Raw genomic sequence first — 144,179 nt, forward strand, 5'->3', positions numbered from 1 at the left:
AGTGCTCTTCACTAATGATCTGAAATTTATAACGCAGGGATAAATTGTAGTAAATTAGGAATATTAGGAAGCTTGCCAGATAGGCACAATATAAATTGGTCGTGTCTATATGCTACTGTATGTATCCCGGCTTCACTCGAAATTTACTAATATTTAGCTATACGTTATTAATATATTGTTTTATTATTCCAAATTAAACAAATAATTATTTAATTAGCAATTTTTTTTTATTTTTCCCTTTTCGTTAAAATAATATATGATATTATTTTCAAAGTTTGTTAAAATGGTTCAAATTTATTATTATCTTTTATTATAGCGTTATGTTAGAGAATATAATGTAACGATACGTAACTTACTCTAGGAATGTAGATTCTTTTGTTAAAATAAGAGGTTTTATCAAAAATTGAGTCATTTTCAATTCGGACTTTACGACTTTCTCAACGAATGTGTATTTGTATCATACATTATTTTTTTAATTGTAATCAAGATTGTAAGTAATATAATTAAATAAAATAATTACAAAATATTTCAAATAAGTTAAACATCTAAGTAAATTAAACAAACACACAATACTTTTAAGTAAAACTAACAGCTTAGCAACCACCTTGTTAGAAATTGAGATGGAGCAAGTTACTCAGCACAAGCTGAGCAATCTCGCGATGCGAAATGAATATTAATTACTCGCAAAACTTTCAAATTGTTAAGTAATTTCGGGCGACTTTTTTACGTGTCTATCTATTAGTTCGTATTATAAATTGTCATAATAAAAAACATGTTTTCATACATTTCTAGTGGATACTTATATAAGATTTATTAGGCCCCCCTTTTTATAATAATCAATCCATATAAATTCATAGAAAATCTTATAATTTTGAAAAAATTGTTTTCTGTTTCTTTACTTTTTTTTAGCAGTTTCAAAAAATTATTTCTACATTCGTTGTATGAAAAATTTTGAAAAGTTTTTTTTATATTATTTATTATCTTTTTTTAGAATTTTATGAAGCAAATTCGAAGACAAATTATTCAAAGTACTTGAAACAAAGTACTTTTATAACGTGCCAAAAAAGAAAATTAATTTAAACGGTTTAAACAATAATTCTCTATAAAAATTAGCAATTATTTCTTATACTTATCAATAAAATTAAATACGGAAAGATTTATAAAAAAGAAAACAAAGCAAGTATAATTTTAATAGAAAACATCATCATCAAAAGACAAGCAAAAACTTTCAATAGGTGGAAGCTCAATCTTAGCTTCTGTTAAACAGAGAATCAGGGTACAAGTAATTTGTTTCTGAAATCACCTACCTTCTTTCGAATTTAAGCAGGATCAGATCAAAGTTAGTTTGCTCTTGCTGTACTCCCGCTGCACTGGTGTGCAGCTGATTTAAAAACACCAAGTATCGTACTTTTCACACTCTAAATACATTCAGCAAAGCGCACCGTGATAAATATTAAAAATTGAAACATTGAAATAAGATTCTTTAACCAAAGAAAATCGACAAAATTGACCAGTGTCAAATTTTTACATTGATCGCGATAAACGCAATGATCTAACTGAATAATGTACGTTACCACTTGAAAAACGGAATGATACTAGCCATGACCTTGTTATAAAGCTTTGAGTACGTGCTGCTCACAACGTGCATACAGTCAGGAACACGGCACGAAGACGAAGTAACTTCATTGAGGATAATATGCTATTGGCCTAGGGTCCTCGAGTTCTTCGGTGCTTCAGTCCCGTAAACGGGCCACATAACGGTCATCGGTTTGTTTTCTCTGTTTCGCTTTCAATTATCCTTGTTCGTTCCATGCCGCTATACTAGCGATCCTTTTCTTTCTTGGAAAATGATTCTATTCTCCGTTATTGTTGCACGCTTGTCTTTGAAAATCATGACTTTAGCTGATAAATACACATGTGACGAATAATACCGAAATTTACGCGAAAACATAGGTTTATAGGCAATAAATTTACTAACAGAATTTTTGTCAGATTCTTTTGTTAAAAAAATAAAAAATGCGTTTTTTGGCTTCGTTCAGCGGAAAAATCTGCTTTGCAACAAATGCAACTGCTATAAAAATCGTAAGTTCTTTTGGTGTGTGCTTTTATTATTGGTCGAATCTAGAAGCATAGACTTATAATAATATTAACGATTTTTTAATTTGTTGCAAAGCAGCATTTTCCGCTCAGTATACCCTTTATTGATGTTTTCCTTTCCACGTATTTGTAAATATTTTCTTCGCAGAGTATGATATACGTAAAATTTCTAATATTTGTTCACTTTCCAATTGTATACATAATATATCCCAGTGAACATTGTGTCATCATAATGGCATCATAAAGGCGTCTTATTTTTTATATGACGTCTTTTTAAAACTGTCTATAAAATATAATTTTGATATTGTGAAGACATCTTATGTCTCGTTTTGAAATATCTTAATGATGTCATAATGACGTATCGCTTCTGACTTGAAACGATTTTAAGATAAGTTAAGAACACATTTATGATATCTTTAAGATTCTTTAAATCGATATTAAGATACCTTAAAGATATCATAAATGTGTCTTTAACTTGTCTTAATATTCTATTAATGTATTATTTTACTAAATAACATTTTAAAACATATGTATATGTTTTTCAAATAAATTCTTTTTATTATTTAATTTAATTAAATAATTAAAATAAATAACTTAAAATGTACATATAAATATATATGCATATGTACATGTCAACTTATACTTTTAACAATAAAAAGTAACATTGTGTTAAAAATATTATTATAAATCAATCGTTAATTATTTCTTTTTAATATTACTTAACATACATATTACACATTAATAAAATTGACCACAGAGGCCTAATTCCTGCTACAAATTTATTCTAATCTCGATGTCAAGCACAAGCTGTTAATAGGTCGTCCACGATTTAATTGTGTTCCAACTCCACACGTAAATGACAATCAGGCGTATCGACGCTCCAAAACTAAAATTCGAGCAATCTTCAGGACCGCAAGCGATTAGATGGGTGCTGTCAACACTCCAAGCAATAAATGCCACACAATATGTATGTCCTTCAAAAGTTTTCCGTCGAGTATGCGTCATTCGTAATGATATCTGTAATATATTATTGTGTAATATATATATATATATATACAGGGTGTATTATTCCATATTGACAAACTGTCAGAGTTAGATAGGTCTTGTGGATACAAATTAATAAGTCCTGTGCCGTTTTGCAAAATTCTCAATAGTTATTGAGAAAAAAATTAATTTGTCTAGCGCAAGAGCGACAAGGAAGCTACGCATGAGTGAGCGCGACAGGCGAGTAGCTAAAAATGGTGCCGTCGCCTGTCGCGCTCACTCGCCCGCAGCTTCCTTGTTGCTCTTGCGCTAGACAAATTAATTTTTTTCTCAATAACCATTGAGAATTTTGCAAAATGGTGTGGGACTTTCTTATTTGTCTACCCGAGTTCTGTCTATTCCTAACGGATTCGACACATGGGGTGAGACACCCTGTAATTATATACTATATATGTATGTATTTATATATTTATATATATGTATAAATATAATATATAAAAGTGTTTTTACTAATTATAGGAAAACATGAATATTTTGATATTTACCAAACAAAATATAAAAAAAGTTAACGTTTTATTTAATGTAGTACACTACACAAAAAAGTATATGTATCAAATTAATATTAAAAATATTATTATCAAGTTTTTCATTAAATTACCTTAAAGGACTTTTCCTCGGTATGCACTTTAATATGTCGCAGCAGTTGGCTCGGTTTTTGAAAAGACTTCATGCATATGGTGCATTTGTACATTGTTTTATGTTTTGTTCCCCTTTTAATTTGCTTTACTATCTTTGTCTGTAACTATAAAATAATAAACATGATAAAGATTCTGGAAAATAAAACGCAATTTGTTTGTTAGAACCATTTCTAAAGGAAAAAAATAAACCTACTAAACTATTTAATAAATTCTTAATTATTTACCCTGTAATGCTTGCAAATGTGCATTTGATGAAGCACAGGCTGAACAAACTGTATGTTGCATAATTTATACTTTTGCACATCCTCACTCGTCTACTTTTCTCTGTGAAGTTTAAAATGCACATTTAATTGAACCTGATATAACACATGTAAAAATAAAATTAATCTTTAAAACAAATTATTCAAATAATTATAAATTTTCTGTAATATCTTAAATTCTCCAAAAAGTACACATCTCTGAGCAGCCTTGCAATTATATGTCATAACTTTAGCAACTACTGACAATAAGATTGATGTACCTTGAATCATCAACAGTAAATTTTAATTTCCATGTACATGGTTCAGTAAAACTATCCACACATGGAAACCATAATCTAGTTGAATTTTCGTAACTATATGTATACATATGTGCACCACTCTAGAAAAAATTATTAATACATAAAGTTTACATTATTATAATAAATGTTTGCCGAGACAAATAATTTTAAAGATTTATATAAAAAAACTTTTCAATTATAACATGTTCGTTTACCTCAGTTAAAGTTTCTTCACAGTTTGGTATCACAATATGCACTCTTCCTTCTGACTGTTGCAATAAAAACTCAATACTCATCTTTAATCTTTTGTCTTCAGCAACCAAATGTGCTGCATCTGGTGGTATTTGAACTACTAATTCACTAGCATTATTATCAGGATCAACTCTCTGAGCTGTAGCAAGGTACATGTTGGAGAAAAATTCCAGAAACCGTCTGTAATAAGATTGAAAATCGATCAATTAATAACCATAACTATCACTAAGCTATTAAAAAACAATTCACTTACTGTTTACACGTCTTGCTCGCGTGTCGTTCTTTACTCTGCCTCACGCGTTGTCGCCTCGCCTTGCTCGCTCGCCTCTTCCTTGTCGCGCTTAGGCTAGAAAAATTAATTATTTTTCTCAATTGAGAACTATTGAGAATTTTTCAAAACGGTAAAGAACTTTTTTACTTATCTCCTCAAGACCTACCTATCCGTATAAGATTTTACACATGGGCTGAGACACCCTGTATATTTGTATATATTTTCTTACCTCTAAAAATGTGTAACAACTCTAATTCGTTGTGTTAAGTTATAATAATATTTTAAGGTGATAAACTCGAGTTTTTAAAATCTTAAAGTCGTCCTTATGTCGCTTTTTACCACGGACTAAGGAAAAAGATGACCTTTAAGTGACGTCTACTACACAGTATACTAAGAGACAGTAGCACAGTATACTAAGAGACAGTAGGGACAGTAAGCGAAAATTTGTCAGCCGCGCAGTTTCGCTCGCGCATCTACGAGCGGCCATGTTTTTGGGCGCACCAATAGCGTTGACTGTAAATTAATTTGAAATTGCTTTAATTTCAAAACAGTTTAATAACGTATTTGTTATGTTTTAAAGGGGTTAATAACTCTGAACTCATAATAAAACAAAAGAAAAGAAATATATTTATTTAATAAAGGCAGTTGACATGAGGTGTAACTATGAGACGGACCAAGATTCTAGCAATTGATGGTTCCTAAAGCTCGGTGTACATACACGATGCAAGAAATTGAACAAAGTTTTAACACCAAGCTCAACACTAGCTTAAAAAGTAGTGTACATACACTAGCTTTATAAGTTAGTATTGGGCTTAGTGCTGTAACTTTGTTTAATTTCTTACAACGTGTACACTCGTGGTCAGAATGATTGCAACACATAAAGTTGCAACATAATTTTTAGAAACAGAAAATGCGAACCGCTAAATTCGTTTACGTGCAATATAATTGTAAACAAACCCACCCTTCCAATGTGCATATGCAAAATTAAAATAAAAACATTGTTTAATTTCTCGGGGCCCACGTACTATTTATACGGCATTTGCTGCCTAAAGACTTCAATTTCTCGAGGCCCACAAAATTATTTATACGGCATTTGCCGCCCAAAAACATGGCGCCGGGTCATGTGACCAGAAATATTTGGCTGAAAAAGATCAAAGGTACCGACGCTCACTGTCCCTACTGTCTCTTAGTATACTGTGACGTCACCTTCTCTGCCATCACCCTTAGGCTCGGCGCACAACAGCGACGTAACAGACTTAAGTCTTAAGGTGGAAGCACACAAAATGGCAGAGCCATAAGCGAATACGTCCTGGATGGTAAAAGAAAAAGAATACTTTGATTTGCAACAATATGTAAGTATTGATATTGTTTATTAACCAAATTATTCGCCATACTACAGCTTAACGGAAGTATGCTTATGGCCATGGCTTATGGCTTTTCATGTAGATTGGAATATTGTGAATACATACGCACGCGCAGTAGGTTTTTGTCATCTGCTTATTCACGATATTCCAATCTACATGAAAAGCCATAAGCCATAGCCATAAGCATACTTCCGTTAAGCTGTAGTATGGCGAATAATTTGGTTAATAAACAATATCAATACTTACATATTGTTGCAAATCAAAGTATTCTTTTTCTTTTACCATCCAGGACGTATTCGCTTATGGCTCTGCCATTTTGTGTGCTTCCACCTTTAGACGTAAAGAGGCGCAGGCGCACCGCACAAGACTCCGTAAACGCGTTACGTTACGTTACGTACGAACCTTAAACTCTACTTGTTACTAGTAGATACGATAGCAACAATAATGTTAATTTATTTACAAAATTAAAAGAATATAAAAAAGATACATTATGTTTTCCATTCAAAAATATTTATAATATGTAAACTTGAAGAATTATATCAAAAATTTTAAGATAATTTATTAAATAATATATTAAAACCTACGGAATTAATAAACAAATATTTTGAAATATATCCAGAAAATTTTCCATTGTGCCACAATATTGTACTAAAGTTATTAAAAACGTTTATAATTGGAAGAATACATTTTTCTTTAAAAAACTTGACTGGAAATATTAATCAAGCAGTTGGAGATTCGAGTCGCTCTGTTGCAATGAAACAAGCTGTAATTAACCATAAATGTATAAAGTAACGTAATATATTGAGTCATAATATCTTATTGTTAATATTTATTATTTTTCTTTGTTTTTAACATGTATGATTGAAGATGTTAATTTGAAGTTTCCGCGAGTTGGAGCCAAAATGGCGGACCATTGCGGTACTTTATTTATCTAGTGACTTTACACGATAGTGACTCCGAACGCACCCTATAAATACCGAAATTAATGCTAAACTAACTGCATATGTTCCATTAAGAAAAACAGATCTTATGTTGTAATCTCTTAGTTGAAAAGAACAAACTTGTGCTGAAACATCTATCAGTTTATACTTCTAATAAACAGCACGTAATCGTTGCACTTTCCATCATATGGCCATGAGTGTCGTGACTAGTACCGGTCACGACTTGCATTCATGAAAGTTATGAGTTAAGTGAGTGTTGCAATGCTTCATCGATTTACCAAGTATAGGATTAATGGGTAATAAGTTATTACGATCCTAGCAAGTCATAAGGTAAGTTACGATCATTTGTTGATTATTTAATATTTTTAACAACACAAAGCTTTCTATCAATATCACAGGTGTCTCGTTCGCCAATTCAATGTTGCAAAAAGACATTTTGAACGACAATTTGTTAGGTTGCCATATAAGCGTCAAAGACGATTCATTCGATCCATTTTATTAAAAGCGTGGCATAAATAAGTAATAGCTAACATATTTAATCTTATAATTGCTGATTATGTCATTAAAAAAAGTATTTGACTTAATTGAAAAAAATTTTGTCGTACTCTCCTATATTTTCACTGATCTTAACTTGGTTTTAAGGTTTACACGCGAGTGATACGAATGTAGATAATACGCTCGCATTGATTTCTTTTCTAAATTTTTTTCTTTAGTTTGCATTTGATGATACGCTTAAAGGTAAACCTTGTAAAATCAATGTCACGTACTAATGCCGGAAATAGAAAAAAAAGAGAAAGAAAAACGAATTCATGATTCCCTACTTTTTTTATTTTGCTTTTATTTTAATTTAATTGTATTTTTGTGCCTTTCAGCGAATTTATTTCTATTAAAAATACTTTTAGTCTTTTAAAAGTACTAAATATCGAATATAGCAGCATTACAAAAATAGCTTGAAATATTTTTAGTTTAATTATTCGAAATAGATTATCTTGCCATTGATTAGTGTTTCGCATAATGATTGAATTTGAAATCAGAAAGCGTGGACACCAAACAGTTGTTTTTTATTTTAAGTAAAATTTTTAATTAAAATTTTAAAATAATCAAAAATTATTAAAATAATGTTTAAGTTTTGATGCTAGAAGGTCACAGAAATATTTATTTCAATTATTTTATTTATTATCTTATTTGTCATTGCTGTGTTGACCTTATAAATATAACTTATGTAAACTATATATATACAGATATATTTTTATATCTGTGTGTATTATACAATTTAAAATAATCTTATTTACCTATTTTTTAATTTTTCTAATAATTATTTTTTACATATATATATATATATATATATATATATATATATTTTTTTTTTTAATTTTATAATTACCAAAAAATTATTTCACAATCGTGAAAAAATTTTCCCATTTGAATTTAGGTTTAATCCAATTTCTCTTAATTATCTACCCTTTAGAATTCACTTTTTTTAAATTAGATTTATTTTTCTAATTTTTGATATTGAAATCATAATCCCAATTTTTTTAATTTATTAAATTATTTTAATTTTTTTTAATTCAATTCTTACATCTCTAATTTTCCTCCTAATTTTAATTTAAAATTTATATTTGGAATATTTAGAACAATCGATTGATTGAAAAATCTAGAATATTAGTTTAATTCAAAAGTTTTTAATTACATGTAAATAATATTTAATTTAAATAAATATATCTAATTACTCTATTTCACTAATTTCTTTATATAATACACAAATATATATACATATAAATAAATGCATTGTAAATTCAAAAAATGTGCACTTCTTCTTAAAACATAATACAATTTTTTAAGCTAAATTGTGCAAGTATGTTTATGTTATTAATATAATTATTATATGTTAATAATAAATTATACATATACATACTATTTAAATATATTCTTATATAATTTTTTTACAAAAATGTACTAAATTATTTTTTAAATAATTTTTTAATTATTTATTTTTTACTTTTTATTTTATGTTTACTATATATATGGTTAAAGAATATATAAAAAAAGAAGCATATACTTAAAAAAATATGTTTTATTACTCAAACTTACATGTATATTTATATTATCTTACAATTGCAGTTTCAAATTAATTATGATTTGTTTTTATTAAACAGAACTAGTTGTATATATTTGGAAGTTTAAGAAAAATAAAATTTATTTCTGAAAGCAAAAAGATAGTATGAAATGGGCTTTGCTTTGCATAAAAAGTTAAAAATCATATATGAAGCTAATAACTTAATTTAATAAATAAATAAACGTCATAAAAACGGGTAAAAACATATTTCGGGTTTTAATTGTAACAATATATTTTCTTACAACTTTATTGTTAAAATATATACTTAGATGTTCATAATTAATTGAGTAAAATAATTTTATTTTTGTACATTTAAGATTTAAAACAAAAAATTAGACACTGTCAGATTTTGAAAATAATGAAACTTTAAAATATGTAAATTATTATTATTAATAATTATTATTAATTATATTTATTTATATATTTATTAATTGCAATTACTAATATATATATTATATTATATTATATTATATTATATTATATTATATTATATTAGGTGTACAACTTTGCTTTCAACTTTTTTTTTTTTTTTAATTTGAGGCTTTATTGTAAAAAAAGTGGTCATAAATTTACGATTCAAAGTATTATTTATCACTGACTACTACTTTCACCCATCTTTCGAGCAAAATACGAATTCCGTGTAGAAAAGACTGATCATCTTTTGAGGCAATTCACGAATCAATCTAATTTTTGACTTCTTTATAAAAAGAAAAGTGCTAGTCAACCAAATCACATGCCATTGATCGAAACAAGCCAGAGAGAGCAACGTCTGGAGAATACGGTAGATAGGATAGGATTTTCTATTTGAGCGTTTCCAAGAATGTTTTGATCTGTTTTGCAGCACGTGGTTGAGCGGTGTCATGCTGCAAAATTTTTTTATTGTATCTATCGTTGTATTGCAACTGTTTGTCTTTCAATACTCGGCACAAAAGTATCAATTGCTTTCGTTATCAATCGCCTGTGATTATTTTAGTCGGTTTTAGTAGTTCATAATACACTACACTGAGCTGGCCCCACCAAATACAGGACATGATCTTGGAGTCGTGAATATTTGGTCTAGTCGTCGACGTAATAGCATGACCAGAAAATCACATTGATTTTCTACGTTTGGAATTACTGTAATGAACCTATTTTTTGTCTCTAGTTACAATACAATACAGAAATTCCTTTTGTTTACAAGCAAACAGACGCCGTTTAACTTCTCTTGGCTTCAACTCGTACGGCACCCAATTTCTTTGCTTCTGAATCATTCCCATAACTTTAAAACGTTTCGAAATGGCTTGTTAACTCACTCCCAATGATATTGTCAATTCTTTTTGCGTTTGATACGCGTCTTGATCAAGGAATGCCTGCAATTCTGGATCATCAAAAATCTTTTCTTTTTCACTGCCATGTCGGTTTTCGACGTCAAAATCATTATTCTTGAAGCTTTGAAATTACTCTCAGCACGTTTTTTCACTAATAGTAGCCTCACCATAAGTATGTGAAATCATTCAATGAGCCTCAGCCGTAGACTTCTTCATATGAAAGCAGAAAGTTAAATCCTCCCGCAAATGACGAAGATTTAACTTGTAAACTGACATTTTAAATCGAAAAAAATTTTATAATGCAGACACAAATCGACTAATGTTTCTATTGCGTTATGTTTGAAACTCCTAAACTTATTGTATGGCGTTTATTTATTTCGACCATTACTTACCGTTACAGCCATTTATTGGAAAACAGTGGAAACAAAGTTGTACATCAAATATTAATAGTAGTGCTAAATTTTTTTATTTTCAATATTTTTTTGTTCTAATTTAGCATTACAATGAGAATTCTGTATAATGTCGTGATTATGATATTAATCGAAACATTCAAATTGTTACATGTGTCAAAATGTAAAAAGCGTTACAGTACATTTTCATCTTTTTTTCTCAAACTTCTTTTGCTTATTTTCTCAAGCTGAAATTTGTATCGTGTTTATAAAATATTAATTTTTGTCAAACATTTAAACATTTCTTATTTCACGATTAAATATTTAATAAAACTATAAACGTTATAAATAGTTACATAGACTATTGTATTTTACACAGACATATTTATAATTAAAAATTTATAATTAGTAATGTACAAACATTAATACTTATCTTATGTTACTGTCATATACTATTTCTTTGTTTATGTAACGAAGTTATGTTACATATAATATTTTCTATATTTTAGATAAATATGATACCACAAAGAAATAATACCGATGCAACAGGAAGATTACAAAAAAAATGTTCAAAAGAACTCGTGTTTTCTGTTAGTTTTTCTGATATGTCGCAGTTATCCAATAGCAGTGAGGGAACATTAGAGGCCTTGGTGCACAAATCCCAAAAATCCGATAATTCAAAAAAGTAAGTTTAATGTTACGAATAAAATACGTTTGACAATATTAAATTTTTTTTTATTACTTGATATTGTAAGCAATAATCTAAACATTTTTTCAATGCTTTAGTTTCCAATGAGCGCATTAATCTGGTTTTAGTTTAAAACAAAACAAATATAGCAATGGGTTTTCATTGAACTTGATTTAAATTTTTTGTTCAGGACTATCAATTTTATTACTGATATTGTAAACAAATTCCTTTTGAAAATTTTTTTCACTCGAAATCTTTTACTATCTATTATTTTTAAAATACTTTCTTCTTTTTATAATTTAATTAAAGTTTTTTTCATTATATGTCTACATATTACGTTTTTAATCGATTATAAATTTAATATTAGTGATCAATGTCGAATGCAAATTCTTTATACAAATTTTTTAATTATTATTAACTAATTTTTAATTTAAGCACTAATGTAATGTAGTATATACATTGCATAATTTTTAAAATTAAATTTATGTATTTATAAAAATAAAAATTGTTTTTCAGAGTTTGTATACAAAAGTATTTAAAATTGTTTTTAATTATTTATAAAAATATGGTAAAAATAATCATTATATTTTTTATACTTTTTCCATGCTTATTTACAGTACAACGAAAACAAGAAATACGCTAAACAATGAATGGTTATTAAATGGATCAAATGGCAGTAAAACATCCGTTTTACGTTTTAAGTAAGTTAACATACAAACTTATGTATTATTTATATTTTTTTCTTGTTTTTCTTTTTTTAATGACTAGAAATAATTGAGTAGGTGCATTTTATATGTGTTATAGATGTTCTGCCTTAGCTACACCACCAAAAGATCCACCTGCAAAGCAGTTACATATGACTTACAAAATCTTTCAAACTGACACTAGACTCATCAATCTTTTATTACAGTCACATGGTCTAATAGAGGTAAAGTTTTAATATATTATGTAAATATATATATAGGGCTTAAAATATATATACAGTCTAAAATAAAAGTTCGGATTATAACTGTGAATTACATCTGAAGACGAAAAGTCTTGTGACTTCAAAGTGATTTATTTTAATTTATTCGGTTAATTTAAAAAAAACTAAAAAAAAATATCAAAAAAATGTTTCAGACAAACATATTACGATTTTAAAGGGGAAAAAAGTTGATACTATTTGTTTGACTTTAAATAGTTGTTTAAAGTTCATGCAAAGATCACCTTCTATTTTTTAAATTAAAATCCCAAATACTTAATGCAGATTTTTATTCTCCATCGAAAGTAAGTAACTTTTATCTGAAACATTTTTTCAAAAAATGTCATATTATGTTCTTAAAATAATTATTAAAATAAGTTTTGAAAACATTTTTAAGACATAAATTAACAGTTTTTGGAAAAATTTTTCAAACAAAAGTTAGTTAATTTTCGAAGGATATGCAATAAAATGTTGGGGTTTCAATTGAAGAAAATGAAGGTAATTTCGCGTAACTTTCAAAAGACTATTCATAGCCAAATTAATAGTATCACATATGTTTTCCTCAAAGCCATATAACTTTTGTTTGAAACAGTTTTCTTTGAAACGACGTTATTCCGAAGTATTTGACTGATAAATATAAAATGAGACACCCTATATATATACATATATATATGTTTATCAATTGTAATAAATATATATGTGTTGTGATGTGGTGGCTTTCGCTGCCTCGTTGCAGCTCTCCGCGGCCGTCATAGGGCGCAGCAGCGCAGGGCGGACCGCCGTGGCCGGGAGAGCAAGTGGTGGCGGAGCCTCCGGAGGTTCCTTTCGTGTAAAAATCGTGTCTAATTGTCGCGAGTTGTTTCTTTTTTATTGCTATCGTATATCGTTAAGTTCGGCGGGATATTCCCGAAAAGGTGGGGGACGCGAGGGCCTAAAGCGCGGACGAGGAAGCAAGAGAAGGCGCTGTGGGAAAAACTCCCCGAGATGACAACGGCGCGGAAAAGTGTCTGGGATGGGGGGCTAGTTGTCCCGAGACCACCGAAAGCGACCAACGACAAGGAAAACCGCGCGGACAAACCACGTCACCGGAAATTATTCACGATGGAATTGACGTGGAAGAAGTTCCGCAAGCGGCTTTATGAAATCCGCGCCGATTAATTAGTTAGCGTTAGGGCCCCGCGAGGGCAGCTGCGCCTGCGGAAAACTAGTGGCGACATCGCGTGCGGAAAATCCGCAAAACCTGTGGGTGGGGATAAGCCGGGCTTCTTGTCGAAATTTTGCGCGGTCCTCGCTCTCTTCCGTGTTGGCGTGCGAGCAAAGCGTACGTACTTGTGCAAGCGTCGAGAATGTGCGAGCGATCGAGAGATAGTGAGAGAGAGGAAGCATACCTCCGAAAGAGAGTCGAGAGAGAGAGAATGAGGAAAACGGAGGCCTGACGACGATAAATTTGGTGAGATCTTTCACTTGCTTTGCGGCATTAATTATTTTCTAAAGCCTTTCGCTTCTCGAGACGGCGGCCACGTGTTCAGACTATACTCGGCCACGTTGGGCTGGCACTCGAACCCTGTAGTTTTGGTGTGGCTCGCCACAGGGTGAACGAGTATCAATTAGCCAGTGGCTTCAAAGGGCGTCCGAACTCGGTGGGCCGGGTCCCGCGGAGACTTGACTGATTTGGTGATTGCGTGTCGGTAGAATATTTGTCGTTCGCAACTGCATGGAAAGCTCTCGGCTAGCGGCCAGGATCGTGATTTAGGACTCGCGAGATCGTTAATAGCCGGCGACCTTTAGCGGATAATTACTTTTGTATCGTCGGGTTGCTCGCAGACACGCCGCGTGTTCGGGAGATGCGTGGCCGGCACCAAAACATTCAGGGACGGCTCGCGAAGTGATAAAAACCTCAATCGTGAAAAATCTATTATTATTCGAAATACGGTCAGGCGATCACCTAATTCGTTTAATCGTTTCTTTTTGTTAATTTCGGTCTAGTAATACATTGTCTGGTTATTTCTGTTATTCGGTTCTTGCGTGACGTTATTTTGTGCCATCTATTTCTCTGTTTATTCGCGAATTCTGCTCGCCTAACCCCGCCCCTCTCTGTTCGGGCGAGCTAGCCTCCGCGCGTGACGGCCGTTAATTTTTACGATTAGCGATAACTATTTGGTCGCGTTTGGTGTAACGAAATCGACACGGCGAGGCCCATGCCTGGCGCCCAACTCGGTTTTAGCGACCACAGGTCGTTCCGCGTCGGGACATGCCGGAGGATCCACGACCCCTTCTCTCCGCTTCCTCTCATGTCGATTAAGAATTTTGCAAAATGGTACGGGGCTTTCCTATTTGTATTTTTGAGTTCTATCTATACCTAAGACTTGCTCACTATTCAACCAAACACTCTATATAGGCAATCTTAACTAATGTATGTGCTACTAAGAGATGTACTCGAAAAAACCTCGTCTTTTGAATATTTAATGACTTACAATGTTATTAAAAATAAAATTTTTATGATATTTATCCCTTAATATCTTCAAAACCGTGCCTATGCCCATCTTAAAATTTTACTGGAATTAATATTTCATTATATAGTACTATTTGGCATGAATAAAAGGTTGAAATTTAAAGTCCAAAAAATGGACCACTTTTGTCGTCACTTTTTTATACTAAATTTTGTTACATTTAATTTTTGTTATTGCAATTAAATAGAGGTGTTTTTACAATAAAACTTTTATATAAAACATTTTTTGATATCTTGAATAGTTTTTAAAATAGATTTAAAAAAATAAAAAGTTTCTACATATAAAAATAATTTATTTCCATAAAAATTATTTTTAGGCCGCAACTAAAAATTTCTAAATTTATTTATCTACATACGTAAAATTTTTTATTATAAAAACCATTTAATTAGTTTAATCTGCTTATTAATGATGGTAATAACGTTTCAACTAAAAAAAGTTAGAGAATCTTTAAATATTCAGAAAATTGTGTGCAGTAAGTCACCTTTAACGCAAAATATTCTTGTTTGTGCTAAATTTCAATTCGAGTAACTGATTGTGAAATTAAAAAAGAAAAAATAAACTTTCATATGATAACTGTCAAATGATGAAAAATACCGAAAAAACACACAGAGTCACGACAGTAATTGAGAGCGGCGTAACTACTTTAACTCAATGCTAAACCAATAAAGATATTACAAACATTAATTAAATTAATTTTTTTATTTTATAGAAATAATTTTACTTTTGTTTTTAGGTATCTATGAACGAAACAGATTTTAACGTATTGTGGATGGGAAGTCATCCTAAACCAGATATTTTGCGAAATTTGATGTCTCATCAAAAAATTAATCATTTTCCTAGGTATGAAACACATTGTAGAAATAATTTTTATTGTGTAATTATAATAATACATTATAAACATAAATATTGCAGATAATGACAAAAAATGAAGTATATTCTTGGAGCATTAATTTAAATATTTGTAGAATATAATTAATAATAATTTTTTTGTTAAAAAATTTTTAATAAAAATTGTATTTTTTAGGTCTTATGAAATTACTCGTAAAGACCGCCTTTACAAAAATATAGAAGCTATGCAAAGGAGCAAGGGTTTTCGAAATCTGGATTTTATTCCTCAAACATTTTTACTACCTACCGAAACAAGAGAATTGATTTCTGCACATTTTAGATATAGAGGGCCGTGGATTGTCAAACCTAAAGCCAGTTCTCGAGGCCGTGGAATTTACATTGTTAATAATGTAAGAACCTTATTATTTTATACAGATATTAATGAAGTTAATCTTTGTGAAATATATTTTTATTAACATTTAAATGCAAAAGTATTTTTAAAATAATATATTCTTGATGGAAAAGAAAGATAGAAATTCTGTCACATTAATGTCAAGGTTACAATATTTTTTAAATAAAAAACACTATATGTACTTCTTATTTTTAAAATATTGTAACTTTGACTTGAGTCAGATAGTCTCAAGTTAACAAGCTCAGAAGTAATTGCAAAATAAGTAATAACAAATTCAGTAATTTGCACTAGTGCGTACTGTAAGTAATCTTTTCTGTACTTCATATTTGTATTGTGCTCACTGTCTCAGTGCATTTAAATGTGCATATACAACAATTGAAATCTATTTTAAATAATGGTGAATTTATATTTAAATAAACGAAGAAAGTTGATCAAGAATAAGAAAGTTGTACTAACATTCGTGACAATGTAATTTAGTTGTATCTAATACTACATTGAGACAATTCTGCAGTGGCATTATGTTTCATATTTATCTAACAATTAGTAACAAAGTAATTTTCTTTTAAATTACTTTTGTTTACAGAGAATAGGTGGGATCAGCGAACAACTATTGTTGCGTGCCGATTCTTCCTATTCCCACTAAAGTATATCTGCCGTCGTCTACCGCGCATGTCTCACAGCATTTTTAGCGCTTGTTCGCTCAAATATTTTAATTCATTATTTGGCAATAATTATAAATTCTGTTAAACACCTTGTATTTTCAATTTTTAAGAGTAATAATTTTGCAAAATATTTGTATAACATTATCTATTTTCCGTATCAAATTGTTCATTATATTGTTGTAGCCTGAAAAAATCCTGACAGATGAATCGGTCATTGTGGCGCAGTATATAAATAATCCGCTTTTAGTGGATGGCCATAAGTGCGATTTGCGTCTCTACGTGGCTGTAACAAATTATGATCCGCTGCTAATTTATTTATATGAAGATGGTTTAGTGAGATTTGCAGCTGTTAAGTATGATGGTAGAAACCAATATATTTGGAATCCTTGTATGCATCTTTGCAACTACAGTATAAACAAGTTCCACGTGGATTATGTAAAGTAAGTTATAATAAAAACAGTTAGTATGTATTAAGATAAAATTCTTTATTAATAATATTAACAAAAAAGTATCTAATTGTTTATGCAATATATTTATATGTGTGTACACAGGGTGTCCGCAATCAAATAAAGGTAATTTGAGGGTAGGTAAGGTCTTTGGAGACAAGTAGAAAACTCCCAAATCATTTTGCAGTTCAAGTGTTTATAATCAAAACATAAAGATTAAACATCGAGCATTTTACTACTGAGATTTTGAACGGAAAATTGATGCCTTTCCCACCGCGCGATTTTTTTGGTGCACAGATTAGGCGATCTTCAGTGGCGAGACATGAAAAGATATTTGTTCGTCAAGTCACGCAAATGGGAAAACGTCACCTATTTTGGGCGACTTGTTTCAAGTTTTAAAATGTTCATATCTTGACTACAAACATCTAAACTACAAAATGGTATGGGGTTTTCCTACTTATCTTAGAAAGCCCTAACTATTCTCAAAATTATTTCTATTTGATCGCGGATACCTTATATGTAATAACAATAATATATTACGTATAATTAAATTAAAGTACATTATAAAGTAATATAATAATTACAAAATTACAAAAAAATATTTAATACGATTCAGGAGTGAAGATCCCGATGCTGAGGACGTAGGACATAAATGGACATTATCGGCATTACTCAGACACTTACGCTCGATGGGTCAAGATACGGAGTCGCTTATGCAGCGAATAGAAGATATTATTATAAAATCAATTCTTGCTACTGCGTCTGGAATTGTCAGTGGTTTAAAACAATTTGTGAAACATCCTGAGACGTGTTTTGGTAATTATTTATTTCAAATAACATTTTTAATGTTTTAACACAACATATAAATATTACATATGGTATCCGCGATCAAATAAAAGTGATTTTGAGGGTAGGTAGAGTCTTTGGAGATAAGTAAAAAAATCTTATACCATTTTATTTAGATTTTTCGCGATAATAAGTGAGAAATAAACGTTTAAAACTCGAGCATTTTACAACTGATTTTTGGTAGAGAATTGGTGCTGTTTTCACCGCGTGATTTTTTCGGTGCACAGATTAGACGATCTTCGTTAGCGAGACAAGTAAAGTCATGCGGGCAAGCTAAACAAGCTGCATAAGCGTCTTGCTTATCTAGCTTGCACGTTTTTGCTCGTCTCGCCATCAAAACACTGGTCCAATCCATATGTCGGTCAAGTTACAAAGTAGAAAAAATCGTTTATTTTGAGTTGCTTGTTTCAAGTTTATAAATGTTCAAATCTCGGCTATTATAGCGAAAAATGTAAAATGGTACAGGACTTTTCTACTTGTCTCCGAAGACTCTACCTACTCTAAAAATTAACTTAATTTTTTCGCGGATACCCTGTATAATAAAAATTGTTTTTACTAGTACTTAGATTTATCACATAACCTGTTGTTTTTACTAGTATTTTAATAGATTTTTTTCATAAATTTCTGACTGCTTTAAATTTAGCGAGATTTTTAAGAATAATTAATCAACACATTTTATGTTCTTCTAACTTTAAATAATCGACTGCATAGTTTTTATTTTGTATTACAAATTTTATGAAAACAAACATGTGTTTTACATACTGTCAACATAATAGTTTTAACAATAAAAAACATAAAAACTTGTTTTTTTGTAGCTAAACTGGCATTAGTCTGCACTAGTTTACAGGTCGTTTTTTTTCTGCACATTAGAAGAAAAAAGATGACTTCTGAACCAGAACTATTAGTGCAGCTACAAAGAACAAACATAATACATAAAAATAAAGATAAAATTAATATAGACAATTATTTTTAAATATAGACAGTGTCTCAGATCAACATATAGATATTTTAAAGATAGGTAGAATTTTTCGAAATAAGTAGAAAAGTCTTATATTATTTAACAAAATTGTCGATCATTATTTAGAAACAAATTTAAATGTTCAACGTAAAAGCGATAAGGAAACTGCGGGAGAGTGAACACAACAGGCGAATAACGCCATCGTCTGTTGCGCTCATTCACCTGTAGTTTCCTTGTCGCTTTTACGCTAGATATTTTAATTTTTTTTCAATAACAATCGACAATTTTACAAAATAATACAGAATTTTCTTACTTTTCTACTAGAGTTATTTATTTCTAGGAGCTTAATAATACTTAATCAAACACCTTGTATACATAGTGTCTCACATTACATGACAAAGTTTTTAGAGTTTTGTAAAACTTACAGACATAGTTAAAAAAGTTCTATACTATTTTGCATTTGTTCTTCTTGTTTTTATAAGTTCTACTTGCTTCTTAAGACTGTCATATGGAGTGAGACATTCTTTATACAGGGTGTTCCGCATCATGTAACAATGTTTTCAAGGATAGGTAAGTTTTTTAGAGACAAGTAGAAAAGTCCTATACCATTTTACAAAATTATCGATTGTTATTGAGAAAAAAATAGTTTAAGCGTAAGAACGGTAAAAAAGCTGCATGTAAATGAGCGCGACAAGCGACGGTAAATATTCCTGCTCTCACGCGCTTTCGTTGACTCCGCCTATTCCCTTTGAATAATACTCACCGCTGTCTGTTTCGCGCTTACTCAGTTCGCAGCTTTTTTGACGCTCTTATGCCTAGATATTTTAATTTTTTTCTCAAGAACATTTGACATTTTTATAAAATAGTATAAGACTTTTTTATTTATCTCTAAAGACCTACCTATTTCTAAAAACATTGTCACATGATGCGAGACACCCTGTATTCATATACAAGGTGTCTCATATCATATGATTTAACTCTTAGAAGTAGATAGATTTTATAGAAATAAGTAAGAAAGTCCCATACCATTTTATATTTTTCGCGATAATAAGCGAAATATGAACGTTTAGGCTCGCTTGTTTATCTCGTTCTCTCGTATTCGCTGGTCCCGCCACCAAAGATCGATCAATCCGTGCGTCAAAAAAGTTGCACAATGGGAAAAACATCAGTTCTCTGTCCAAAATCGCTAGTAAAATACTCGATTTTTAAACATTTATATCTTGTTTATTATTGCAACAAATTTTAAATAATATAGGACTTTTCTACTTGTCTCCGAAAGCTCTAATTACTTTCAAAATTTTCTTTATTTGATTGTGGAGAGTTTGTATATGTCATATAATTATATGTATATGTATATTGTATTGTTGCGTTTACGATCGTGGGATATGCATTTGCCTATACATATATGTAGTAAGGTACGTAAGATATTCTAAGTATATACTATTAACTAAAATAAGAAGACATACAAACATTCTTAAAATGTTCTTTCTAAAAAGTACATACTCAGAATATCATAGTACGTATATTGAATGTTCTGCGAATGTACGCAATATACTTTTGCGATATTATTCGGACATTCTCAGTATGTAAATGTGCTGTTAAGGTAATTGATAAAAATTAATATAAAAATTATTATAATTTATATAAATATTAAAATACAAAGTAAGAATATAATATTTTATATCTGTGTTATATGCATTTTTATTCCAGAATTATTTGGTTTTGATATATTGATTGATGATACGCTGAAACCATGGCTACTGGAAGTAAATTTAACCCCTTCACTGGGATGTGATTCACCATTAGATATTAGGCTCAAATCAGCTTTAATAGCAGACTTATTTACGCTCGTCGGTATACCTGCTGTCGATCCAATTGTGCGTTCTCAAAATTTAAACCGTGCTGCTGTAAATTCATATAAAAAGATAAATAATGTAAGTGTTATCTTGCTTTATATTTTCTTTATATTATTTTTATTTATCTATTTTTTACTCGTTTAAAATATTAATATTTATTGAACATTAATTTCTTTATTAATTTTAAGTTACATTTAGTTGTATGTTATATTAATAAATTAGGAATTTTTTTATAAAAAATACAAAACTGAAGTTTGCAAATTGTGAAATATTATAATTAAGATAAAGAATAATTAGCAGGGCTGCGTGCAGAAACTTTTCCAGGAAATTAAATGTTATCCAAATTCGTTCAGAAATATCAGAAACAAACACTCAAATATATCAGAGTGCTTTCAGAAACTTTGGTAATTACTTGCCCAGAGTACATCCATATCATCTCAGACAAAGAAGCCTGTATAAATTACTTAATATGCGCAGAGGCATATCATTTTTAAATAATTCTAATAACAGCATCGTATAACTTTGAAATAACTTTGAATTTAATTTATGTCTTTCTTGTAATAGATTAACTCTATCAATTAATCTATAGGTTTCTTCATCTTTGCTACTCGATTTATTGTTAAAAATATTAAAAATTACAAGCATTTGTGCACAATTATACATTTTTAATCTAAAAGCTATAAAACATACGTAAAGAAAAAAAAAAAAAAACTACCAAGAATGCATTTAAAGAGTCGCTATTTGTGCAATTTAGCAATCTTTTTATTCTTCTAATAAATGGCATTAGAGAAGAAGAAAGAGAAAAAGATAGTGATAAATTGCACGAATACCAATTCCTCGAACGTACTCCTAAACATTTATTTTAAGCGTTCAGATAGTTTGTGTTGGTTTACTCAATCAAATGCAAAAAGACATGTCACGTGATGTTATCGTACATTTTTCATAAGGAGAAGTTTCTGAACTCAACCCAGATTGTAAACAATTTTTTTTTTGTTTTTTTGTTTTAGTATAGAAGAGTGCAATCTGCAGAGACATTGACTCACGAAAAAAAGAATTCTAATAAAAATGTAAAAAGCAAAGCAGACTTAAATTCAGAACAACAACGAATAGTAGCATCTGCAAAAGCACAATTTGAAAGAAGAGGTGGATTTGTTAGAATATTTCCAAGTCCGAAATCTTGGGAACTTTATTCACAGTATTTAGGTAAATACAATTTTTTTGTAATATATTTAATACCGAAAAATATTGAGATATTTTATTAAATCAACTACAATCGCTATATTAATTGTTTCTAGTAGTTAATTTATCTATTTTACATTTTAGATCCAGTTACAGGTGCGCCAATGATATCAGATCCGCGTGGTCCAAGGAGATTACCTTTACATATTAATACTAATTATAACTTGATGTTGCATGAGCAACTGTTTCCTGCAGCCAATCGCATTGCTGGCTACATTATTCCCGAAATGACATTAGATAGATTGTCTAGGTATGTTCCATTATAAATTTTTATTTTGTGGTGATATTAGTGATTCGGCTAATTTTTTGTGTATTAAACTGGTCATTGTAAGTTAATAAGAGGTTTTTTTAAACAAAAGAGATATCGTTTTTCTTATAGCCAAAAATACTCTCAGAGGGTTGTTACTTTTATTTGAGAGATGGCGATAATAAAAAATGCTGCTTTTCAATTAGATTAGATCTTGTAAACAGCACATGTTTCATTGTGCTACAATTAGCACCTATTAAAAATTAATAATTGATAATTTTATTATAGGTATGAAAGATATGAAAGGGCATTGGTAAAGGGCCATAAAATGAGCTTGGATAGGAGTCATAATAATAAAGAAAATTTAGATATAGATATTTGCAAATATAAAAGTCAAATAATGCAATCAATGCAGGAAGGCAATAAACTTAGGTTTGTAATTCAAATATATATAAGGAATTAAAATATTATTATTATACATCAAATTAATTTAGTTGTCTATTTTTTTTTTTTTTTTTTTTTTTTTGTTAAATAATATTCTAGTTCTGGTGAAGCGAGAAAAGCCTTCAGTTTATATCTAAGTTACATTTTACGAAAAATATCGCACCCTAATGCTGATCCGGGGTGTTGTGATCTTATTATGAAATTTCTTCAACATTCATCCTGCAGTTTAAGAACACCATTTTTATTTACGGTATGAGTAGCTATTTATATCTTGTTATAGATTAAACCAAATTATTTTTTTTAATAATATAATGTATTTTAACAATAATATTATATAATACTTTTAATAATATAATAATTTTAACAATAATTAATATTATTTAAATTATAAATAAATAAACTATTAATTAAATAATTTTTAAATAAACAATCTTTTTTCAGCTACCATGCAATAAATTAAGTGATAAGGATCGAGCAGCTATTACCGCAAAGCAACTTTCCGATTTTTTGCATTTATATAACAGAGAAACAGATCTTTACGAAGACACCGTAGATAGACCTCGTACCGTTCCTCATAAACTTTTCCAAAAGTTTCTAGCTACTGCAAGGTATGTATATACATAGTTTCTGAAAATATTTAGACACTTACACTTAAAACCTTAACTGTTTAAAATATATGTTGGGGATTTAAGGGAGAAATTCATGTAGAAAACTGAAAAAATAGCATAATTGTTAAAGATTGTAACAACCAGCAATTTTTGTATAATATTCGGACTTAAATTTAATTATAGAAAGGTGAGTCATGGCGATAACGCGACTAAACAAAAAAAAAAAAACGACAAACTGTAAACATGAAAATATTGTAAAACACGTAACAAAACACGTAAGACAGCGGTCACAAAAAGAAAAACATACATGATGTTCCTTTGTTTAATTGGTAACGTCTCAGCTTCCGAGACAAAGAAAATTTTAAATAATGACGTAGAACGAATAGAGAGGGAAGTGCAGTAATTCCTTTGTGTGATCGAGTATAAAAAGGGGAATTTCGACCCGCGACACCAGAACCGCCAAGAACAGAAGGGAACACAGAAGGGACATCTGTCGAAGTTATCTCGTTGCGCTAAAGTTTTACTAAAACCATTTGGTTACGCGGACTCGCGAGGACAGGGCTTGCACGTTTGGCCACCGATTAGTTCATCAGCCGTGCCGATCTCTTGTATTACAAGAGAAATAAATAGAATTGTGCAAAACGACACAAATTCTGAGCGCGACAATTATTTACATTCTGGAGAAATCCTATTTGATTGCGCATACCAACGCAAAGGGAGAAAAGTCGCGGCAACAATAATTTTATAAATTTGTTTGCAGCTATAAAAAAATTGTTTAAAACTCTTTATATATGTTTTATTTACATCTTCAAATGTAAAACAAATTTTTTATGAACATTATATGAACATTAATGTAAAAAAAATAATGCGATGTTTTTGTCGCTTCTCCGGCGCTAACGACGCACTGTATACACGATAGTACCTGTTTTATCTCATCTAAACAAAAAACCAGTTTGCGCCTTACATTTGTAGTTAATACTTACTAGGTAAACTACAAAAAATTTTATATTATTTTAAAATAATGTTTTTTTGCAATAAAATACATAACAAAAATTGCATCTTTTTTTTCAAAATTGTCTAAAATTTTAATTTTTTATTTTATTTACATTTTGTTAGTTTACCTAGAAGATATTAAAGTTTACTTGCATAAAATGCACGTAAAGAGTTCACTCAAATATTTCAAACATGAACGTTTCTTCGAAGTTTTGGAACATCTGAGTAACAGATAAGATTTATTTGAATTTATTTGGAAAGATTTGAGAACAGCCACATAGTAAAAATATCCTTGAAGAGGATGTTTTGGAATGCAGATTAAGTAGAATTTCAGATTATGTAATTGAAGACATCCGTTTTACATTGTGCGCATTTAGGATTTATTCTAGTTTTGGAAACACAATTGCGTTTCTCAATTCATAAAATTATTAAAAAGAAAACGTTACTTTTGTATTATTAAATTAAGAATAGAATTATCTATATCTTAAGAGGTAAGATAAATACAATAATCTTACATAGCTTTTGTAATTTAATTATTTTACAGTGAACAAGACCTTGATGATGTGTTGATTCTGCAAACACGTCTTTACAAGTGCGCCCACAGTTTTCTAGGAAGGAGCGGTTTCGCTGGCAATCTGCGCGGCGCTAACCTTCTCGGATTTTTACCACATATTACATCACGAGTGTATTCCAATGCTGCCGCAACAGAACAATGCAGATGTAATAATTCAATTAATAGGTAACCATTTTAATTATAATACTAACAATTAACAAATTTATTATATTACATATAAAAACGAGAAAGAAGAAGAAAAAGAAAATAACGTAAAATTAATTATATATTGTTTAGTCCGTGCAATTATATCTGCTTTCTCTTTCTCCTTCTTTTAAAAAATATTAAATCAAATATTTAATGTTACACGAGGCTATTTTAATATAAAGCGGCAACTATTTTCATGTCCTCATACACTTAAAATAAATCTTTCTTATATGCAGGAGATCTGCGATCAAATAAAGGCAATTTTAAGGAAGGATAGGGCCTTTGGAGACAAGTATAAAAATCATATACCAATTTACATTTTTCGCAATAATAAACGAAATAATGTTTAAATACTTGAAAAAAGTCACTCACAATAGACAAGGTTTTCCCACTGCATGATTTGATCGATGCATGGATTGGGCTAGTGATTCGGTGGCGAAACAAGCGAAAACGTACGAGCAAGAAAAGCTAAAAAAAAGAAAACGTTTTCGCTCGTTTGTTTCTCTTGCCCGCATGTTTTTGCTCGTTTTGTTATCGAAAATCGCTCAATCTGTGTGTCAAAACAGTCGCGCGGTGGAAAAGGCACCGGGTCTTAATTTAAAATTAATAGTAAAATGGCCGACTTTAAAACTTTTATATTTCGCTTATTATCATAAAAAATATAAAAAATACTTTTTTACTTGCCTTTGAAAGCTCTACCTAACTTTAAAAATTACTTTCATTTTATAACGGATATTCGTATAGTATTGAAATAATATATTTCTATAAGAAATATTTTGGATAAGTTAACAAACACGTCAATATTTACACATAAAATAAGTAAATATTACGTGTTTATATTATAATACATTTTAGAATAATGAAACAATTTCGAAATCGCAGTGACTATATTATGTAAACAACAAAATTAAAAATTAATGCGTAAACAAGACCTAAAATAGATATTAAATATTACTAAAGCAGTATAGAAAAAATAATGTTTTACTTTGAAAAAGCGGATTATTTAATCGTAAATTACAATTTGTAAAAACAAACGTTATACGTATTTTAAGAGAAACACAATTGATTATGATAAAATTTTGTTATAAAATTTACATTTGTCATTAACGATCAATGAATTACAACTTATATGTCAAACCATTTTCGCGAGATTAATTGAACGGTACATTTGTTTGCAATTATGTATATTAAAAATTTTTGGCTTTATTACTTGAACAAAATTTAAATTACAAAAAACCGGAAATTATTTATTGATGAATTACTTTAAAGGTAATTACGATTATTTAAAAATTTCTATAAATAATACATTGGATTACTTCTATGGTACTTTCTTCTGAACAAAAACTTTATTGCAGAAGTTTTTTATTCGATTACTTAAACAATTCTTTAGTTTTAGCAATTCAAATAATAAAACTATTTTAACCGTTAAATTAAAAAATATTCTTTTTTTTTTAATTGCATAAAAATAAATTTTGCTTAAGTACTTGTACAATCTTGTTTTAAAAAGTGACATAACAATAATCTTTGGTTCGGCTACACAAAAAGCGCTAAAGTTCGGAAAAATCGTACATTACATTCGACCGATTACTTGTAAAACACATAAATAGTATAAATTTGCGTATCAATGGTTTATCGTTTCATGATGTGTACGGCACTTTTGTTTAGACAAAAAACATTTATCATAAATTTTTTGCTTGATTACTTAGACGACACACTTGTTTTGACAAAAATCATATATAAAAATGTTTTGATCGATTACTTATACGGCATTCTTGTTGTAAAAAAAAGTATAACATTGGTCTTTTGCCTTATTAATTATACGGCACTCATCTTTTAAAAATCATATAACATTAGTTTTCTGTTTTATAACTTAAACAGCATTTGTTTAAAAAAATAGTATAACATTGTTAATTTTTCCAATTATTTTAACAGAATTTTTGATATGACAAATATTATATATGAAGGTTTATCGACCGATTACTTATACGGCACTTTTGTTACTACAAATATTATATATCAAAGGTTTTTCACCCGATTACTTGAACGGCACTCTTGTTTTGACAAAAATTATATATCAAACATTTTTTACCCGATTACTAGTACGGCAATCTCGTTATGACAGGTATTAAATAGCAAAGGGTTTCTTAACGATTACATGAACAGCAGTAGTGTTTTAATAGATATATAACATTGATTTAGAGTCTGATTACTTGTACGAAACTTTTGATTTGACAAAAAACATATATCCATTTTTCGCCCGATTACTTGTACCGCACTCTCGTTATTACAAGTATGATATATCACAGGTTTTTCGCCCGTTTACTTGTACGGCACTCCCTTTTGACAAAGGTAATAAGTCTAAAGTTTTTCATCAGATTACATAAACTTTAGTCATGTTTTAAAAAATCGTAAATTAATGGTCCATTTCTTGATAATTAGTACGGCACTAATGCATGAAGAAGTCGTGTAACACTGGTTTTTCGCCCGATTAATTGAACGGAACTAATGTTTTGAATAGTTGTATAACAATGGTTTTTCGCCCGATTACTTGTACGGCACTCCCTTTTGACAAAAACATATATCAAAGGTTTTTCGCCCGATTACTTGTACGGCACTCTCGCTATTGAAAATATCATATATCTTATGTTTTTCGCCCGATTACTTGTACGGCACTCCTTTTCGAAAAAATCATAAATCAAAGGTATTTCGCCCGATTACTTGTACAGCACTCTCTTTTGTCAAAAACAAATATTAAAGGTTTTTCGCCCAATTACTTGTACGGCACTCTCGCTATTAAAAATATCATATATTATAAGTTTTTCGCCCGATTACTTGTACGGCACTCCTTTTTGACAAAATCATATATTAAAGTTATTTTGTTTGATTACTTGTACGGCACTCTCTTTTGACAATAACATATATTAAAAATTTTTCGCCTGATTACTTCAACGGCACTCGTGTTTCGAATAGTCGTATAACATTAGTTTTTCGCCCGATTACTTGTACGGAACTCTCTTTTGTCAAAACAAATATTAAAGGTTTTTCGTTCAATTACTTGTACGGCACTCTCGCTATTTAAAATATCATATATCATAGGTTTTTCTCGATTACTTGTACGGCACTTTTTTTTGACAAAATCATATATTAAAGGTTTTTTGACCGATTATTTGTACGGCAATCCTTTTCGACAAAATTATGTATCAAAGGTTTTTCGCCCGATTACTTGTACGGCACTTTCGTTATTAAAAATATTATATATTATAGGTTTTTCGCCCGATTACTTGTACGGCACTCTTTTTCGACAAAATCATATATCAAAGGTTTTTCGCCCGATTACTTGAACGGCACTCGTGTTTCGAATAGTCGTATAACATTAGTTTTTCGCTTGATTACTTGTACGGCACTTCCTTTTGACAAAATCATATATCATAGGTTTTTCGCCCGATTACTTGTACGGCACTTTTTTTCGACAAAGTCATATATCAAAGGTTTTTCGCCTGATTACTTGTACGGCACTCCCTCTTGACAAAATCATATATCAATGGTTTTCGTTAGATTACTTGTACGGCATTCCGTTTTGTCAAAACAAATATTATAGGTATTTTGCCCAATTACTTGTACGGCACTCTCGCTATTAAAAATATTATATATCATAGGTTTTTCGCCCGATTACTTGTACGGCACTCCCTTTTGACAAAATTATATATCAATGGTTTTTCGCCCGATTACTTGTACGGCACTCCGTTTTGTCAAAATCATATATTAAAAGTTTTTCGCTTGATTACTTGTACGGCACTCTTTTTTGACAAAAACATATATTAATGGTTTTTCGCCCGATTACTTGAACGGCACTCGTGTTTCGATTAGTCGTATAACATTAGTCTTTCGCTTGATTACTTGTACGGCACTTCCTTTTGACAAAATCATATATCATAGGTTTTTCGCCCGATTACTTGTACGGCACTCCCTCTTGACAAAATTATATATCAATGGTTTTTCGCCCGATTACTTGTACGGCACTCCGTTTTGTCAAAACAAGTATTATAGGTATTTTGCCCAATTATTTGTACGGCAATCTCGCTATTAAAAATATCATATATTATAGGTTTTTTGCCCGATTACTTGTACGGCACTCCCTCTTGACAAAATCATATATCAATGGTTTTTCGCCCGATTACTTGTACGGCACTCCGTTTTATCAAAACAAATATAATAGGTATTTTGCCTCACTACTTGTACGGCACTCTCGCTATTAAAAATATCATATATCATAGGTTTTTCGCCCGATTACTTGTACGGCACTTCCTTTTGACAAAATCATATATCATAGGTTTTTCGCCCGATTACTTGTACGGCACTCCCTCTTGACAAAATTATATATCAATGGTTTTTCGCCCGATTACTTGTACGGCACTCCGTTTTGTCAAAACAATTATTATAGGTATTTTGCCCCATTACTTGTACGGCACTGTCGCTATTAAAAATATCATATATCAAAGGTTTTTCGCCCGATTACTTGTACGGCACTCCTTTTCGACAAAATTATATATCAAAGGTTTTTCGCCCGATTACTTGTACGGCACTCCCTTTTGACAAAATCATATATCAATGGTTTTTCGCCCGATTACTTGTACGGCACTCCCTTTTGACAAAATCATATATTAAAGGTTTTTCGCCCGATTACTTGTACGGCACTCTTTTTTGACAAAAACATATATTAATGGTTTTTCGCCCGATTACTTGAACGGCACTCGTGTTTTGAATAGTTGTATAACATTAGTTTTTCGCTTGATTATATGTACGGCACTTTTTTTCGACACAATCATATATTAATAGTTTTTTGCCCGATTACTTTTACGGCACTTTCTCTTGACAAAATCGTATATCAAAGGCTTTTTGCCCGTTTATTTGTACGGTACTTCGTTTTGTCAAAATCATATATTAAAGGTTTTTCGCCCGATTACTTGTACGGCACTCCTTTTCGACAAAATCATATATCAATGGTTTTTCGCCCGATTACTTGTACGGCACTCCCTTTTGACAAAATCATATATCATAGGTTTTTCGCCCGATTACTTGTACGGCACTCCTTTTCGACAAAGTCATATATCAAAGGTTTTTCGCCCGATTACTTGTACGGCACTCTTTTTTGACAAAATCATATATCAATGGTTTTTCGCCCGATTACTTGTACGGCACTCCGTTTTATCAAAACAAATATAATAGGTTTTTTGCCTCACTACTTGTACGGCACTCTCGCTATTAAAATTATCATATATCATAGGTTTTTCGCCCGATTACTTGTACGGCACTCCCTCTTGACAAAATTATATATCAATGGTTTTTCGCCCGATTACTTGTACGGCACTCCGTTTTGTCAAAACAATTATTATAGGTATTTTGCCCCATTATTTGTACGGCACTGTCGCTATTAAAAATATCATATATCAAAGGTTTTTCGCCCGATTACTTGTACGGCACTCCTTTTCGACAAAATCATATATCAAAGGTTTTTCGCCCGATTACTTGTACGGCACTCCCTTTTGACAAAATCATATATCAATGATTTTTCGCCCGATTACTTGTACGGCACTCCCTTTTGACAAAATCATATATTAAAGGTTTTTCGCCCGATTACTTGTACGGCACTCTTTTTTGACAAAAACATATATTAATGGTTTTTCGCCCGATTACTTGAACGGCACTCGTGTTTTGAATAGTTGTATAACATTAGTTTTTCGCTTGATTATATGTACGGCACTTTTTTTCGACACAATCATATATTAATAGTTTTTTGCCCGATTACTTTTACGGCACTTTCTCTTGACAAAATCGTATATCAAAGGCTTTTTGCCCGTTTACTTGTACGGTACTTCGTTTTGTCAAAATCATATATTAAAGGTTTTTCGCCCGATTGCTTGTACGGCACTCCTTTTCGACAAAATCATATATCAATGGTTTTTCGCCCGATTACTTGTACGGCACTCCCTTTTGACAAAATCATATATCATAGGTTTTTTGCCCGATTACTTGTACGGCACTCCTTTTCGACAAAGTCATATATCAAAGGTTTTTCGCCCGATTACTTGTACGGCACTCTTTTTTGACAAAATCATATATCAATGGTTTTTCGCCCGATTACTTGTACGGCACTCCGTTTTGTCAAAACAAATATAGGTATTTTGCCCCATTACTTGTACGGCACTTTCGTTATTAAAAATATTATATATCATAGGTTTTTCGCCCGATTACTTGTACGGCACTCTTTTTCGACAAAATCATATATCATAGGTTTTTCGCCCGATTACTTGTACGGCACTTCCTTTTGACAAAATTATATATCAATAATTTTTCGCCCGATTACTTGTACGGCACTCCGTTTTGTCAAAACAAATATTATAGGTATTTTGCCCCATTATTTGTATTACACTCTCGCTATTAAAAATATCATATATTAAAGGTTTTTCGCCCGATTACTTGTACGGCACCTTGTTTTGTCAAAACAATTATTATAGGTATTTTGCCCCATTACTTGTACGGCACTTTCGCTATTAAAAATATTATATATCAAAGGTATTTCGCCCGATTACTTGTACGGCACTTTTTTTCGACAAAATCATATATCAAAGGTTTTTCGCCCGATTACTTGTACGGCACTTTTTTTCAAAAGAGTCATATATTAAAGGTTTTTCGCCCGATTACTTGTACGGCACTTCCTTTTGACAAAATCATATATCAATGGTTTTTGCCAGATTACTTGTACGGCACTCCGTTTTGTCAAAACAAATATTATAGGTATTTTGCTCAATTACTTGTACGGCACTCTCGCTATTAAAAATATTATATATCATAGGTTTTTCGCCCGATTACTTGTACGGCACTCCCTCTTGACAAAATTATATATCAATGGTTTTTCGCCCGATTACTTGTACGGCACTCCGTTTTGTCAAAACAAATATTATAGGTATTTTGCCAAATTACTTGTACGGCACTTCTTTTCGACAAAATTATATATCAATGGTTTTTCGCCCGATTACTTGTACGGCACTCCTTTTCGACAAAATTATATATCAATGGTTTTTCGCCCGATTACTTGTACGGCACTCCCTTTTGACAAAATCATATATTAAAGGTTTTTCGCCCGATTACTTGTACGGCACTCTTTTTTGACAAAAACATATATTAATGGTTTTTTGCTTGATTACTTGAACGGCACTCGTGTTTTGAATAGTTGTATAACATTAGTTTTTCGCTTGATTATTTGTACGGCACTTTTTTTCGACACAATCATATATTAATAGTTTTTTGCCCGATTACTTTTACGGCACTTTCTCTTGACAAAGTCGTATATCAAAGGCTTTTTGCCCGTTTACTTGTACGGTACTCCGTTTTGTCAAAACAAATATTATAGGTATTTTGCCCCATTATTTGTATTACACTCTCGCTATTAAAAATATCATATATTAAAGGTTCTTCGCCCGATTACTTGTACGGCACCTTGTTTTGTCAAAACAATTATTATAGGTATTTTGCCCCATTACTTGTACGGCACTTTCGCTATTAAAAATATTATATATCAAAGGTTTTTCGCCCGATTACTTGTACGGCACTCCTTTTCGACAAATTAATATATCTAATGTTTTTCGCCCGATTACTTGTACGGCACTCTTTTTCGACAAAGTCATATATTAAAGGTTTTTCGCCCGATTACTTGTACGGCACTACCTTTTGACAAAATCATATATCAATGGTTTTCGCCAGATTACTTGTACGGCACTCCGTTTTGTCAAAACAAATATTATAGGTATTTTGCTCAATTACTTGTACGGCACTCTCGCTATTAAAAATATTATATATCATAGGTTTTTCGTTCGATTACTTGTACGGCACTCCCTCTTGACAAAATTATATATCAATGGTTTTTCGCCCGATTACTTGTACGGCACTCCGTTTTGTCAAAACAAATATTATAGGTATTTTGCCAAATTACTTGTACGGCACTTCTTTTCGACAAAATTATATATCAATGGTTTTTCGCCCGATTACTTGTACGGCACTCCTTTTCGACAAAATTATATATCAATGGTTTTTCGCCCGATTACTTGTACGGCACTCCCTTTTGACAAAATCATATATTAAAGGTTTTTCGCCCGATTACTTGTACGGCACTCTTTTTTGACAAAAACATATATTAATGGTTTTTCGCCCGATTACTTGAACGGCACTCGTGTTTTGAATAGTTGTATAACATTAGTTTTTCGCTTGATTATTTGTACGGCACTTTTTTTCGACACAATCATATATTAATAGTTTTTTGCCCGATTACTTTTACGGCACTTTCTCTTGACAAAGTCGTATATCAAAGGCTTTTTGCCCGTTTACTTGTACGGTACTCCGTTTTGTCAAAACAAATATTATAGGTATTTTGCCCCATTATTTGTATTACACTCTCGCTATTAAAAATATCATATATTAAAGGTTCTTCGCCCGATTACTTGTACGGCACCTTGTTTTGTCAAAACAATTATTATAGGTATTTTGCCCCATTACTTGTACGGCACTTTCGCTATTAAAAATATTATATATCAAAGGTTTTTCGCCCGATTACTTGTACGGCACTCCTTTTCGACAAATTAATATATCTAATGTTTTTCGCCCGATTACTTGTACGGCACTCTTTTTCGACAAAGTCATATATTAAAGGTTTTTCGCCCGATTACTTGTACGGCACTCCCTTTTGACAAAATCATATATCAATGGTTTTCGCCAGATTACTTGTACGGCACTCCGTTTTGTCAAAACAAATATTATAGGTATTTTGCTCAATTACTTGTACGGCACTCTCGCTATTAAAAATATTATATATCATAGGTTTTTCGCCCGATTACTTGTACGGCACTCTTTTTCGACAAAGTCATATATCAAAGGTTTTTCGCCCGATTACTTGTACGGCACTCCCTTTTGACAAAATCATATATCATAGGTTTTTCGCCCGATTACTTGTACGGCACTCCTTTTCGACAAAGTCATATATCAAAGGTTTTTTGCCCGATTACTTGTACGGCACTTTTTTTTGACAAAATCATATATCAATGGTTTTTCGCCCGATTACTTGTACGGCACTCCGTTTTGTCAAAACAAATATAGGTATTTTGCCCCATTACTTGTACGGCACTTTCGCTATTAAAAATATTATATATCATAGGTTTTTCGCCCGATTACTTGTACGGCACTCTTTTTCGACAAAATCATATATCATAGGTTTTTCGCCCGATTACTTGTACGGCACTCCTTTTTGACAAAATTATATATCAATAATTTTTTGCCCGATTACTTGTACGGCACTCCGTTTTGTCAAAACAAATATTATAGGTATTTTGCCCCATTATTTGTATTACACTCTCGCTATTAAAAATATCATATATTAAAGGTATTTTGCCCCATTACTTGTACGGCACTTTCGCTATTAAAAATATTATATATCATAGGTTTTTCGCCCGATTACTTGTACGGCACTCTTTTTCGACAAAATCATATATCATAGGTTTTTCGCCCGATTACTTGTACGGCACTCCTTTTTGACAAAATTATATATCAATAATTTTTTGCCCGATTACTTGTACGGCACTCCGTTTTGTCAAAACAAATATTATAGGTATTTTGCCCCATTATTTGTATTACACTCTCGCTATTAAAAATATCATATATCAATGGTTTTTCGCCCGATTACTTGTACGGCACTCCGTTTTGTCAAAACAAATATAGGTATTTTGCCCCATTACTTGTACGGCACTTTCGTTATTAAAAATATTATATATCATAGGTTTTTCGCCCGATTACTTGTACGGCACTCTTTTTCGACAAAATCATATATCATAGGTTTTTCGCCCGATTACTTGTACGGCACTCCCTTTTGACAAAATTATATATCAATAATTTTTCGCCCGATTACTTGTACGGCACTCCGTTTTGTCAAAACAAATATTATAGGTATTTTGCCCCATTATTTGTATTACACTCTCGCTATTAAAAATATCATATATTAAAGGTTTTTCGCCCGATTACTTGTACGGCACCTTGTTTTGTCAAAACAATTATTATAGGTATTTTGCCCCATTACTTGTACGGCACTTTCGCTATTAAAAATATTATATATCAAAGGTATTTCGCCCGATTACTTGTACGGCACTTTTTTTCGACAAAATCATATATCAAAGGTTTTTCGCCCGATTACTTGTACGGCACTTTTTTTCAAAAGAGTCATATATTAAAGGTTTTTCGCCCGATTACTTGTACGGCACTTCCTTTTGACAAAATCATATATCAATGGTTTTTGCCAGATTACTTGTACGGCACTCCGTTTTGTCAAAACAAATATTATAGGTATTTTGCTCAATTACTTGTACGGCACTCTCGCTATTAAAAATATTATATATCATAGGTTTTTCGCCCGATTACTTGTACGGCACTCTTTTTCGACAAAGTCATATATCAAAGGTTTTTCGCCCGATTACTTGTACGGCACTCCCTTTTGACAAAATCATATATCATAGGTTTTTCGCCCGATTACTTGTACGGCACTCCTTTTCGACAAAGTCATATATCAAAGGTTTTTTGCCCGATTACTTGTACGGCACTTTTTTTTGACAAAATCATATATCAATGGTTTTTCGCCCGATTACTTGTACGGCACTCCGTTTTGTCAAAACAAATATAGGTATTTTGCCCCATTACTTGTACGGCACTTTCGCTATTAAAAATATTATATATCATAGGTTTTTCGCCCGATTACTTGTACGGCACTCTTTTTCGACAAAATCATATATCATAGGTTTTTCGCCCGATTACTTGTACGGCACTCCTTTTTCGACAAAGTCATATATTAAAGGTTTTTCGCCCGATTACTTGTACGGCACTCTTTTTTGACAAAATCATATATCAATGGTTTTTCGCCAGATTACTTGTACGGCACTTCGTTTTGTCAAAACAAATATTATAGGTATTTTGCCCAATCAATAGGCACGGTAGTGCCTCGCGATAAGTATAGGCGCAGCGTACTACCTGCCTATATTTACGCGAAACCCATTTTAAGAAATTTGTACATATTTTGATCTCGACAATGGCTGAACCAATCGCTTTCTACATAGGTTCATTGTGTAGATTAGGGTCGATTTATATAATAAAAGTATTTTTATTTTTTCGCTACGTTTTCTACTAACAAAGATATCGCGATGTAAAATTTGCTTGCAAGAGTAAAATCTTATTTTATCTTTAACGTCGTCGACGACGAAAATGTCTTTTTCGTTTTTGCGCCGTTAGATGGTGTGGATTGATTTATCGACTTTGCTTCATTTATCGACTGTCTTTATTGATGTGTCAGTTTAGTGGTAATGAGTGATGAGTGATGATCTCGTAATAAATAAAAAAATAATAAAGTAAACGTAAGTTGTCATACGATCGGTATTAAGATCAAAAGTTTGAGTAATGGCAATCAAGTATTAAAACAAGGTATTTACTAATAATTCAGGAGATGGATTAAAGTTATTCCTGGAAGATGCGATAATTGATAAACATGATGTGTGAACATACTTATTAACGTTTTGATTTATTGTAAATTTATTGTATTTAATGTAATTTACTTTCAAAAATTTATTCAATGTATTTATATGTAATTTACTTTCAAAAATTTTTTATTAATGTATTTAATTATCAATGTATTTAATTACAAACTAAAATGTAATTAACGTAGTATAGTATATACAAAAAGGTATTTAATATAAAAAATATATATAATATAAATAATGTATTTGATTAACATGCTAATAAACATATATATATTTATTTCCGATAAGAATCGGTTAATTTTTTTTTTATAAATACTATGTACTATGTATTTAATTATCAAAAATTTAAACAACGTACTCCGATATGTAATTTACTTTAAAAAATTTTAATTAATGTATTTAATTATATTTAATTACAAACTAAAAAACCAAACTAAAATAAAAAAACAAATTAAAATTCATAATGTGAGACAATAGTTTTTATTTACATTTGATTATATTACATTTTACTTAAAATTGACATGTAATTAACGAAGTTTTTATAAATAGTATGTATTTAATCATCAACAATTTAATCGTATTCCGATATAAATCGGTTAATCTTTCTTACATTGAAACAGCTAATGTGTAATTAATGAAATTTTTTAATCAATATATTTTTTTAATTTAAAAAATTTAATTGTATCATATTTAATCAAAAAAAGAACAAACTAAAATTAAAAAAAAACAAACTAAAATTAACAATATTAAATAAATAAAAGTTACAAGAACTAGTCACATATCATTTAAATGAAATACGCAGTTATATAAAATTAAAATAAAAAATGCGTAAATTTGTAAAAAAATAAGAAACTAAGTATAAAATAAAATTAATATAAAAGAAAAAAACTAAGTATAAAATAAAATTAATATAAAAGAAAAAAAACTAAGGTATAAAAATTAATTAATTAAAAATGTACATTTTGTAGAGGTTGCCGCGACCTCTTCGTCCACCACGACCTCGCCCGCCACCGCGAGTGTGCATGTTTTGTCCAGCTCGTTTCCAGCGTGGAGCTAAAAAAAATTAATATATATGTTTTTAATAAAAAATCAAGAAATACGGTAGTACTTCATGCCAAATGCCAAATGTACTTACGTCTATTTAATTTTTGCTCTAAAAGTTCGATCCTTTTTTTTAACTCTGCGTTTTCTTGCGCAAGGGTCGCGACTTCCCCTGCATTCGCCGCGGTTCCGGCTCTTTCTCGATTGATATCGGCGAAGGCTAATTGCTCCTCACGACGAGGAGACGATTGCCTTTGGGCAATCGCCACATCATCGCGAGGAGGAAGTTGTCTTGACGGCCCAGGCTGAACGTCTTCAAAATCCATTTTTCCAAATGATAATCTGTAATATAATATATAATAAAATATAAAATAAAAAACAAAATAAAAAGTAAAATATTAAAAAAATAATAATTACTTACGTAAAAATGAAATTTTCGTCGTTTAATATGACGTCTAAAGATTCTATTTCTTCGTTCGTTTTGTTTTGACTTCTTGCCATCTCACTAAGGACTGTTGAAAATTATTAAAAACAGAGTAAACGTATTTTTCAAATTGATATAGATGTCGGTTGTTATTAATCGCATAAAGGCGAGTTTACAATTTTGTAACGCTATTACACTTGCGAACTATTAATACACTACTGCTCGTGCGGAGACATTGGCTGCCGCGTCTGATTGGTTGTCGCTATTGGGCCGTGATTCTCCAATTCGGTGACAGGAACCAACATATAATATCTCAGCTGTAGTTACACTGTAACCATCATTACAATAAACGGTGACAATACAACGCGTGGAGGCAATTGAAACTTTATGCGATTGTTAAACGGTGACAATACAACACGTGGAGGCAATCGAAACTTTATGCGATTGTTAAACGGTGACGAGATCGGCTGCGCCGGGTAAAAGGCAATTCAACTTGAATTTTGCCCAATTACTTGTACGGCACTTTCGCTATTAAAAATATCATATATCATAGGATTTTCGCCAGATTATTTGTACGGCACTCCTTTTCGACAAAATCATATATCAAAGGTTTTTTGCCCGATTACTTGTACGGCACTCCCTCTTGACAAAATCATACATCAAAGGTTTGTCGCCCGATTACTTGTACGGCACTCCGTTTTGTCAAAACAAATATTATAGGTATTTTGCCCCATTATTTGTACTACACTCTCGCTATTAAAAATATCATATATTAAAGGTTTTTCGCCCGATTACTTGTACGGCACTTTTTTTCGACAAAATAATATATCTAATGTTTTTCGCCCGATTACTTGTACGGCACTCCTTTTCGACAAAGTCATATATCAAAGGTTTTTCGCCCGATTACTTGTACGGCACTCCCTCTTGACAAAATCATATATCAATGGTTTTCGCCAGATTACTTGTACGGCACTTCGTTTTGTCAAAACAAATATGATAGGTATTTTGCCCAATTACTTGTACGCCACTTTCGCTAGTAAAAATATTATATATCATAGGTTTTTCGCCCGATTACTTGTACGGCACTCCTTTTCGACAAAGTCATATATCAAAGGTTTTTCGCCCGATTACTTGTACGGCACTTTTTTTCAAAAGAGTCATATATTAAAGGTTTTTCGCCCGATTACTTGTACGGCACTTCCTTTTGACAAAATCATATATCAATGGTTTTTGCCAGATTACTTGTACGGCACTCCGTTTTGTCAAAACAAATATTATAAGTATTTTGCTCAATTACTTGTACGGCACTCTCGCTATTAAAAATATTATATATCATAGGTTTTTCGCCCGATTACTTGTACGGCACTCCCTCTTGACAAAATTATATATCAATGGTTTTTCGCCCGATTACTTGTACGGCACTCCGTTTTGTCAAAACAAATATTATAGGTATTTTGCCAAATTACTTGTACGGCACTTCTTTTCGACAAAATTATATATCAATGGTTTTTCGCCCGATTACTTGTACGGCACTCCTTTTCGACAAAATTATATATCAATGGTTTTTCGCCCGATTACTTGTACGGCACTCCCTTTTGACAAAATCATATATTAAAGGTTTTTCGCCCGATTACTTGTACGGCACTCTTTTTTGACAAAAACATATATTAATGGTTTTTCGCCCGATTACTTGAACGGCACTCGTGTTTTGAATAGTTGTATAACATTAGTTTTTCGCTTGATTATTTGTACGGCACTTTTTTTCGACACAATCATATATTAATAGTTTTTTGCCCGATTACTTTTACGGCACTTTCTCTTGACAAAGTCGTATATCAAAGGCTTTTTGCCCGTTTACTTGTACGGTACTCCGTTTTGTCAAAACAAATATTATAGGTATTTTGCCCCATTATTTGTATTACACTCTCGCTATTAAAAATATCATATATTAAAGGTTCTTCGCCCGATTACTTGTACGGCACCTTGTTTTGTCAAAACAATTATTATAGGTATTTTGCCCCATTACTTGTACGGCACTTTCGCTATTAAAAATATTATATATCAAAGGTTTTTCGCCCGATTACTTGTACGGCACTCCTTTTCGACAAATTAATATATCTAATGTTTTTCGCCCGATTACTTGTACGGCACTCTTTTTCGACAAAGTCATATATTAAAGGTTTTTCGCCCGATTACTTGTACGGCACTCCCTTTTGACAAAATCATATATCAATGGTTTTCGCCAGATTACTTGTACGGCACTCCGTTTTGTCAAAACAAATATTATAGGTATTTTGCTCAATTACTTGTACGGCACTCTCGCTCTTAAAAATATTATATATCATAGGTTTTTCGCCCGATTACTTGTACGGCACTCCCTCTTGACAAAATTATATATCAATGGTTTTTCGCCCGATTACTTGTACGGCACTCCGTTTTGTCAAAACAAATATTATAGGTATTTTGCCCCATTACTTGTACGGCACTTCTTTTCGACAAAATTATATATCAATGGTTTTTCGCCCGATTACTTGTACGGCACTCCTTTTCGACAAAGTCATATATCAAAGGTTTTTCGCCCGATTACTTGTACGGCACTCTTTTTTGACAAAATCATATATCAATGGTTTTTCGCCCGATTACTTGTACGGCACTCCGTTTTGTCAAAACAAATATAGGTATTTTGCCCAATTACTTGTACGGCACTTTCGCTATTAAAAATATTATATATCATAGATTTTTCGCCCGATTACTTGTACGGCACTCTTTTTTGACAAAATCATATATCATAGGTTTTTCGCCCGATTAATTGTACGGCACTCCCTTTTGACAAAATTATATATCAATAATTTTTCGCCCGATTACTTGTACGGCACTCCGTTTTGTCAAAACAAATATTATAGGTATTTTGCCCCATTATTTGTATTACACTCTCGCTATTAAAAATATCATATATTAAAGGTTTTTCGCCCGATTACTTGTACGGCACTTCCTTTTGACAAAATCATATATCAATGGTTTTTGCCAGATTACTTGTACGGCACTCCGTTTTGTCAAAACAAATATTATAAGTATTTTGCTCAATTACTTGTACGGCACTCTCGCTATTAAAAATATTATATATCATAGGTTTTTCGCCCGATTACTTGTACGGCACTCCCTCTTGACAAAATTATATATCAATGGTTTTTCGCCCGATTACTTGTACGGCACTCCGTTTTGTCAAAACAAATATTATAGGTATTTTGCCAAATTACTTGTACGGCACTTCTTTTCGACAAAATTATATATCAATGGTTTTTCGCCCGATTACTTGTACGGCACTCCTTTTCGACAAAATTATATATCAATGGTTTTTCGCCCGATTACTTGTACGGCACTCCCTTTTGACAAAATCATATATTAAAGGTTTTTCGCCCGATTACTTGTACGGCACTCTTTTTTGACAAAAACATATATTAATGGTTTTTCGCCCGATTACTTGAACGGCACTCGTGTTTTGAATAGTTGTATAACATTAGTTTTTCGCTTGATTATTTGTACGGCACTTTTTTTCGACACAATCATATATTAATAGTTTTTTGCCCGATTACTTTTACGGCACTTTCTCTTGACAAAGTCGTATATCAAAGGCTTTTTGCCCGTTTACTTGTACGGTACTCCGTTTTGTCAAAACAAATATTATAGGTATTTTGCCCCATTATTTGTATTACACTCTCGCTATTAAAAATATCATATATTAAAGGTTCTTCGCCCGATTACTTGTACGGCACCTTGTTTTGTCAAAACAATTATTATAGGTATTTTGCCCCATTACTTGTACGGCACTTTCGCTATTAAAAATATTATATATCAAAGGTTTTTCGCCCGATTACTTGTACGGCACTCCTTTTCGACAAATTAATATATCTAATGTTTTTCGCCCGATTACTTGTACGGCACTCTTTTTCGACAAAGTCATATATTAAAGGTTTTTCGCCCGATTACTTGTACGGCACTCCCTTTTGACAAAATCATATATCAATGGTTTTCGCCAGATTACTTGTACGGCACTCCGTTTTGTCAAAACAAATATTATAGGTATTTTGCTCAATTACTTGTACGGCACTCTCGCTCTTAAAAATATTATATATCATAGGTTTTTCGCCCGATTACTTGTACGGCACTCCCTTTTGACAAAATTATATATCAATGGTTTTTCGCCCGATTACTTGTACGGCACTCCGTTTTGTCAAAACAAATATTATAGGTATTTTGCCCCATTACTTGTACGGCACTTCTTTTCGACAAAATTATATATCAATGGTTTTTCGCCCGATTACTTGTACGGCACTCCTTTTCGACAAAGTCATATATCAAAGGTTTTTCGCCCGATTACTTGTACGGCACTCTTTTTTGACAAAATCATATATCAATGGTTTTTCGCCCGATTACTTGTACGGCACTCCGTTTTGTCAAAACAAATATAGGTATTTTGCCCAATTACTTGTACGGCACTTTCGCTATTAAAAATATTATATATCATAGATTTTTCGCCCGATTACTTGTACGGCACTCTTTTTTGACAAAATCATATATCATAGGTTTTTCGCCCGATTAATTGTACGGCACTCCCTTTTGACAAAATTATATATCAATAATTTTTCGCCCGATTACTTGTACGGCACTCCGTTTTGTCAAAACAAATATTATAGGTATTTTGCCCCATTATTTGTATTACACTCTCGCTATTAAAAATATCATATATTAAAGGTTTTTCGCCCGATTACTTGTACGGCACTTCTTTTCGACAAAATAATATATCTAATGTTTTTCGCCCGATTACTTGTACGGCACTCCTTTTCGACAAAGTCATATATCAAAGGTTTTTCGCCCGATTACTTGTACGGCACTCCCTTTTGACAAAATCATATATCAATGGTTTTCGCCAGATTACTTGTACGGCACTTCGTTTTGTCAAAACAAATATGATAGGTATTTTGCCCAATTACTTGTACGCCACTTTCGCTAGTAAAAATATTATATATCATAGGTTTTTCGTTCGATTACTTGTACGGCACTCCTTTTCGACAAAGTCATATATCAAAGGTTTTTCGCCCGATTACTTGTACGGCACTCTTTTTTGACAAAATCATATATCAATGGTTTTTCGCCCGATTACTTGTACGGCACTCCGTTTTGTCAAAACAAATATAGGTATTTTGCCCCATTACTTGTACGGCACTTTCGCTATTAAAAATATTATATATCATAGGTTTTTCGCCCGATTACTTGTACGGCACTTCCTTTTGACAAAATCATATATCAATGGTTTTTGCCAGATTACTTGTACGGCACTCCGTTTTGTCAAAACAAATATTATAAGTATTTTGCTCAATTACTTGTACGGCACTCTCGCTATTAAAAATATTATATATCATAGGTTTTTCGCCCGATTACTTGTACGGCACTCCCTCTTGACAAAATTATATATCAATGGTTTTTCGCCCGATTACTTGTACGGCACTCCGTTTTGTCAAAACAAATATTATAGGTATTTTGCCAAATTACTTGTACGGCACTTCTTTTCGACAAAATTATATATCAATGGTTTTTCGCCCGATTACTTGTACGGCACTCCTTTTCGACAAAATTATATATCAATGGTTTTTCGCCCGATTACTTGTACGGCACTCCCTTTTGACAAAATCATATATTAAAGGTTTTTCGCCCGATTACTTGTACGGCACTCTTTTTTGACAAAAACATATATTAATGGTTTTTCGCCCGATTACTTGAACGGCACTCGTGTTTTGAATAGTTGTATAACATTAGTTTTTCGCTTGATTATTTGTACGGCACTTTTTTTCGACACAATCATATATTAATAGTTTTTTGCCCGATTACTTTTACGGCACTTTCTCTTGACAAAGTCGTATATCAAAGGCTTTTTGCCCGTTTACTTGTACGGTACTCCGTTTTGTCAAAACAAATATTATAGGTATTTTGCCCCATTATTTGTATTACACTCTCGCTATTAAAAATATCATATATTAAAGGTTCTTCGCCCGATTACTTGTACGGCACCTTGTTTTGTCAAAACAATTATTATAGGTATTTTGCCCCATTACTTGTACGGCACTTTCGCTATTAAAAATATTATATATCAAAGGTTTTTCGCCCGATTACTTGTACGGCACTCCTTTTCGACAAATTAATATATCTAATGTTTTTCGCCCGATTACTTGTACGGCACTCTTTTTCGACAAAGTCATATATTAAAGGTTTTTCGCCCGATTACTTGTACGGCACTCCCTTTTGACAAAATCATATATCAATGGTTTTCGCCAGATTACTTGTACGGCACTCCGTTTTGTCAAAACAAATATTATAGGTATTTTGCTCAATTACTTGTACGGCACTCTCGCTCTTAAAAATATTATATATCATAGGTTTTTCGCCCGATTACTTGTACGGCACTCCCTCTTGACAAAATTATATATCAATGGTTTTTCGCCCGATTACTTGTACGGCACTCCGTTTTGTCAAAACAAATATTATAGGTATTTTGCCCCATTACTTGTACGGCACTTCTTTTCGACAAAATTATATATCAATGGTTTTTCGCCCGATTACTTGTACGGCACTCCTTTTCGACAAAGTCATATATCAAAGGTTTTTCGCCCGATTACTTGTACGGCACTCTTTTTTGACAAAATCATATATCAATGGTTTTTCGCCCGATTACTTGTACGGCACTCCGTTTTGTCAAAACAAATATAGGTATTTTGCCCAATTACTTGTACGGCACTTTCGCTATTAAAAATATTATATATCATAGATTTTTCGCCCGATTACTTGTACGGCACTCTTTTTTGACAAAATCATATATCATAGGTTTTTCACCCGATTAATTGTACGGCACTCCCTTTTGACAAAATTATATATCAATAATTTTTCGCCCGATTACTTGTACGGCACTCCGTTTTGTCAAAACAAATATTATAGGTATTTTGCCCCATTATTTGTATTACACTCTCGCTATTAAAAATATCATATATTAAAGGTTTTTCGCCCGATTACTTGTACGGCACTTCTTTTCGACAAAATAATATATCTAATGTTTTTCGCCCGATTACTTGTACGGCACTCCTTTTCGACAAAGTCATATATCAAAGGTTTTTCGCCCGATTACTTGTACGGCACTCCCTTTTGACAAAATCATATATCAATGGTTTTCGCCAGATTACTTGTACGGCACTTCGTTTTGTCAAAACAAATATGATAGGTATTTTGCCCAATTACTTGTACGCCACTTTCGCTAGTAAAAATATTATATATCATAGGTTTTTCGTACGATTACTTGTACGGCACTCCTTTTCGACAAAGTCATATATCAAAGGTTTTTCGCCCGATTACTTGTACGGCACTCTTTTTTGACAAAATCATATATCAATGGTTTTTCGCCCGATTACTTGTACGGCACTCCGTTTTGTCAAAACAAATATAGGTATTTTGCCCCATTACTTGTACGGCACTTTCGCTATTAAAAATATTATATATCATAGGTTTTTCGCCCGATTACTTGTACGGCACTCTTTTTCGACAAAATCATATATCATAGGTTTTTCGCCCGATTACTTGTACGGCACTTATTTTTGACAAAATTATATATCAATAATTTTTTGCCCGATTACTTGTACGGCACTCCGTTTTGTCAAAACAAATATTATAGGTATTTTGCCCCATTATTTGTATTACACTCTCGCTATTAAAAATATCATATATTAAAGGTTTTTCGCCCGATTACTTGTACGGCACTTCTTTTCGACAAAATAATATATCTAATGTTTTTCGCCCGATTACTTGTACGGCACTCTTTTTCGACAAAGTCATATATCAAAGGTTTTTCGCCCGATTACTTGTACGGCACTCCCTTTTGACAAAATCATATATCATAGGTTTTTCGCCCGATTACTTGTACGGCACTCCTTTTCGACAAAGTCATATATCAAAGGTTTTTTGCCCGATTACTTGTACGGCACTTTTTTTTGTCAAAATCATATATCAATGGTTTTTCGCCCGATTACTTGTACGGCACTCCCTTTTGACAAAATCATATATCATAGGTTTTTCGCCCGATTACTTGTACGGCACTCCTTTTCGACAAAGTCATATATCAAAGGTTTTTCGCCCGATTACTTGTACGGCACTCTTTTTTGACAAAATCATATATCAATGGTTTTTCGCCAGATTACTTGTACGGCACTTCGTTTTGTCAAAACAAATATTATAGGTATTTTGCCCAATCAATAGGCACGGTAGTGCCTCGCGATAAGTATAGGCGCAGCGTACTACCTGCCTATATTTACGCGAAACCCATTTTAAGAAATTTGTACATATTTTGATCTCGACAATGGCTGAACCAATCGCTTTCTACATAGGTTCATTGTGTAGATTAGGGTCGATTTATATAATAAAAGTATTTTTATTTTTTCGCTACGTTTTCTACTAACAAAGATATCGCGATGTAAAATTTGCTTGCAAGAGTAAAATCTTATTTTATCTTTAACGTCGTCGACGACGAAAATGTCTTTTTCGTTTTTGCGCCGTTAGATGGTGTGGATTGATTTATCGACTTTGCTTCATTTATCGACTGTCTTTATTGATGTGTCAGTTTAGTGGTAATGAGTGATGAGTGATGATCTCGTAATAAATAAAAAAATAATAAAGTAAACGTAAGTTGTCATACGATCGGTATTAAGATCAAAAGTTTGAGTAATGGCAATCAAGTATTAAAACAAGGTATTTACTAATAATTCAGGAGATGGATTAAAGTTATTCCTGGAAGATGCGATAATTGATAAACATGATGTGTGAACATACTTATTAACGTTTTGATTTATTGTAAATTTATTGTATTTAATGTAATTTACTTTCAAAAATTTATTCAATGTATTTATATGTAATTTACTTTCAAAAATTTTTTATTAATGTATTTAATTATCAATGTATTTAATTACAAACTAAAATGTAATTAACGTAGTATAGTATATACAAAAAGGTATTTAATATAAAAAATATATATAATATAAATAATGTATTTGATTAACATGCTAATAAACATATATATATTTATTTCCGATAAGAATCGGTTAATTTTTTTTTTATAAATACTATGTACTATGTATTTAATTATCAAAAATTTAAACAACGTACTCCGATATGTAATTTACTTTAAAAAATTTTAATTAATGTATTTAATTATATTTAATTACAAACTAAAAAAAACCAAACTAAAATAAAAAAAACAAATTAAAATTCATAATGTGAGACAATAGTTTTTTATTTACATTTGATTATATTACATTTTACTTAAAATTGACATGTAATTAACGAAGTTTTTATAAATAGTATGTATTTAATCATCAACAATTTAATCGTATTCCGATATAAATCGGTTAATCTTTCTTACATTGAAACAGCTAATGTGTAATTAATGAAATTTTTTAATCAATATATTTTTTTAATTTAAAAAATTTAATTGTATCATATTTAATCAAAAAAAGAACAAACTAAAATTAAAAAAAAACAAACTAAAATTAACAATATTAAATAAATAAAAGTTACAAGAACTAGTCACATATCATTTAAATGAAATACGCAGTTATATAAAATTAAAATAAAAAATGCGTAAATTTGTAAAAAAATAAGAAACTAAGTATAAAATAAAATTAATATAAAAGAAAAAAACTAAGTATAAAATAAAATTAATATAAAAGAAAAAAAACTAAGGTATAAAAATTAATTAATTAAAAATGTACATTTTGTAGAGGTTGCCGCGACCTCTTCGTCCACCACGACCTCGCCCGCCACCGCGAGTGTGCATGTTTTGTCCAGCTCGTTTCCAGCGTGGAGCTAAAAAAAATTAATATATATGTTTTTAATAAAAAATCAAGAAATACGGTAGTACTTCATGCCAAATGCCAAATGTACTTACGTCTATTTAATTTTTGCTCTAAAAGTTCGATCCTTTTTTTTAACTCTGCGTTTTCTTGCGCAAGGGTCGCGACTTCCCCTGCATTCGCCGCGGTTCCGGCTCTTTCTCGATTGATATCGGCGAAGGCTAATTGCTCCTCACGACGAGGAGACGATTGCCTTTGGGCAATCGCCACATCATCGCGAGGAGGAAGTTGTCTTGACGGCCCAGGCTGAACGTCTTCAAAATCCATTTTTCCAAATGATAATCTGTAATATAATATATAATAAAATATAAAATAAAAAACAAAATAAAAAGTAAAATATTAAAAAAATAATAATTACTTACGTAAAAATGAAATTTTCGTCGTTTAATATGACGTCTAAAGATTCTATTTCTTCGTTCGTTTTGTTTTGACTTCTTGCCATCTCACTAAGGACTGTTGAAAATTATTAAAAACAGAGTAAACGTATTTTTCAAATTGATATAGATGTCGGTTGTTATTAATCGCATAAAGGCGAGTTTACAATTTTGTAACGCTATTACACTTGCGAACTATTAATACACTACTGCTCGTGCGGAGACATTGGCTGCCGCGTCTGATTGATTGTCGCTATTGGGCCGTGATTCTCCAATTCGGTGACAGGAACCAACATATAATATCTCAGCTGTAGTTACACTGTAACCATCATTACAATAAACGGTGACAATACAACGCGTGGAGGCAATTGAAACTTTATGCGATTGTTAAACGGTGACAATACAACACGTGGAGGCAATCGAAACTTTATGCGATTGTTAAACGGTGACGAGATCGGCTGCGCCGGGTAAAAGGCAATTCAACTTGAATTTTGCCCAATTACTTGTACGGCACTTTCGCTATTAAAAATATCATATATCATAGGATTTTCGCCAGATTATTTGTACGGCACTCCTTTTCGACAAAATCATATATCAAAGGTTTTTTGCCCGATTACTTGTACGGCACTCCCTCTTGACAAAATCATACATCAAAGGTTTGTCGCCCGATTACTTGTACGGCACTCCGTTTTGTCAAAACAAATATTATAGGTATTTTGCCCCATTACTTGTATGACACTCTCGCTATTAAAAATATCATATATCAAAGGTTTTTCGCCCGATTACTTGTACGGCACTTCTTTTCGACAAAATCATATATCAAAGGTTTTTCGCCCGATTACTTGTACGGCACTCCCTTTTGACAAAATCATATATCAATGGTTTTCGCCCGATTACTTGTACGGCACTCCCTCTTGACAAAATCATATATCAATGGTTTTTGCCAGATTACTTGTACGGCACTCCGTTCTGTCAAAACAAATATTATAGGTATTTTGCCCAGTTACTTGTACGGCACTCTCGCTATTAAATATATTATATATCATAGGTTTTTCGCTTGATTACTTGTACGGCACTCCTTTTCGACAAAGTCATATATCAAAAGTTTTTCGCCCGATTACTTGTACGGCACTCCCTTTTGACAAAATCATATTTCAATGGTTTTTGCCAGATTACTTGTACGGCACTCCGTTTTGTCAAAACAAATATTATAGGTATTTTGTTCAATTACTTGTACGGCACTTTCGCTATTAAAAATATTATATATCATAGGTTTTTCGCCCGATTACTTGTACGGCACTCCCTCTTGACAAAATTATATATCAATGGTTTTTCGCCCGATTACTTGTACGGCACTCCGTTTTGTCAAAACAAATATTATAGGTATTTTGCCCCATTACTTGTACGGCACTTCTTTTCGACAAAATTATATATAAATGGTTTTTTGCCCGATTACTTGTACGGCACTCCTTTTCGACAAAATTATATATCAATGGTTTTTCGCCCGATTACTTGTACGGCACTCCCTTTTGACAAAATCATATATTAAAGGTTTTTCGCCCGATTACTTGTACGGCACTCTTTTTTGACAAAAACATATATTAATGGTTTTTCGCCCGATTACTTGAACGGCACTCGTGTTTTGAATAGTTGTATAACATTAGTTTTTCGCTTGATTATTTGTACGGCACTTTTTTTCGACACAATCATATATTAATAGTTTTTTGCCCGATTACTTTTACGGCACTTTCTCTTGACAAAATCGTATATCAAAGGCTTTTTGCCCGTTTACTTGTACGGTACTTCGTTTTGTCAAAATCATATATTAAAGGTTTTTCGCCCGATTACTTGTACGGCACTTCTTTTCGACAAAATCATATATCAATGGTTTTTCGCCCGATTACTTGTACGCCACTTTCGCTAGAAAAATATTATATATCATAGGTTTTTTGCTTGATTACTTTTACGGCACTATTTTTTGACAAAATTATATATTAATGGTTTTTCGCCCGATTACTTGTACGCTACTCTCGCTAGTAAAAATATTATATATTATAGGTTTTTTGCTTGATTACTTGTACGGCACTTTTTTTTGACAAAAACATATATTAATGGTTTTTCGCTTGATTACTTGAACGGCACTCGTGTTTTGAATAGTCGTATAACATTAGTTTTTCGCTTGATTATTTGTACGGCACTTTTTTTCGACACAATTATATATCAAAAATTTTTCGCTCGATTATTTGCACGGCACTCCTTCTTGACAAAATCATATATCAAAGATTTTTCGTTCGATTACTTGTACGGCACTCCGTTTTGTCAAAACAAATATTATAGGTATTTTGCCCAATTATTTGTACGGCACTCTCGCTATTAAAAATATTATATATCATAGGTTTTTCGCTTGATTACTTGTACGGCACTCTTTTTTGACAAAATCAAATATCAAAGGTTTATCGTTCGATTACTTGTACGGCACATTTTTTTGTCAAAAACAAATATTAAAGGTTTTTCGCCTAATTACTTGTACGGCATTTTTTTTTGACAAAATTATATATCAAAAATTTTTCGCCCGATTACTTGTACGGCACTTTCGCTAGACAAAATTATATGTCATATGTTTTTTGCTTGATTACTTGTACGGCATTCTTTTTTGACAAAAACATATATTTATAATTTTTCGCCCGATTACTTGAACGGCACTCGTGTTTCGAATAGTCGTATAACATTAATTTTTTCGCTTGATTACTTGTACGGCACTTCTTTTCGACACAATCATATATCATATGTTTTTTGCCCGATTTTTTGTACGGCACTCTTTTTCGACAAAATCATATATCAAAGGTTTTTCGCCCGATTACTTGTACGGCACTCCGTTTTGTCAAAACAAATATAGGTATTTTGCCCAATTACTTGTACGGCACTCTCGCTATTAAATATATTATATATCATAGGTTTTTCGCTTGATTATTTGTACGGCACTTTTTTTCGACAAAATCATATATCAAAGGTTTTTCGCCCGATTACTTGTACGGCACTTTCGCTAGTAAAAATATTATATATCATATGTTTTTTGCTTGATTACTTGTACGGCATTTTTTTTTGACAAAAACATATATCGAAAATTTTTCGCCCGATTACTTGTACGGCACTTTTTTTTGACAAAATCATATATCAAAGGTTTTTTGCCCGATTACTTGAAATGAGAACTTGAACGGCACTCATGTTTTGAATAGTTGTATAACATTGGTTTTTTGCCCGATTATTTAAACGGCACTTATGTTTTTACAAAAACATATATCAAAGGTGTTTTGCTTGATTACTTGTACGGCACTTTTGTTTAAATAGTCATATGACATTTTTTTTACGTTTGATTACTTGTACGGCTTTCTTGTTATAACATGTGAATAATATGTAAAGTTCTTTTTTTGATTACTTGTACGGCAGTTATGTATTTTAAAATTTTATAACATTCGTTTTTTGCTTATTACTTGTGCGGCATTTTTGTTTCGACTAGTTTTAAATATTAATTGTTTTTTTCTAATTACTTGTATAGCAGTAATGTATTAAAAAATAGTACAAAATTGGTTTCTTGACCGATTATTTAATCGGCACTTTTGTTTTTAAATTATACATATATCAATGGTTTTTCGCCTGATTACTTGTATGGAACTTTCACTATTGCAAATATTATATGTCAAAGATTTTTCTTTCTTATTTGTACGGCACTTTTGTTATAACAAGTAATAAATATGAAAAGTTTTTTTATTATTTCTTGTACGGTTATCATGTGTTAAAAATTGTATAACATTTGTTTTTCGCCCGATTACTTGTATGGCACTTCCTTTTGACAGAGATAATATGTCTATGGTTTTTTCTCAGATTACATGTACTTCAGTCATGTTTCAAGAAATTGTTAATCAATGGTTTATTTTTTGATTATTTGTACGGCAGTCGTAAATAAAGAGTTTTATAACATTGGTTTTTCACCCGATTAATTGTACGGCATTCATGTTTTAAAAATCGTGTAATTTTGGTTCTTTGCTTGATTGCTTGAATTTTATTTTTGTTCTGACAAACAACATATCAGTGGTTTTACGCTCGATTACTTGAACGGCACATTTGCTGCTATTACAAATATTATATATCGAAGTTTTTTTGTTCGATTACTTGAACGGCACTCTCGTTCTGACAAAAAACATATTGTTACGCCGGGAACGGGTCGGCGTACGTCTCCGCGTTCGCGTCTCTCACACACTCACACACACTAACTCGCGGCGCCTGAGCTCCGCGAAAGAAAGAGACGATTTATAAAAAGGAACGTGAACAATTTAATTAGAGCATGCAAAGATACAACGACTGCACCGATTCAAGGCACGGGCAGAACTGTCATTTTGTCACAATCAATAATCTTCGTTCCCCTGGCAACGGGGAACCGAGACTTCGGAGCGAGCCGGCAGCTTCACGCTGCTTCGTGTACCGGGCGTAACACTGAAGAATTCACCCCGGAAGTCTGTTCGACTCTGGCCACCCTCAAAGAATTCCGACAAGAACCAAAAGCTTCGTCAAAAATTTTAGAAAAACCAACCTTCCTCAGAAAATTTGCCCCGAGAAGGCAATCATCCGAAATCTCTGCTACAAACATGCTCATTTCAAGAGCAAACTTTCCTACCTTCATAGAAACTTTAGCTTCTCCTCTAATGGAAACATCCTCCCCTGTAGGATATCGAAATCTTAGCCCCTCTCTAAGCGATTGCAAAACTAAATTCCCCTTTCCAAAAAACCTAGAACTCAAAATAGTAATATCAGAGCCCGTGTCAACCCTGAAATTACATTCCCTACCATTAATTTTTCCTGCAAAACAAAAATCACGTGAAGAATAGCCGATTCTTCTGGAAAATAACTCTCTCGGGGCCCTCTTTACTTTAGCCGACCCCCCCCGAAGAGGTCGACTATTCCGAGTTTCCTTTACGGGTAGGGCACTGATTTTGGAAGTGTCCTGGCTTCCCGCAAAGCCAACACTCTCCTCGAGCCCCCCCCTTCGTCTCCCGAGAAAACTTATTCCCTTTATACTTCCTAGGATTTACCGAATTTTCCCCCTTTCCTTCGTTTTCCTTAACGTCCCCCCAGGACTTTTCCGAACGAAAAGAATTAAAATTTCTAAAAGAACTCGCGCGCCCCTGAAAACCTGACACTCTCCTATCGAAAGATTCCCCGAAAATCGTCCCGATCACTTTCGATCTCTCGATCGCCTTCTTAAGTGAAGAGATTCCTTCCAATTGCAACGTTCTCTTAACCCTACCATCTAACAACGCAGAAATAAACTGAGCACAAGCGATCTTGTCCTGTACCTTATAGGGACATTCAGGATAAGCTAATTGAGACAACCGCTCTAATTCCGTCCCAAAAGAAGCAAAATCTTCCCCCTCCTTCTGTCTCCGATTTGTAAAAAGTGAATAATAATTCTGAGAAGACCGCGGTTCCCCGAAACATAACTCGAGCTTTGCTCTTAGCTCCGCGTAGCCCATGCCCTCGGAATCTTGAAAAGAACAGAGAACCGAACGCGCTCTACCCCGAAGACAAGAAACAAGGGCAACAGTTCTCGCCTCCTGTCCCCACTGCTTCGCCCGAGCGATCAAATCAAATTGGGAGAAGAACTCCCGCAACGGAACGGAACCGTCATATGTATCTAACTTTAGATTCAACCCGGACACGGAACGCGCGTCACCCTCAACCGGAGGGACATTCGGAACAAAACTCGCGCCCCCCTCCGCCGGAAGAACACCGGAGACGCGCGAAAAATTATTGGAGGGACTTAGCTGCAATATTCGGCTCTGCATCCTCGTGATCGCATCATCACGCAGACGAATCTCAGCCCGCAGACTCTCCTCCCTCTGTTCCTGCTCGACCCGCAGCTGACGCATCTCCTGGCGAAGCGACTCGAACGCCGCCGCCTCAGACGAAGCAGGATCCTCCTGACGGGATCGCCTCCTCTTCGCCGCATGCGTAGCCATCCCGGACGAGCCCCCAAAATGTTACGCCGGGAACGGGTCGGCGTACGTCTCCGCGTTCGCGTCTCTCACACACTCACACACACTAACTCGCGGCGCCTGAGCTCCGCGAAAGAAAGAGACGATTTATAAAAAGGAACGTGAACAATTTAATTAGAGCATGCAAAGATACAACGACTGCACCGATTCAAGGCACGGGCAGAACTGTCATTTTGTCACAATCAATAATCTTCGTTCCCCTGGCAACGGGGAACCGAGACTTCGGAGCGAGCCGGCAGCTTCACGCTGCTCCTGTACCGGGCGTAACAATATTTTAATGTTTTTTTGTCCGATTTCTTGTACGGCATTTTTGTTATTATTAATATCATATATCAAAGTTTTTTTGCGTGATTAGTTAAACGTCATTTAAGTTGTATAAATTCGTATATCAATAATTTTTGCCCGATTACTTGAACGGCACTGTAGTGGTAAATAGATGTTTTTCATCCGATTATTTGAACGTTATTTTTATTTTAAGGAAATCTTATATTAATATTTTTTTTCGATTGCTTGAGGAGCAGTTTTCTAGTGTTGAAAAGTTGTAAATCGCTGTTTTTTCGCTGTTGTATTTGAAATGTAATTACATTAGCTGTGGTTTTAATTTTAAAATTATAAATATTTAAATAATTTTTTATAAATTTTTTTTTATTAATAATGAATATTTTATATAAATAGTAAATTTTTGCGAAGAAAGCTGTTTGTGCGTTAGTAATTGCAATTTCTTTATTACATTACGAGAGTGCTATTTAATATGTTTATCAAAAATTTTTTTTTTATTTAAGTATGTGCGTACAAAATTTTTTTTTATCCAAAATTTATATTTATTTTAAGGCGGAATAACATTCGTCGTTTTTTTTATTGTTTTAAGCTATATTTGTTTGCGTTCAGAGAATTGATAGCTGATTTAATACAGCTTTGAATTTGATCAACGCGCGTAATAAACGAAAAAAAATTAACGTAATGAAAAACAAGATTCAAGAATAAACTGTACTATAATAATACGAGAAAGAGGATGAAGCGAATAAATGATCAGACAGTTTTCTTGATTTAGGCAAACCGACGAAAATTTTCTCTTCTGTGATAGTCTAATCACAAACTTCGGAGATCTTACCGCGGACGACGGAAATCTTGAACCGCGATGTGCCAACGTTGAATACCGCGACCACGAACTTCAATCTTCGTAAAAGACGAATGAATTCAATAGATAATTGTCGATGACAAGAGATTATAATTATGAAATGCTGCGATGATTATCATGTAAGATTATCTACTAACAATACACTTGATTCCGACACACTGCGAGAAGACCTTTACGAGACCGCTTTATATATTCGCACGAGGCCGAACGTTAATACAAAGTAAAACAAATTCTACCGATTTGAATAATGATAAATTGTCTACAAAATCTAGCAAGATCCAGTTCGCACAGCTAAGTTAACTATGCGATAAGCATAATAAAACGATCAAAACAGACAATAGAACAAAAATAAATTCAAATGCTTGAATTTGTTTGAGTAATGTTTCACGATGTTGCACCGCAGCCGGTGCGCGGGGTCTGTCCTTCGGGATCCGTGAGGAGAGGGCGGTAAATGATAGTATAATAAAATACACTCTTTGTTTTAATTAGATATGTGTTACAATTTCTTCCAATTTTCCTGTTCTCCCTTTGCTTCCTTCGGAACGCGTCCCGGCGTTATTACGCTCGGCTCCGCGAGGTCTCTTCTTTCGCGGCACGCGACCGAACTCTAATTACCGCGCGGTGTCACTTTTCTACCGACACGGGCTCTTCCTCTTTTGACTCAGACGTAACTGCTCGCCCGTGACGGTCCGCGGTTATTTAATAGTGACGCGGGGCCTTGGCGTCATCGGGTTGCAATGCCGAACTTCGGTTGTTCGGCGAATGCAACCTTAGTAATTTCGGCAATAAGTTCTCGCAATTGTTTCTCTCTTTTATTTATTATTATTTAATTGCTTAAGGCGGCTTGCTGATGCTGCATTCTCCGATGTTATTTTATTACGAGATCTTATGCCGAAATGCTTTACGTCATGCTACGTGTTGTAACGGGGTTCAGGTTACAACAACGAATCGAGTAGCAGCATGTACTTGCGATTACTATGTAGTCGACACATTTCGCTAAACTGTGTTTTAAAGAATTTAGGTATAAATTTTTCTGATTTCTATGTTTGAATATAGGTGTTAATTGGACGGAAGAGTTTCTTTTATTCTTGAATCAATTGTTGTACATTTTTTTAAAACTGTATACAATGGTGATTAAAGTTGACTTTAACTTTTCAAAATAATCGGCATTATAGTGTAACTATGTGTCATAGCGATTCCGATTAAACCGTTGCTTCATTTTTTTTTACATGTTGGTCCAGAATGTTTTTCAGGAATGAAGCCAGTTTCGTTTGTATTATAAATGTCTTCAAATTCAATTGCTTGAATCTTAGATTTTCTGTTTGAAACCAACAAATTTGCGATTTTTAATATTGTCAAGCGTAACTTGCGTTTTGATTTTTGTTATCAAACAGGAATCAATTTTATGTATATTCTTAATGTTGCGTTTCTGAGACCGTTTGCGAGGCATAATGAATCACGCGTTCTGTTCCGTCGGGATAACGATGGAAAAGAATCGCCCCTACCCTGTTTAAACTAGCGTTTATTGCGAGCACTAGTGGTAATCGCGGATACATTTAACGGTCGCGCCATTTGCTGTATTGCTTTAATTTTCTTCTTTTTCTTATGTATACCATTTTTATCGGTAATATAACTGCAATAATTAATTCTATCTACAAAGAAAATTAACTTCTTAACATTTAAACGCACTATTCCAGTCTGTTTAAGTGTATTGTGTTACGTACCGGCGATTGCGGATGCTTAAGGCAACTTCGAATCGCGGGTCTTAGGCATATTTGGGATCGCACAAGTACAGCGTGTTACGTCCTGGTAGTCGTGGGCGTCTATGACGGATTTGCGCCACGATATAACGGAATAAAAAAAAATTAAAAATTATTCTAAAGCGACTCTCTGGTATACAATAGGAATTATAGTTGGCTCACTATCTAACAAGGAAAATTAGGCAACCCAGAAATAAAAAAAAAATGATACTTTGTGTGCATGTAGAGTAGTTTATCTGTAACACAAAACTATTTTTTGTTTGTGCTAAATTTCACTTTAAAAGGGTAAAACCACCCCTTGCAAATAGAAGGGTTTTTTTGCTTTTTTCGATATAATTCAAAAACTATTTAAGATATCAAAAAAAGTTTTATATAAAAGTTTTATAGTAAAAACAACTATATTTTACTGCAGTAACAGAATTAGATAAAAAAATTTTTTTAACAAAATGTTTTATAAAATTACAAAAAAAAATTTTTTTCTAATTCTATTATTGCAGTTAAACGGAGATGTTTCTACCATAAAACTTTTGATAAAACTTCTTTTGATATCTTCAATAGTTTTCGAGTTGTATGGAAAAAAGGGAAAAACCTCTAAATATGAAAATATTTTATTTCTTTAAAAATTAATTTTGAGCCGCAACTAAAAAATCGGAAAGTTTAACAAAATTATCGACACAACCTGACTCCGTTTCATTTTTGTTGTTATTTTTCGTCATTTGACAGATCACGCAAAGTTCACATTTATTTTCGTATTCATAATCAATCACTCAAATTGAAATACCAACAAAAAAGTTTTTTATTAAAGATAAATTATTGCACACAAAGTTTCACAATGTTGAATATTTGAAGATTCTCTGTTTTTGGTGGAAATCTTATTATAATTATTGAGCGTATTAACCTGATTAAATCGTTCTTATAATGAGAAGCTTTACGCATATAGAGTAACAAATAAATAAAAAATTTTTTAGTTACGGCTCAAAAATAATTTTTAAAGAAATAAAATATTTTCATATGTAGAGGTTTTTCCCTTTTCTCCATACAACTCGGAAACTATTGAAGATATCAAAAAAAGTTTTATCAAAAGTTTTATGGTTGAAACATCTCCGTTTAACTGCAATAATAGAATTAGAAAAAATTTTTTTTTGTAATTTTATAAAACATTTTGTTAAAAAAATTTTTTTATCTAATTCTGTTACTGCAGTAAAACATAGTTGTTTTCACTATAAAACTTTTATATAAAACTTTTTTTGATATTTTAAATAGTTTTTAAATTATATCGAAAAAAGCAAAAAACCCTTCTATTTGCAAGAGGTGGTTTCACCCTTTTAAAGTGAAATTTAGCACAAACAAAAAATAGTTTTGTGTTACAGATGAACTACTCTACATGCACACAAAGTATCATATTTTTTTGAATTTCTGGGTTGCCTAATCTTCCTAGTAAGTAAGATTGTTCTTCCGGATTTTGATCAAGATAGCATAAAAATCGCAGTATTGTTTCTCTGCACAATGGACAGTGTCGGACGTTACGCGAATCCGCTATTAAAACACCGCAATAACTGCACTCGTACTCTCCACAACTCAGTCCGATAAGTGTTTGATGTGAAGGTACATAATTAAAATCTAAAATAGGGTGTCCAGACTTGAGCATGTATCTACGACAAAATTGGAGACGAGTGATTTTCTGCTCGAAATGACAATAACTTATTTCGCAAGTAGCGTGTGCTTGGAATTTACAAGTACTTACCCACTCCTGGCATCTTAGTTGCGCTGCTTGAAATTGTTTCCTCTGTGTCCTTATGAACTCAGCGTCACAGTGTACAGTTTCCTTCTAAGGGAGATTCTTATAAGCTCTCCTGCGTGGATCGTTTTTCCGGGTGCAGTCCACGGTAGGCTTCCTCACGGCGAAAGTGATCGGCGTCAGGTTGTACTGCGCGGTTTTGAACGATAAAATTTCGCGAGTATCGCGTGAATACCGATTTAGTGCGTGATAATAAGCAGTGATCTTTCGCATTTGATACTTTCGACCGCCACGGCGTGTTTTAGAATAAGTCAGGAAGAGTTTCACAAATATGACAATATTTAAATTAACACAATTTTCGGCAGAAAACGTGCAGTGCGTTTGCACCTTTTTCGACACAAAAATAGCCTGCTAAATTGAATCTCAAAAACGTGCAGAGCGTCTGCACCGGAATTAATCTTCAATTACACAGGTTACTATAATAAATAAATTAAAACAAATGTGAAACTACGTGATTAAGGCAGGGTAGAATGTCACTGATTTTAGTACACGATTAAAGTTTAACAATAAGTATATATTCTAAATTTAGTTACACTACAGTCAGAAATACAAAGTTATAAAATAAAGTTAAAGTATGAAGTACTAACTAATTCGCTAGACCCGCACGCGGGATGAGACTCTCCTAAGAGTCGGAGTCGAGAATTGAACTGCTCTCTCTGGCTCGTGCACTGACTTCCTTTGGTTTAATCCCTTCCATCGGCCTTGGTTGGTGGAGGGGATGATGACGTTTGGCGCTACAGACCGTTGCTCGAGAGGCTTTGATCGTAGAAGCTCTTTGTGGTAGTAGTGTATGTATGCTTATAGTTATGTGTGTATGTGGTATACTGACGTAATATGTGATGTTTTTGCGGTTTTAGCTGGTGCAAGTGTCCAGAAGCGAATATACGGTTATTATATTTATTATCCTATGTTTAGTAATACTCTTATAGTAATACGGTTATGTATTAGTATAATGACGCACATACGTCTAAACGAATTATTACTTACCGGCGTAAGGCGGGTTATAACGCATGGCGTTATAATGGCATGGCGCAAAGCGGATTATGACGCACGGCGTATAGACGATTGTTGTTACAATGACGCACGTGTGTAAGCAGTTTGTGACGCACGGTATAACATTATAGTGTCGTATAAAAATAAAGCGAGAAAATTTGTTAGCAGTATTCTCTTATCTACTACCTTATCTGCTACGTGGTGAGTACGTAACACCTCCTTTTTATCTGCTGCGTGGTGAGTACGTAACACTTGTATCGTTTTTTCTCGTGATTACAATATTGTTAAAAAAAATACCGCTATTTTTGTAATGCCTTGTAAAATGTTCTTTATTTTTTTTTTGCTATACGATTAGTCCCGAAAAAATACCGTACATTAATCAATTTATTTTGTACAGTCTTTTTGCCTGCCGTCCTGGGTGATAGACTTGAAGGTGAAGACTTCATCCAGATATCAGGCAGGGATGGATTGTCTTGCGTTCCTGTTTGTGATCCATGGTTCAGCTAATTGGTTCGTGCAACACCAGGTCATGGCTGTTGCAATAGTATCTGAAATTTTCATCAATTGCGGGCAATACATTATTGATGCTCCGCATATTGATAGTTGTTCGTTAACCAACAAGGTTGCGCTTATATTTGCGAGTTTCCGATGGTAACGTTGTTTTGTGGCGGTTCGTGTCTTTGAATTACCGCCTACATCAGTGAATCTGACTCAGGATGTCCTTCTATGCTTATTGTTGATACTTTGAGGGACTTTGTTTGCGCAATGATGCGGAAACGCTGTTGAATAAGTTCATGTTTATTCCTGAATCAGGTGGATATTCAGGAAACTCATTTTCTGTAATCCCCGCGTCGTAAGCAAGGTTCTTCGCTTCGTTACGCCTGTTGGCTAGTGGTCTAAAGCCTAGAAGGTTGGTATAAAAATGAGGAGAGAAAATTTGTTAGCAGTATTCTCTTATCTACTACCTTATCTGCTACGTGGTGAATACGTAACACTTCCTTTTATAAAATAAAAGATTGGCCAATGTGCCAATGTTTTTGCTTAATATGTTGATAATTTTATTTGATTATTTCCGCCTATATTTTGGCGTAGTGACGCATATGTATATTTATGGGTTACTTTTTCTTCTGGTGGTTCAGATTCGGAGGTGGAAAGCGGGAGAAGAGCTTCTGGCGTTGAAAGGGGATTTTCTTTTTTGGGGTTCTCTGGTTCATTTTCTCCATCCGTAGATGATGTATAGAGCGTAACCGTGGGTAACGGTGTCCACACAAAATTTTGCGAATTTAATGATTAAAAAGATCGCTAGGATTTCTGCACTGGCTGATCCAAATGACATAAATCTTTTCCAGATTCTATGTCCTGTGTTTTTAGCTATATGGTCAAGAGCAGTTTCGTCTAGTAGACCAATTATTGTTAACCAATCATGGATATTGATCCAGGTGCGACTTTGTTTTCCATTGCGCTCTGTGCAATGTTGTTGATCATCGCTGGTTTCTCTACCGGGAACATTATATGTGTTCTAATCCGGTCTGGATCGTCGGTAGAGTAAATTCCGCTTGCTGCTAGGCTCTAGGCTGATATAATGCTACTTGGGTTGTGATAATAGCTCAGTTACTGGAGGCGGTAATGTTTCCATTAGGCACGGTGCTACTCTGTACCATGTATTATCAATTTTATACATGGCTGGCAATAATCCATGACTTTAACGCACTGTTGCTTTTCTTATAATGATCCGGGATCTTGGTAGTAGAAAGAATGATTTGTTGTGCCTTGTAATTGGTAGTTCGTTGTAACAGTTGTTGTAACCCGAACCCCGTTACAACACGGAACATGACGCAAGGCATTTCGGCATAAGATCTCGTAATAAAATAACATCGGAAGATGCGATATCAGCAAACCTCCTTAAGCAATTAAATCATAAGAAATAAAAAAAAGAAACAATTGCGAGAACTTTTTGCCGAAATCGCTAAGGTTGCATTCGCCAAACAACCGAAGTTCGGCATTGCAACCCGATGACGCCAAGGCCCTGCGTCACTATTAAATAACCGCGGACCGTCACGGGGGGCAGTCACATCAGAGTCCGTGCAGTAAACCGATACCGCGTAGTAATAAAAGTTCGGTCGCGTGCCGTGAAAGAGGAGACCTCGCGGAGCCGAGGACGCGTGATAACGCTGGGACGTGCACCGAACTATCCAAAAGGAAACTCAGGAGAAGCGAAAGAATTGTAACTCTCAACCAATTAAAATATCAAACTATTTATTGTTATTTCTTAAAATTATCGCCCTTCCCCACGGATCCCGAAGGACGGACCCCGTGCACCGGCTGCGGTGCAACAAAAGTGGTGGCAACGGTGGGATCCGCCCTCCGGGTGGCGCAGAGCCGCCTATTCCGTGACGGCGAGGACGATCTCTGAAACAAAGACAAACCGAAGATTATTACAAAAAATAATTAACGCGACGAGACGGACACACCACAGTGAGCAAAATACTGAGTCAGCAGTAGACTCGGTACCTGACTCCCGTGATAAAAGAAAGGAAGGAAGAAACCGCCAAGCAGTGAGACAAGGAGAGCAACATAGCAGACAAGCAGTAAAAAAGAAACAACAGATAAGCAGCCAGCAGCATAGCAGATTAAACATGCGAATTGCAGCGTTAATGTAAGTCCGAAATATTTTGTAATCGACCGGTCCATGTCGGATAGCGAATTAGAATTACAATGCCGCGTTGCAAACAATTCGTGGTTCCACAGCCAAGCGGGTAGACGAGCTTTACAGCCGACACCTGTGCGATCATTGAGAGTCGCCGTAAACGCGTTAAACGATATTAGAAATAGGATACGCCGCGTGTTAGAATACGAAGACGACCCCGCGACAGAAAGCGAGGAGTTCGTAAATATTATCACGCCGCGCGAATTTGATTTTGGCGAAATAGACGACGCGTTATTAGACCGCGGAGACGGAAACATTGCGCGCCGTACACACAATCAAATACTCGCAGATACCCCGAGCGACATAAGCGGTATTTCGGATAGGGGAGAATTCTCATTAACGTCATACGACAGTAGCGTGTTTGATCCCGCGGAAATTTTCGCGAATAATTTAAACACAACCCGCGAAAAAATGACTCACAACTACTCATTACTGGACGGAGCTGGAGGAGTACCAGAGATACTCATCGACAGAGAAGTAAACGCGTTGCGAGAATTACATACCGCGACGCCAAACCTGACACAACGACAAGAACGACTAATGAAACAGGTACTCGAAAACTTGCGAGAAATGAATTTCCGAATTATTCGCTTCGAACAACGACCAAACGAAAGTCGAGAAACGATAGGAAATCAAGAGCTCATCGAAGGAAATGGACGCGCACACGGAGACGTACGAAACAGACCGACGGAACCAGCATCCACGTTTAAACTTAAGGACGCACGAGCAATGATTCCGACGGTAGACGGAACAAACCACGCTCAAACAAAAGAATTTTTAAAAGCATGCGCGTACGCCGCGAAACACGTCACACACAAAGATACAGAAACACTACTAGAAGCGGTACTCTGCACGAAATTGAAGGGCGCCGCGTTATTAGATTTCGACGCGAGAGACATAACAACGTTTGATCAATTTCTAAAGGAATTCGAAAAAACATATTTAAGGAAAAAGGGAACTTCGCGTCTGCAGACAGAAATGAGCGCGCTGAAACAAAAATACGGAGAAAGCGCGACAACTTACGGACAACGCGTACAAAAAACCGCGATGGAACTATACGAAGCAATGACGGATGAAGAAGAGATGACCAGCGAACAGAAACGTACGGTTCTAAAATTAATTCAGCCACAGGCGTTACATTACTTTCACATGGGACTAACAGACGACATTAAAACAATGGTCCGCTCGCAACATTTCGAGACGTTAAAAGACGCGATAAAAGGCGCAGTAGAAGAAGAAAAAATAAGAGTAACAAAACATAAAGGCACATATGAAAAAACGCGAACAAACGAAACGCACGAAAAACCGCGATCATCAAGCATTACATGCAACAAATGCGGGAAAGCAGGTCATATAGCACGTGAATGCCGAAGCAACAGACACATAAACGGATTCAACTTGCCGCGAGCCGAAACACGTGCGAGAATTAATAATACAGAGAAATTCTGCACACACTGCAGAAAGCCAGGACACACACGAGACGAATGCTGGTCGGTGAACGGACGACCAGATACGCGATGACAACGAAAAGATAACAGACAGACGATACGCACAAGACAATCGCCCGCGATAAACATAGCACGCACAAGTAGGAATAAAAAAGAAACCAGCCGAAGCAAGGAAAGCGGAAGCGAGAGCGAAGAAGAGAGACAGAAACCAAGAATAATAAGAGCGGCAAGAGAATATCAAGTTGCGAATATAGCGACGAAAGAAGTAAGTAACGGATTAAAACTCATCACGTTAAACGTCGAGCAAGCGAAAAAAGGAAGATTGAATTTATTGGTGGATTCAGGAGCGACAATTACACTAATAAAAGTAGGAAATTTAAAGGAAGACACACCGATAATCGAAGAAAAAATGGCATTAACAGGTGTCACAGGACACAAAATTAATACGATAAGAAAAATAAGGGCAACAATTAAAATAGGCAGAAAAAACGTAAAACAAAAAATGTATGTAGTAAGAGATGATTTCTCGATAGAGTACGAAGGAATACTAGGGACAGACTTTCTGACAAAACAACGAGCATCCTGCCTGCACGGAAAGGAGCAAATAGTAATAGACGGAGTAAAATTTAAACTATATTCGTACGAAAAATATATATTGCCCCCGCGCAGCGAAACAATACTCAGAGCAATCACGAGTCAAAATCAAGTAGGAGTAATTAATGCGGAAAAAAAACCAGGAGTATTCATAGGAAACTGCCTGGTAGCACCAAAAGATAACGAGTGCCCAGTAAGTGTGCTCAACATGACAGAAGAACCAATGGAAATACATACACCGCAAGTGGAGATAGAAGAACTGAGAACCATCAACTCCGCGAAAGTGCTGACGCTGAATAAAAGAACCGACAACGAAACGATACAGGAACGCAGCGAAAAATTAATGAAATAACTGAGAACGGACCATCTGAACAAAGAAAAAAAAAAGAAAACTTGAAAAAATATGTCTACATTATTGTGACATATTTTATCTAGAAGGTGACGCATTAACGTACACAGCAGCCGTCAAATACGAGGTAAATACGCCAAGTGAAAATCCGCCAATAAATAGTCGCCCGTATAGATTACCAGAGAAACACAAAGAAGAAGTAAATAGACAAATAGACAAAATGCTGAAAGAAGATATAATTCGCCAGAGTAGCAGCCAATGGAACGCGCCAATACTAGTAGTACCGAAGAAAGTAGACGCGTCAGGAAAAGCGAAATTAAGAATAGTGGTGGACTTCCGAAAAATCAATGAAATAACGATAGGTGATTCATTTCCAATACCAAATATCACCGAAATACTTGATCAGTTAGGAAACGCGAAATACTTCACCATATTAGACCTTGCATCTGGGTATCATCAAATACAAATGAAAGAAGAACACAAATGCAAAACAGCATTTTCAACACCACATGGGCATTACGAATTTAATAGAATGCTCTTCGGGCTAAAGAACGCCCCCGCAACATTCCAAAGACTGATGAACTCAGTACTAGCAGGATTACAAGGTATCAAGTGTCTGGTATACCTGGACGACGTCGTGATATACGGACCGACACTTGAAGAACACAACAAAAGGCTGACAAGCGTATTTAGCAGGCTAAGAGAAAATAATCTGAAACTCCAACCAGACAAGTGTGAATTCCTACGGAAGGAAGTATTATTCCTAGGACACATAATTACAGAAAACGGAATACAGCCAGATCCAGCAAAAATAAACGCAGTAAGAAACTACCCGACGCCGAAAAAAGTAAGAGATATACAAGCGTTCATAGGTCTGGCAGGATACTACCGGAAATTCATAGAAAATTTTTCGAAAATAGCAAAACCACTAACAAAGTTGACAAAAAAGGGAGAAAAATTCGAATGGGGAATAGAACAGCAGAACGCATTCGAGATATTAAAAGAAAAGCTAACGACAGCTCCGGATTAAGTTACCCGGACTTCACGAGGCAGTTCCTGGTAACAACAGATGCCTCGGATTATGCAATCGGAGCAATACTAAAACAGGGAACGGTCGGAGAAGACAAGCCGATCGCATATGCCAGCAGAATTCTAAATAAAGCGGAGCGAAATTATAGTACAACAGAAAAAGAACTACTAGCAATAGTATGGGCGGTAAAACATTTCCGACCATACGTATACGGAACGAAATTCATAATAATATCGGATTACAAACCATTAACATGGTTATTCAATGTAAATGATCCGGGCTCAAGACTGATACGCTGGAGACTAAAACTAGAAGAGTACACATATCAGATAGTGCACAAAGACGGAAAGAAAAACACAAACGCTGACGCACTAAGTAGAAACCCTATCGAAGAAACCAAAATAAATAAAATAGAGAACAAACAAAAAAATATTCAGAAGAAGAAAAAATGAAAATATTAAAAGAATATCACGACTGCCCATTGGGAGGACACCAGGGTGTGAAACGTACAATAAATAGAATAAAACTCAACCATAATTCGCCAGGAATGAACAAAGAAGTGGAAGAATACATCAGCAAATGTGAAAAATGCCAAAAGAACAAACTGAGCAGAAAAACAAAAATGCCAATGGTCATAACCGATACGCCGGAAAAGCCATTCGAAAAATGTGCACTCGACATCGTAGGACCACTGACAGTAACAAACGCGGGAAATAAATACATTCTAACATTTCAAGATGCCTTAACGAAATTTAGCAAGGCAATACCAGTAGCAAATCAAGAAGCGGCAACCGTGGCGAAAGCATTCGCAACAAAAATAATTTTTGAACATGGAATTCCAGAAAAAATACTAACGGATCAGGGAACAAACTTCGTAAGCAAAATGTTCAAAAACGTATGCAAACTATTGAAAATCGAGAAGATACAAACAACGGCGTATCATCCGGAAAGCAATGGGGCGCTAGAGAGATCACATCGAACTCTAGCAGAATACTTAAGACATTATATAAACGGAGACCAAACCGATTGGGACGAGTGGGTACCGTACGCGATGTTCGCATATAATACGACACCGCACACAGCAACGGGGTACACGCCATTTGAATTGGTGTACGGGCACCAAGCAACATTGCCGACGGCACTGGCGACGGCACCAAGAAACACATACACATACGACGACTACGCGCAGGAACTAAGGGAACGATTACGCGCGTCAAATACAATCGCGAAGGAACACTTAAAAAAAGAGAAAGAAAAATCAAAAACAAACTTCGATAAGAAAATACGGGAAAGAAAATTCAGAATAGGAGATCAAGTCCTATTGCACGATGAAACAGTGAGAAGAGGAAGATCAAAGAAATTAGAAGCACAATGGATAGGGCCGTACACGGTTATAGAAAAATGCGGAGAAGTAAACTACAAAATAAAAGGAGGCAGAAGAAGCATGAGAGTACATGCAAATAGGCTAAAAACATTTATAGAACATTAACAAACAAACTATTAATAAAAAAAAAAAAAAAAACATACATAAACTTACTCACCGGAATACATCCGATGGACGGCACGGTGTTCGCCGTCCGGACGATCCTCCACCACAATAAGCATGTTCGGCACGGGGGTGAGCCGGTAAACCCGCGACCGGACAGGGGGTATATCTCGCAGATGGCAATCAAAACAGCGGAGCGCCATAAACTCTCGCCGGCAGGTGGTGCAAGACACCCACCGGCGAGAAGACTCCGCAGCGTTAAAAAGAATGTCCACAGAGGAACTATAGAAAATAAAACACAAATGAGTAAAAAACACAATAGTTCCCGAAGAAATAGAGAAAAAATCAAACACGTACGACATAATGAAAATTCTGAACAGCGAGAAGGCAACTGACAGACTGACAGAACGGACAACGAGACTAAGAGACAAATCCGACGCGATATAAAAATGCATATTAAAATTTCAAGAAGTGCAACGCGAAACCGCGCGAACACAGCAAAGAAAAGTTATAAAGACTTACCTCGTATCATAATACACAGTCGCTCCCACAGAGAACAAACACGCACACAATAGATAACACACGCGAAAAGAAATAGAAATTAGAATACGCAGAAACCGCGAGAAATCAATCTGAAAGAAAATCATCTTTCAGAATAATAATCACCGTGACGCTGAGCGCAAGCGAAAAACCGCCGGAGATAAGCTCACCGTACACGGTAACGCAGTTCGTACACGAACCCGGACTCTACTACGAAAACGTGGGACAACTGCAGCTATCAGACGCGTCGTGGAAATTAGTAATAATAACAAAAACACAAGAATTAAAAGCGCAATATGAAAAACTACAAGAACGAGTAAAAGACGGAGAAAAAGCGTACGAGACATATAGCGGAGAATTACTTAAGGACAAATGTAAATACTTAGCAGAGACAGTACGATCCCAAAACGAAAAATTAATAACAGCGATAGAATTACTAACAACACATGAGGCACAAAAAACAAAGCGAGGATTAATAGATGTAATAGGAACAATAAGTAAAAAACTATTCGGAACAATGGACGCGGACGACGAAAAAGTAATAAGCGAACAGTTAGAAATGTTAACGAAAAGACAGCAAACGCTGCAACATGTAGCAAAAAATCAGCTGAAAGTAATAAATAGTTCGATTGGTCATATACAGGAATTAGAGGAAACAATAAAGTACCACGAAAAAGTTATAACAAACGCAACGAAGCTGTTAAGCAAAAAAGTAGACGGGATAACGGGACAAATAGAAATGACGGAACATTTCTACATATTAAGAATGTCAATAACGGATTTATTAACGAACGTGCAAGAGACAATGGAATTTATAGCACAAACGAAATTGGGAATAAAAAACACGCGAATGTTACCGGTTAACAAAATAATCGAGGAATTAAAAGAAGCAACCGCGCACCTAGAAGAAGGGACGTATTTCCCCTTTAGAATCAATACAAAAAACTGGAACGCGATAGAAAAATACGCGGAAATAAGCGCTTATAGCGACGAGCAAATGATAGTCACAATAATAAGATTCCCGATAGTAGACGATGCAAGGTACGAATTAAAAAGAGTAACGCCGTTTCCTGTATTAGACAAATCGAACGAGAACGCATTTAAAATAATAGAAATAGAACATGAATACATAGCATTAGATATAGAAAACAATAATTACTTAACATTAAGCAGAGAGGAAATCAAGCAATGCGCAAATAACAATAATATAAATATATACGAATAAAGCCTCCCGGTATATCATACCAAGGCGAACGCGCCGTGCGAGGTAAGAGCGATTACCGAGCCAGCGAAAAAACCGGACACGTGCGTAACGCGAGAAGTTGCATCACGGGCAACATTCTGGATAGCAGTAAGCGAACCACAAGCGTGGATATACTCCACAACGAAAGAGCAAACGATAGAAATACAATGTAAACATAGACCAAATAAAAAATTAGAAATAAATAGAACAGGAATAGTAAAATTAAGAACAGCATGTAAACTAACAACGACAGAAATGACAATAAAAACAAGAAACACGATAGGAGAAAGCAAAATAGAACGACACGTACCGGCATATAATCTAACAAACATAGAAACAGAACAGGACGGAAAAACCGACCCAATAATAAAAAAAATAGAAGAAATAAGCCGCGACAAGGTAATAAAAAACCCGAATAAATTAAATAAATTAGGGATAGAATTAAATAAAATGGACAAACAATTAGACGGAAATGTAATATTTACAAATAAAATAATAATGTACACAACGGGCACAAGCGCCACAGTAATAGCAATAATAGCGACTATAATACTTGCAATAGTAATAGTAAAATTGTAAAAAAAGAAAAAGAATAAAGTAACCAAACAGATAATCCTACCCAGCGAAATAAAAAGAAAAAAAAAAAAGAAACGCCGAATGTAAAAATACCACGACCAACGGTAATACAATTGTAAGTAGGATAAGGAAACAAAATGTAAGAAAGAAAAGATTGAGGTGTAAAAACACACTCAACCTTTTCTTCCCTCTAGAGAGGAGGGATGTTGTAACCCGAACCCCGTTACAACACGGAACATGACGCAAGGCATTTCGGCATAAGATCTCGTAATAAAATAACATCGGAAGATGCGATATCAGCAAACCTCCTTAAGCAATTAAATCATAAGAAATAAAAAAAAGAAACAATTGCGAGAACTTTTTGCCGAAATCGCTAAGGTTGCATTCGCCGAACAACCGAAGTTCGGCATTGCAACCCGATGACGCCAAGGCCCTGCGTCACAATTAAATAACCGCGGACCGTCACGGGGGGGCAGTCACATCAGAGTCCGTGCAGTGAACCGATACCGCGTAGTAATAAAAGTTCGGTCGCGTGCCGTGAAAGAGGAGACCTCGCGGAGCCGAGGACGCGTGATAACGCTGGGACGTGCACCGAACTACCCAAAAGAAAACTCAGAAGAAGCGAAAAAATTGTAATTCTCAACCAATTAAAATATCAAACTATTTATTGTTATTTCTTAAAATTATCGCCCTTCCCCACGGATCCCGAAGGACGGACCGCGTGCACCGGCTGCGGTGCAACAGTGTCTCCATTTCGTTTGGCATATCTTATCTTTATTATGAGATGACGTTAAAGTCTATAATCGCGTGGTTTGTTTTCAGCAAAGATAACTCAAAAGGAACACGGTCTTTCTTATCAGTAAAGCTGATATCGTCCCTGTTACACCGTGGTACGGTGCGGTTGTGGGTCCGTTCGCCGGAACGTTCGCCACACCAGAGAGGAGCCGGGTGTGGTTCAATAAAGTCTTCTTTCGTAAATACGTTGCACTTCTTTATTCTTCCTGTTGATATGATACAACTGATACGCGTCGCGTTACTTCGGATATGAATGCCCGCGACGGCTTCCGAGCCGTCGCTCATAAACTCCGCCGAGTTGCAACCTTAGTGAGTTTCGACCGCGGTGGTTGACCGGAGAGGTTCGTCAACCGCACGAGCTTAATTAAATTATTGCATATAGGTTCATCGCCCTATTTCGACATCGGGCGATAATCCCGAGATCCTTGTCCGATTGTGAAAGTGCAGGACGATTTCCGAAATGGTTTGCAACCAGAACGCATTCTACAGAATGCTGCTTAGGTTACAACAGTCCCGTAGAGTTGACTCGTAATATAAATGTAAAGCCGAATTATAAGATTAAAATGAAACGTTGTTTCCTTGATGATGGTTTAGTCTAAACAGAGCTTCTATTCAGCCGAATAATAAGATAAGGATGAAACACTACTTCTTTGGTAAACAGTGCTTCTATTCAGTTGAATGATAAGAAAAGATTAAACACTTTCTGTGATAACAATTTAATATACCACAGTGCCTTTATTCATCCGAATGACGGTTTGATATAACAGTGTCTCTATTCATTCAAGTAACGGTTTGGCATAACAGTAATTTGTTTAGCTTTTAAATATTGTTACGCCCGGTATACGGAGCAGCATGAAGCTGCCGGCTCGCTCCGAGGTTTCGGTTCCCCGTTGCTAGGGGAACGAAGACTATTTATTATGGTTAAGAAATGACAGTTCTGCCCGTGACTTAATTCGGTGCGGATGTCTCTGTATTTGGTTAAGTCTGATTAAACCTTTATCGTTTTTTTTTCCAATAGCTTCCTGTCCTTTGAGGTTATTTGGGACAGTTCTGCTACCGTGGGCAAATCTTACTGTACCACCTCCTGAACTGGTCGGCGCTGGGGCATTGCTTCTCCTCCTTGTGAGAAGAGACGAACCGCTCCAACATATGAACGCGATAAGCAATCCCACGATGTATAAAACTGCGACTTGCATCCTACTCGGGACGCACTGTCCATACCCATGGGTGTAGTTTGGAGAGCACCGACCACTGATTCTACTTGAGGAAGTGAGCTGAAGTTCCAGCCCACACAATTCCTCACACTCGATGGTGAAGTGAGGATCGTCTCCATCTTGGTACATTTGACACTATTATCAGTACTGAGGCAAACAGTCTATTAAGTGTCGAATTGATAAGTTGCCTATTAGTGCTGTTTATTTAGCACTATACAGATTAGAACGGGGGAAAAACCCCTACTAAACTGTGATGCGATTAAAGTCGCAAAGAATACCCTCGCATACAACAGTGGAGCCGGGAACCGCTACCACTGAGAGGGGAAGACCAGAAGATACCGAGGCCAATCTTCCAAAATGTTACGCCGGGAACAAAGTCAGCGAACGTCCCCGCGTTCGCGCTTCACACTCACTCTTCTCGCACTCTCTCACCCGCGACACTCGGACTCCGCGAAAAAAAAGAAACGGTTTTAGAAAAAGGAACGATAAAGGTTTAATCAGACTTAACCAAATACAGAGACATCCGCACCGAATTAAGTCACGGGCAGAACTGTCATTTCTTAACCATAATAAATAGTCTTCGTTCCCCTAGCAACGGGGAACCGAAACCTCGGAGCGAGCCGGCAGCTTCATGCTGCTCCGTATACCGGGCGTAACAATATGATGTAATCGTGAATTGATACCAAAATTGCTTGCACGTGGACTTAGTCAATCCCACCGCTGTCACCAAATTTATGTTACGTCCCGGTGATTGCGGATGTTTAAAACAATTTTAAACCGCGGGTCTTAGGCATTTATGAAATCACGAAAGTTTAGCGTGTTGCTGCTTTTTGATCAAGGAGCCTTTTCATTTGCTCGGGCCACGATAATATGACGAAATATTAACTTTACGATTTATGGAACAGCTGGCACTGGCATAATGTCATCAGCGTTCACCAACAAACTATCACGCAAAATAGAACCAGGAATAGGATTGGCGTCAATAAACGCCTGGCGGTGAACAACGGGTGTTGCTTCATCAGAGAGTGCGACGACATTGGCGCGTAATGTATTGAAAGCGACGGAGTACGGATCAGATATCACAAGATTCGCTGCAACACGTCTGCGCTTGGGAGTTGCCACGTCGACTGGAGCTCCCGTATCAGGAGCCATAACCTCGGATCGAAACGAAGCTTGCGCATGATCGAAACGTCCAGTTGAATTAATCAAGTCAGTTACAAGATTGAAATTATAAGGCATAGAGGCAACCTGTTGTCTCATTACGACATCAAATCGAGGATTTTGAACGCGTAAACCTTCCACACGAGGGTCATCAAGACTGGCTCCGACGTCTGATTCATCAAGTTGGAGGTGGTGCTGAGCTAAAGCAACGCGATAAGTTTGTAATAAATTACAATCGTGCACAGACTTCGGACACTGAATTTCAGCCTCACGAAAACTCTCGTTGGTTAAGAAGCCAATGCCTCTTGTCGTAATCGGAATAACAATTTCTTGCTTCTGGGCGAAAATTCGCAGTTTATTAAGATGGTTGAGGAGCGTGTCCACAGAAACAGAAGTGCGCTCTATTGCTTGCCGATGAATCTCAACAGTTGTTAAGTTACTTTTATGTAACCGAAAATATTTAAATCTTTTCTTTGATGAAGGCTTTGGTTCTTCTTTTCTTCTCTTGTTTTTAGATAAATCCATTGATGTTTGAGCAGATTCCAAAAGATGATCTATATCTAAAGAAGTAGGGTATTGGGAAAACGTTTGATGCGTCAGTACACCCCAAGATACGTCAAAAGACGCCTCATGCCCAGGAGGCTGTCTAGTCCCGTATAACTCGCGAAGAGCGTAGTTCTCGCTAAGGGGGTACTCTCCCAACAGGCTAATCGCTCCCCTAATGTATAAGCCTGGCTCAAGCTGTCGCATACACCGGAAACGAATCTCCTCAGGAGGAAAGTGCAGGGTGTCTCCCATAATCGAAAATTGTTCCTTATACACTGTAACTAATTGTGCTGCACTGCCCTTGCCAGAGAAATTACATTTCCCAGTTAGATGAGAACTTTTAGGAGTTTCTCAATCATAGCACGCACAGATCTCTGATCCTTAATTAAAGAGTTAACACCATAGTTCGTTATCCACTCTAATCTTGTGGCAGTTAAATTTCATAGGCCGTAATTCCTTTCATTGATTCTACAATAATTAGCTTGACTTGGCGGACACATTCCCGTTCAGGGTGCACATTACTAATGAAATTAACAGATACTTACCCACTCCTGGCATCTTAATTGCGCTGCCTTTGATTGTTCCTTCTGCACCTCAATGAATTCAGCATCACAGTCCCTGGCTTTCTTCCGAGGGAGGTTCTCGTAAGCTTTTTTGCGTGGGTCGTCCTTCGAGATGTCGTTCAAGGGCTTCTTTACGACGAAGGTGATTGGCTTCAGATGGTAGCGCGCGGTTCCGCGAGAGTATCGATTTAACGCGTGGTAATATGCGGTGATCTTTCGTATTTGGTACTTCCGTCTGCCACGTCGTGTTTTGGAATTAGTTATGGGTAATTTTAGAGAATATAGTTAAGTTAAATAAAATTCTAGGCGGAAAGTTTGGGTTATCGGGTTTCGAGATAGTGCGTCGGCGTTTACATTTATCCTGCCTGCTTTATATTCAATTTTGTAATCGTATTCGGCAAGTTTCAACCGCCACCGAATAAGACGTGAAGTTGGATCTTTTATTGAATTTTACCTCACAAGCGACTTATGATCGGTTACAAGGGTGAATTTATTTCCGTACAAATAGGGTTTGAAATAATTCGTGCAGTAAATAATCGCTAGAAGTTCCTTCTCTATCGTTGAGTAATTACATTCAGCTTCGTTTAATAGCCGTGACGCGTACGCGATCGACCTATCTTTTCCTATCTCGCCCTGACTTAGAATCCCTCCTATCGTATATCCCGAAACGTCCGTTGTTAATACGAATGGCTTGGTAAAATCAGGGGTGTTGCAGGAGAGGTTCTGAGCACAGTAAATTGCGTAGTTTGCAAAATGCTTCCTCTTGTTTTTTTGACCATTCAATTGCGGTTTCCGTTTTCAGAAGTTGGGTTAGAGGTTTAGCTTCTTTAGAAAAGCCCGGTATAAACCGTCGGTAATTACCAGCAAGACCCAGAAATTGTTTGATGTTTTTGGGGTCTTTTGGTCTTGGAAAATTTTTTACAGCTATTATTTTTTTCGGGTCTGGTTTTACCCCGTCTTCGTTAATTATGTGTTCAAGGTAACCAACTTCTTTGCGAAGGAATTCGGATTTGTCCGGTTGATGCTTTAGGTTGGCTAACAATTGTTCTAAGACGCTCGGCTAATTTATTAAATTTTATCGCATATTCTTTTAAAGAGCTTGTATAAATTACTATGTCATCGAGATAATCAAATAATAATGTTCCTTGGACGCTGTTCAAAATTCTGTTCATTAACCTTTGGAAGGTGGCTGGAGCATTCTTAAGGCCCAATGGCATTCGTTTAAATTTATAGTGCCCAAAGGGCGTAGAAAACGCGGTTTTCTGAGCGTCTTTTTCGGACATGGGTATCTGATGGAATCCCGACGCAAGGTCAAATCGCTAAAGTACTTTGAACTACCAAGTTGATCTAAAATCTCTGTAATATTTGGTAGCGAATAGGCGTCTCCTAACGTTTTTTCATTAAGCGCGCGGAAGTCTATCACGAGTTTCCAGCGATTGTTTCCTTTTGAGTCTGGTTTCTTAAGAACAATCCATTGTGGACTGTTATAAAGAGACTTTGATTCCTCTGTCACCTTGTTATCTAGTAACTCTTTGACCTGCCTATCTATCTCGTTCTTATGGATTGGAGAGAAACTGTACTGCTTAGTGTTGATAGACTGGTTATCAGTAGTAGTAATTTTATGACTCGCTACGTTAGTGTTTCCTAAGGTTTCACCGGGGAGATGAAATAAGTCGTGATGTTTATGAATAAGGCTTACCGCATGTTCAGCCTTTTCTTGATTTAAATGATCGAGCCGACGTAGTTTCGTTACTTTATCTACTTGGTCCTCTTTTGAAATGGAAACCGAGTTTATATGTGCGGTATCTTCCGCTAAAACGCTTATCGCATGTTTAGAGACGGTCTCAATTTTTTCTAAATCTATCGAGAGGACAATTATCTCTTGGTCCTGTTCCCCTGGGTTTATCGCGTGGCAATATGCTTTTTCGTCTCGATGCGTGACCACGGCGTCGCCGAGGATGACATTACCGCCTACCCTAAGGCGCGGGATGTAGCCGACTCTGAGTTCGTTTGATACGTTTACATAAAGAGTCGTTTGAGTTCTGGCTGGTATGGTTATCATTTTCGGAGTGATGAATGGTAATCTATTTCCTCTTCATTCCACATATTTTTCCGTGAAATTTATATTTCTAGCGTCTCTAAGAAAGTCCGATCGTAAGATGCCTTCTTGTACTATAGGGAAATCGTTGGGAACGATATGAAAGATTACCGGGTGTCCGAACAGTTCAATCTTTAGGTAACCGAGAATTTTAATTTGCCCGCTTGTGGTGTCGCCAAGGAACAAGGGGTCTCTGTGTATTATCTCGGCGTCCGGCTTAATCCCGTGTTGTTTAATTAAATTAGGCGCTGCGCCTGTATCGATCATAAAGTTAACTTCTCTAAGGAGGTTATCCGAGCTTATTTTCGCCGTTGGCGTGTGTGTAAATTCTTTCGGGTTTAAGATTGCGATGCGGGTTTGTCGGATATCTCCGTTTTGCTGATTGTCGGTTGCGAGGTTATTGAATTTATTGGACACGTATCTCGTCGGTTGTCCGATTGAGATGCGTCCGGGCGTCCCGTCGGACGATTTTCGTTTCCCGATTGCTGTCTTTGAATATTATTTTTGTACTGTCGTTTTCGGCATTCCTCTATAGTATGGCCGTGATTTTTGCAGTATCTACATGTCTTTTCCGTCGTCGCGGGCATATTCTGACGCGTCGGCGGATTATTTTGTGGTCGCGGTGTATAGTTATCACGCGGTCGCGGTGTATAATTATCGCGCGGTCGCGGTGTATAATTTTTGCGCTGCGGCTGGTTTCTTTCGTATCTCGGGTTTCTTTCATATCTCTGATTATTATTGCTTTTGTATCGCGAGCGATTCCACTGCGGTGTAGGTCGGTTGACTGTGTAAGTATTTGGTGTTGAGTGGACTATCGGCCGTCCGATAGGATGTATACGTTGCGACTGATTATATTCTTTTTGTTATTGCTTCGTCACTGTGAATCAAATGGTTGCTTGTTTAATTTTTGGCGCTTTGCAATAGCCTTTACGTAAGCGAATGCTTCCGACGAATTATATAGTATGCATCTGATCTTAGCTGGAGCCTGTATTCAAGCGGTAAACTGTTGCAGAATGAACGCGCAGTTAGGGTTTCAATTTCGGTTGCTATGCGTCGGTCGTATTGCCCGTGTCTTCGACGTTCCGCGTCGAGGATGTTAGAACGCAAGTCTTTAACGCGACTAATGTAATCAAGGATATGTTTATGCGGCTTTAGATATACCGTGCTTAACTCTTCGCGATATTGATCGATGGTTTTTGGGGGTCCAAATGCACCGTTCAATAAGTCTATTAGCTGATTAACAGTGTCGCAGGGCTCATCCTCCACGGCGTAGTACGCGCGTCCTCTTAATTTATTAATTAAAATCTTAGTCAGATTCCTTTCCGAAGCGGCCGGCACAATGTTTTTAGCTCTTCGACAAGCACGTGTAAACTGAGCGAGGGAATTATTATAATCATCGATTGAAGGTACGTTTTCCGTAGCTTCCCGAAAAGATACCTTTGAAATATTGGCATTGTCGTAGAGTGCGTCGAAACTAAACGGAGTAGAGGGCGGTTTCAGGTGAACCGTAGCGTTTTGCATGTTATCGATATTGTGGGAGGTTTCTTCGCGTACATGTTCGATTTCTTTAGAAGGTGGTTGATTACTCCATTTATTTAATTTTGGATGATGCATAGAGGTTTCGTGGATTTGAGCGGTTCTTTCTTTCTCGAACGCGACGTGTTGTTTTTGAAGTCCCGCGCTTTCCGCGGCCATCTTTTTCTGCTGAGTCTTAATGTTTGCGCGTATTGCATCAAGTTCGGCATTCTCTTGTGCAATCTTCCTACGAGCTATATCGAGTTCGGACTCGTTTAATGGTTTATCGGCGGTCTTGCTACGTGTCTCCATTTCGTTTGGCATATCTTATCTTTATTATGAGATGACGTCAAAGTCTATAATCGCGTGATTTGTTTTCAGCAAAGATAACTCAAAAGGAACATGGTGTTTCTTATCAGTAAAGCTGATATCGTCTCTGTTACACCGTGGTACGGTGCGGTTGTGGGTCCGTTCGCCGGAACGTTCGCCACACCAGAGAGGAGCCGGGTGTGGTTCAATAAAGTCTTCTTTCGTAAATACGTTGCACTTCTTTATTCTTCCTGTTGATATGATACAACTGATACGCGTCGCGTTACTTCGGATATGAATGCCCGCGACGGCTTCCGAGCCGTCGCTCATAAACTCCGCCGAGTTGCAACCTTAGTGAGTTTCGACCGCGGTGGTTGACCGGAGAGGTTCGTCAACCGCACGAGCTTAATTAAATTATTGCATATAGGTTCATCGCCCTATTTCGACATCGGGCGATAATCCCGAGATCCTTGTCCGATTGTGAAAGTGCAGGACGATTTCCGAAATGGTTTGCAACCAGAACGCATTCTACAGAATGCTGCTTAGGTTACAACAGTCCCGTAGAGTTGACTCGTAATATAAATGTAAAGCCGAATTATAAGATTAAAATGAAACGTTGTTTCCTTAATGATGGTTTAGTCTAAACAGAGCTTCTATTCAGCCGAATAATAAGATAAGGATGAAACACTACTTCTTTGGTAAACAGTGCTTCTATTCAGTTGAATGATAAGAAAAGATAAAACACTTTCTGTGATAACGATTTAATATACCACAGTGCCTTTATTCATCCGAATGACGGTTTGATATAACAGTGCCTCTATTCATTCGAGTAACGGTTTGGCATAACAGTATTTTGTTTAGCTTTTAAATATGATGTAATCGTGAATTGATACCAAAATTGCTTGCACGTGGACTTAGTGAATCCCGCCGGTGTCACCAAATTTATGTTACGTCCCGGTGATTGCGCATATTAGTAATAATCTTTACGCCGACGGGGAATATTCGCTCCGCTAGCCTCATGATTTGTTAGGGCGTTATCTAGGCGGTTGCCGAAAAGATTGTAACGGCCCGCCCGCCGAAGATCCGCGTATCGATAACTGTCGTATCGATCCGGCGCATAGACATTCCGAATACCGCGTTACCGTCATATTTCTAAGTCATGTATACTATTGTTCGTTTCGGCGACGTCTTAATCACGCGTTCGTCGTATTTGTCTGTTATGTTTTAATTGAATAAACGTCCAATTAATTGTTCATTCACGTCTCGTTGCATTTACGGACCTAACAATTCTATCGCGAATCCTGTTTTCCCGGCGAGCTTATTCGGACACTCCGCTGGCCCGATATTTGCGGTTCAAGGAATTACGGTCGTTTCAAATAACATTTTTCTCACGTATTTTATTGCTTAGCTTGTTTTCTACTATTATTTCAAAAGTCTTTCAGTTATTTTCCTTTAGTTAAAATGTAATCAACAATTTTTTTTTAATTAATTGGTTTCTAGCATAATTTTTTCGTTAATAACTTTCTTGAATTCGGGAATTCGCTAGTCGTCGATCGTTAGACCCCGCGCAAAGAAATCCGCTGATTCCCTATTGCTAAAAACTCAGGTTACAACACTCATTTACAAAAAAAAAGGTTTTTTGCCCTTACTTACTTGAACGATACTCTCGTTTACAAATCTGGTATATTAAAAGTTATTTGTTTATTTACAATGGTCGTATATAAGACAGACTCGGTAGACAACACCGTATATTTTTCAGAGAAGAAAAACAGAATTAGCGCGTGATAATAGGCGAACGGAAAACTGCAGGAAATGACTGCACACGCTGTTTTTCTACCCCTGCTCGCTGATTCAGCCTATCTCTTCTAAGAATTACTTGTTATCGTCTACCATGCCCGTTTCACACCTTTCTTAACCTTTGTTTGTTTAGACGTTTGAATTTAGTACTCAGTAATAATAAATTTTTTTAAATACGGGATTTTTTGTCTTAATATTTTATTGCCTATTTACAATTTTCCAGAGTGTTATTTGATTTTGAACACCCTGTGTAGTATTTTAACTACATATTGTTCCAAATATTACGCTACCGGTGCACTAGTTTCTTTTACTGGTAACCACTCTCTCATATACGTGCTCACTCGCGAATAAAGACACTTCGTTTAAAAAGATAATTCTTTTATTGATAAACTAACACAAGAAGAGAAAAGATAGAAAAGCAAACGCGTCCGTTCTTTTCAAGATCCTCCTGACAAATGTGTTACCTGTTTAAAATCAGTAATTTAATCGCTTTTTATTAATGGGAGAATGTGCTGCCGTAGAATCGCTTGGAGATCGCCGTACGGGTTGTTACACCGCGAGGGTGCCGTGGGGTTCGTTCTCCGGAGAGATTTGTAGCAGGACCGTTTAATAAAGTCGTCTCATAATTATATTGGTTGATTTCTTTTATTTCCTTCTTACAGATCGTCACTTGCACTAATTATGTTATATTATAAATTCCACGCGTGATTCTTGGTAGCGACTGACTGTCCGGGCCGCGACTGCCTCTATATATCTCCTACTGTTGCTATGCCAAAATTCATAGCAATCAGCGGAATCGCGGGTGGCAACCGCGACTGTCCTTGGACTTCGCGTCCCGGCCGGAAATGCCGGGTTACCTTGATCGGCGGTATTCTGCCGATCAAGCTAAACGGTCGCGCGCGTGCGACATTCCGGCGTTATTCCCGAGCCTCTGTTGCTAAGGGCTCGGGATATAACAGGATATTACAAACTTTAAAACGCAACAGAACGGACTTAATTACTAATATTTACAGTAGTTCACGAAAGTCTAAACACACACCATTAGAAATCCATATAATTCATACTTAAAGTCGATGCCTCGGAGATTTGAAGCCGTTTCAAAAATCAAAGGAGGAGTTACCAAATATTAATTTATTGTTTTTAACTTAAAACAGCATTATTTATTAGTATATGTGAACTTTTGTGAGATTTTCGATAAACGTTATTTAAATCTTTTGTTCAAACATATTTTTTTTTATTAAAATGTTTAATATGTTTACAGTGTTACGTCAGGGGTAGGAGTATTTTAAGAGTTTGTTAACCGCTTCTCGAATGCTTAGGAAAAGGCTCGAGAGCAAATAGGGGGGAGGAAAAGATTTGGAGAGTGACATAACAACCGATCCTTGCGTGGCACGTGTTTAGTGGTTCCACGCGTAAGCGCGCTAGGAATGGGTTCGAATCGGTTACGAGGTGGAACTAGCGCGTTATCCTGGTTCTTTTAAGGGAAAGAAATTTAATTCTTTTTCCTTGGGACAAAACCGGATGTGATTTTTCGCAACAAAGGATATGTAGGTTAAATTAAAATAACTAATTCTGGATTCTTAATAATGCAAGTCGATAAATTTAATATTAATTAAGTACAATTTTAGAATATAAAAACAAGTTAAATAAATTTAAAGAAATAATAATATAAAAGGAAAAAGGAATAGGGCTTAACAAAAGATACATTCTAAACATATTTTAAGAAAAAGAAAAGAAAACGTGATAATTATTCTAAGCGTAAAGTAGAGAAATTAAATGTTAACAAACATGAGTATATGCGTATGTACATCGTGGTAGGTTGTGTATGAACTTCATAGAGTTACTCTAGGTCAATCTCTATTATTTCCGAGGACTGTCGACCTCGGAAATACTCGGTCGATGAGCCTGATCGGAGCTAAAAAGGGGTGTTCCACCCCGGGATAATAAATGAGGATATTTTGATCAGGAGTCGCTCTCTTGGCCTCTCTCCTGATCTCTTCGAGATCGAAGTAGTCAGGGCCTATGGTATAGGCCCTTTCCGGGACAGGATCCGTCCACGGATCCCTTTCCGGGACAGGATTCTCCTCCGGAGGAGCTCGAGGAGAGGGTCTACGACCGCTCTCGGTTCCTCTTGCTCCTCGAAGAACTCTACACTTGGGGCGGGGGAAGGGGAATGATCCGGGCTGTCAGGCTCTTGCCAAAAGACGGTTTCGTCCTCAGCAAAGGAGCCGACTTCCTCGGGTTCCCCAAGATAAAGAATTGGTGACGGGATAGGAGAGGAGCATGCTCTAAGAACAGCTCCAGGAGAAGATTCGGTGGAATTTAGAGATATATCGAGAGTGTAGAAAGGAGAAATAGGGCGGAACTGCTCCGACTCAGGCTCGGATGACGTCGGAGTTCTCGATCGCGGTGGTGAAGGTGTTCGAGACGGTCAGCTTTCTTCGACTTCCGAGTGCTCGCCGTTAAACGGCGAGTTGGGAGGAGCGAAAGGAAGTAGCGACCATGGACGCTCTGATCTTCGTTTCGAAGGTTCGGGTATGACTTCCTTTGGCGCCGTTGCGAACAGGAATTGTATGAAGAAACTCCGTACTAGTTCCCGTAACTCCCTAATCTTCCGGTTCCTCCGCGCTCGACTTTTCTTAATGGAACGTAGGTTGCTCGATTCCACTAAAAGGTATCAATTTAAGATTGAGTTAACGAAAAAATTATAGAAGGAAAATGCTAGAGCATCACGTCGCATTCCTTCTTCCGGATCTCTCCATACATCACTTTAAAGATTCTTCCAGTTTCTCTAATCGGATGGAACCTCACTCAAGTCAAGGTTTTGATAGCCACCATTTACTGGCGGCATATCACAACCTCTGACAAAAGGAAGCCCGTTAACCAAGTCGAGTTATCAGAGAATTCGAAGGACTTTAAAAAGATAGCGAATTTGTGGAATGCGAACGGCACCCTGACAATACCCTCGTTATTCATTTCGAATATATATATATATATATATATATATATATATATATATATATATATATATATATTTGGGATCTCACAGGTTCGCGGGTTAGGAAGCGCGCAGGAAACACAGTAAAATACCCAAGAAATAAAAATTAATGAAATGTAATTCCAAACTAATAAAGAAAATTACAAAATAATAAAGTAATAAAGTACAAAGTAATAAAGAACGAAAGATTTGATATAAACTAGTCGCATGCGCGAGGTACGACTTCTGGTGCTGGACTGACGCTCCGACGCGTCGCTAGCATAGAAGTACGAAGGAAGTTCTTTGTGGCTTATCAGCTCTTTGTCTTTAAGACGGGACTTCCCGGTGCATCATCCAGGAGATGATGCAACGCTGCGTCAGCAGAAGCTGACGAAAGAGCTCCCGTTGCCAAGCCGGGCTGTTGCTAGGCAAGGAAGACAATGGGGAAGATAGTGCGCGGCACTAACAATTGCTTGCGACGACGGCCGGTCGCAGGTAATACCGGTCCCGTCATCTGCCGGGGTGCAGGCAAATCTACACCCACATCCACTCCGCCCCTAGAGAGCTGCTCCGAGGGAGAAGCGAAAGTAATAGTTCTTGAAGGTGGTGAAGGGGCCGATAATGCACTTTCAGAGGGCTGAGATGGTCCAGAGCCAGCAGAATCCGGAGCCGAGAAGGATGACTCGTTTTCAGCGTCGCCGACATCAGAGAAGGCGGGCTTCAGACAATCCGTTAAAACCGTCTTTTCTACGCCGTCCACAAGGATGACAAAGACCTTGGGGTTGAGGCGAGTGACGATTGGATGAGGTCCGGTGTAAGGAGGCTCGAGAGGTCGCCGGATGGTGTCCACTCTCTTGAAAACATGAGAGCAGGTCTCCAAATCTCTGAATTGAAACGGGTGTCTTGATGAATGGTCCGAGGCTGGAACCGGGTAGATGTTTTGCATGAGATTCTGAAATCTATTAAGAAAGACACGGAGATTAGCAGTAAGAGAACGAGAAGTGAAAAATTCTTCTGGCAAGCGTAAGGTTGTTCCAAAGAGCATCTCCGATGGAGAAGCTTGTAAGTCCTTCTTGATAGCAGTCCGCAAGCCAAGAAGTACGGTCGGGAGGACTTTTGGCCAAAGCCGCTGATTGTTGCACATCAGGGCCGCCTTCAAGGTCCAATGAAAACGTTCAATCATCCTGTTGGATTGCGGATGATAGGGCGTTGTCCTGATCCGTTTGGAGCCAGTGATCCGAGCGAGAGAGCTGAAAAGGGATGACTCGAACTGCGTCCCTTGATCCGAAGTAATATTCAGCGGAGTTCCGAATTGGCAGATCCAATGATTGAAGAAGGCATTCGCGACAGTATCAGCCGTCATATTCCTGAGTGGAATGGCCATGGGCCATCTGGTAAAACGATCTATAATGGTAAGACAATATTGAAAATTTTGGCACAGAGGAAGCTTGATGAGATCGACATGCACATGCTCGAATCGATTATCCGGGCAATCGAACTTTTCAAGAGCAGCACGGTTGTGTTTTCCGATCTTTGAACGCTGACAAGCTTCGCAGAAACGCGCCCAGAGAGAGGCGTCTCTTTTGATGTTAGGCCAGCAAAACTTTGAGACGAGCAATCTTGTAGTAGCTCGTATGCTCGGATGTGCCGGGTTGTGCAGCACATCAAATGCCGTTCTTCGTAGAGGCTCAGGTAAGTATGGACGAACGATGCCGTTGTACACGTCACAAGCTATCTTGTGACCGTCGATGGTGAGATCTTGAAGCTTCAGCGAAGTAGTTTCTTCAATGGTGGGCAGCTCGTCGTTGCAGAACTGAGCTCGTTGAATGGTACCAGCATCGAGTTGAGTAGGCATGGAGATGGTACAAGTCCGTGACAGGGCGTCAGCAACAGGATTGAGTTCTCCCTTGATATGCGAAATTTCCGCGTTGAATTGAAGTATGAAGTCCAGCTGTCTGATTTGCCAAGGCGAAGCCTTGTCAGAACGTTGCGCTGCTGCGTACACCAGAGGCTTGTGATCAGTTCTGATCGAGAATTTCCGTCCTTTTAGGAAGCGTTGGAAAAATTTGATCGAAGCGAAGATCGAGAGGAGCTCACGATCGTAAGTGCTGTAGTTGCGTTTCGTTGAGCTGAGTTTTCTGGAGAAGAATTCCAGCGGTGTTCAGGCGCCGCTGGAAAATTGCTCCAGAGAAGATCCGATCGCGGTTGTTGAAGTATCCGTTGTGAGACAAAGAGGTGCATCCGGGTTGAGAAATGAAGGCTTGCACGCACGAGAAATGCTCTCCTTGCATTTCTAAAAAGCCTTGTCCAACTCCAAAGTCCAGCTGATAGGCTTCTTACATTTCTTGGGAGCTTTTTTAAGAAGCTCAGTGAGAGGCGCTTGTTGATCTGCGGCATGCGGAATGCATTTCCTGTAGAAGTTCAGAATTCCCAGGAATCTCCGCAGTTGCTCCAGCGATTCTGGTCGCGGAAAATCTTTGATCGCCTGAATTTTAGCTTCCGGAGGCTCGTATCCGTTGTTGGAGATGGCGAAACCAAGAAAATCTATTTTCTCTTTTCCAAAGAGACATTTCTCAAAATTGATTGAGAGTTTGGCAGAGCGGAGAACCGTGAACAAATCTTTCAAGTGGGAAAGATGTTGTTCGTGTGTTTTGGAGAAAACCAAAACGTCGTCCAAGTAGCACTTGACGAAAAGCAGGTGATCCAACAGCCGGTTCATCAAACGTTGGAAGGTTTGCGATGAATTCCGCAGGCCGAGCGGCATACCCAAGAATTCGAATAATCCGAACGGCGTTGTCACCGCAGTCTTCTAGATATCCTCCGGAGCCACAGGCACATGATAATAAGCCCGCTGCAGATCCACCTTGGAGAAGACAGTGCTGTTGTGACACTCCTGCAACAGGTCTTCTATAATAGGCAGCGGGTAACTGTTCGGTATGGTGACGGAGTTGATTTTCCGGTAATCCCCCGTTGCTCGCCAGTCTCCTAACTTTTTCGGCACGAGGTGCAGAGGGCTAGCCGAGGGACGGATAATGCCCCTGGCAAGGAGAGTGTTAAATTCCTTGCGAGCTGCAGCCAATTTCTTGCCGATCAGACGGCGAGGTCGTTCAGAAATCGGGGGTCCCTGAGTGCAGATGTGATGCTGCACCGCTTCTTTGTTGTTCATGAAGACGACGGAGGAAGGCGCCGTGAGGTCAGCGAAGCCGGAAATGAGTTTTTATAATCACGCGCGATGGAGCCGGTCGGCAGCTGTTTCCGAGAGATCGGTGAAATATTAAAGAAGGAGATCGGATGTTGAGATCCTCCGACTGACAGTGAAGTCAGCGGATCCTGCAGACGTTCCTTCTTGAGATCCACAATGAGACCGTAATGGGAGAGAAAATCTGCCCCCAGGATAGCCGTCGAGATGTCGGCTATCGTGAAGTCCCACGCAAAATCGCGGCGAAGCCCGAGGTTAAGGTTTAATTGTCTTTGACCGAAGGTATCAATTCGTGACGCGTTTGCCGCAAAAAGTTTCAGTCCGCACGGGCGCGAATCTTCACAAGATGAGCGCGGCAAAAGAGAGATGGCGGAACCGGAATCCACCAGAAAGTATAAACGCGAGCGACGATCAAACACATGAAGGCGGTTTTCAGAATTTGGTTTGCCAACGTGGACCGCCTGCGACGTTGGAATACTTAGTTTCCCGAGGGTACCGGAGACGAGGCAGCCTGGAAATCGCAGGGCTGCTGACAGTTTTTCGCAGCCTTTCTCCAGCGCCGATGATAGTAGCACACTTTATCCGAGCGCGTGCTGGGAGGCGTCGATACAGATCGCGATCGCGGGCGTTTACGCGAGCGAGAGCGACGTTCGGAAGAAGGGTTGGCCTTCAGTAAATCAAAAATGTTCCGATTCAGCGAGATTAGCTTAGAAAGCGAGACGCGACAGGCGGAAATTGCATCAGCTAAATCGGCGGCGGAAGAAGGCGACGGAACAGCTTCGAAAGTCGCAGGCGCGGGTGTCGCGGTTGTCTCGGTCTTGACAATCTTTTTAGGTGGCTGAGAGATGACCATAACTTGAGAGCCACTATCCATCATTTCGTCAGCCGCTGTCGCGAGTTTGTCAAGCATTGAAGCATGAAATATGCGTAAAAGTCTTTGCGAGCTGGCCGGAAGCAAGTCAAGCCACTTGACGCGCAGAACAGCCTCGGTAGCCCTGTCACCAGCCAGAGTTCGCATGTGGCGAAGTAGCTGGGACGGTTTCCTGTCACCCAGCTCTAGCTGAGTGAGAAGCTTTCGCAGCTGGCGATCCGCGGAATCGCTCAGCCGCTCTAATATAGAAGCCTTAAGGCGATTGTACTTGCCGGAGGCAGGAGGCTTTTTGATGATGTCCGCCACTTCCTGCAGGCTGTCAACGTCGAGCTTGGCCACCACCATGTTGAATTTGCTGCTGTCAGAGACGATACGGTGGATTTGAAAGATGGCTTCCACCTGGAAGAACCACAGCTCAGGATTGTCCTTCCAGAAGGCCGGCAGTCGGCAGCTGGCAGCTAGCTCCGAAGTCTCCTCCGAATTGAGCACCAGGCAATCGCGGCGGCTGAGGCGCCGCATGCGGCGTTGATTGAGCCGCACGAGGGGAAGCCGTTGGCCCGTCGTTGCGAGTCAGGTCGACATAATCGGCCGAGGCAGCCTCGCCTGTCGCGGGCTGATCAGACTCGGCGGAGAACATCTCCTTCGACGGGGTGAGCATGATAGCCATAATCACACTCGCGCACCAGACGTTCAGAGACAAGACAAGTTGTCACTTGGCGACGAATCACTTAGATCACGTCGGGGTCACCAATTTGGGATCTCACAGGTTCGCGGGTTAGGAAGCGCGCAGGGAACACAGTAAAATACCCAAGAAATAAAAATTAATGAAATGTAATTCCAAACTTAATAAAGAAAATTACAAAATAATAAAGTAATAAAGTACAAAGTAATAAAGAACGAAAGATTTGATATAAACTAGTCGCATGCGCGAGGTACGACTTCTGGTGCTGGACTGACGCTCCGACACGTCGCCAGCATAGAAGTACAAAGGAAGTTCTTTGTGGCTTATCAGCCCTTTATCTTTAAGACGGGACTTCCCGGTGCATCATCCAGGAGATGATGCAACGCTGCGTCAGCGGAAGCTGACGAAAGAGCTTCCGTTGCCAAGCCGGACTGTTGCTAGGCAAGGAAGACAATGGGGAAGATAGTGCGCGGCACTAACAATTGCTTGCGACGACGGCCGGTCGCAGGTAATACCGGTCCCGTCATCTGCCGGGGTGCAGCCAAATCTGCACCCACATATATATAATTTTTAAAATTTTAGTGGAACCGTTTTGAACGGAAGGAGAAAATAAGGGTTAAATAAATGTTAAGACTTACTTTTTGTTGACTTCGATTATCTCGGAGGAGTCCTTGATCCTTAGACGAGTTTCTTTATTTTCAAAGGGTACACAAAGGTGTCACAAGTCACTTTTAACACAAAGAGCGAATTTTCATACGGAGATGGTTCAGAGACTGAATGAGAGCGAGTCCCGCCGAAACACGCGGCTTTATAACTTCGGAAAAGGGGAGGACTAGCGCCAGGTTTTCATTTTTGAAAAAGCCAGTGTTCTTATTTGCCAGCCGTGTCTCTCCACTTTTCCTTTTTCTTAATTATTGGTCACTCAGTTCTCATCCCTTCTTTGATTTTCTTAAGCTCTAGTTTTCGCCCTTAGGTTTTTAATTTGTGGTGAGGAGTTCCCGATATCTATTGGCCCGAGAGAAAAGATTTGTTCGTACTAATCTCCGCCCGCATGGCTTCCCCTTCCAACCTTCCAGAATATTGTCATTGACAGTTGGGAGAAAATTCTTAAAGGCCTCTTTTCGTTATTGCCGGGTCGCGTTTGTTTATACTATAAACAAACTTTATGGAATCCGACCGCGTGTCATGTTCTTACGATCGCAGGACTTTCGCGCCTTTGTTCTGCTATATCTCGGGGCCATGGTATAACTGCGATCTCAAGTGCTTCACTTATCGCCAGATATTCGATATTGATTCTAAATCATTTTGGGACCCTATTAGTTTAATGTCTTTTGAAGAGTTTTCTGTTTAGATTTCCGTCGGCATCTATAGCGTGATTGTTTTAAGTTTAATTTAAGCATCCGGCGATAAGGGCATCAGAGTATAAAATTATTTCTTCTGGAAGCTTGGAAGTTTTCTCTCGTCAATAAATAGTCTCGGTTTACTCCGTTTATCTAATTTATTAGTCGCGTGTCGGAAAAAAGGAGATGTGGAGTCCAAGGACTTAACAACAGTATTAGTTTGTCATTATAAGGAATACCTTACTTTTGTTAATGTTTTCAAAAATAATTGTTTTAATGGTAAACTACTGGTTTTTAATATGTATGTAGATTTTCATGAGCCACTGTATATATTACTGTATAAATTAGAAAAAATAACAAACATTATTAGGTTATTTATTTAATAATTAATAACTTTTGTTTAATTAACTATAATAAGGTAATGATATACATTTAAATATACAAGTTATTAAATTATAACTATGTCGTTTGTAAAAGAAATAATCAATATAAATGCAAAACTGATAATTTATTGATAAATACGTCCTAATTAGTGCATTAAAAAAATATATAAATTTATATACAAAATGTATTGTATAATATTAAAAAAAATTATTGAAATTTGATATCACGTTTATAGAACAGCGATGTTGTAAATGAATTCTTAGCTGTTAAAATTTTATTATACATTTTATTCTTGTTGTAGTGATGTCAGAACTGTGAAATACGATAAAGATCCTTTTAAGATCTGCAAATAATATGAAAACATTGTTTTAAATTTTAAATAATTAATAATAAAATGTTATTACGTTTTGTGTATACCCAGCTAAAAGTCATCAGTGACATAACGTATATCTTGCCACCTTTTACTTGGCACGGATGAGCTGCACGTAGTAATGTTAATTTCAGAAGGTGTTTTGATCTCAATGAAATATTATACCAGTCGCAGCTGTAACTAATAATACTAAAATTAATTTTCTCTATCAGTTTTATTTTTTTACAAACTAGCAATGACTCTTAAATTGTTTAAGAAACGTAAAAAAAAACTGAATTATACAAAATATAGTATATTATTTCTGATACTGCACTTTTTTTTAATTTAATGTATTATGCTCAAACTGAAACAATCTTAAAATTTGCTACGTTAACTTTCTTTGCCAATAAGCTGTTTTATACATATGTATATTATTCATTAAACAGCAAAATAAAGATTTTAAGTTAAATCATAAATTATTCAACGTTCCTGCCTTCTGCTTTAATTCTTTCCGTGTTTTGATTTAATGAATTATTTCTTTCTCAACAAACTCATCAACATGTTAACAATGTGTTAACAAATTTAATCATGAAATTGTAATAGATTCCGCTCAATTGCGTCCCCGTTTAACTATTTTCTTGCCACCACAGTGCATCATTATCTAAATTATTATTACAAAAAAAGTAAAAAGTTTCAAGAGACGTTTTATTACTAAAAAAAAGAGATTTAATATAAAAAACTAGCATCAATTTGTAATGGTCAGCAAAATAATGATCAATTAACACGTACAAAAATTTAATACGCTTAGATTACAGATATGTATATATTCGCATTAATTTAAGAACCGCTTCAGCGTTAGCGCATACATTTTATTTTAGCATATAGATCTTTTAAATAATTATTAACTTAATAAATGCGTACATTACGTTTTGAAAACTGCTGCTGTAGTCGATCAATTTCTGAGAAATCCAACTCAAATAAAATATAACTAACACTTGTCCCATAGTAGCAGAAAAAATTCTGATTAATTCCTCTAACTGAGTATCTAGCATTACTAACTTAAATATATAATTTTATAAGATATTATTTGAAGATATTATTATAATTTACAACTTCTACGTTTAATTCCTAATGTTTACCTCTGCCGCGCCGAAACTCAAACTTATAACTATATTTCCCAGTATAAATAAAAATGCTGTTGAATAGTTAGCCGAAAGTATATCGGAAAGTCTATACACACAAATATGTTTTTAGTTTGTTGAAATAAATCTAATATAATTATAGTTTAATTGAAACTTAATATAAAATATTATTAAAATAAATACAAGTATTTTATTTACTATATAATTTAAAAATAATATTTTAGTTTCTATTAAAAATAAAGATTGATACTAACTTTAACGCATGTTTATAGGATTCAATACAATTAATTATATCGTGATATGCTTTGTCATCTTCAATTTTTGGCTCAAGATGTACGAAATCTGAACCGCGTATGCGTTCTATATTGTACCTATTAAATATAATCCTTAAATCGCCGTATTTAAAAAAATGCAAAAACGACTTACCGTAAACATTCGAACAACGCGCAGATATGTAGAATACACATTGTGAATGTGATATCGACAGCTATAACAGTGGTGATTATGTAAAATACGGCAATAAATGCATGAAGCATCAATAAATTGAAATATTTATCCAAATTGAGAACATGTTCTATGCGATATAAAAACTCGGGCGTATATGTTTCATTTGTCGGTAGAAGTTGATGGATTTTATTAATGACAACTGGTGGTCCACAGTAAAGAAACCAAAGTGTATAAATAACAACTGAAATTAATTAATTCATTCATTTTTTCGTTATTTTAAAAGTCACATTATTTTAATGCAGCATAAACCAACTGATTTAAAACTCAAATTAAAAAATTAAAATAAAAAGTTAAGCGCAACTAAAAATATATATTTTGTAAACACTGTTTAACTATACTTTCTTGAGAATTTTTTTTTTAATAAAAAAGATAAAAACATTTTTACATTTTGGATAACAACGATAAACAACATGAAATGTAGCTCGGGACACGGTGTAATGTTAATAAAAACAATACCGTGATTTGTCACATTATTATATTTGTATAATTCATATTTAAAAACAAATTTATTGTTTTTTATTAATGAATTCAAACACGACTTACTCATGTATGGTTTTGTTATTGACATATATTCTTCCGCGAAATTTTCCAATATTTCTTTCTCTGGTCCTATATGTTTTACTTTCCATGTTTCTTCGATGTCCTCCAAAAACTCTTTCATCTGTAACTCAAAGAAATAGTGCGATAGGACATTATGAAATAATCTAATTAGCTTTGCATGTGGGGAAACTAATATACGAACGTAGTGCTTAGTAAGCGCGCAGTTAAAAAACTTTACAATGACGAAGCTATTTATCAATAATGGTGACAGATTTATCATGATGATGTTCATATTTGTAATCCCAGCTACTAAACCCCACATCTGCTAAAAATTAAAAACAATTAATTTATGTTGTGACCAATTTCTGTTGTATTTTAAACACCTCGAACGCTGTCAAACTTAAAATGAATATTGACGCGACACCGAACAGTATATAACTCTTTAGTCGTGACTGAAATGGCCATTGACCGAGAATACACAGCAATCTTTTGTTAAAATAATAGTAGCGGTTGTCAAAGAAAGACATAATGTCTCGAAAAGCTAAAGAAGTTTGAAACGATTAGATATTTCGTTGAATTTTCTAATGGCAAAATTTATTTCTTTAAAGTAATATTTCCGTATTCCTTTGAAAATTTTTTCCGAAAGAAAAGTAACACGATGAAAGAGAATAAAGTATATATTCTATAGCAGTTGTGATATAACATATTCAGTTGTGTTTCTCTGGATACTCTTTGTGATTGAAAACGTCTATAACTACAATTGTTTATTCATCGGTTTATACGTTGCTTTATACGTAAAAGAATATTTCTGAAACTGTAAGATAGATTATATTTAAAAATGCAACAAGAATATAAAACCGTCTTATTTTATATAAACCGTCAATGTTAATCGGTATCGAAGATATATGCTTTGTGAAATTTAATAGTTTTTGGATTAACATTATAGTACAAAATTAATTTTTCAAGAAAATAAAGAAAACGCTAAGTATATGCACTCCTCTTATATAAAAATTTTATATAAAAAGTAATGCCAGTTCATAATTATCAGTAAAATAATAAAATTAATAAGAACCAAGTTGACATACAAAAACTTGGCGTATTACGTTGCATTGTGTTTTAATGCAATTCGGATAAGGTAATTTTGTAGCGATACTATTTCTTTTTATGAAACATAGTAGTGCTCATGTACCGAAACCATTTTATTTTTACACGAATTGAAAGATACTTAAATTACAGGATCTCTAAGACGATAAATCAAGTTACAAATAAATTCAATAAGTTTGATTTGATATAAGTGAATAATGTTAGTATTTTTCATATGCGTTATCTATAAAAAGAAATATAGCGATCAATTTAAATTTAACTCATTTTATGTGCCTTATTTAACATATGCATTCACCTTACTTGACTACAACTACCATCTTTTTCGCTGCTGCAGCAAACCTGTATAAACTTAGCACTCAATTTTTAAATAATTTTTTTCTACAGAAATAGACAGTATTTTATTTGTAGTTTGCAGTAAAAATAATTTTGCTTACAGGTTGACTAATTAAAAATAAAAAGGTTAAAAAATGAATTGCATCCGACATTGAAATATCTCAAATCCACTTACGCAATTCTCTTAAGAATTGTCTGTAGTTATTTACAGTACTTTTGCTTTCGTTTGTAATTGAATGATTTAAAAGTTATTAACAAAAATTAGTATTGCAATATTTGTTAATAATAAATACAAATAAAAAAAGTTAATTATTTAAAAATTGATAGTCAACAATGCATGTAGAGTCGTTTATCTGTAACACAAAACTATTTTTTGTTTGAGCTAAATTTTACTTTAAGGGGGTGAAACCACCCTTTACAAATAGAAGGGCTTTTCGCTTTTTTCGATATAACTCAAAAACTATTCAAGATATAAAAAAATATTTTATACAAAAGTTTTATGGTAATAATACTTCTATTTAGCTGCAGTAACAGAACTAAAAAAAATAATTTTTTTTAACAAAATTGTTTATAAAATAAAAAACATTTTTTTTAATTATGTTAATGCAGTTAAATAGAGGTGTTTTTATCATAAAACTTTCATATAAAACATTTTCTGATATTTTGAATAGTTTTTAAGATATAAGGGGAAAAACGAAAGTCTTTACATATCAAAATAGTTTATCTTCATAAGAATGTTGTAACCCGACCCTGGCAACAGCAAGGCCGCGCACGCGAAGGCGCAGGCCGGGTTAACAACCAGCGTCGATCGGATCTTCCGATCGCGGAATCCGCTGACCGATCGACGCCTTGCACTTTTCGCATAGGCAATGACCGAACGCGGTCACTGTCCTATGCGCCCGAAATCCGCGGACTGTTGCTTTTCCGCCTTAGCAACAGTCGCGTATAAAACCCGCGGCCACCGAACGCCCGCGGGTCATTCTAACTAATAACTACTACACCGGGGTAACGCTGCCCGAAGTCTGAGCAAACAAACAGAGGGAAATAAAGAACATCTACGTAAAAAAAGGAGTTTACAATTTATTTGGTCCTCGCGGATATACAAAAGAACCGGGAGGACGGACCCCTTGCACCGTCCTGGTGCAACATTTTGGTGGCAACGGTGGGATCCGCCCCCCGGCGAGGCACCGCTCCGGCGACGTCCTCCTATTCGCGACGGGCCATATAGAAGATTTCTGAAACAAAAGAACAAAAAGTGAGAAATCGGACTCACCCTATACATAAAAAGAAGACTAGGACAGCACAAGCAGCGTTTCTGCCGATATCGCACGCGCTCGACACCAGAGAAGCGACCAGCTGAGAGACAAGCCAAGGTAGCAGCAGCCCGGCCGCAGCCACTCGAAGGAACGGACAGCCGTGGACAAGGACCGGAAGGAAAAGGGGACGAGAAAACCCGGAAGCAGAGACAGCGCCATGCAGCACCTTGCGTTAGTGTAAGTCCGAAATAAAACTTTATTGTCAATCTTAACCCGACTAGTCGATTTCGCACGAAGAATTCGATTTGCGAGCTCAAATAGCCAACGAATCTTGGCTACATAGCGTATCAGGCCACAGGGCACGGCGACCACCCCCTGCAAACCCCCTAGGCATTGCAGCCGCCGCCCTACGCGAAATCCGCGATAACGTGCGTCGGGCATTAAATACAGAGAGCGATAGCGAAAGCTCAGCGGAACTTGATCCGCGCGAAGAAACCGAACCGTGCGACGAAACCGACTTAAATTTAGCACGACCTACCGACGAAACGCGAAAAAGCGACCGGAAGAGGCTATTAGAAGAAGCAGGTAGCGATATAAGCAACGTATCGCAACGCGGGGAATTCTCTCTTACCTCATACGACAGTAGTATATTTGATCCCGCGGAAATAGCAGACGAGTTAGAAATGCGACGACGCGGCCGAAACTCTACCCGCGATAATCAAGGGACCTCCTCAAGGCTCTACGAAAATCAACTAGCTGAAACAGACTCCGGCGAGCGAATTTTTATGGTATCAGACAATGGCGAACGCGACGGAACGAGCGAATCGAGGGAGGAGGCCGCCGGCGGCACCCCTGTGACAACTGCCGACACCGTGATAAAGCGGCCCAGATCCGAACCCCCTTCTCCGATCACACGGAGGCGCTCGCCAGCACCCCATAGTGATACTCTAAGCACGATCTTAGACGCCATACAAGAAATAAATAGGCGCTTAGATCGGGTAGAAAGCGAGCTGAACACGTCGCGAGAACCGCTCCACTCCACACGAACGTCGGAACCGGTAGCCTTACGGAGAGAACCACTAACACACGACCGCGATGACGTACGATTCTCGTTGGACAACCCCCGGCAATACCTGTCGATAAAGCATGCCCTCGAAACGATCCCTTCCTTCGACGGGAACGAGACGCACGCCAAAAAATTCATTAAAGCCTGTGAATACGTCGCGCGAAAAATAGACCCAGCGGACGAAAATGAACTATTAGCCGCAATCTTGTACACAAAACTGACGGGACGCGCGCTGTCGCGTTTCGAAACTAGGAAAGTCGTCGGATTTTCACAATTCTTAAGCGAAATAGAGGAAGCTTACGTGCAACGACGGGGCACCTCATATCTACAAATCGACTTTAATAACTTGCGGCAACGACATGGTGAAAGCGCGCAAACTTTTGGATTCCGAGCAGACTCCCTCGCGACTGAGCTATACGACGCCTTAAGCGAAAACCCGAAATACTCAGATGACGAGAAACGCGGGATATGGAATTCTATACAGAAACAAGTACTACAAAATTATCAGGCCGGACTCCTCCCATATACTCAAATGATCGTACGGTCGCGGAACTATACTACGTTACAACAGGCCATCGCAGGGGCGGCTATGGAGGAAAGACAACGCGGTATCCCGACGTGATCTTTCCTGGATCGCGACCCGCCGCCGCGACGCCCCCCGCCAGCCTGTCAAAAATGCGGGAAGCAAGGACACGCGGGATTCGAGTGTCGCACGAGCCGATACGCGCAACGCTTCGCGTTATCGCGAGTCGATCATCCGCCACGCGTGCACACCACGACGAAACACTGCTCATATTGCAACATACCGGGGCACACGCGCGAGGAATGCCGACGCCTGAAACGCGAGACGGGACCTCGTGAAAACACTAGACGCGACTCCCGACCGAACCCTCCGCCGAGGAGGGCCCCCGTAGTAAACACCGCGCATTGTCGAGAGAGAGAACTGAATACAGAGACGGTAGGAAGCGGCCCGGGAAACACTGTTCCGCCGCGCCATCAGGAAACCCGACTCGCAAGAGATTATCAGATAGCGCACCTGGCAGAAGACACGAAGAATCGACAGCTCGATCTCGTCACTCTACCAATCTTCCAAGCGAAAAACGGAAAGGCTACTTTCCTCGTCGACTCGGGTGCCGCGGTTACGCTTATTAAGGTGGGAAAACTAAAAGGCACCACCCCCATTTTCTCCGGTTCAACCGCACTAACGGGAGTAACGGGGCATAAGGCGAAAACACTCGGTAAGTGCAACGCCACAATCCGCCTCAGGGCTAACTTCGTGCACCACGATATGCACGTCATGCCGGACGATTTCCCCATCGATTACGAGGGAATTCTCGGGATGGACTTTTTAAAGACACAGCGGACCGTATATGACGTAGAGAACGGCCGCCTAAGTATAAACCGTGTGACGTTCCCGCTCCATCCGTATGCTCGCATCATGTTACCGCCGCGAAGCGAGACCATCGTACGCGCGATTACAGACGAAAATCGGGTGGGCATAATCTACGCACACGAGCCTGCACCCGGGATCTTGATCGGGAATTGCCTAGTCGATCCGATAGGCAACGCGTGTCCTATCAGCGTGATTAACACAACCGAAAAGCCGATAGTTTTTCCTACACTACGACTGGTCGTTCACCGAGCGGAATTTGCTGACTCGGCACCGGTACTCGCGTTACGCGATACGCTAAGCGACGGCAAGGTACAGACACGAATAAAAGCGTTAAACGAGCAGTTGCGGACATCACACTTAAACAAGGAAGAGGAAGACAAGCTGCGGGTAATCTGCGCAAACTTTTGCGACACATTCTACCTCGCTGGCGATACTCTTTCTCACACTTCCGCGGTCGCGCACGAAATAAATAACGACGCGAAAATAAAACCTATAAACTGCCGACCCTACCGGTTGCCGGAGCGCCATAAAATAGAAGTAAATCGGCAGATAGATAAAATGATGAACGAAGGAATTATTCGCGAGAGCACGAGCCAGTGGAATGCGCCCATACTCGTGGTACCGAAGCGAGCCGACGCGTCAGGAAATCCGAAGCTCCGGATAGTCGTCGATTTCCGGAATCTAAACGACGCCACAGTGGGAGATTCGTTCCCTATACCAAACATCACGGATATCCTAGACCAACTGGGAAACGCGAAATATTTTACAACCTTAGACCTCGCGTCAGGATACCATCAAATCCCTATGCACGAGGAGCACAAAAAGAAAACCGCGTTCTCAACGGCGTTGGGGCATTACGAATTCAATCGAATGCCGTTTGGATTGAAAAACGCGCCAGCTACTTTCCAACGACTCATGAACTCGGTACTATCGGGTCTCCAGGGAATAAAATGTCTTGTGTACCTCGATGATATCGTAATTTACGGGGCCTCGTTAGACGAACACAACAAGCGACTCGTGGAAGTATTAAAAAGACTGCGTCAACAACCTGAAACTTCAACCTGAGAAGTGCGAGTTCCTCAGGAAGGAAGTTTTATATTTAGGACATATAATAACGGAGGGAGGAATACGACCCGACCCATCTAAACTAACTGCAATACAACAATTCCCGACGTCAAAACGAGTACGCGATGTACAGTCATTTATAGGGCTAGCGGGATATTATCGCAAATTCATCGAAAATTTTTCAAAAACTGCAAAACCTCTAACCGCACTCACGCGAAAAGACAGCGTTTTCAAGTGGGAAATGGAGCATCAGCAAGCTTTCGAAATACTAAAAGAAAAATTGACCACCGCCCCTGTGTTAAGCTATCCGAATTTTGAAAAAATTTTTCTGATAACCACCGACGCCTCGGACTACGCGATCGGGGCCATATTATCGCAAGGAGAAATAGGAGAAGACCGCCCTATCGCATACGCTAGCAGAATACTAAATAAAGCGGAGAAAAACTACAGTACCACGGAAAAGGAGCTGCTAGCAATAGTCTGGGCGGTAAAACATTTTCGCCCGTATATTTATGGCACGCGTTTTACAATAATCACGGATCATAAACCACTCGTGTGGCTATTTAACGTTAACGATCCGGGATCGCGATTAATCAGGTGGAGACTAAAATTAGAAGAGTACACATATGATATCGTGCATAAGTCAGGCAAGCAGAATACAAACGCAGACGCGCTCAGCAGAAACCCGCCAGAGGAGTTTATCGGAGTCAGCACAAACGAGACCAACGAAGAACAGGAATACAGCGAAGAAGAGAAAATAAAAATACTCAAAGAATATCACGACTCCCCCTTAGGAGGACACCAGGGAGTAAATCGCACAATAAATAGGATCAAATTACATTATAACTGGCCCGGAATGAATAAGGATATCGAAAAGTACATCCAGAAATGCGAAAACTGCCAAAGGAACAAATTAAGCCGAAAAACGAAAATGCCGCTAATTATAACGGACACGCCAGGGAAACCCTTCGAGAAATGCGCCCTGGACATCGTGGGACCGCTACCGATAACGACCGCCGGAAATAAATACGTGCTGACATTTCAAGATCTCCTAACTAAGTTCAGCAAGGCTATCGCGTTACCGAACCAAGAAGCGGCTACCGTGGCCAAGGCGTTCGCGACAAAGATAATTCTCGAGCACGGGATACCCGAGAATATTCTCACGGACCAAGGGACCAACTTCCTAAGCGAAATTTTTAAACAAACCTGCAAACTTTTGAAAATAAATAAGATTCAAACCACCGCATACCACCCTGAAACGAACGGCGCACTAGAGAGATCTCATAGGACCCTAGCGGAATACCTGCGACATTATCTGAATGAAGAACAAACCGACTGGGATGAGTGGTTACCCTATGCGATGTTCACTTATAATACCACGCCCCACACATCCACGGGATTTACCCCATTCGAACTCGTGTACGGGCACCAGGCAATGCTACCGACGGCACTGACCACGGTGCCCAAACCAACATACTCCTACGAAAATTACGCGCAGGAATTACGCGAACGATTGCGCGCGGCTAACCAGATAGCCAGGGAAAATGCAAGATTAAAAAAGGAGAAAACAAAAAATACGTTCGATCAGAAAATAAATCCGCGCGCATTCAAGGTAGGCGACACAGTGTTACTGCACGACGAAACGGTACGAAGGAGGCGATCGAAAAAATTAGACGCTAAATGGATAGGACCATATGTAATAATAGAACGAAACGGCGACGTTAATTATACAATACGAAAGGGCCGAAAAACAACGCGAGTACACGCGAACCGACTAAAAGCCTTTATAGACCATTAATAACACGAAGAAAGATCACGCGCAGCGAGGCGGACAGGGAAAAATAAGCAATAGGGATAAGGAATAAACAGCAGGGGGACCAGTGGCAGAGGCAATCGACACCAGTCTCAGGAACCAAAGAGGCTGGGTTCAAGCCAAAGGACGGACAGAAGCGAAAAGAAATACGTGAATACTACTCACGGTTGCTGAGAGTCCATACGACCCGGCCAGTCGACGACGCCCGGATCCGGAGATCCACGTCGTACCGCCGCTCCCAGACGGAGATTAGCCGGAAGTCATCCCTTGGCGGCGGGGGCGGTGACGGCGTCCTAAGGGTGCAGCACGGCTCGCACATCCGAGGCTCGAAGTAGCCGCTGCACCTCACACAAAGATGATACCGCGCCCGGTCCAGGAGATGATCCTGACACAGGACAATATACCCGGGCGCATGGCACCGGAAACACCGTTCCCCCGATGCCAAGGAAGCCTCTCTTGGGAAATCCACTGGAAACAAAGAAATCACAAATAAACACCCCGTAGTTATAAGTACACTAAGTAGTCGTAGGGAAAGTAAATGTAAGGCGATAAAACCAAAAAAAAAAAAAAAAATTTTTATATAAATTTTTTTTTTTTTTTTAAGAGGAAACGGAATCACAGTATTCTTACTTTTCTTTCTAATATAGGAAAAAAGAGAAAACACTCTGCGAATTGCTTCGTACCCGTCGGCGACAGAGAACAGACTGACGGGACGAGCATAAAAAATTCATGGGATAGATTAAGGCGACACCGTAATATTACACGAATAAAATAGAATATATGCACTCACCTCAGCGATAGAGTCCTTTTCGCCTACACAGTAGCGAAACCTCAGACACGTGGGGACACTTCGCGCACTCAAAAAAAAAAAAAAAAAAGCCAACGCGGCATCGCGTTGAAATAAAACTGAAAGATAATTTACCTTTCAGAATTATTCTCGCTGCAACACACGGTTCAAATGGTGGTACGGGGGGTGAGCAGTCACCGCCGTACAAAATCACCAAATTCGAGAACGAACCCGGGCTATACTTCGAGGGCCAGGGACAACTTCAGGTAACCGAATCCGTGTGGAAATTCGTAATAATCACCGACACAGAAGCCATCGAAGCACGATACAAAAACTTACAAAGCTATGTCACTAAAGCAGAAGAATTATGCGAAAATTTCTACAAGTCAAAAGAAGATCAGATAGGCGCAAAGTGTAAGGAGATACTATATACAGCAGCAGCGGAAAACGATAAGCTAACAGTCGCGTTGAACCGGCTACGAATTATATACGGGGTGCCGGTACAAAAAAAGGGATTAATAGATATTATAGGGAAGGTAGGAAAATCGTTGTTCGGATTGATGGACGCGGATGACGAAGAACAAATAACAGAACAACTTAAAATTATACACTCGCGGCAAGAAGCGCTACAACATGTCGCAAAGACGCAGATAAAAATTTTAAACACAACCATAGGTCACATAAAATTGATGGAGGATAAAGTAGAACACCATATACAGATTTTAGCAAACGCGACAAGCAATATCAGCTGGAGGCTGGACCAGCTGACGCGAAGATTGTATGCGATAGACTATTTGTCAGTATTAGAGGCATTAATAAAAACTATGATAAACAACGTATACGATGTCACCGACTTCCTAACTCACGCAAAAGCGGACATTATAAACTTACGCATACTACCCTTAGAAAGACTAATAATAGAATTAAGAGAAGCCTCGGGGCATTTAAAAGGGGGAAATCACTTCCCATTCAGGGTAAACGAACAAAGCTGGAACGACATACAAAAATACGCGGAAATTAGCGCATATTATAAAAAGAACGCGATAGTAACTATTATCAAATTCCCCATCGTCAAATATGAGTCATATGAGGTAATGAGAGTCTCGCCAATACCCGTCCTAGAGAAAGAAAATAGATTTAAGGTTGTAAACGTAAACAACGAGGTAATCGCGTTTGACCGAGATAACGCGAATTATATCCTACTAACCGCGGACGAGCTAAAGAAATGCAGGCGTGGGAACAAAAACTACATATGCACGCAGAATCACCCGGTTTATCGCGTTAAGGCGAATGCCCCGTGTGAGATACAGGCGCTCACGAGACCCGAGCAGCAACCGACGCAATGTGATATACGACAGCCTACGTCGCGTGCCACGTTTTGGATGACACTAAACGAGCCGCAGGCTTGGTTATTTTCGACCATAAACACACAGGAGATACACATGCAATGCAAAAACTACCCGAGCAAAATACTACTGATCGAGCGGACGGGAAAATTGAATGTGTACGGAGAATGCAAAATCACCACGACCGACATGACGATACGCACAACAACAGCTTCTAACGAGACAGACATAATTACCCACTTACCTCTATACAACCTAAGCCTTACACTCGCGAATGCCTTACCGGAAGGAACGAACTTAAAAGAGATACAACGCGAGACATTTATAAGAAACCCGGTAGAGTTAGATAAGTTAAGCGGCGAGCTCAGTGAGCTGGACAACACCGTGAGTCAGCCCGGAGGTATCACCTCACACGAAATAATCGTGTACACTGCGAGCGCCAGTACCATCGTAAGTGTGATAGCTATAATTGCGGTAATTGTAATATTAGGTATAAGAAGATATCACAAGAATAAAAAGCCCCCTCCGTCTCCTCGCATGTTGAAACCAACCACGGCGCCCGCGCCCGCGTCCGTGTAAAAAATAAGTTTAAAGCGATAAGCGAAACAAGAAAATTAGATTAAGCAAATGACTAATGTAATGGCTTCTGTAAACAGCGATAAGAAGAAAATGGCCCTAATAAAGCTCTAGCCCTTTTCTTCTCCCCAGGGGGGGAGGGATGTTGTAACCCGACCCTGGCAACAGCAAGGCCGCGCACGCGAAGGTGCAGGCCGGGTTAACAACCAGCGTCGATCGGATCTTCCGATCGCGGAATTCGCTGACCGATCGACGCCTTGCACTTTTCGCATAGGCAATGACCGAACGCGGTCACTGTCCTATGCGCCCGAAATCCGCGGACTGTTGCTTTTCCGCTTTAGCAACAGTCGCGTATAAAACCCGCGGCCGCCGAACGCCCGCGGGTCATTCTAACTAATAACTACTACACCGGGGTAACGCTGCCCGAAGTCTGAGCAAACAAACAGAGGGAAATAAAGAACATCTACGTAAAAAAGGAGTTTACAATTTATTTGGTCCTCGCGGATATACAAAAGAACCGGGAGGACGGACCCCTTGCACCGTCCTGGTGCAACAAGAATCATTTTTGAATCGCAACCAAAAATTTCTAAATTTATTTGTTATTCTACATACCCAGATAGCCAAGTGAATAATATCACGTTTATAGGTGAAGCTTGACAGCAATGTTTGTTACAATTTTCACAACAATTGTTTGTCAAGTATTTGTCTTACTTTGTCATGTAAAAAAATTTCGAGCAAATTTGTGACAAAATTTTTATATTATATGATGCTGTAAATGACACAAAAAGACTTATTCGTAAATTTTATGCATAGAAAAGTACATAATGATGCTATTAACGTTGTAATGTAAACTTTACGTCAATAGCAGTGAAAATTTGTTATACACAGTACATTAACAAATTTGAAATAGAAATAAGACAAATTTTACTATATACGGTAAGATAGCAAATTTATGGAAAGAACAGAATAAGATTTTCTGTAACATTACAAGACTCAATATGTTCACGCAAATGACAGAAAATTTTGACGTGCACTGCATATACAGCAAAATTGTGGCAAGAACAGGGCAATTTATGCCACGTACGGCAGAATAACGTAGCAAAAATCTTATCGTAATACATTATCGTAATCGATCCGATAATGTAAGCTTGAATCTACATTCTTTATTAGATACAGGAAGTGCCATAAGTTTAATGAAAGTAAAATTCATACCTCCAGTTATGTTAAAAGATATGCAAAGCGTAAAAGCGAATTTATGTGGTATTAATTGTAGGCCTGCGCCTATGTACGGACCCGCGCTTGGTCCTGCGCTTGAGCGTCTCTGCGCGGTTTTCCTCACACGCATTGCATAAGACATGCGAACGATATGCTCTCTCCTCTAACGCCTGAGATATTTCTCAAGCGGTTCTCCATTCAGTTATTCTTGCTCTTGCGAGTCTCACGAGAGGAACTCACACGTGGTAGAAAGATTATTTATCGGCAAGCGGTATAAGTATTCTAAGGCTTTCGATTCTAGCCAAGCCAACTAGTAATTAAGTTGATTAATTAAAGTGTCAGTTAAAATAATTAAGACTTTTATTTGGCCCGCTAAATACGACTCAACCAGCATCTCGTTGGACGATCCACCGGGGCCAGAGGATCGTCCCCACAGTGGTGACCCCGACGTGATACTTCTTGGTTGTCGAAGAAAGTTTTTAATAAAACGCTGCCGATTGATCAACTCCTGGTGTGGAAATCTTTTTCGCTGTCCAGCATGCAGTTTCTGCGGACAGACAATTCTTTACCGCTGGGCAAGCAGTTCTTGCTGCAGCCGTTTCTCGCTGCCGCCATACGGACAAATCCTCTCCATCTTGGTGACTCCTGGCCATCGTCAATCGAGTGCAACGACTCTCGCCGAGCTTGCCATTCAAATCTAACGGGCGCATAAGTTCGGCATCTGACTTCTGAAAGCCAGCGCCTGGCCCGTGAAATTGCACGGGATTTCGAGACGATTTTTGTTTCCTGCCTCCGTCGTGCAAGCTACACTAACACGACACCCGATTGTGGATCGTAAGTGTTGCATGGGCACCTCACCCTGGACGCAGCCTCGCCCTGTTCTTGCTGTTCTTGCTTCTCCTGCTGTGCCGCTGGTACCTGCTTTTCCTGCTTTTGGAATCATCGATGCCGCGAAGGTATATATTGCGTGAAGCCACCGACACCGGCGCCCTCATCGAGACCATTGCAGCCGCATCTCACCCCTGCGAGATCATCGTCATCGCATCGCCCTTCCCTCCCTGTGCCAATGCAAGTGCGTGCGTTCCCAAATTGCGTAATTTTTTTCTCGTGCCGATCACGAGCATAATTAGCGAGTTAATTTTTAGCGCGCGTCGTGTTCAAAAGCATAAGTTTTTCAGCGTTAATTTTTCCACTCTCAAAACGTGAATTTTTTCGCTGCATTCTCGCTGTATAAAAAACGGTTGGTTCTTTCAGTATAAAAAAAACGGTTGGTTCTTTCACGCGTTCTTGTGGCGTAGCAACCAACGTTCATTTTTTTCTTTTGTCGCGCTAGCGCACAGCGACATTCGTTTGTTCAATCTCTCTCGTTCTTGCCGCGACGTTTCGCAAGTTTCTTTATTTCGCGCGCAAGTGCCAACCGTCGTTGAAACTTTCCGCGTATGTTTTTTATTTTTCTGGGCCACAAAACAATTTTGCCCTCAGCGACCGTCCTCGTTGGATATTTTATTTTTAAATGTAGATTCCGTGCGATATTTCTAGTTATTTGCGACAAACTCTATTGCGTGCGTTTTATTCCTACTTTCAGCGGCGTGTTGCACCGGGAAGGTGCTGTGGGGTCCGTTCTCCGGATAGTGTAACGGGATGTCGTTGAATAAATATATCTCGTTTAAGTTGCTGTAGTCGTTTATTTTCCCTTTGATGAATTACAGCTTTCGAAGCCGCGCGTGTCTCTATTACAAATTCTTAATTGCGACTGCCCGTCCGGGCCGCGGCTGCCCTTATATATCTCCTGCTGTTGCTATGTCAAAATTCATAGCAATCAGCAGAATCGCGGGTGGCAACCGCGACTGTCCTCGGACTTCGCGTCCCGGTCGGAAATGCCGGGTTACCTTGATCGGCGGTATTCTGCCGATCAAGCTAAACGGTTGCGCGCGTGCGACATTCCGGCGTTATTCCTGAGCCTCTGTTGCTAAGGGCTCGGGATATAACAGGCGTATATTTAAGACTGCGTTCTCTATTATTTAATTGCGGCGTACTTCAGGTTACGCTACGATGGCGCAAAATGCTAGTAGCAATAATCAAGCGACTTCATCCGGTTCCCCAGCGCATGCGCAACACGTTGAGGCTTTCTACCGAGTTCCAAAAATGCCTGCATTTTATAAAACTGATCCTGCTCTTTGGTTTATCCAAGTCGAAGCTTCACTTGGAAACGCGGGCATTAAAAGCCAAATTACTATGGCGGACACCGTAGTCGCTCACCTCGACATCGAGGCCGTTGCTTTAATCAACGATTTGGTTGAAAGCCCCGATCCGGTTAAACAGTACGAATTAATAAAAGAGCGAATTGTTTCCACGTTTGCGGTATCCTTTGCGGCTAAATTGCGCCAGTTACTAAAAGGGCAAGTTACCCTCGAAGGGAAGCCATCTCAAATCCTTGCGAGAATGCGTAATCTGTGTGGATCGTTTTGTGGCGATTCTGTATTGCGTTCGATATTTCTTGAATCCCTTCCGAAACCATGTCGCGCTGTACTAGTTACTAGTAAAACCGATAATTTACAAGATTTGGCGCAACTTGCCGATACGATCATGGATGCTTATGGCCTTACGCCGCAGCATTCCGTTGCGTCACTCACTAAAGTTTGTCCTTCAGAATGTGCAAATATTAATAAAATTGCACCTTCTTCACCCTCTAGCTCCATTAAAAGTACGCTAGAACTGTTACTTAAACAATTACAAAGATTAGCGACTCAGGATCGCACTCGCAACCGTTATCGAAAAGGCTCCAATAACTTTTCGCGCTCTCGTTCTCGCTCTCGTAGCCGTCCCGCGGGCGGAATCTGTTGGATTTATAAAAAAAATGGCGTTAAAGCAATATACTGCGTTAAACCTTGCTCGTGGAAACAAATCGCCGATAACTCGTCAAACTAGCAGGGCCTTCGCCCAGTGAGGCAATGGTCGAGGCCCCTGATAGTTCTCAACGCCTCCACGTTCGCGACCGCAAGTCCGGTAACATCCTTCTCGTGGATTCCGGTGCGGAAATATTGTTAATTCCGTCTTCTAACTTTAATAATTTATGCCCCTCCGACAATAAGTTGTTTGCTGCCAACAATACCGTCATTAACACTTACGGTACAGTGCGTCTCACTCTTGACCTTGGTATCCGTCGTCCAATGGTTTGGAATTTTTGCGTTGCCGCTGTTCCTTTTGCTATAATTGGAGCAGATCTTATTTCAAGTTATAATTTAATTATCGATCTTAAACGCCGACGTCTTGTAGACGAGACCACTGGTCTATTTGCTTCGGGTATACTTAAATCCACCTCCGCAGTTTCGGCTCATTTAATTCAATCAACGCATAAATACGCGCATATTATTACTGATTTTTCCAGGGTCTTTGGTGCGGCGCAAGCGACTCCGCTTAAGTCTCGTGGTGTGCACCACCACATAATTACTACCGGTCCCCCTGTCGCCGAGCGTGCTCGCCGATTACCCCCAGATAAGCTCAAGGCCGTTAAAGCTCAATTTCAACGCGACTGTGAGGAAGGACTCTGCAGACCTTCTAGTAGCCCTTGGGCAAGTCCCATCCACCTTGTTAAAAAGAAGGACGGTGACTGGCGCGTTTGCGGCGATTACCGTCGATTAAATGCCATTACGGTTCCCGATCGTTACCCGGTACCGCACTTGCATGATTTTTCATCCGCGCTTCATGGCAAGTCCGTTTTCTCGTCTTTAGATCTCTCGCGCGCGTTTCACCAGATACCTGTCGCGCCTGAAAATATCCCCAAAACCGCCGTTATTACTCCGTTTAGACTCTTCAAATTCTGTGCAATGACGTTCGGTTTGCGTAACGCCGGGCAAACCTTCCAGAGGTATATTCATCGTGCTCTCGGCGATCTCGAGTACGTCTTTACCTTTTTCGACGATATACTAATTGCTTCTACTTCCGAGGCAGAGCACGTATTACATCTCCGTACTGTTTTTCAACGACTCGATGAGTTTCATCTTCGCGTGAACGCCAACAAATGTGTTTTTGGCGTACCTGAACTTGTCTTCCTCGGTCATTTAATTACTCCTGTTGCACCGGTGAGGGTGCCGTGGGATTCGTTCTCCGGAGAGACTTGTAATTTTAGGAATAAAGTCGCCTTTTCGTTAATCTGATTCACTTCTTTATTTCTTTCTTCCCTTTTTACAGAGTTACACTTACACTTGTTATTTAATTAAAGATTCCACGCGAGATACTTGTTAGCGACTGCCTGTCTGGGCCGCGGCTGCCCCTATATATCTCTTACTGTTGCTATGCCAAAAATCATAGCAATCAGCGGAATCGCGGGTGGCAACCGCGACTGTCCTCGGACTTCGCGTCCCGGCCGGAAATACCGGGTTACCTTGATCGGCGGTATTCTGCCGATCAAGCTAAATGGTCGCGCGCGTGCGACATTTCGGCGTTATTCCCGAGCCTCTGTTGCTAAGGGATCCCTCCCCCCTAGGGAGAAGAAAAAGGGTTGAATGTTTCATTTTTTGTTCAAGCCTTTTTCTTTTACAAGTTCCCTTTCCCTCGGGGAGAAAAGGAAAGACGTTGAGTTTGTGATACGTCTTTTTTTTTTTGTGGTTAATTATAGTTTATTTTTATTACAATATTTTTTTCTTATTATAGTAATAATTATAATAATGGCAGTAAATACGGTTAATGTTGTACTTAATCCTACGGAATATATTATTATTGTTTTTGTTCTTGCCGCAACATTATTATTATCTAGTTCGGAACGCATTTTGTTTAAATCTAAGCTTAGTTGTAGTAGTTCATTTTTATTTCGTACAATTGGTTCTCTTTGTATGTTTTTTAATTGTGACGTAATTTTAGCAATGTTGGTTCTATCTTTGATTGGTATCATAGTGATATTATATGTTGGTATACAAATATTGATGTCGCTTTCTCCTAGAAGAGTTTTCGATTGTATTGTGAGGTCGTTTGTATTTAATTGGCAGGCGTCTCTTAGTATTATTTTACCTGATCTGATTATATTTAATTTTTTACTTGGCTTATGTTTACATCGTAGTTCAATGGTCTGTGACGCGGTCGAGTATAGCCACGCTTGGGGCTCGTTTAGTGCCGTCCATATGCTAACATTAGATATGATATGGCGGGTTTTGCATTTCTCGGGTTGATGTCCCGGCTCGGTGAGTGCTAAGACTTCGCAAGGTGCGTTATCTGATACGTGGTACGTCGCGAAATTGTTTTCGCATATAAGATTTTTACTTCCGCGGATACAATTATTAATTTCATCGCGGGTTAAGGTTATGTATTTGTTGTTTTCTTTGTCTAACGCGATATATTCGTGCGCGGTTTTAATTGTTTTGAAAATGTTAGCGTGGTCATAAACGGGAAACGGTATGACCGCTTTTAATTCGTATGTCGTATCGGTGACGACTGGAAATTTAATAATTATCATCAGAGCGTTGTGATCGCGGTAATGCGCTGTAATCGATATATATTTTTCGATTTGATTCCAGTTCTTAGGATTGGTATCGAACGGGAATTGTGATCCTTCGGGTAATTGAATCGTTGCATGTAGTAGCTCTGTTATGATCTTGTCAATCGGTAATAGCCGTGTGTTAATGATGCTGTCACGTCCTGATAAACGTAATTGTTTAGTCCGTTTTTGAGTCAATTCATTTAAGAACTTTACCCGGGACCGGACAAGGATTGCGAAATTATTTCTTTGCTTTTAATCGTCTGGGCCGAAAAGATAAAGATTTCTGTAAGTCACAAAACGCGGATCAGTTTTAGGAATTATATTAAAATTCGGATAATTGATCTGGAAATCAATCAAAATTAATTTATATTTTGGTTTATTTAATTCAGTTATTTGATTTAATTTCTGGATTAAGGAGAAAGGATTTTGTTTTGTTTCAAGGGCTCTTTTGACCTGGTATCGGAGTCGTTTTATTTGAACTCGTTTACCGGCGCGTTTCTTCATTTAAAAACTTCAAAATCTAAGTTCTTTGTTTAGCGGCGGCAGCAGAAAATCTTCGGAAATCTTTCTGCGCGCGCTCCATAAAGAAGCGACCAAACCCAACGCGACACTCTTCGTCCGCGAGGTTCTACAGAAACACCTCCAAGGAATAAATAATAATCAATAGTATTTTAACTCAACTCCTTTCAATTTAAAATTCCGACACCAAAATCAAGTTAAATCAAAATAAAATATTGAAATTAAATTAACAAATAACAATTTATTCAAATAAAATATTTACCTTAAATTTCCAATTAAATTTTAAAATCTCTCACAATCTTTCCAAAGATCCTCAACTCTCAATCTCTCAAAGTCTTAGCTCAACTTTCTTGGTCCTCTCGCTCAATTACTCTTTAAACTCGATCGGAATCAAACAACTCTTTCTAACCATCAATCGCTTCGTTCACAATGCTTTATGATAACTTCGTACTCATTTACAACTGATTGGTTAATTAATTAACTGACTACCTGACTGATTAACTGCTCGCGCTTCTTCGCACGTTCTTTTATAGGATGTGGATCCCCTTGTCCCCGCTAAAGACTTGGTTCACCACTTCTTCAAAATCAAGGAGGAAGGGTATTTCAGATTGATAATTAAATATAGCTAATTAGTAACAGTTCTACCCGTAGATGTTCGATCGATAAAATCATATAGCTTATTCGCCTCGGTCCCCGATGGTAACCGGCTCGGTCCCACCCAGTGTCAGTCACTTATTGTTCTTTAAATAGAATTGGTTTTAAATTTTGTTGCATTCTAAAGTTTATTCCCACAGTTTATTATTTAAAATATTAAATTTGTCAGCACGTGACACCTTCCCCCTTAAGTCATACGTAGTACGTTATGTTACTACGTATGGCAAGCATTAAAATATCTACTTTTGTTGAAAAAATTTCATAAAAATTACATATTTTTCTTAACTTATGGCTATTTTACGATTATTTCTTTTATATTTTCTTTAAATTGCTCTTTAGACGCTCACTTTTTCCTTTTTTTTTTTTTTTTTTTTTTTTTATATATATCCGCATTTTTAATTCTTCAAATATAATATATTCTTATTTGATATAATAGTTTGATAAATATATTTTTGATAATTTGAGTGTATATTGTATTATTTATTTTATTATAAAGATATAAGATTTTATATAGATGTTTTAAATATAAATGTCTATAATAGTTTGATAAATATATTTTTGATAATTTGAGTGTATATTGCATTTTTTTTTTATTATAAAGATATAAGATTTTATATAGATATTTTAAATTTAATATATTATAAAATATAAGTGTCTATAATAGTTTGATTTAAATTTATAATATAGTATGATTTAATATTACTTAAATATATATTCTGATAAAAATGTATATATGTATAACATGATTCGGCATAATTCAATTTAACATAATTCAGTATATCATAATTCAATTTAACATAATTCAGTATAACATAATTCAGTATAACATAATTCAATTTAACATAATTCAGTATAACATAATTCGGTATAACATAATTCGGTATAATATTATTTAATATAAATGTATATAATTTAATTTTTTCTTCCGTCTTCTGGTATTAGCATTCCAAATTGATATGGTTTAAATGTGTGATAGGCCCGTCTTCCGCATTCTCTTTTTATCATTTCTTGCACCACGTCTTTCGCTTCTTCCAGTCCTGTCGCCGCTTTTGTTAATTCTACTACTGCATGATGCTCGTTGATGCATTCTTTAATTTTAATCCATCCTTTATATCCCTCGATTAAATATTTAAACGTCTTAATATCCTTGTCTGTCCATCCCCGGCTCGTTCGGGGTTCTATTAGGGCCAGGCTGCATTTATTGGCCTGCCACGGGGTTTCCTTAAATCTCTCTTCCAGTTCATAACAGTTATATTTTTCTGTCTCCATTCTTCTTCCTATATCTTTTAGATTTATAATTATTTTGCGTTCTTCTTTGATTTCCTCGATTATTCCTCTGTACCATTTTCCTCTTTCCTTTGTTACAATTTCCATTCCCACAAATATTTGTTCCATAAATAAGCTTTTATTTTGCCCTATTCGCTCCATCCTTCTTTGTAAATATTCATTTAGTTCTTCGTGGTCATCTGCTCCGTTTTTTAGTTGCACATAAAATGTGTCCGGCGTCTCTACCTTTATTATCCGCACTTCAAATTCCGCCCTGGCTAGATTCCTTAAATTTATTTTCCTGATTGTTGTTTCCATTTTTTTTCTAAAAGAAAATTAATTTTATATTTTCGTTTAATTTAATTTCTGAATTTGTTTTTTTTTTTAGAAATTATTAAAGTCTGTTACCTCTAAGCTCCTCTTTTTCTTTGTTTAATTTTCCTTTAGTTGAAATGACCTCCTTTTTTTTCTTTTCACTGAACACTAATTTTCTTTATGTTAATTTCTTTTCTCATCGATCCTAACTCTCTGGCTGCTAAATGCCGACTGACTAAATGATTCAATAAAGACATGTTACTTGAGCTTAGAGATAACGTTGTTTTGGATTCTGTTGCTCCTTTTTTTTTCTTGACCATTATAAAGGTTTAACTACTATACTTTAAAATTTATTTACATCGACTTTTTCTTATTCATTTTTATTTTACTGATTTAAAATTAATTTTCTTTTATAATTGTTTTATACATTATTTTCTTAATAATATTTATTTAATTGTTATATCTTAAAATTTATTTGCTAATTTTCTCTTTGCATATCCTTTCTTAATTAGTTGAGTTCCTATGTCTTCTTTTTCTTCATATCCTCTTGAAATTTTTGTAAATATTACTGCTACTTCTTCATAGTTGATAACTTTTTCTATTTTTATTTTTCCTTGTTGTCCTTCCAAAAGATATTTAATCATTTTATTTTCTCTTTCACCCCAACCCCAGCTTGTTTTGGGTTCAATTTGTGTTAATTTGCATTTAATGATTTGCCATGGGGTTTCTCTAAATCTTTCTTCTAATTTGTAACAATTTAATTTTGATCTTAAAACCTCTTGTGCTGAGTCCTTTAAATCTATTCTTATTTGGTTAAAATCTATTTCTTCTTCCACTCTTCCTCTTTGCCATCGTCCTTTTTCTTTTATTGCAATCGTTTTTCCTTTTTTAATTTCGTCCGGGAATAATATGTTCTCATCTTTTATTCTTTCCATCCTTTTTCCAAAATAATCTATCAGTTCTTTATGTTCATCCATTCCTTTTTTGAATTGTATATATATTGCGTTTGGTGATTCTACTTTTATTACTTTTACTACTTGTTCCGTTTTTAACATCTTCATTAAATCGTGTACTTGGATATAGCTTTCCATTTCTATAAAAAGAAATAATTTGTTATACATTTTATTATGATTTATAATATTAATTTGGTTTCTTTTAATTAAAATAAATTCATATTATTATTATTTCTTTATTGATTTATGAATGGATAAATATTATATTGTTCATTATCAATCTTCCTTTCCGCTGGTTTCCTTTCTTCTTCGATGGTGTATCGCGCTGTTAATTGTTGTTCCAGGCGTAGTTTTTCTGAATCCTCTTGTTCGTTCTTGATTTGATTGTTTTCTTCTTTGATATCTTCTTGTTTATTGTCTTCTTGATTTCTTGTAATTTTCTTTTCTTCTTCATGATTTTTCCTTTGCGCCAAGTGTATCAACAGATTCGTAACAGAATCCCAAAATGCTCCAATTAAATGTAATGACCATCCGTATATTGTGTGTAACGCATAGCCATGTATTACGGTATCGATAATTAATTTCATTGTTCTAATGCAGAAATATATGCCAATTATTCCTGCACTAGCATTTCCGACTGATAAAAATGTTCCCCAAATTTTCTTCCAAGCATTTTCTGTGATTTTCTTCAAGGTTTTTTCGTCCATCAAATTCGATAACGAAATCCCTTGCGTTAATACTTGCTCCCCACGTACTCCTCGTGCTACGGTGTTTAAAATGCTTGATTTTTCTGCAGGGAACATAATATGATCCCTGAGGTTTTCCAAATCTTTCGTGGTATAAATTCCACTTGCTGCTAAAAATCCTGGATCGTTGTAATGCCAAGTTGGTTTCGTCATTGGTTTAATTGTTTCTGGTGTTTTACTATACTCAACATTTGGCGTTATTTTATACCATCCGTCGTGCAAGTAAAACATCGTTGGTAAAATTCTGCTGCATGGAACTTGCGTCCCTGTTTCGAAAAGAATATGAGTACGCGGTGACAAAAAATATGTTTTATTTTCTCTTGATACCGGTAGCTGTTGATAACACTCTTGTGTATGTTGTACGATCACTTCTACTGGTGTACATCTTGTTATGTGTACGACTTCTCCCGATAACGTTGCCATGTATCCCGGTCCTTTCATCATCTGGTATGCAAATTCATCCGGTGCTTGAGTTGCGAGGCTCAGCGTATTCTTCAATACTTGTCGTTCTAATTCACATCGTTGTTTAACGATATCCGTATATAAATAATTAATTTGTGTTCTTAAATGTCTTTCTACATAGACAAATTTTGAATTTACATATGCAAAAATATCGATGTTCTCTACCGCAATTGATTTTTTTCGTGTTAACAATTCTCCTTTAGTTGTTTCATAAATGAATAATTTTGGATGTTCTGTTTTAATTAATGTATGTCCGCAAGAATATTCTTCGCTTATTTGCGTTAATGCAAAAGTGACATCATTAGTTGTCAAGGAATAAACAGTTTGCATTTTTTCATTAATTTTGCTAATCATCTTTCTCGCTTTTCCTTCATATAAAACATCATAATTATTGAATTTACAATGATCATGCGGTATTGTTTCCCAATATGAAAATTTTCCTTCGATATCTATACATTCTCCTTCTGAATATTGACATGCTGTTCCCGTATTTAAATGTATTTGATTTGTTTCAATATTTGTTACTGCTCTATGTGAGCTTAGCGTTATTTTAATTATTCCTTGAACAACTACATTCTGCCATGTTCCGTAAGGATCTGAATATTGAGTTCCGTAACATTTTCCGTCTGTTGTAACTGATCCCGCAAAAATTATTGGTCGTGTTGTTGTTTGATTTATTTTTAATCCGCTTATGATATTATTCGTATTTACTATTAGTGTTCCTGTTTTGTGCATAGTTTTACATTGATCAATTGAAGTATCAAGTATATATTCTGCGAATGCGTTATTAACTATTGATACATGTGAGTGCATTCCGCAATAAAAGACTGTTCTTGATATTATTATTTTACATTGAATAACATTTGTTGATTCGAATTTTGATAACTGTAATAATTGTATCGGCACATCTATTACTTGTGGTTCAATTATTGGTATGTCGCATTCTTCTATCTCTAATAACGACACTGTTGTTATATTTAAATTCGTTGTTCCGCAGTCGTATCCGATAATTCCATAAGTTCCGTTTATTAATAGTTGTCCGATGATCATCACGCTAATAATTGCCTTCATCTGTATGAAAACAATAATTGATTTGAGATTGAATATGTTTTAGCGGCACATACTAAATCTCTTAATTTTTCATTTTCCTAATTTTATTAGGATGAATTATTTTTAATTTTCCTTTTACACATATTTTAATATTTCCGTTTGGTAAAATGTCCAAAATTGTAAAAGGTCCCAAATATTTATCGCTTAATTTTCCTTTCTTTGGTTCATTTAAAAGGAAAATTTGATCATTGATTTGAAATATTTGTGGATTAATTTTCTTATCATAATAAAATTTTGATTTCATTTTGGATGCAATTAAACATTCCCTTGCCAATTCTTGAACAGTATGAATATTTGTCATTAATTTATTTAAATAATCATCATATGTTTCTCCTTTAATTTCATCAATTATTTCACTGGATGGTTCTCTGGCTATTTTACCAAATACCAACTCATAGGGAGTATATCCAGTGGATTCATGAACACTTGTATTATAAGAAAATGTTGCATATTCTAATAATTCATCCTATTCAGTGAATTTATTTACATATTGTTTTAAATATTCTACTAAAACCAAATGTGACCGTTCTAAAGCTCCATTGGCTTGTGGATAGAAGGCCGTTGTTCTGAATTGTTTAATCTTAAATTGTTTTGCAAATCTTTTCATTAAGTTACTCATAAAATTTGTTCCTCGATCAGTTAAAATTACTTTAGGTGCTCCAAATATACAAATAAAATATTTTAATAAAGCATCTGCAACTTTAACTGCAGTAATTGATTTCAAAGGAATTGCTAAGGAAAATTTAGTTAGATGGTCTTGAATTGTTAGTATATAGGAGTTTTCTTTTGTGGTTTCTGGTAATGGACCGACAATGTCCATTAATATTTTTTCAAATGACGAAAAAGGTGTGTCAGTGATTAACATGGGTTGCTTGGTTTTTACTCTTATTAATTTTTTCTTTTGACATTGTAAACACTGATCAATAAAATTTTGTATTTCAGATTTCATATTATTCCAGAAAAATTTTTGCCGAATTCTGTTATACGTCTTGGTTATTCCTTTATGACCCCCGATTTTTGAAGAATGAGATTCTTCAATAATATTTTTTCGTTTTTCTATTTTTGGAATAATCACAAGCCCATGACACACTATGATTTTAATTGGCATTCCTCTAATTGATTCTTGAATTTGATTTAAAATTTCTTTCCATCCAACATTTGTGGACGTTGACGGTGTCCAGCCGGCGCTACAAGTCGCGCAGAATAAGGGGGTCACAGTTTAAGACATAAAGACAGACACTTGACAAGTTCACAAAATAAAATCAAATATATTTAATAAACAAGTAAAGAAAATAACAAGCAATAACAAAAACGATAAAAAGTAAAGCGCAAATTATAAAGAGAAGCAATCCTCTCATTTGAGGAAACAAAAGCGGATCAGTATAGACCGCGTCTGACTTATCTGTATTCCGCAACGGCGGAAGAATGTTGTCGGCAGCAAGCGTAAGGAACTCGCAGTTCACAGCTTGCGGTTCGCAATTCGTGTTTCGCTGCTCGCAATTTGTGTACGCAATAGAGCCTGGCCAGGCTTGAGAACGCAGAGTGATTTGCACACATGCACTTGATGCACAAACTGGAACGCGGTGATACGAATGAAATATACAAAGTAAAGTGTCGTAGAAGACGACAGCTGAGCGATGTGCTCGCTATGAGATTCGGAAGGACTCTGAGGGCTCGGCTGATGCAACGAGCCTTCAGAGCTATTGTGTCTGAAAAGTAAATCGGGATAGTCCCGGAAGTTCGTTGGGGAAAGTCCCGAGACAAAGTCCATTTCAAAGTCCGATCACGGAGTAAATAATTATTAGAAGAAGGGTCGCGGTATTAGAGTTTGCTTTCTTCTTCGCACGGTCGGTAACGTGTGAGGTGGCGTCATCCGACGTGTAGCGTCGGAGAGATCCGCCACAACCACTCCCCCTCCAGTTTCCTGATCATCCAGAGAAGGGAACGATACTCTTCGTGGTCTTGAAGATGATGATTTAGGGTCTTCAGGTGTTGAGAAGACAAGATCTTCAGAAGAGCTGGTATGAGTCCGGGATGCCGTTGTTTGGTCATTGATATGAGATTCTATGAAAGCTGGTTTCAAGGAGTCTGTAGAAACGACTTTCTCCAGTCCATCAATTTTGATGACGTATGTTTTGTTGTTGAGTCGCTTGATGATCTTGTGAGGTCCCGTATATGGTGGTTGAAGAGGTCTTCTGATTGTGTCCACTCGCTTGAAAACGTGGGTGCACGTTGAAAGCTCAGGATACTGGAATGGCTTGGTTGTCGAGTGATGGAATGTTGGTACTGGCTTAATTGTTTGAATCAAGCGTTGGTAGCTAGTTAAGAATTCGGTAGGATTCGCTTGTGAGGAGCGTGTCACAAAGAATTCTCCTGGTAAGCGAAGTGTGGTTCCATAAAGCATTTCTGCAGGGGAGGCGTCCAGGTCCTCCTTATGTGCAGTTCTGAGTCCGAGTAACACTGAAGGAAGCAGAGTAGGCCATGGTGTGTGTGGGTCGCACATTAAAGCTGTCTTGAGTGTGCGATGAAGGCGTTCAACAATTCCGTTAGCCTGTGGATGATATGGTGTTGTATGAATCCGATGAGCTCCCATGGATGAGGCCAGACAGGAGAAAAGAGCAGATTCAAATTGACTTCCTTGATCCGAAGTAATTGTGAGAGGTGTTCCGTAAACACAAATCCATGAATTGAAGAAAGCGTCGGCGACTGTGCGGGCAGAGATGTTTTTCAAAGGAACGACGACAGGCCATCTGGTGAAGCGGTCGATGATGGTCAAGCAATATTGGTAATCTTGACAAAGCGGCATTTTGATGATGTCCAAATGTATATGCTCGAAGCGGTTGTCAGGGCACGTAAATTTGTCGAGAGCCGTACGGTTATGTTTGGAGACTTTGGCACGTTGGCACGATTCACAGGTCCGTGTCCAACGAGCAATGTCTGAATTGATGTTAGGCCAGCAGAATTTTGACTTGATGGTCTTCAGAGTTGTTCTGTTGCTGGGATGAGATAAACCGTGTATGACATCAAATGCGGTGCGTCGAAGATCCTGCGGAAGATATGGTCGTACTAGTCCGTCGGAGGTGTTGCAGAAGACGTTAAATCCATCGATGAAGAGATTCTGAAGGTTGAGTGAAGAGTTGAGGAGAACTTCCTGAAGCTGGTTGTCCCTTGATTGAGCCTCGTGAATCGTGCGAGTGTCAAGCTGAGTTGGCATGTTGATGGTGCACGTTCGTGAGAGAGAGTCTGCCACACTGTTATCCTGTCCTTTAAGATGCACTATGTGCGCATTAAATTGCAGGATATAGTCAAGTTGGCGAGCTTGTCGTGGTGAGGCTTTGTCCGAGCGCTGTTGATCAGCGTAAACCAATGGTTTGTGGTCTGTCCTGATGGTGAAGCTGCGACCTTCCAAGAATCGTTGAAAGAACTTGATGGAGACGAAGATTGCCAGTAACTCTCTGTCGTAGGTGCTGTATCTTTTTTCCGTGTCGCTCAGTTTGCGAGAGAAAAATCCGATGGGTTTGGAAACACCGTTGATTTCTTGTTCGAGTGAGGCACCGATTGCTGTGTCAGAAGCATCCGTTGTAAGAGTCAGAGGTGCCGTGTTGTCGAGAAAGGAAGGCTTGCAAGCATGGACTATGGCATCCTTGCAGTCTTCAAAGGCTTGATTGGTTTCTGGAGTCCACACGATGTCCTTCTTGCTTTTCCTCGGAACGTTCTTAAGGAGATCGTGCAATGGAGCCTGTGTAGAAGCCGCGTGGGGAATGCATCTCCTGTAATAGTTGAGCATCCCGAGGAATCGCCGCAGTTGAGTGAAAGTCTGTGGTTTTGGAAATTCACGAATAGCCTGAACCTTGCGTTGTGGAGGTTCGTATCCTTGCTCGGAGATCGTGAATCCCAGGAAATTTACAGATGCTTCTCCGAAGCAGCACTTCTCCAGGTTGATGGACAGGTTGTTTTCTCGAAGTAATTTGAACAGCTGTTTCAAGTGTTTGAGATGTTCTTCATGTGAGGAGGAGAGAACGAGCAGGTCATCCAAGTAGCTCCTGACGAATGGTAGTTCTCGCAGAAGGTTGTTCATAACCCTCTGGAAAGTCTGAGAGGCGTTGCGAAGTCCCATGGGCATGCCAAGAAACTCGAAAAGGCCGAAGGGAGTTGTGACGGCTGTCTTCTCGATGTCTTCCGCTGCTACCGGCACTTGGTAGTATGCCTTTTGTAGGTCTATTGTGCTGAAGACTCTGTTTCCCTCACAGTCTTGCAATAGATCCTCGATGATAGGCAGCGGGTAACGGTCCGGAATTGTTTGGGCGTTTAGGCGTCTGTAATCACCCGTGACTCTCCAACCACCCAGGGGCTTGGAGACAAGGTGAAGTGGGCTGGCCCATTGACTTGATGATGGACGAATGACGCCTTTATCCAGCAGATTGTTGAATTCATTTCTTGCTGCGTTGAGCCGATCACCGATGAGGCGACGAGGTCGCTCGTAAGTCGGAGGTCCTTGCGTAATGATGTGGTGGCGAACAGCAATCGGATTGTCCGTGAAAGTCAATGTAGTTGATGAAGCGATGTCCGCATATTCCTGGAGTAGCTTGTCGTAATTGTCCCTGAAAGGTACCTCTGGGATAGGGCGTTTCTCAACGTGTGAGATGTTATAATCTCGCACCGTTTTACAAAAGCCAGTGGTAGACACGCTTGTCTTAGAATCGATGAGTTTCTTATTCTTAAGGTCTATAAGAAGACCATAGCGCGCGAGGAAGTCTGCTCCCAAAATAGCTGTGGTGATATCAGCAATAATAAAATTCCATCTAAAATCCCGTCTGAGAGAAAAATTGACGGTGAGACTTTGTTGACCGTAGGTCTTTATACGCGTTGAGTTAGCCGCAAAGAGCGTGAGTTTGGGATTTGGTTTGACATTAATCTCGCCGCGTGGTATTAACGAGATGGAAGAGCCGGAGTCAATTAAAAACTCAATTCCCGAAGCTCGATCAAAAACGATTAGGCGTTTTTCCGAGTTGGGAAGGCCAACGGTAGCCGCCTGAACGTGCGTTGGCGCAACTAGTTTCCCGACGCGGTTGAGGGGGAAGTCTTCTGTACGAATTTGCATAGCTGAGTGCAACGTAAAGCCATGGGTCCCCATCGCTGATGATAGCGACAAATATCAGAGGGAGCCTCGCGGAAGCGCGGACGTGACCGAGATTGAGATAATGATCGCTCGCGGGTTCGACGGTCGCGATTGAAAGTAGTTAACGCCTTCATTTGATTGAGAAGGTCGCGATTGAGTCCGATGAGCTGTGACATGGACGTCTGCAGGGCCAAAAGGGTGGCTTGGATCGAAGGATCCATGGAGCAGGCAGGAAGGACAGGATTAGTCTCAGTCTGGACTTTATTGGATGCTACGGCTAAAACCGTAGGATTTGTATTGTCCTCTAGGAGCTCATCTGCCGCGGCCGCAAGCTCATCCAGCGATGATGTTTTGAAAAACCGTAACAGACGCTGCGCACTAGAAGGCAGCAGGTCCATCCATTTTACGCGAAGGACATCTTCCGAAGCGCGATTGTCCGCGAGAGATCGCATGCGACGGAGTAATTGCGATGGTTTTCGATCACCAAGCTCTAGTTGGGTGAGCAGCTTCCTCATTTGACGGTCGGCTGAATCCATGAATCGGTCAAGGATTGCCTTTTTAAGGCCCGCATATTTGCGTTCTCGCGGCGGTGACTTGATGATATCTGCCACTTCCTGAAGGGAGTCGGAGTCCAGTTTGGATACCACCATGTGGTATTTAAAATCGTCATTTGTGACGCGGTTGATCTGGAAGGCAGATTCAACCTGGAAAAACCAAAGCTCCGGGTTCTCCTTCCAGAAAGGTGGCAGCTTACAGTTTTTAATAGTATCGGTGGATTCGTCGGCAGCAGCCATGTGGCTACCGGACACCGATTGCATCGCCATATTTTTGGTAGGTAATGGCGTGGCGGTACTTTCCTGTGACCTGTTTTGTTCGTTAGTGCTATTTGGGGAAACCTGAGGAGTCAATACCGGTGGATTGGACATCCTCTTTTTCTTCTTCTTAGGTTTCCGACTCACTATCGAGCTATCGACAGTATCAGTTATCTGGCGCGACGGAACCGAACCCGTATCTGTAACTGCCTGAGTCAGCGAGGGCTGACGCAACAAGACGAAAGTTAAGAAGACAAAGAAATCGTGCGTCAAGTCACAGGAAGTGATAACGCCGTGCCAAAAGTCACCGGATATAATATGATAGCAAACTCGCAAGGGGCCCAGAGAATAGTAATAAAAGTAAAATAAAATAAAAAATCAAAAATCAGACAATAATCCGAAAATAAGGATTTGCACAATTAGGTACTTTATTTAAATCGCAGGGCGGTAATGAATTGTAATTAATTAGGGTATCTTGTGAGAGTAAACACCCATAAGGTTAAAACAAAAGAGAGGTCCCTTGTAACAATGCCCAAAATAAAAAAAAAGAAAAAAAATCTTAATGAGAGTATCGGACTCGAAGGATGTCTCGACACCAAGTCCGGAGTTCGCTAAATTGATGAAAACACACAAAAATATAAGGAGTGATTGCCTTTATGTCAATGAATTGGCCAAGTAATGCCAAACTTCTTTCTTTTTGCAAAGCTGCGTACCCTGATTGTGATCGCCAGATCAGAAGGATCAAAATCAAGGAGTGCAGAAAAGTGACGTTTAAGATCACGTCGGGGTCACCAATGTGGACGTTGACGGTGTCCAGCCGGCGCTACAAGTCGCGCAGAATAAGGGGGTCACAGTTTAAGACATAAAGACAGACACTTGACAAGTTCACAAAATAAAATCAAATATATTTAATAAACAAGTAAAGAAAATAACAAGCAATAACAAAAACGATAAAAAGTAAAGCGCAAATTATAAAGAGAAGCAATCCTCTCATTTGAGGAAACAAAAGCGGATCAGTATAGACCGCGTCTGACTTATCTGTATTCCGCAACGGCGGAAGAATGTTGTCGGCAGCAAGCGTAAGGAACTCGCAGTTCACAGCTTGCGGTTCGCAATTCGTGTTTCGCTGCTCGCAATTTGTGTACGCAATAGAGCCTGGCCAGGCTTGAGAACGCAGAGTGATTTGCACACATGCACTTGATGCACAAACTGGAACGCAGTGATACGAATGAAATATACAAAGTAAAGTGTCGTAGAAGACGACAGCTGAGCGATGTGCTCGCTATGAGATTCGGAAGGACTCTGAGGGCTCGGCTGATGCAACGAGCCTTCAGAGCTATTGTGTCTGAAAAGTAAATCGGGATAGTCCCGGAAGTTCGTTGGGGAAAGTCCCGAGACAAAGTCCATTTCAAAGTCCGATCACGGAGTAAATAATTATTAGAAGAAGGGTCGCGGTATTAGAGTTTGCTTTCTTCTTCGCACGGTCGGTAACGTGTGAGGTGGCGTCATCCGACGTGTAGCGTCGGAGGGATCCGCCACACATTATCAACTTCTGTCTTTGCAATATTAACTATTTCAATTAAATTTCCTTTAAAGATTTCTCGTAGTTTCTGAGTAAGCAATAATAACGTTTCTCTGGTCATTTTTTCATTATTATTTTCTTTACAAATTAAAATTAAATGAAATTTATTTCCCTTTTTAATTACTTCAACATTTCCTACTGTCTTTTCTCTAATTTTAGGTATTAAATTCTGTTTATATAATTGTTTTCCTCCTTCATCACATGGTTTATGATCTGCAGTCAGAAAATATAAATAATGTTCTTTCCGCATGAAAATTTGATCTCGACTATTAATTATACTTTGTTTTTGATTCCGAGTTAACATTTGTTTTTCCATTTCTTGTGTTGATTCATCGATGTCCATTTCATTAAAATTTATTTCAAAATTTGAATCTGAATCGCTTTCTTCTTCATTTTCTTTAAAATGATTTCCTTCATTTTTGTAAATTTGTTCATCTTGATCTTCTTCCTCTGATAATTCTTGTTCTATTTCAAAATTTCCTTCGTTTATGCTTGTTCTTTGGTTTAATTCATTTGGCATTATTTTTCTTTGATTATATTCTTCTTCGTCTTCCTCCAATTCTTCAGATAATCTTTCTATTATTTGTTGAAGATTTGGCGGTATTACAATTTGTTGTTCAAGTGTGTTTGTTAAAATTTCTTCCTCAATTGGTTCTAATTGATTTGCTATTTCATTCCTTTTTTCTTCTTCCTTTCGTTTATTTCTTAATTTCCTTAATAATAAATTCGTTCTTTTAATTATTTCCTCAGGATTTATTTGTTCTTCAATGTTAATTCGTTCCTCTGGATTTCTATGAACTTCCGCTTGAAATGTGTGTTCATAAAATAATGGTAATTTTAGTTCCTTTTTAGTGAAAGGAACACTTTCTCCTTCTGTCATTTTTTGCGTTTGCATTCCAGTTGTTATCGGTTCTGGCTCTTCTTTCATTGTTCCTTCTCTTGGCGAGGCTACCAATGGTTTCGGATTTGCATTTCTTTCTCTGGCCTCCTCATCTTCCGAGCATTCTTCGATTGCATCAAGGTCTGGTTGTATCGGGTATACTCCGGTTATAGGGTTACGTGATAACGCATCCGCGTTTGCATTAATTTTCCCTGGTTTATAAATAATTTCATACTCATATTCAGATAATTTAATTCTCCATCGTGCGAGTCGTGAAGTAGGATCTTTTAATTTATTCAACCAAGTTAATGGTTTATGATCTGTTATTAATATAAATTTCTTTCCATATAAATAAGGTCGAAAATGTTGCACGCAATATACTATCGCTAATAATTCTTTTTCTATCGTTGAATAATTTTTCTCTGCATCATTTAATACCCGTGATGCATAACTTATCGGTTGATCTTTGCCAATTGTTCCTTGACTTAATATTCCTCCGATTGCTATCCCAGATGCATCAGTTGTTAAAAGAAATGGTTTGGTGAAATCTGGATATTGTAAAATTGGTTCTTTACATAATGCTTCCTTTAAAATTTCAAAGCATTCTTGCTCCTTTTCTCCCCATTTAAATTCTTCTTCTTTCTTTAATAAGTTCGTTAATGGTTTTGCGATTTTTGAAAATCCTTTAATGAATCTACGATAATATCCTGCTAACCCTAAAAATTGTTTAACATTTTTCGGACTTTTAGGTACTGGAAAATTTTGCACTGCTTCAATTTTCTTAGGATCCGGTTTTACCCCATCTTTTCCAATTATGTGCCCTAAATACGTTACTTCTTTTCTTAAAAATTCGCATTTATCCGGTTGAAATTTCAAGTTTGCTTGTCTTATTCGCGCAGTTAATTTTTCGAATTTAATTGCATGTTCCGTTAATGAACTTGAATATAAGACTATATCATCTAAATAAACGAAAATTTCATTCCCCTGCATCCCAGTTAAAACCAAATCCATTAATCTTTGAAAAGTTGCCGGAGCATTTTTTAAACCAAATGGCATTCGGTCGAACTCATAATGACCATGTGGAGTAGAAAATGCTGTTTTATGACTATCGTCTGGATGCATTTTAATTTGGTGAAAACCCGAGGCTAAATCAAATATTGAGAAATATTTTGCTCCTCCTAATTGATCTAATATTTCTGTTATATTTGGCAATGGATATGCATCGCCTACCGTCTTATCGTTTAATGCACGGAAATCTAACACCATGCGCCAACGTTTCTGTCCTTTTGAATCTGCTTTCTTTGGAACTATCCATACAGGCGTATTATACGGTGACTCTGATTGTTTTATTATTTTCTGATCTAATAAATCCTTTACTTGTTTATTTATTTCTTCTTTATGTATTACTGGAAATCTGTATTGTCGCGTATTTATCGGTATTTCATTTACTGTCGGAACGCGATGTTTTAAAATATTCGTATGCCCAAGTGGTTCATCTGGCAAATGAAAGCAATCTGAATTCTTTTCAATTAATTCTTCAACATGTAGTCTTTCTTCTTTATTCAAGTGCTCTAATCTTAACAAATTAATTATTTTATCTTTTCTTCCTGTTTCTTTAATTGTAAAACATGATCTTGAGTTTTGATTATTGCTACCTAAATAGCTTTCCTCAATATCTAATTCTGTTTCCTGTTTTTCTTCCATTTCAAAATCATAAATCTTTACTGTCGGAATATATACTCTTTCTTCTTCTTCAGTTGTATTTATTATTTGCAAATATGCTTTAGCATCCTTAACTGTAACTAAAGCGTCTCCTAAGTAGACTCCCTGTGTTACATTTAGTCGCGGAACATATCCTTCTTTTAATTCTGAATTTGCTATTTTTATATGCATTTGTTTAATGCTTCTGGGAGGAATTACAAATGTTTCTTCTCTCTCGGCAAACGGTACGCGAACGTTGTTCCATTCTAACTGATTTAATTCATAATTTACTTTTACTTGAAATTGCTTAAAGAAATCCGAACCCAGAATTCCATCCTGCGGAATCGGAAAATCGTTTTCTACCAAGTGAAAGTTGACTCGACATCCTAAGATATCTATTTGTACCAGCCCTAAGGTTGTTACAATATGCGTCGTTATCCCGCTTAGTTTTAAGATTTCGTTCCGTTCAATGGGAGTATCCGTTGTTACAAAATTTCTTTTAATTATATTCGGCCCAGCGCCGCTGTCAACAAGTAACCTTAAATTATTAGTAAAATTAATGCTTTCCAAATTTACTGATGGAACATCGTCCATTCGAGCTATATTTACTGTTCGCTCTGAGATTCTGGTTCTCCCGTAATCATTCGCGTAGGGCGAGTTTTGATATTTCCCGGAGTCGCCCCATTCTTCGCGGGAATCTGCCCGTTTCCCTGATTTTGAAAATTTTGCTGAGAATTATCGTAAATTCTCTTTCGACATTCTTTCAAAATATGTCCTGGTTTCTTACAATACATGCAAATTATTGTATTCTGATTAAAACCATTATGATTGTAATTTTGATTTGTATTATTTAAGTTTCGATTTTGAGAATTAAAATTTGGTCTCAGGAAATTATTTCCTCGAGTATTAAAATTTTGTTGACGATTGATCGGATTTTGATTCATAAATGTCGTTCGCTCACGCCTAAAATTATTATTTTGATTTGCGGCATTATCTCTTTGTGTATTTAACATGTTCCGGTTACCGTTCCTATTCACTTGAGGTCTGTTTATTTGCCAACACTTATCAGCTGTATGGCCTTTCTTCTGGCAGTATTGACAACTCACTACTTCTGCTTCTACGCGACGTGCCGATGCCCTTTTTTCCATAGGCGTATTCTCTGCTAGTACAAGTCGTCTTATCATATTCGATGTCTCTAACTCTTTTTCGGCTTCAATTGCGCGACCCTCAACTAAATCAAACGATCCCTCTTTATTTATTATTATCTCTTTATTTATTCCCCGTAAAAAACTTGTTTTAAGATGTTCGTCAACAGATTTCTTAAATTCTTCACTTATTTCTCCTGTCTCTCTTTTCTGAGCATCTAAAATTCTTTTCCCTAACTCTCTCACTCGATTAGCGTATGCAACAACTTTTTCGTCCTTCTTTTGACATAAATATGCTAACCGTCCCTGAGCTTCATAAACTGATTCTCTCGGCTCATATTTTGTTCTTAAAAACTCGACAAATTCTCGCATATTATTAAATGCTTTCCCCAAAATTGACCTATATGCGTCCCTTTTTAATTTATTTCGAACCGCTCTAACTAAATTTATTTCTTGAGAAGGTGCGACCATGGAAAGTGCTTCTTCGCATCCTTCTACGAAATATACAAATGAAATATTTTCTCCGTCAAAACTTGGCACTGCTTCTAACGCATCTTTCAATGAAAAACGAAAATAGTTTCCTAAAATTCCTTCGGTTATTCCCGATTGAGGTGAACGTTCACTCGCTGTTTGACCCGACTCGATTTGTTGTAATCTTTGTATTGCATTATTCTGTTGCCTAATTAATGCCCGTAATTCATCTACCTCACTTGTTCCTTCCCTTTCATTTCCTTCATTTGCACTAGTGCTTGCTCCTAAATTTGCTTGTACCGGACTACGTTGAACCGCCATTCTAAAATTTTTTATACTATCCTGAGTTTATTTTCAAAATTTTCCTCACAATCCCTTGCTATCCCACCGCTGTCACCAAAAATTTTATAACTGTCACGTCCTGATAAACGTAATTGTTTAGTCCGTTTTTGAGTCAATTCATTTAAGAACTTTACCCGGGACCGGACAAGGATTGCGAAATTATTTCTTTGCTTTTAATCGTCTGGGCCGAAAAGATAAAGATTTCTGTAAGTCACAAAACGCGGATCAGTTTTAGGAATTATATTAAAATTCGGATAATTGATCTGGAAATCAATCAAAATTAATTTATATTTTGGTTTATTTAATTCAGTTATTTGATTTAATTTCTGGATTAAGGAGAAAGGATTTTGTTTTGTTTCAAGGGCTCTTTTGACCTGGTATCGGAGTCGTTTTATTTGAACTCGTTTACCGGCGCGTTTCTTCATTTAAAAACTTCAAAATCTAAGTTCTTTGTTTAGCGGCGGCAGCAGAAAATCTTCGGAAATCTTTCTGCGCGCGCTCCATAAAGAAGCGACCAAACCCAACGCGACACTCTTCGTCCGCGAGGTTCTACAGAAACACCTCCAAGGAATAAATAATAATCAATAGTATTTTAACTCAACTCCTTTCAATTTAAAATTCCGACACCAAAATCAAGTTAAATCAAAATAAAATATTGAAATTAAATTAACAAATAACAATTTATTCAAATAAAATATTTACCTTAAATTTCCAATTAAATTTTAAAATCTCTCACAATCTTTCCAAAGATCCTCAACTCTCAATCTCTCAAAGTCTTAGCTCAACTTCCTTGGTCCTCTCGCTCAATTACTCTTTAAACTCGATCGGAATCAAACAACTCTTTCTAACCATCAATCGCTTCGTTCACAATGCTTTATGATAACTTCGTACTCATTTACAACTGATTGGTTAATTAATTAACTGACTACCTGACTGATTAACTGCTCGCGCTTCTTCGCACGTTCTTTTATAGGATGTGGATCCCCTTGTCCCCGCTAAAGACTTGGTTCACCACTTCTTCAAAATCAAGGAGGAAGGGTATTTCAGATCGATAATTAACTATAGCTAATTAGTAACAGCTCTACCCGTAGATGTTCGATCGATAAAATCATATAGCTTATTCGCCTCGGTCCCCGATGGTAACCGGCTCGGTCGCACCCAGTGTCAGTCACTTATTGTTCTTTAAATAGAATTGGTTTTAAATTTCGTTGCATTCTAAAGTTTATTCCCACAGTTTATTATTTAAAATATTAAATTTGTCAGCACGTGACAATGCCTTTTTTTGTCCAGGAGATAAAGTCGATGGTGTCTTGTATGTCAGTCAGTAGGTCAGTCACGAGTATTCTTAGTGTGTTAAGATGTTCCGTCATCTCCATTTGCCGCGTTACTCTATCTATCTGCTGACTTAGGAGGATGGTCGCGTTCGTTAAGACGCGGTCGTGTTGCTTGAGTTTAATCTCTAATTCTTGTATATGGCTTAGTGTACCGTTTAATATTTTAAGTTGATTTTTCGCTACGTGTTGAGTCGTTTGCTGGCTTGCAATTAGCAGTTGTAACTGCTCTTGAATAATTTTTTCGTCGTTGGCGTCCATTATGCCGAATAAAGTTTTTCCTACTGTGCCTACTAAGTCTATGAGACCTCTTTTAACGTGTTGGACTTCATAGGTCGCGGTTAGTCTATCTAATGCGGTTATTAGTTTATTATTTTGCATTGTAACCAACATTGCTAAATTATGACATTTTTCTTTTAATAATTCGCCGTTATATGCTTCATGTAGTTTATTACAGGCATTTTCCGCGTCGTCGACTTGGTTTTGTAATTTCTTAAATCTAATTTCAAAGTCGGCGATGTTTATTATTAGTACTAATTTCCATGTAGTGTCGGATAGATGGAGAAGTCCGTGGTCCTCATAATATAATCCGGGTTCGTGGATGAATTGTGTAATTGTATAAGGTGCGGTTTTGATTGCGCCCTTCGCGGTGGTGAGTGTTAATCTGAAATGTTCACTGGTTAAGTATGTGTGTGTAAAGGTATTAGCATATCGTGCTGGATAGGTGTGTGAGTTTCGCGGGTCGTCTTCATCGTGGGAATGAAGATGCAGCGTCGGCTAAAGGTACGTACTTTTTATCTTTGGTATAGAATTCTATGCGCGGATAACAATTACTTTCTTGGAGCTTTGGTTTATCAAAATTCGCTCTCGACTTTAGCGTCAAAGTTTTTTCGCTCGTCTCATTAGTAAGCCTTTGACACTTGTCTGAGCTACATCGTGGTTGTAATTTTGAGAAAGAAAAGAAAAGGAAAGAGAAAACAAAAAAGTAATTGTTAATTTGTACGCGAAATATGAATATGTTATGTGTGTGTTCGTGTGATTTATTTATTTTTTGTGTTTTTCAGTGGAGTCCCAGTCCTTCTATTATGTGTGTGAGGAGTGTTACCTGGCCTTTCGGCCGAGAGTCTGTTCAGAGTGCGTGGGGTTGCGGGCCCGTCACAGGGTCCGTTACCTATGGCATAAATTGGAGCCGCGTCTGGCCATAAGGACGACGCGGGATTTGGAACAGCGTCAGGTGGCTGTCGTCCCTGGGGCTTATATTGGTAAGTAGAAGTATATATACATTTTTTTTTTTGCTTATTGTCTAATTTGTTTTTTTTTTTTTTTTTTTTGCTTATGCTTAATGTTCTATGAACGATTTTAGTCTATTTGCATGTACTTTTATTATTTTTCTGCCTTTTCTTATGCTAAAGTTAACATCGCTATGCTTTTGTACTACTATGTACGGTCCTATCCACAGCGCATCTAATTTCTTGGACCGGCCGCGTCGAACCGTTTCGTCGTAAAGAAGAACGGAATCTCCGACTCTGAATTCGCGTTTTCGGGAATCTTTGTCGTAATTTTCTTTCGCCTTTTCTTTTTTGGTTTTCGCGTGATCGTGTGCGAGAGAGTTGGAAGCCCGTAATCGTTCGCGTAATTCATTCGCATAATCGTCATATGAATACGTTTCTTTCGGCGCGGTCTTCAGTGCTGTCGGTAATGTAGCACGATGTCTGTAGATAAGTTCGAAGGGGGTTAATCCGGTTGCCGTATGCGGGGTTGTGTTATATGTAAACATTGCGTATGGCAACCATTCATCCCAATCGGATTGATCTTCGTCGATGTAATGTCGTAGGTACTCGGCCAGTGTTCGATGCGATCGTTCGAGTGCGCCGTTAGTTTGCGGATGATATGCAGTTGTTTGTATTTTTTCCATCCGTAGTAGTTTACAAATGTTTTTGAAAATATTGCTCGTAAAATTCGTTCCTTGATCGGAAAGAACGTATTCTGGTATCCCGTGTTCAAAAATTATTTGAGTCACGAACGCTTTTGCTACGGTCGCGGCTTCTTGGTTCGGGATAGGAATCGCTTTACTAAATTTTGTGAGGTTATCTTGAAACGTTAGAATGTATTTATTATTATTGTTCGTTATCAGTAGCGGTTCTACTATGTCTAGGGCGCATTTTTCGAACGGTCTAGTCGGCGTGTCTGTGATTATTAACGGCATTTTTGTCTTCCTTGATAACTTATTCTTCTGGCACTGTTCGCATTTCTTTATGTATTCCTCTATGTCTCTTCGCATGCCTGGCCACTCATGCTGTAATCTGATGCGGTGTAGTGTACGTGTGATGCCTTGGTGTCCGCCTATTGGTGTGTCGTGGTATTCATGTAAGAGCTTCGCTTTTTCTTCTGTTGAATATGTGTTCTTTTCTTTTAGTACGTATATTGGGAGCTTTTCTTCTTGCTGCGGGGGGTTTCTGCTAAGCGCGTCCGCGTTTGTGTTCTTCTTTCCGTCTTTATGGACTATTTTGTAATTATACTCTTCGAGTTTCAATCTCCACCTTATCAAGCGGGACCCAGGATCATTTACGTTGAACAGCCAGATCAATGGTTTGTGGTCTGTTACAATCGTAAATGTTGTTCCATAGATATAGGGTCGGAAATGTTTCACCGCCCATACTATCGCGAGTAGCTCCTTCTCTGTCGTGCTGTAGTTTCTTTCGGCCTTGTTTAATATACGGCTTGCATATGCAATCGGATGATTTCTTCCTATCTCCCCTTGCGAGAGGATGGCTCCGATTGCATGATCCGAGGCGTCCGTTGTGACGATAAACGGGCGCGTGAAATCGGGGTATTTAAGTATCGGTGCGGTGGTTAAATTCTCCTTTAATATTTCGAACGCGTTCTGTTGGTCCATTTCCCATCGAAATTTTTCGTCCTTTTTCGTGAGCGTCGTCAATGGTTTCGCAATTTTCGAGAAGTCTTTTATAAATTTCCGATAGTATCCGGCTAGTCCGATAAATGATTGTACGTCTTTTAACTTTTTTGGTACCGGAAAATTTTTTACTGCGAAAATTTTGGAAGGATTGGGTCGAATTCCATTTTTGGTTATCAGATGTCCGAGATATAGTACTTCTTTTCGTAAAAACTCGCACTTGTCCGATTGCAATTTTAAATTATTTTCTCGTAAACGTTTGAAGACGGCTACGAGTCTCTTATTGTGTTCTTTTAGCGTTGATCCGTAGATGACTATATCGTCTAGATACACGAGACACTTGATACCGTGTAGACCCGATAAGACCGAGTTCATCATGCGCTGAAATGTTGCCGGTGCATTTTTAAGTCCGAAAGGTATCCTATTGAATTCATAATGTCCCTCGGGTGTAGAAAACGCGGTTTTCTGTTTATGCTCTTCCTTCATCTGGATTTGGTGGTATCCTGATGCCAAATCCAGGGTCGTAAGATACTTTGCGTGCCCGAGTTGATCGAGTATATCGGTCATATTTGGAATAGGGAAAGAATCGCCTATTGTAATATCGTTTAACTTTCTAAAATCGACGACTATTCTTAGTTTCGATTTTCCAGATGCGTCGGCTTTTTTGGGGACCACTAGTATGGGTGCGTTCCATTGGCTTGCGCTGGTTCTTATAATTCCTTCGTCGAGCATCTTCTTTACCTGCTCCCGTACTTCTACCTTGTGTTTCTCGGGCAGTCGGTAAGGGCGGCAGCTAATTGGCCTACTTTCCTTTTCCGTGACAATTTCGTGCGCGACAGAGTCAGTAAAGGAAAGCGGGTCGCCTTGCAACTGGAAAATGTCGCAAAAGCTTTCGCAGATTTTTGTCAATTCACCTTTTTCTTCTTTATTCAAGTGTTGGATTCTAAGCTGCTTTTTAACGTGCTCTCTTCGCTGCTGCACTGCGGCTATATTTGGCTTATCTTGTAACGCGAGCGCGCTGACCGTGCACAATTGCGGCTCCGCTTCTATGTGTACTGCGGGTGTATGGAATGGCACGGCTGTGTCTCGTGTGTTCAATATGCTTATGGCACAAGTATTATTTTCAAGGGCAACTAGACAATTGCCTATGAACACGCCGGGTTTGAGTTCATCGGCATATATTATTCCGATCTGGTTGCTGTCGGTGACGGCTTGTATTATCGTTTCGCTTCTCGGTGGTAGCGTCGTGCGTACGTATGGTTGTAGCGGGATCGCGGCGCGGTTAATTATCAAAAGTCCGTTTTCGACGTCGTATACGGTGCGTTGCGCTTTAAGAAAATCCATCCCGAGTATCCCGTCGTACGCAATGGGAAATTCGTCGGGCACTACGTGCATAATGTGCGAGATCGTACTGTCTCGCAAGTATATTAACACGCGGGTTGTTTCTATTGTTTGCGCCTTATGTCCGGTCACACCAGTTAGAGCCATCGATTCAGTGTAAATCGGTGTATCGCCCTTCAGCTTCCCCACCTTGACGAGGGTGATAGCAGCACCGGTGTCCAGCAAGAACGTCATTTTCCCGCCCGTGGCTTGTAATACGGGCAGGGTGACGAGATCCAAGTGACGATTCTTGTTGTCGTCTGAGATGTGTGACACCTGATAATCTCGCGTGGGCCGCGTCTCGTAACGTGCCTCGTTATCTACGCGCGTGCCGTCGTGTGTCGGTTGTCTCGTAGGCGCTCTCGCTCTCTCCTCCGGTAAGGTTGAATGCACCGTGGTCGTCCGTCGGGGTGTTCGCGGGGGAGCTCGGTTATCGCGTCGTGCTCCTTGCGGTGTCTCGCTGTCCCTTTTTAACTTACGGCATTCTTCGCGCGTGTGATATGGCTTGTTGCAGTAATTGCAAAATTTGTCCGTGGTACTAACGCGCGGTATATTTTCGGCTCTGGGCAAGCCGTACCTGGGCGCGTACCTGTCGGTGCGGCACAGAAATCCCGGGTGCCCCTGCCTCCCGCATCTGTTGCATGTTGGCACGGGGGGGCGGTTTGCCGGGGTGCGCGGGAAGTTTCGCTCGATGTACGCTCGCTCGTTGTATGTGCGTACGGGTGCGCTACGCTGTCTTTCTTCCGCTGCAGCTCCTGCTACCGCTTCTTGTAGCGTCCTGTAGTTCCGCGACCGGACGATTGTCTGTAGATGCGGCAGCAGACCCTTCTGATAATTGTTCAGCACTTGTTTCTGAAGCGAGTTCTTCTGCGTTCTTGCGCTATTTGTAATATTTCGCGTTGCCATTAGTTACTATTCTCTACATTCTTTCTGCCATTGCGTTAATTTTATGCTTAATTGTTTGCGTTTCGTGATACGTATCTTCTCAATTCCTATAAAATGTGTGTCACTTTTTTATTTTTTTTTTGGGGGGGGGGGAGTATGTAGGCCTGCGTCTATGTACGGATCCGCGCTTGATCCTGCGCTTGAGCGTCTCTGCGCGGTTCCCCTCACGCGCATTGCATAAGACATGCGAACGATATGCTTTCTCCTCCAACGCCTGAGATATTTCTCAAGCGGTTCTCCATTCGGTTATTCTTGCTCTTGCGAGTCTCACGAGAGGAACTCACACGTGGTAGAAAGATTATTTATCGGCAAGCGGTATAAGTGTTCTAAGGCTTACGGTTCTAGCCAAGCCAACTAGTAATTAAGTTGATTAATTAAAGCGTCAGTTGAAATAATTAAGACTTTCATTTGGCCCGCTAAATACGACTCAACCAGCATTTCGGTGGACGATCCATCGGGGCCAGAGAATCTGTTATATCCCGAGCCCTTAGCAACAGAGGCTCGGGAATAACGCCGGAATGTCGCACGCGCGCGACCATTTAGCTTGATCGGCAGAGTACCGCCGATCAAGGTAACCCGGCATTTCCGGCCGGGACGCGAAGTCCGAGGACAGTCGCGGTTGCCACCCGCGATTCCGCTGATTGCTATGATTTTTGGCATAGCAACAGTAGGAGATATATAGGGGCAGCCGCGGCCCGGACAGTTAGTCGCTAACAAGTATCTCGCGTGGAATCTATACTTGAATAATAAGTGCAAGTGTAACTTTATAAAAGGAAGAAGGAAATAAAAGAAGTTAATCAATTTAACAAAAAGGCGACTTTATTCCAAAAGCTACAGTTCTCTCCGGAGAACGAATCCCATGGCACCCCCGCGGTGCAACAAATCGTCCCCACATTAATAATTCTCCTTTAAGAGTTTTAGGTACAATTAAGGCAAATGTAACGTTGGACGATGCGAAAGAGTGTTGTACGCTATTAGTTGTGCCAGACGAAACCATGAAGGCATCCGTTATTTTAGGTAGAGATGCGATCCAGAAATTAGGATATAAGTTGAAGAAGAATGATTGCGAGCGAATGGAAGAATGCATTCAAGAAATTCTCAACATATTGCAGATGTCAAAGAGGAAAATGATCTCATACTGGATTCGCTAGATATTAATCCGGAATTGTCATCAACAGTTCAAACGGAAGTACGCGAAATGTTTATTAAAGAATATGTGAATGCGAGTAAACCAGAGGTTCCGCTTATAAACGCTGAGCTTAAAATGACTCTTAAAAAGCATCGACCGTTCTCTGTGACGCCGAGAAGGTTGTCTTATGCTGAAAAGGATGTTCTACACGGATTGTTAAAAAAATTAATTGACAACAAGGTGATACAACCGAGTGAGTCGGAATACTCATCACCAATAGTGCTGGTTAAAAAGAAAACGGGCGAATATAGACTATGCATAGACTATCGAGTACTAAATAAATATCTGGTGCGAGATCATTATCCTCTTCCATTGGTGGAAGACCAGCTAAATGTATTGTATGATAAAAAGTATTTTACTTTATTAGACCTAAAAGATGGCTTCCATCATGTAAAAATAGCGACAGACTCGGTTAAGTATACCTCATTCGTAACGCCATTAGGGCAATACAAATATCTCAAAATGCCGTTTGGACTAAAGACTGCGCTTATGCGATTCCAAAAATTTGTAAATGAGGTATTGCGTGACTTAATAGACTCAGGTGACGTAGTAACTTATATGGATGACTTTATAGTCGCGACCATAACCATTGAGCATCACCTGCAAGTATTAAGAATAGTTTTCAAATTGTTAGTTTGTAATCTGTTAGAATTAAGGATCGATAAATGCAAATTTCTGTGCACAAAAGTAAATTATCTAGGATATATCGTGTCTGAAAATGGTGTGAGCCCTTTGACAGAAGGAGTGAAGGCTGTTTGCAATTTCCCAATACCGAGAAACGTTAAAAAAATACGGGCGTTTATAGGATTATGCTCTTATTTCCGCAAATTCATTGAAAAATTTTCGTTAATAGCTAAACCGCTGTATGACTTATTAAAGAAAGACGTACAATTTCAGTTTGGAGCTAAAGAGTTAGAATCGTTCGAAGCATTAAAAAGTAAATTAATATCAGCGCCTATTTTATCTTTATATAGCCCTAAAGATGAAACGGAATTACATTGTGACGCAAGTACGCACGGGTTTGGGGCAATACTTATGCAGAGAAAAAAAGATTTGAAATTGCATCCGGTCTTCTACTACTCAAAGAGAACAACTGACACTGAAAGCCGATACCACAGCTTTGAGCTGAAAACATTAGGGATAATATACGCTCTTAGGCGATTTAGGATATACTTATATGGCGTTAATTTTAAAATAATTACAGATTGCAAATCTTTAACTCAGACTTTTGTTGCACCGGAGCGGTGCACGGGATCCGTCTTCCGGGTTTACACGTTACGGTGTATGAGGATGACGGCGATAAATAAATGTATATATTATTTCAATCGTTTGATGTATGCGTTGAGTTTATTTCTCCTTCGTATATCGGCGATAGAGTTACGAGTCGCTAGCTCGTACTCTCAGACTGACTTGCACGAGCTTCGGAGCTCGTGCATTTTATATTATTAATTTCGGTCTTGTCAGCGAAATAGCAGAAGGAAGTAGCCGCGTGCCCTACTGCCTTCTGCTGATAGCGCGCGATGACGAAAGGCTGACAAGACGGCTTCTTAGACTCAGCAGATTCCAACGGTTTGGCAATCTGCTGAGTTGTATAAAAAATGTAGCGCACGCGGTGATCAATGACCAGCGTGCGCTGTCGGGTTACAACATCCCTCCCCCCTAGAGGAAAAGAAAAAGAGTGAGTATTATTAAACTCAATCTTTTTCTTTTTAACAAATTTATAATTTACAATTTTATACCTCCTCGTTCTCCGTCGCAGCGGAGTATTTTACTTTTGGTTTTAGTGTTCGCGGCGGAAGGGCAGAAGTTTTATTTTTGTTACATTTTCTAATCATTGTGATGATTATGATTACAATGATGCTTACTGTTATAAGGAATGTACCGCCGCTGGTAGTGTACACAAGTATTTTATGTACAGGTATCTCGTTTGCCTTATCTATTTTGTTGTCTAACTCGTCGAGACTATTAGTTAATTGTTGCAACTCTCGTGGGTTAGATATAATTGTTTCGCCTTGCAATTCGTTTTGTTTTAATTGAAGATTTCTTAATATAATGTTTTTTCGGTCGAGTGTCAGGTTATATGTGGGTAAATGGGCCATGACATGTGATTCATGCACGGTTTTGGTTCGTATCGTTATGTCAGCTGTTATTACGTGACATTCGCCGAAAATAGTAAGTTTACCGATTTTATTTATTTTAATAATATTCCTCGGGTGGTTCAAACAAAATATCTGGATCTCCTGTTCTTCAGTAGTTGAGAATATCCATGATTGAACTTCGTGTAGGGAGATCCATATGGTCGCTCTTGATAGGAGGTGTCGGGTTTTGCACTGCGTCGGTTGTTGATCCGGTCTCGTGAACGCTTGTATTTTGCACGGGGCATTTGCCTTCGCGTGGAATATCGGATGGCTTTGAGTGCACACGTACTGTTTGTTGCTGCGTTTGCATTTTTCTAATTCGGTCGTGGTTAATTTTAGATAATTGTTATTATCTTTGTCGAAAGCGATTATTTCGTTGTCGTTATTTACGACATTGAATATGTTTTCACTACTATACACGGGAATTGTCGTGACTCGCATTACTTCAAAAATTTCATATCCCACTATCGGGAATTTTATAATTGTTGTTATCGCATTTTCTTTATAGTATGCGCTGATTTCAGCGTAATCGTGTATATTATAGCAACTCTGCTCGTTGATACGAAATGGGAAGTGATTTCCCCTTCTTAATTTTCCTGCGGCTTCTTTTAGCTTCGCTAGTATTTTTTCTAACGGAAATAACCGCAGATTCAGCATGTCGGATTTTGAATGTGTCAAGAAATCCGTAATGTCGTGCACATCATTTAATGTGTCTGTGATCAATGTTCTTACGATAGACACGAAATCTAATGCGTACAGTCGGCGTGTTATCTGGTCGAGTTTCCAGCTCACTGCCGCTGTCGCGTTAGCTAGATTTTTAATATGTTGGTCCATCTTATTTTCTGTATCTCTGATGTGATCTATGGTTGTGTTTAGAATTTTTATTTGATTTTTTGCGATATGCTGTAGAGTTTGCTGTTGCGAGTGTAGTATTTCCAGTTGTTCCGTGATTTGTTTTTCATCGTCTACGTTCATCAGTCCAAATAGTGCTTTCCCTGCTTTTCCGACGAAATCAATTAATCCTCTCTTCTGTGTTGAGGACCCATATATAACCTGTAGCCGGTTTATTGCGGCGGTTAATATATCGTTTGCAACGAGCACTGTATACAGGGTGTCCCAAAGTCATCTAGACAAACTTTGGAACTAGGTAGATTTCGTCATTTTAAGACGAAAAGTCCTTTATCATTTTTTATTCCGAGTAATATTAAGCGAGATAATAATTATTGAAAATTATGTCTTTTGGACGGAACTTACTGCTTCCCCACACCGCGCGGAGACGCTCTATCCATCGGTAGTCCCCAATCCTTGCGTTTTCTATCATCGATAAGACAAGTGAAGGCGCGCGGGGCGAGACAGGCGTTTACGATCGGCCCGCCTAGATAAACTGGTTTAAACCAGGAATCAAAGAAAGGCGACGACGCGTAACAATACAAAGAAAATTATCGATGATCGAGAACGCAAGGATTGGGGACTACCAACGGATAGAGCGTCTCCGCGCGGTGTGGGGGGCAGTAAGTTCCGCCCAAAAGATATACTTTTCAATAATTATTATCTCGCTTAATATTACTTGGAATAAAAAATGATAAAGAACTTTTCGTCTTAAAATGACAAGATCTACCTAGTTCCAAAGTTTGTCTACATGACTTTAGGACACCCTGTATAATAGCTCGTTGCACTTTCCACCTATGTTTTTTTCGTGTGCCTCATGGAAGTAATCGCAGAGTTTTTTTGCTTTTTCTGTGTAATTTTGTATCTTCCTGTATCGTTCTTCGATGGTTGAGACATCTGTCATAATTACGAACTTCTATGTAGACGTTGCCATTTGCAGAAATCCCTGGCTCTCATAATACAATACCGGGGGTGTGTGTAAACCGGGTGATTGAATACGGTGGTGTACGTATATTCGTGTTTTCACCTATGTTCCTGGCTTTCGTTACCGTAAACGCAAGTCTGAAAAATGAGTAGCCTTTCTTACTGTGTGTTAGTTTTGATTTTATATTCTTATGTGGAAGTGTCTGTCAGTGTCGTGGTGTCCAACGTCTACAGTGGGAACGTCTTTTTGATGAGGTGAGTGCATATTTTGATTAAAATTTCACTTATCTAAACTTTTTATTTTTTTTTTTTTGCACGGCTCAAGTTTTTCTTTCCGTCACTGCTTCCTTCTAATTTCAGAGACTCTTTAGTCTGATTCGAGCAGTCTACTGTGAACGTATCTGCGTTTTTGTCTTTTTAAAAAAAAGTAAAAAAAAAATTTTTTATTTATTGTTTTTTTTTTTTTTTTTTATATAATTAAATTCCTTATTCTATGTGATGTGTGATGGTGGTCGGTTTTTTAAATTTCCTCTTGTTTCCAGTGAGTGAGAACGTGTCATGAAGGTGCTATCGTTGCGACGAGCTTCGCTTTGCCCCCCTGTGCTTGGGGCGCAGTATGTCGCGGGCGTGCCTACATTTTTGTCTGCGGTGACGAAGCACCTATAACCCGCGGTACTGCGAGGCGTGCTCCGTAGCTACCTTGTCGCCTAGCTCCACGGCGACAACGGTGCCGGAGCACTTGACGGGCCCGTCGACATCGACCGATGGGGGGGGGGGAGGAGGCACCCGCGGGGCTGCCACCCCTTCTGTATTTGCCGCCCATCGATGGATTCCCTCCGATGGTCTGCAGGGAGCTTGTTACCGGGGGGGGTAGTGGTGGAAGAGATCCCGGAGTTTTCCCATCTTCCACCCTTCCCCCCGGAGAGTCAACCATCTAGCCCCCTGCCATCGGAGATATTTTCGCGGATGTCGTCACCGGTGGAGCCGAGAACGCCGGATACTGATCTTCTTAGGATCCTTGGATCCTCCTTTTTGGTCGCCGCCCCCCGAATCGCCGCCGCCACCGTATTCTTTGGTGGCCTACCGTTCGGAGGTGTCTGCGGTCCCGGATCCAGGGCCATCGCCGGCGTCCCCCTTTAAGGTGCGTGAGGTAATCACCCGGGTGGAGGACCGGGACCTGTGCGTGCGGCTCTCCGAGGATGGGTCTCGCACTGTCGACATCTTGCAGGCTGGTAAGTGATTCTTATTTGCCGCTTTGGGCTTTGAACTCCGTCCCTTCAGGCTGCTGATCCGTCGTCCAGTCCCCTCATCCAATGCTCCTGGGTATCAATTTTCTGTTTGCTCTGTGGCATGACTCTTCTTTTGCTTGCTCTCTCTCTTTGCCTATTTTACCTACTCACCATCTCCTTTTCCTCTTAATGTTCAATAAATAGTTTTAACCGATTAGCGTGGACGCGAATAGTTTTCCTTTTTTTTTTAATTGTATAATTTATTTCGCCGTGTTTTTCTATTACTATATATGGTCCTACCCATTGCGCGTCGAGTTTCTTTGATCGCCCTCGCCGTACTGATTCGTCGTGTAATAGTACGGAATCTCCGACTTTAAATGATTTAGGGTTTGTTCGTATGTCGAAGTTTATTTTCGCTTGTAACGCGGTAATTTTATCGGTGGAAAGCTCGTCGGGAACCGGGGTACGAGTAAGAAGTGAGACGTGATTAAACGTGAAAAAGACGTAAACGATACTTTATTATAGACTTAAAGAATAAATGGTAACACAAAATAAACCTTTAATACAAAGTTAAGATAATGCTAACGTTACGCAGAAAACCAACAAAAATACTCTAGTCGCTCGGTGGAAAGGTACACGACCAGCCTCTATTGTGGTAAGTGCCGAACTAACGAATCGATCGGTGCTACGCTCTGTGGGTGGCGGTATACGGCCGCGAGCCGTCTGCGCGTAGTCCAAGATGGGCCCCGTGTTCGGGGGTCACGCGGTCGCGAGGCGGTGGCGCAGCGTGTGGTGCGAGTCCTCCGGGTCGTATCGTCTGAGTGGAGCGGCGTGCTCGCGGGTCGGCGACGTGGTGTCTAAGAAGTTCTCTGAGTCGTGTCGTTCGGACAGAAATGCGTGGTCGCGAGTCTGGTCTGAGGATCCCAAGTCTGGACTCCCGGCAAAGACAGATCCGTAGCAGGAATACAATCAAGCAGGCAAATATCATTAGCGGCCCATTTTTTCAGCGGGAACCCTCCCGCCAAGCACAGCTTTCGCAGCTCGTATTGTCTTCGGGACGCCTTCTCTAAAGACTCACTGCCCGATAAAATGTCGTCCACATACGATTCTTCTACTAGCGCTTTTGCACAGAGAGGGAAGCGAGCATTTTTGTCTCGTGCAAGTTGTCGCAATGCACGGATAGCCAGAAAAGACGCTGATGTCAATCCGTATATGACGGTGTTCAGCCTATATTCTCTGACAGGCTGAGAGCTGCATTCCCGCCAAAGAATGCGTTGTAGGTCGCGATGGTCAGAATGCACCTCATGGGGCACCGCGAGTCGCGCATTCTCTATAAGTAATAGAGTGTCTTTCTCAAGTTGGGTTACTGGTTGTCTGGCTTTAACCTTCAGGCTAATAAGCCTGAACCAGTAAAGCGCTGTAGCGTAATAGTTCAAATACTCTGGTAAGAGTCTTCTGAGTATTAAAGTCGTCAGCAACAAATTCAGCGTAACACAATCTCAATATTTCAATAAGCGTTGGTGCTGATGGCTCAAATCGAGTATCGTTGCTAGCTTCTCTAACGGACATTGACGCTACAAAAATGCTATTCCGCGCCGAGTCCTCATTATTAGGTTGGATGTCTTTCGACAAACTCGCCTCCAGTCTTGTAGGCTGGTTTATTGTTTTAGGGAGTACTCGTCGGGGTTTGCCCGTAAGCTTTGGACGCAACCTTTGGTTGTTGAGTTCCCGCTTGTTGGCGGGGAAGCAATACTGCTTCTGGGTTTTTCTGATTCTCAGGCCTTCCGCGGTATGGTCGGCGTTGCTGTTGTTGCATTTAATCGTGTTGCTGCTGTTCAGCGTCCATAACTGGGATTGGTTAGGTCGATTTCAAAAAGGAAGCTTTGTTAAAGCTTAGAAAGTAATTTTCTCGGTTTTGCGAACTTCGTTCTACAATAAAAATTACGAGGATGCACCTCAACTTGGCGGTACATCTTCTCTATGTCCGCTGAAAAGACGAAGGCGTGTTTGCGCCACCGCAGCTACACGTCTGCCAGTGTCGGTAAAAGATTGGGGCCAGCCAAAAAGCTTTCGTTGAGCGATGAGCTTGCGGTCAATTCAGCGGAGCTATTAAATACAACGCGGAGCTTTGCCGTTGGCCCGCTGTCCTTGAAAACTCTATGGTGCGGAAGAAAGCATGCTCGTACTGATTCCGTCGCGTCCGTCGCGAGCGACATGTGCCTCAAGTGTTCATACTCCCGCATGAACGCAATGTACCGCTTTTTAAACTCCGGGTTTTGCGCAAAACGACGCTTTATCTCGGAGAGAGCTCGGTGAGCCAAGGCACGTGTGCCTTTAAGGTCCAAAACCGCCTTACGTAGTGGACGTTGCACAATGTATCTCCCGGACGCGTTACGCAAATGAGATAATTCGAAAAATTCGTCGCATTTTACGTCTTCCGCGGACACTACAGGCTGATTTTCCGGCAATTTCTCCTGTTCTCAGAATCGACGCACCAATCCGACAACGGATCACTCATCGCGTAACTCATACCACTGCTTGCAACAGTGCGCTTCTCGTGTCTCACCGGGCCGGAGACGATCCAACCAAAACTAGTTTCCTGGGCGATGGGTTCAAGCGGTTTTTTCTTCCTCCCCGCACTATTCCCGGTCGCAAAATCGCGGCAAAGACATCTGCACCGAGCAGCAATTTAAGTTTCTCGCTCGACATAAAGTCTCGGTCAACCAGCGTTATACCGCAGAGATGCGGCCACTCGCGAACGGCAGCACTTGACAAACCGGCATAAACAGTCAATTTAGGCATTATTACCACGCGAATATTTAAATCAGTCTCACCAGAGAGCGAAGAAATCCGCAGATTAACCCTGCCGCGGGCTACTCCAGTCTGCCGGTCGCCAACCCCAAAGATTGCAACGCTCACTCTCTCCCTCGGCAGCCTCAACTGTTGCATCAAACTCTCCATCACCAGCGACGTCTCTGATCCTTGATCTACTAACGCGCGGACGTGATGAGTCACGTCAGATTCATATCTTGAACGGCTACACGAGCTGTGACCAAAAGTACTGCAGTCCTTTCGTAGAGTTCCTGAGATACCTGGTGAGCTAGTGCACCAGATGCAGCTTCACGGCCCTCACCAATCTGCGCGCGACATGCATCATGCAAGGCTGTGTGATGTTTCTTATCGCACACAGTGCATGTGCGCCGAGACAGGCAGTCGGCAACCCTGTGTTTGCTTAAGCAATTCAAGCACACCCCATTAGCAAGAACGAACGCCT

At 37.6% G+C, this 144,179-nt stretch overlaps 4 protein-coding genes and 1 pseudogene across 15 annotated transcripts in view; 2 read left to right on the forward strand and 3 right to left on the reverse strand.

The window, feature by feature from the left end:
- The window catches only part of LOC139110320 (glucose dehydrogenase [FAD, quinone]), an 8,487-nt gene extending 6,700 nt beyond the window's left edge, over positions 1-1,787 (reverse strand). The window contains exons 1-2 of the mRNA XM_070669999.1: positions 1,308-1,787; positions 1-19 (exon numbers count right to left, since the gene is read on the reverse strand). The exon at positions 1-19 is cut by the window's left edge and continues 207 nt beyond it. The gene's annotated coding sequence lies outside the window, so the exon portion shown is untranslated. The remainder of the gene's footprint in view (positions 20-1,307) is intronic.
- An 857-nt stretch (positions 1,788-2,644) lies between these two features.
- On the reverse strand, positions 2,645-5,238 carry LOC139110328 (transcription initiation factor TFIID subunit 2-like). Of its 5 annotated transcripts, none has more exons than XR_011546983.1 (8): positions 5,183-5,226; positions 5,070-5,090; positions 4,823-4,915; positions 4,533-4,749; positions 4,300-4,418; positions 4,004-4,103; positions 3,740-3,883; positions 2,648-3,114 (listed from the first exon to the last, which is right to left on the reverse strand). XR_011546983.1 is itself a non-coding variant. In XM_070670019.1 (7 exons), exons 3-5 carry the CDS (start codon positions 4,722-4,724, stop codon positions 4,094-4,096), a joined length of 321 nt encoding a protein of 106 aa, XP_070526120.1. In that variant the 5' UTR covers positions 4,725-4,749; positions 4,823-4,915; positions 5,070-5,238; the 3' UTR covers positions 2,645-3,114; positions 3,740-3,911; positions 4,004-4,093. The 5 variants fall into 5 exon arrangements, 2 of the variants coding, with proteins under 2 accessions (XP_070526120.1, XP_070526111.1); XR_011546982.1 differs by having other exon boundaries at positions 5,180-5,194; XM_070670019.1 differs by having other exon boundaries at positions 2,645-3,114; positions 3,740-3,911; positions 5,070-5,238.
- Positions 5,239-7,245: 2,007 nt separating this feature from the next.
- On the forward strand, positions 7,246-106,087 carry Ttll5 (Tubulin tyrosine ligase-like 5). 8 transcript variants are annotated; one of them, XR_011547284.1, is made up of 17 exons: positions 7,259-7,475; positions 11,467-11,642; positions 12,263-12,346; positions 12,450-12,573; positions 15,850-15,956; positions 16,141-16,354; positions 17,202-17,458; positions 18,081-18,280; positions 20,979-21,202; positions 22,132-22,327; positions 22,448-22,613; positions 22,899-23,042; positions 23,154-23,304; positions 23,496-23,662; positions 25,200-31,484; positions 31,989-36,024; positions 36,304-37,217. XR_011547284.1 is itself a non-coding variant. In XM_070672323.1 (16 exons), exons 2-16 carry the CDS (start codon positions 11,473-11,475, stop codon positions 103,203-103,205), a joined length of 4,182 nt encoding a protein of 1,393 aa, XP_070528424.1. In that variant the 5' UTR covers positions 7,246-7,475; positions 11,467-11,472; the 3' UTR covers positions 103,206-106,087. The 8 variants fall into 8 exon arrangements, 6 of the variants coding, with proteins under 6 accessions (XP_070528424.1, XP_070528457.1, XP_070528466.1 ...); XM_070672323.1 differs by lacking the exons at positions 31,989-36,024; positions 36,304-37,217 and adding an exon at positions 101,423-106,087 and having other exon boundaries at positions 7,246-7,475; positions 25,200-25,394; XM_070672356.1 differs by lacking the exons at positions 31,989-36,024; positions 36,304-37,217 and adding an exon at positions 71,297-77,776 and having other exon boundaries at positions 7,257-7,475; positions 25,200-25,394.
- LOC139111840 (uncharacterized) lies at positions 90,202-93,082 on the reverse strand (annotated as a pseudogene).
- A 382-nt stretch (positions 106,088-106,469) lies between the features above and the next one.
- LOC139109586 (uncharacterized) lies at positions 106,470-107,345 on the forward strand. The gene has a single exon (XM_070668753.1). The coding sequence runs from the start codon at positions 106,470-106,472 to the stop codon at positions 107,343-107,345; it is 876 nt and encodes a 291-aa protein (XP_070524854.1).
- Positions 107,346-144,179: the final 36,834 nt, after the last annotated feature.

Source organism: Cardiocondyla obscurior, linkage group LG02 (assembly GCF_019399895.1).
Source record: "Cardiocondyla obscurior isolate alpha-2009 linkage group LG02, Cobs3.1, whole genome shotgun sequence".
NCBI lineage: Eukaryota > Metazoa > Arthropoda > Insecta > Hymenoptera > Formicidae > Cardiocondyla > Cardiocondyla obscurior.

Coding starts and splice junctions, on each gene's coding strand:
- LOC139110328 (XM_070670019.1), bottom strand. CDS start 4,724: ATGTACCTTGCTACAGCTCAGAGAGTTGATCCTGATAATAATGCTAGT. Junction 4,419..4,532: donor GTGAAGAAACTTTAACTGAG/GTAAACGAACAT, acceptor AATTTTTTCTAG/AGTGGTGCACATATGTATAC.
- Ttll5 (XM_070672323.1), top strand. CDS start 11,473: ATGATACCACAAAGAAATAATACCGATGCAACAGGAAGATTACAAAAA. Junction 11,643..12,262: donor AAATCCGATAATTCAAAAAA/GTAAGTTTAATG, acceptor GCTTATTTACAG/TACAACGAAAACAAGAAATA. Junction 18,281..20,978: donor ACATCCTGAGACGTGTTTTG/GTAATTATTTAT, acceptor TTTTTATTCCAG/AATTATTTGGTTTTGATATA.
- LOC139109586 (XM_070668753.1), top strand. CDS start 106,470: ATGGCGCAAAATGCTAGTAGCAATAATCAAGCGACTTCATCCGGTTCC.